Below are 144,179 nucleotides of genomic sequence, written 5' to 3'. Positions count from 1 at the left end.
GCAGGTTCTCTAAGCTAATTGCTTATATTAGCTACCTATGGACTAACAGAGAATCTCTGTTATCCCTTATTTTATGAGTTTGGCATGACACAGAATATGGAAATTGTAGAAGAGCAGCTGGGGATTAAACAACACGGCAGGTTGTGGATGCACCTAAACTTCTTTTCTCCAACATAGGTGTGTCCGGTCCACGGCGTCATCCTTACTTGTGGGATATTCTCTTCCCCAACAGGAAATGGCAAAGAGCCCAGCAAAGCTGGTCACATGATCCCTCCTAGGCTCCGCCTACCCCAGTCATTCTCTTTGCCGTTGTACAGGCAACATCTCCACGGAGATGGCTTAGAGTTTTTTAGTGTTTAACAGGAGGCCCCTAGTACATCTAGTGCGCCAATACTCCTTACTATGCAACATTTAACGGCTGTAATGGATAATTCTATCAAAAACATTTTAGCCAATATGCCCACTTATCAGCGAAAGCGCGACTGCTCTGTTTTAGAAAATTCTGTAGAGCATGAGAACGCTGATGATATGGTTTCTGAAGGGCCCCTACACCAATCTGAGGGGGCCAGGGAGGTTTTGTCTGAGGGAGAAATTTCAGATTCAGGAAACATTTCTCAACAAGCTGAACCTGATGTGATTACTTTTAAATTTAAGTTGGAACATCTCCGCGCTCTGCTTAAGGAGGTGTTATCCAATTTGGATGATTGTGATTATCTGGTCATTCCAGAACCACTATGTAAAATGGAAAAGTTCTTAGTGGCCCCGGGGCCCCCCGAAGCTTTTCCTATATCCAAGCGGGTGGCGTACATTGTTAGGAAAGAATGGGACAGGCCCGGTATACCTTTAGTTCCTCCCCCCATATTTATAAAATTGTTTTCCTATAGTCGACCCCAGAAAGGACTGATGGCAGACAGTCCCCAAGGTCGAGGGGGCGGTTTCTACTCTACACAAGCGCGCCACTATACCCATAGAAGATAGTTGTGCTTTCCAAGATCCTATGGATAAAAAATTAGAAGGTCTGCTAAAGATGTTTGTTCAGCAAGGTTCCCTTCTACAACCAATTGCATGCATTGTCCCTGTCACTGCAGCCGCGTGTTTCTAGTTTGATGAGCTAGGAAAGGCGATTATTAGTAATTCTTCTTCTTATGAGGAGATTATGGACAGAATTCGTGCTCTTAAATTGGCTAATTCTTTCACCCTAGACGCCACCTTGCAATTGGCTAGGTTAGCGGCGAAAAAATTCTGGGTTTGCTATTGTGGCGCAGAGCGCTTGGTTAAAATCTTGGGCAGCGGATGCGTCTTCCAAGAACAAATTGCTTGACATTCCTTTCAAGGGGAAAACACTCTTTGGCCCTGACTTGAAAGAGATTATCTCTGATATCACTGGGGGCAAGGGCCACGCCCTTCCTCAGGATAGGTCTTTTCAAGACCAAAAATAAACCTAAGTTTCGTCCCTTTCGCAGAAACGGATCAGCCCCAAGGGCTACGTCCTCTAAGCAGGAAGGTAATACTTCTCAAGCCAATCCAGCCTGGAGACCTATGCAAGGCTGGAGCAAAGGAAAGCAGGCCAGGAAACCTGCCACTGCTACCAAGACAGCATGAAATGCGGGCCCCCGATCCGGGACCGGATCTGGTGGGGGGCAGACTCTCTCTCTTCGCTCAGGCTTGGGAAAGAGATGTTCTGGATCCTTGGGCGCTAGAAATAGTCTCCCAAGGTTATTCTCTGGAGTTCAAGGGGCTTCCTCCAAGGGGGAGGTTCCACAGGTCTCAGTTGTCTTCAGACCACATAAGAAGACAGGCATTCTTACATTGGGTAGAAGACCTGCTAAAAATGGGAGTGATTCATCCTGTTCCATTAGGAGAACAAGGGATGGGGTTCTACTCCAATCTGTTCATAGTTCCCAAAAAAGAGGGAACGTTCAGACCAATCTTAGATCTCAAGATCTTGAACAAGTTTCTCAAGGTTCCATCGTTCAAGATGGAAACCATTCGAAAACTTCTTCCTTCCATCCAGGAAGGTCAATTCATGACCAAGGTGGATTTCAAGGATGCGTATCTACATATTCCTATCCACAAGGAACATCATCGGTTCCTAAGGTTTGCATTCCTGGACAAGCATTTCCAGTTCGTGGCATTTTCTTTCGGATTAGCCACTGCTCCTAGGATTTTCTCATAGGTACTAGGGTCCCTTCTGGCGGTGCTAAGACCAAGGGGCATTGCTGTAGTACCTTACTTGGACGACATTCTGATTCGAGCGTCGTCCCTTCCTCAAGTAAAGGCTCACACGGACATTGTCCTGGCCTTTCTCAGATCTCACGGATGGAAAGTGAACGTGGAAAAGAGTTCTCTATCTCCGTCAACGAGGGTTCCCTTCTTGGGAACTATAATAGACTCCTTAGAAATGAGGATTTTTCTGACAGAAGCCAGTAAAACAAAACTTCTAGACTCTTGTCGGATACTTCATTCCGTTCCTCTTCCTTCCATAGCGCAGTGCATGGAAGTGATAGGTTTGATGGTAGCGGCAATGGACATAGTTCCTTTTGTGCGCATTCATCTAAGACCATTACAACTGTTCATGCTCAGTCAGTGGAATGGGGACTATTCAGACTTGTCTCCGAAGATACAAGTAAATCAGAGGACCAGAGACTCATTCCGTTGGTGGCTGTCCCTGGACAACCTGTCACAAGGGATGACCTTCCGCAGACCAGAGTGGGTCATTGTCACGACCGACGCCAGTCTGATGGGCTGGGGCGCGGTCTGGGGATCCCTGAAAGCTCAGGGTCTTTGGTCTCGGGTAGAATCTCTTCTACCGATAAATATTCTGGAACTGAGAGCGATATTCAATGCTCTCAAAGCTTGGCCTCAGCTAGCGAGGGCCAAGTTCATACATCAACCATCAGGGGGGAACAAGGAGTTCCCTAGCGATGGAAGAAGTGACCAAAATCATTCTATGGGCGGAGTCTCACTCCTGCCACCTGTCTGCTATCCACATCCCAGGAGTGGAAAATTGGGAAGCGGATTTTCTGAGTCGTCAGACATTGCATCCGGGGGAGTGGGAACTCCATCCGGAAATCTTTGCCCAAGTCACTCAACCGTGGGGCATTCCAGACATGGATCTGATGGCCTCTCGTCAGAACTTCAGAGTTCCTTACTACGGGTACAGATCCAGGGATCCCAAGGCGGCTCTAGTGGATGCACTAGTAGCACCTTGGACCTTCAAACTAGCTTATGTGTTCCCGCCGTTTCCTCTCATCCCCAGGCTGGTAGCCAGGATCAATCAGGAGAGGGCGTCGGTGATTTTGATAGCTCCTGCGTGGCCACGCAGGACTTGGTATGCAGATCTGGTGAATATGTCATCGGCTCCACCATGGAAGCTACCTTTGACAGACCTTCTTGTTCTAGGTCCGTTCGACCCACTCCAGCTGACTGCTTGGAGATTGAACGCTTGATCTTATCAAAGCGAGGGTTCTCAGATTCTGTTATTAATTCTCTTGTTCAGGCCTGAAAGCCTGTAACCAGAAAAATTACCACATAATTTGGTATATCTGTTGGTGTGAATCTGCAGGATTCCCTTGGGACAAGGTTAAGATTCCTAAGAGTCTATCCTTCCTTCGAGAAGGATTGAAAAAAGGATTATCTGCAAGTTCCTTGATGGGACAGATTTCTGCCTTGTCTGTGTTACTTCACAAAAAAGCTGGCAGCTGTGCCGGATGTTCTAGCCTTTGTTCAGGCTCTGGTTAGAATCAAGCCTGTTTACAAAATTTTGACTCCTCCTGGGAGTCTCAACCTAGTTCTTTCAGTTCTTCAGGGGGTTCCGTTTGAACCCTTACATTCCGTTGATATTAAGTTATTATCTTGGAAAGTTTTGTTTTTGGTTGCAATTTCTTCTGCTAGAAGAGTTTCAGAATTATCTGCTCTGCAGTGTTCTTCTCCTTATCTGGTGTTCCATGCAGATAAGGTGGTTTTGCGTACTAAACCTGGTTTTCTTCCAAAAGTTGTTTCTAACAAAAACATTAACCAGGAGATAGTTGTACCTTCTTTGTGTCCTAATCCAGTTTCAAAGAAGGAACGTTTGTTGCACAACTTGGATGTAGTTCGTGCTCTCAAAGTTTACTTAGCAGCTACTAAGGATTTCAGACAAACTTTGTCTTTGTTTGTTGTTTATTCTGGTAAACGGAGAGGTCAAAAAGCAACTTCTACCTCTCTCTCCTTCTGGATTAAAAGCATTATCCGATTGGCTTATGAGACTGCCGGACGGCAGCCTCCTGAAAGAATCACAGCTCACTCCACTAGGGCTGTGGCTTCCACATGGGCCTTCAAGAACGAGGCTTCTGTTGATCAGATATGTAAGGCAGCGACTTGGTCTTCACTGCACACTTTTTCTAAATTTTACAAATTTGATACTTTTGCTTCTTCTGAGGCTATTTTTGGGAGAAAGGTTTTGCAAGCCGTGGTGCCTTCCATTTAGGTGACCTGATTTGCTCCCTCCCTTCATCCGTGTCCTAAAGCTTTGGTATTGGTTCCCACAAGTAAGGATGACGCCGTGGACCGGACACACCTATGTTGGAGAAAACAGAATTTATGTTTACCTGATAAATTACTTTCTCCAACGGTGTGTCCGGTCCACGGCCCGCCCTGGTTTTTTTAATCAGGTCTGATAATTTATTTTCTTTAACTACAGTCACCACGGTAACATATGGTTTCTCCTATGCAAATATTCCTCCTTAACGTCGGTCGAATGACTGGGGTAGGCGGAGCCTAGGAGGGATCATGTGACCAGCTTTGCTGGGCTCTTTGCCATTTCCTGTTGGGGAAGAGAATATCCCACAAGTAAGGATGACGCCGTGGACCGGACACACCGTTGGAGAAAGTAATTTATCAGGTAAACATAAATTCTGTTTTTTTATCTCCTCTGCTGCTGTGGGGATTAACAAAGTACGCTTTGTCCAACTACAGGGTCCCCATTTCATAGACTGTCATTTTCAATCTCATTCCGCAGTATTGCAATTTGCCAACCCCCATGGTGATTGTTTATATGCACTTCTATATCTAGCTGCTTCTAGTACTTTGCATGTTGCAGCGTCAAGTATCATTGAGTGTCGAAGATTGGTGTTGGAAGACACTGTCTAAAAACTATTGATATAAACTGTTGACATATTTGGTTTAAAAGTTTAATGTATAATCTTGTTTATTTTGTTCTTTACTCAAGGCTGTTTACATGATTCTTGAACTTACAGTTCGCTACAGATGTTCTGTCTTTTTATGCTGTATAGAACAATATTCTATAGTAGATTGTGTTATTATAAGTGTAAGTATACTTTGTAATGCATTTTTGATGTGTTTTGTGACACTTTTTTGTTTTGCAAAACAGTTAACCAGAGCTCTGAGGTTGCCCTATCCTGACGCACGTTAACTTACATTGCGCTCAAGTGACTGCATTTACTTGCAACTTGTATTACTAGCAGAAAACCCAATGCGCGCTAACAGCCTCGATAAACCCCTTATCGCTCGCTCACAACTGTTAGCGCACCACTTGTAATCAGGCCTTTTATAGGGAATTACATTTTGAGTTTAAAGTCCCTTTAAGGACTTGGATTGCCAGCTGTGAACCATAAAAATACAGAACAACCGACTTCCGGTGGGCGTGTCGCCGAGGTAGCAGCACTGATAAGAGCTTCAGTTCCCGGATAGCTAAATCTCGCAAATACCCCGTTTGCTACCTTCCCCACGCACCATACTTGCTGGGTCTATTGCAGAGGAGCATGTAGGGTCCCCACATCAGCCCTGGCCCCCGGAGAACTTTATAGTGCAACACAAACGGAGCAAAAGGTACAAGCACCATATTGGAAGGTCCTCTGCACAAGATACCAGAGATTTGAACGAACCTAACCTAACTAAAAAGGTTTTACCTTTTGATCCCACAGCACCAGCACCATGTTTACATGTGGACTCGTGGGTGAGTGATCATTTACACTGAGAAGACTATGCTTTAAGTCGGCTGCTAACCGTGCTGCAGCCACATACAGGCATAACTCACACCCATAATTATTGAAACGTACCAAGTGCTGGCCTAGTTCCCAGAATACACTCCAGAAAAATGAATTGCAACAGATTGCACTAAGCAAACCTGATACTGGGATCTGGAGTTTGGCCCACAGAAAGGCATTCTGTTAGAACACACCTCTCTAGCCTACAGGCCTTTTCCTGGACCATCAATATAACGGATCTGTACTATCCATGCACAGGAGTGCGGGAGATCATCTAATCACCTGTCTTGGTTCTATAGTAAAGAAATCCTTTATTTGTTGCCTGGAGGATTGCAGGGCCTCCCTCCTCAGCACCACATCCGCTAGCAATTCTTACTTTCAGGGGAGGCACCCCTCACCCTCCAGTCCTTCACTCTAACTCCGAAATATTGTCCAGCCCTCCTTTCTCTGGGTGTCCATGAAAGTGGACAAATATTTCCAAAAACTCTCACCCACTCCAAAGGAAAGCATGAATAGTAAGGCAAAAGCTGCACAAAGAAAAAAAAGACATACAGCTTAAATCCATGTTGAGAGCCAACCGCAATTAGATCAGCTAATAAATCACTCAGGTCACCAGACATCGTTACTACAGGAGTTAAAATCCTTCCTTCTTTTTTTTTTTTTTTTACAATTTTTATTGAGGAATTATACGATACAGAAAACATGCTTCTATATAAATGTACAATACAGTGGCAATTTGATAGTATAAAATCATGCTTTTAGACCTTGTCCCTTCAAGTAACAATGCGGACCACTCATGGATCCTCCTTGCTGTATTGTAAGCATAGGTGTAGGGATTATGTATAATAAAAACAAATAACAAACAATTTGAACAAACAACAAAACAAAGGTTATCAATAAAAGATATCTGCTCTACAGTCAATGCTTGAGTTGATATATCTGATTATCTGTTAATCTATCAGGATCAGGACCGGTAATACTTATAGGCTGGGTAAATACATGGGCAGAATATATAACTTAGTGCGGTAGTGGGGGGGAGGACATCAATCTACGCCTTATGTAGGTATGCTAAGGAGATAATTTTTAACAATATAATAAGGTCCGTGCTATGCTCCCCAATGAACAGCCAGATATCTTAACTGCTAAGCAGGTGACTGGGGTTATGGGTTAGTGTAGCGATAGGGATAAAACACATTAGAGCATTAATAGCCATTCCCCCCCCCCCCCCCCGAGGTGTATAAACAATTAAGTAAGCATACTATAAATGACGGCCATAGCCCAATAGTGGTCATAGCCATAGGGAGCCAACGTCCTGAAGTATTTCTAAGATGCAGATGATAATGTTGTGAGGCGAATCCCCTTACTGTAGTATTAAGGCAGGATATGGAGACAAAGGCTTGGCGACAGTAACATTTACACTATGGGCAAGCTGTTATCAGGAAGGTGACAGATAGTAAAGCAGCACTGGGGCAGGCTAGACCACATCCACATGAAATTAAATTATGCATGGCAGTGAACAGAAAAAGAACGTCAACTCATGTAACCAACAATTACATAACTATTGCATACCCGGGTTAACATTCACCCGACACGACAATAAAGGATAGTCCTCTCAAAATGCCTTGTTTATCTGCCCCTCTCCGGCTTTCATAGCAGGCTCTCCTCTTTGATAGCAAAAGTGGATCCCACTCCACGCTGCTGTGGGGTGTTTAGAGCGTTCGGCATTTCCAGAGCTATGCTGGGGGTCTCTCCAACCAGTGTCAGTTACTTCAGGATAGAAAAGGCAGGATCTTGTTAACTTACGCTTGAGAGGGAGCCCGTTGATCACACTGAGTACAAGTTCAGCAGCTGTCTGCGGGCCTTCCTGTGAGCCCGCGTCTTCTCTGAGCGCTGCGACCATAGAGCTCCCTGCATCCCTGATGAGCTGCAGCAAGAAGTTAAAGGATTTTGATTCGGAAGCGATCCGGGGGACCAGTTGATGTTGAGCCGATATCTTTTGTCTTGCTCCGTGAGTATACTGTGGCTCAAAGTTGTCAAGTAGCCAGTCTAATGATGTAGCTGAATGACTTTGTGAACCAGCTTGGGTATAGGCAAGTGTCTCCCATTCTTTGTGTCTAACTGATGTGGACTGTTGGCGGCATGATGTTCTCTTGCAGGTAAGTTGTGCGGCCAGGTAGCCTCCCTTCGGCATGTCGCCTGATGCAATCAGACCAAGCTTTTTCACAGTCGCAATTTGTGTATGGGTCACGGCCCCTTCCAGCAGGGCTACTAACATATGGTCTGTTAAACAGTGCTCCTCTGTGGCAATCCCATGGTCTGCAGCATGTGTTTTCTCTGGGTCACCGGAGGATTTCAGATCGGAGGATTTACTTCCCTGGGGTATGCTAGAATTGTAAGTATTGTATTCAGAGCCAGTGTCGGGATATTGCGTTGCCCCCGATGGTCTCTCCTCGCATTTTGCAGCAGTCTCACTCGCTGCTAGGCGATCAGTCAGGTAGTCATACGGAGCCTTCTCAATAAGCCTATTCATAAGGAACATTAGTTTTTTGGGGAAGTCTACAGGGTATATCGGGCAGCCCCCTTCAGTTATATTCGCCATGCTGTAGGATTGCTTCGCTTTAAATAGTCTTGACTTCAGGAGAGAAGTTGTGTAGCGATTGACTGTCCAGTTAATATTATATTTTGAAGAGGTTTAGTAAGTTGGGCTAACCCAACAGCACTAATAACCCGGCTCTTCCCGGGGGGAGGTGTTAGCCTAGAGGTAGTAGGCCGCCGCCTTAGGCCTTTATATTCCGATCTGAGTCTCCAGCTTCATAAAACAGCAAAATGAAGAGATATGGGGCCCCAGTATCTATTACTGCAAACCTTTTATGTGTGATATTATAATTCTTGCTGTAGAAGGCTAATAATCGGCGGATTATTAGAGATTCTCCTGGAGCCTTCAGGAAATACGTCCTGTCAAGAACGTTGCACGGACACGCCCCCCTAAAATCCTTCTTTTTAACTAAGATGGACACAATTCAGGCCAGTGTTGACACGCTAACTAGCGAGGTCCAGCAGTTCTCATCCCGGCTTAGCTGAGATGAATCCCGCATATCGGAGTTTGAGGAATCAAACTCAGAATCCTCTCTCGGATAGCTCCTTAAACAGAATCAACTTTTGCAGGACCGAGTGGATGACTTGGAGACTAGAAGTCGACGCAAAAACCTGCATATTGTTGGTGTGCGCTAATCTGTTCAAGAAAAAAGCCTACTAGAATTCACTGCTCTAACGTTTCCTAAACTCCTAGGTATGTCCCTAAATATACTCCCAATCGACGTGGAGAGGGTTCACCGTGTGGACCCTGAGAGAACCCTGGAGCATGCAAAAATGAAACCTAGACAGGTTATCTTTAAATGCATGAATTTCCAGGAAAAAATCTAAATCCTGTGAGCATATAGAGCAAGAGAAGAGATAATATATGATGGGGCGCAGCTCCTGCTCTTCCGAGACTTCTCGGCTGAGATCACAAAGCAGAGGAAGGAATTCGCTCTGTTGTGCTCCCCGCTCCTAGAACAGGGATGACAAGTGGCTTTTCTATTCCCAGCCAAACTCCGCCTTCAAACTCCTTCAGGAATCAAGTTTTTTCACTCACCCAAGGCCTTGCAAAGCTACCTCGCTACAGAAGAACGGCAGGCACCTACATGAAAGACCATCCTTGCTATCTAGATATCTTTCTGTCCACATTATGGAATTGTAAATGGCTTCTGGATCCTTTCTTCTAGTCACTTTGGTAGTTTCCCTTTGGAACTGGCACTTAGAGTGGCTACACAGAATTAAGGGTAACCACTCCACTTTCTTGAAAGATGACTTCAGCCCACGAGCTACACACAGGACTGTACCCTATCATGTGAGCCTACATGATGTTATGTTTAAAGGGACACTGAACCCAAATTTTTTCTTTCATGATTTAGATAGAGCATGCAATTTTAAGCAACTTTCTAATTTACTCCTATTATCAAATTTTCTTTGTTCTCTTGCTATCTTTATTGGAAAAAGAAGGCATCTAAGCTTTTTTTTTTTTTTTTTTTTTTATTTAGCACTCGGGACAGCACTTTTTTATTGTTGGATGAATTTATCCACCAATCAGCAAGGACGACCCAGGTTGTTCACCAAAAATGGGCCGGCATCTAAACTTACATTCTTGCATTTCAAATAAAGATACCAAGAGAATGAAGAAAATTTGATAATAGGAGTAAATTAAAAAGTTGCTTAAAATGTCATGCTCTATCTGAATCATGAAAGAAAAAATGTGGGTTCAGTGTCCCTTTAAGTTGTTTGTTAGCTATATGTTTATTGTTATATGCTTTAAATGCTTTGCAGGGTCGGATACAATGATGAGATCGCCAACCTCTCGTTACCTGCGACCCTGGTGCACCATAAGGCAAAACCATGAGCTGTCACACATGTTCAGTCTAGCCTTTCACTCCCTGCACCATGGTTGTAGGGAAAAAAATATTGTTAAGACCCATGATTTTCTCATAGTCCTCCCTATAATGAGGCTATAGTTTGACTCTACTTGTTCAATTATATTTAAATTAATTATTAGTTCAGTTCTTGTTAGTATTTGTTTTAAAAATATAATTGGATTAGATACAATGATGAGACCGCCACTCGCTTGTTCCCTGCAACTCTGGGGCACCCTGGGCAATGTCCTTGGCCTGCTACGCTTGTTTAACTCATCCTCCCGGTCGTTGCGCCATGGTCGTTGAAACAGTAAATTTAGCTCTAAGACTGTTGAGCTTGGGGATATTACTATTGGCCTCCATTTGGTTAGTATTTATTGGTTTTGTTTGGTTAATTGCAACACAGATACCTATTAGAAATACTTATAACCACTTATGCCTTGATATCATTTTATACATGGGTGTTATGATGGGGTGTCTCTTCCTTGCTCTCAGCGTCTCTGGTGTACTCACTGGCTCTGCATTGAGCTAACGCAACTCCCCACTTTTGATGCATGTTGGGCGCACCATATTCGTGGGAGCACAGAACACATCACTAGTTGTATTAAACGTCATTATACCAATGTTGATCCCTCTCAAGAATTTACCCTTGATTATATTTGCCATTGCATTCCTGTCCGTATGGATGACTTGAGAGAATTGCTGTTCTCTGGTTCCCTGCGGCTCCGGTGTACCCCATGTATTAGTTACCAATTTGCCCAATGTAACCATGCTCTGTACCTCAATCACAAATCGGCTGGTGGCGCTAGGTGGCGGAGGTTGACAACCACACGCATCATACAAAACTTGTGCATATCCTATGCGCTGCACAGCGGGAACATCACATATACTGACCCAGTTCCCCCCAATTGGACCTACCCCTTTTCTTCTCCCACATTCCTCTCTTATACAAGCGCAAGTAGGGGGTTAACTATTTTATTCAGTAAGTGACTGACTATTACCATTAAACATATTCACACAGATACAGAGGGAAGGTTCCTTATTGTACAAGCACAAATAGACTTGGTTAACTACACCTTTTGCAATATATATGCACCCAATCATAGATCACCCCCTTATTGGGACAGGCTGATACAAGCCCTGGCCCCTTATGTGGGTACGAGCCTAGTGGTGGGAGAGGATTTTATTTTAACTCCCTCTCACATTCTTGACAGATTATGGCTCCAAACCAGAACATCTAAAGACCCCCAACTTCCCCCAACTTAATTACAAGGCCATATTTGAGACTAAAACATTTGGTAGACCTTGACCTGTGCGACATTTAGAGGTTACGCCACCTAGAAGACTTAGGGGGGTAGTTATCAAGCCGTCAACCTCAAATACGCTGGAATTCCGCAGCGTATTTGTGGCGAGGCTGATTCGCCTTAGTTATCAAAGGCTCGAGACCGGCAAAAGTAGAATTTTGTGACGTAAACTTCGATCCGCCGGACTCAGTCCGACACAGATCGATTCTTACGTCACTCCAGATGTTCCGCACACAAGTGCGGCACAATCTCACTACTTTTGCTAGTTATCAAATGACTAGCAGGTACTCTCTGCACTTTTACGGCCCAGCGTACCTGGTTTTCAAACCGCCAGCCCTGGAGGTGGCGGATCCCATAGGAATCAATGGGAGTCTGACCATAGCGAAAGTACAAGTTCGCTGCTGACAGACATCCCATTGATTCCTATGGGAGCTGTCTACACCTAACACCCTAACATGTAACCCGAGTCTAAACACCCCTTATCTGTCCCCCCTACACCGCCGCATCTAAATAAAGTTATTACCCCCTAAACCGCCGCTCCCGGAGCCCACCGCAAGCTACTCTATACATATTAACCCCTAAACCGCCGCTCCCGGAGCCCACCGCAACTATAATATATGTATTAACCCCTAAACCGCCGCTCCCGGAGCCCACCGCAACTATAATAAATGTATTAACCCCTAAACCGCTGCCCCCTGAACCCACCGCAACCTATATTAAACTTATTAACCCCTAATCTGCCCCACCCTACACCGTCGCCACCTATAATAAATTTATTAACCCCTATCCTGCCCTCCACTACGCCGCCGCCACTGTAATAAAATTATTAACCCCTAAACCTAAGTCTAACCCTAACCCTAACGCCCCCCTAACTTAAATATTAATTAAATAAATCTAAATAATATTTCTATTATTAACTAAGTTAATCCTATTTAAAACTAAATACTTACCTTTAAAATAAACCCTAATATAGCTACAATATAAATAATAATTATATTGTAGCTATCTTAGGATTTATTTTTATTTTACAGGCAACTTTCAATTTATTTTAACTAGGTACAATAGCTATTAAATAGTTATTAACTATTTAATAGCTTACCTAGCTAAAATAAACTGAAATTTACCTGTAAAATAAATCCTAACCTAAGTTACAATTACACCTAACACTACACTATACTTTAATAAATTATTCCTATTTAAAACTAAATACTTACCTGTAAAATAAACCCTAATATAGCTACAATATAAATAATAATTATATTGTAGCTATCTTAGGATTTATATTTATTTTACAGGTAACTTTGTATTTATTTTAGCTAGTTAGAATAGTTATTAAATAGTTATTAACTATTTAATAACTACCTAGCTAAAAGAAATACAAAATTACCTGTAAAATAAATCCTAACCTAAGTTACAATTAAACCTAATACTACACTATCATTAAATTAATTAAATAAACTACCTACAAATAACTACAATTAAATACAATTACATAAACTAACTAAAGTACAAAAAATAAAAAAAGCTAAGTTACATAAAATAAAAAAATAAGTTACAAACATTTTAAAAATATTACAACAATTTTAAGCTACTTACACCTAATCTAAGCCCCCTAATAAAATAACAAACCCCCCCAAAATAAAAAAAATGCCCTACCCTATTCTAAATTAAATAAAGTTCAAAGCTCCTTTACCTTACCAGCCCTTAAAAGGGCCATTTGTGGGGGCATGCCCCAAAAAGTTCAGCTCTTTTGCCTGTAAAAGAAAAATACAACCCCCCCCAACATTAAAACCTACCACCCACATACCCCTAATCTAACCCAACCCCCCCTTACAAAAACCTAACACTAATCCCCTGAAGATCATCCTACCTTGAGTCGTCTTCACTCAGCCGAGCAGCGATGGAACCGATGTGGACATCCAGAGCGGAAGAAGTTAATCCTCCAAGCGGCGCTGAAGAAATCTTCCATCCGATGAAGTCATCATCCAGGCGGCGCTGAAGAAGTCCATCAGCCAATCAGATTTTTCCTACCTTAATTCCGATTGGCTGATAGAATCCTATCAGCCAATCGGAATTGAGGGGACGCCATCTTGGATGACGTCCCTTAAAGGAGCCTTCATTCGTCGTAGTCCGTCGGTGAAGAAGGATGTTCCGCGTCGGCGGGAGGAAGATTCAAGACCCGGCTTGGAAGATGACATCGCCCGGATAGAAGACCTCTTCAGCGCCTCTTGGAAGATGACATCGCCCGGATCGAAGACTTCTTCAGCGCCGCCTGGATGATGACTTCATCGGATGGAAGATTTCTTCAGCGCCGCTTGGAGGATTAACTTCTTCCGCTCCGGATGTCCACTTCGGTTCCATCGCTGCTCGGCTGAGTGAAGATGACTCAAGGTAGGATGATCTTCAGGGGATTAGTGTTAGGTTTTTGTAAGGGGGGTTTGGGCTAGATTAGGGGTATGTGGGTGGTGGGTTTTAATGTTGGGGGGTTGTATTTTTCTTTTACAGGCAAAAGAGCTGAACTTTTTGGGGCATGCCCATACAAATGGCCCTTTTAAGGGCTGGTAAGGTAAAAGAGCTTTGAACTTTATTTAATTTAGAATAGGGTAGGGCATTTTTTTATTTTGGGGGGTTTGTTATTTTATTAGGGGGCTTAGATTAGGTGTAAGTAGCTTAAAATTGTTGAAATATTTTTAAAATGTTTGTAACTTATTTTTTTATTTTTTGTAACTTAGCTTTTTTTTATTTTTTGTACTTTAGTTAGTTTATGTAATTGTATTTAATTGTAGTTATTTGTAGGTAGTTTATTTAATTAATTTAATGATAGTGTAGTATTAGGTTTAATTGTAACTTAGGTTAGGATTTATTTTACAGGTAATTTTGTATTTCTTTTAGCTAGGTAGTTATTAAATAGTTAATAACTATTTAATAACTATTCTAACTAGCTAAAATAAATACAAAGTTACCTGTAAAATAAATATAAATCCTAAAATAGCTACAATATAATTATTATTTATATTGTAGCTATATTAGGGTTTATTTTACAGGTAAGTATTTAGTTTTAAATAGGAATAATTTATTAAAGTATAGTGTAGTGTTAGGTGTAATTATAAATTAGGTTAGGATTTATTTTACAGGTAAATTTCAGTTTATTTTAGCTAGGTAGCTATTAAATAGTTAATAACTATTTAATAGCTATTGTACCTAGTTAAAATAAATTGAAAATTGCCTGTAAAATAAAAATAAATCCTAAGATAGCTACAATATAATTATTATTTATATTGTAGCTATATTAGGGTTTATTTTAAAGGTAAGTATTTAGTTTTAAATAGGATTCATTTAGTTAATAATAGAAATATTATTTAGATTTATTTAATTAATATTTAAGTTAGGGGGCGTTAGGGTTAGACTTAGGTTTAGGGGTTAATAATTTTATTACAGTGGCGGCGGTGTAGTGGGGGGCAGGATAGGGGTTAATAAATTTATTATAGGTGGCGACGGTGTAGGGGGGGCAGGATAGGGGTTAATAAATTTAATATAGGTTGCGGCGGGTTCAGGGAGCGGCGGTTTAGGGGTTAAACTATTTATTTAGTTGCGGCGAGGTGCGGGATCAGCAGGATAGGGGTTAATAATTTTATTATAGAGGGCAACGGTATAGGGGGGGCAGGATAGGGGTTACTAGGTATACTGTAGGTGGCAGCGGTGTCCGGGAGCGGCGGTTTAGGGGTTAATACATTTATCAGAGTTGCGGCAGGGTCTAGGAGCGGCGGTTTAGGGGTTAATACATTTATAAGAGTTGCGGCGGGGTCTAGGAGCGGCGGTTTAGGGGTTAATACATTTATCAGAGTTGTGGCAGGGTCTAGGAGCGGCGGTTTAGGGGTTAGTAACTTTATTGAGTTGCGGAAGGCTCCGGGGGCGCCGGTATAGGGATAGAACAGTGTAGTTTAGTGTGAGTGCTTAGTGACAGGCTAGCAATAAAGCTGGGAAAAAGCCGAAGAGCAGCGAGATCGGATGAGTGATAACTCTCACAGTCCGCTGCTCATCGCCCCGCTGCTTTTTGACAGCTTTATTTGATAACTTAGGCGAACGTATTCAAGGTCCGCGGCGGCGAAGGTAGGCGAGCTTAGGCGGGCGTATTGGGCCGGCGAAGGCTGAAAAGTAGACGGCTTGATAACTACCCCCCAAAGACTTCACTTGCCTATGTAAAGCCAAATCAACCCTTTCCAGAATAGACCTCTTTCTAATTGCCAATTCCCTGGTCCCTAAGGTTAAGCAAGATAAAATACACAACATTGTTATCTCTGACCATGCCCCCGGTAGAATTAACACTAGAATTTTATGGACCTAGTCCTAACAGGAACACCCTATGCTTCCCCACCTATTTGTACTCCTCAGACACATTCTCCAAATTTCTATCACACTTCTGGACGGACTTCTATATGGACAATCTTGCCCACCTCAACAACCCACAATTATTCTGGGAAACTGCAAAAACTGTGTTGACTGGACATATAATATCCTATGTAGCCAACTTTAAACGGAGTACCCAACATAGACACATTGAATTACAAAATAGACTTGGTCAGGCTTATCAAACATATTACACAGAAAAAAACAGCCGCATCCTTTGATCTTTACACCTTGATGCCTTCCTTAAACAGCAGGCAGCATCGGGCCTTCTCAAAACTTTGAGTAAGTACTACAGATTTGGTAACAGATCAGGCAAGCTCCTAGCATCTCTGACTAAATTACGCACAGCAAAGATAAATGTGGCAGCGCTTAGATTCTAGGATGTCCCCTTCAGAGGTAGCACACTGTTTTGCTCAATACTATACACAATTATACACACAGCAACCATCGAATTCCCCGGAAACCCAACAAGCCTTCTGGCTTACTCAGAAGCAACTAGCTAGCATTAATGCCCATATCGCCCCAGATGAAATAATATGTACAATGAAATCTATACCTTTGGGCAAGGCAGCAGGCCCAGGCGGGCTGCCGACAGAATTCTACCGAATACTTCAAACTTAAATCTCTCCCACCTTAGCAAAATTGTACAATTCCTACTTTCAGGGCAACACTACACCCTCCCAAAACTTCTCCGCTGCCCATATTACTCTCATCCCCAAACCAGGCAAAGGCCATACCCTGCCCGAATCCTACTGCCCTATTTCCCTACTACTCTTCGACTATAAGATCCTTATGAAAATCCTGGCAAACTGCCTAAAAACCATACTTCCATCTCTCCTGCATAAGGATCAAACAGGCTTTGTCTTTAAGCGGACTTCTGTTGTAAACTTACGTAGGGTCCTACACATCATCAACCATTACTGGAGTCTTGGGGGTGGTGAGGGGGCGGATGGGGAAGGCCTTAGACCGTGTCAAGTGGCCACATCTACTGGACACCATGCATCACTAGAATTGATCCGCAAAATTTATATTCATCCTATTCAAGAATCATAGTCAATGGGATCTTCTCCCTAAACTTCCTCCTGAGAGGGGCACCCGGCACGGCTGCCCATTTTCACCTTTGCTTTTTGATCTCGCCCTGGAGCCTTTGGCCTGCAGACTTAGGCAAATCTTCCCAGGTATATCCATTCACGGAGCCATCACCTAGCCTTATATGCAGACGACATGCTGCTATTTGTCGAAAATCCAGACTTACACATTTTGCAAACAATAACAGAATTTGGCAATTTCTCCGGCTAGAAAATAAATACATCTAAGTCTGAGATATTGTGGCTAAATAAACACAGACGGTCAAATGATGACTACCCCTTTGTAGTGGCACTCTTACATATCTGGGCATCCAGCTGCACAGGAACCCACATAAAATGTATGATCTAAATATCTCTAGACAATGTACAAACTTATCCATCCAATTGCAGGGCTGGGCCAATCTTCCCCTGGGTCTATCTGGCCACATTAATTTGGTCAAAATGACTACTCTGCCCAAGATCCTTTACCCACTCTTGGCTTTGCCCTTTCTTATGACCAATAAAGATCTCTCAACAATGTCCAAAGCCATTCGCAAATTCGTCTGGAGGGGAAAGAAAACCCGTATTGCATCGGATAGATTACAGCTCCCATACCTGAGCGGGGGGCTGGGTTTGCCAAATCTAAAATTGTATAACTGGGCAGCACTGGCAAGACTGGTTACTGAATGGTTACTTAAGGATCTCCCGAACCAGATTAGTGAAAACCTCCTATACAAAGACCCCTTAAGGGCCTGGCAGATGATACTCAGACACCTACATTTAAAGCGCCCTACACCTACGTTTATCCCAATATTAGGCAATCAAGAATTTCCAACAGGAAATGAATTAGCACCCTTTTGTGCTTGGAATACCTTAGAACGGTTGGCGATGTACTAGATCCATTGTTACACACGGTTAGGAAGACTATTTAATATACCCAATAAACACTTCTTCATTTATCTACAATTAAGGCACTACATTTATGACCTCTAAAAGGAAAACACAGAATTCTGGAGTTCCTTCCCCTTTTCCATATCGCACTCACTATTCCAAATGGGAATTTTTACTACATTCCAGTTAGACAAAAATTACAGAACAACCTTTAATTTGACTGGGCATGAGTGGTAGGTGGGGTGACATACAATTTCCCCCCAAAAGCCCCTGGATGCAACCAAGTATATTTTTCATAACTGAGTAGTTATTTTATTCCCTTGGATGCCAGTAACACACATATGCAATAGGGCTTTGACCCCTCTGACTGCCAGGAGCACACACACACAGCAATGATTTTACATCCCTGTGGCTGCTGTAACACATATAATAGAAAATGCAGTTTTACTTCTTTTTGGGCCATTTTTGAAATAGATAGAGGCAAAATAGGTCCTTTACATTTAGCTGACACTTAGGGGACTTTAAAAATACTGGACATTTAAGTGTCCAGCATTTTTTACAGATTTTACTGGTCCGCCTGCTAAAATACCAGACTGTCCTATTTAGGACAGAAACAAATTATCTACTCTAATGCTCAAGCAAACATTGTAGAAAGTAGAAGGGTTTAGCTTATTAAGTATGAAGTTTATAACCTCTCACAAGAATTGGGGGAAATACAGAAAAGGGGGAAAAATAAAGAACAAAAGTAAATTCTAAAGTATTTTTACAGTATATGATTAAATATTTTCTGAGGGGGGCATGTCTGGGCTGCAGCCATGTTAGGTCGTGTTTTCTGTGGCTCCTTTGTGATTTCCACTAATCCGCCGATTATCAAGATACTTCTGCAACATCAGAAGAGAAACAACTCAATATTAGACATATGAAGCAGTGCTGAATCGATTGATATCTATATTGCAGAATTTATGATCATTGAGCCCAAATCTGGACCACTGAGATCTTAGGCGGGGGGCCTAGCAACGAGATCTGCAGCACCCTCCCCGTGAACTGGGAGCTACAGTCGCTAAAAACTGCCTTCCTTTCAACGCAAGCCAATACATAACATGGGGGAGCCTCACAAGCTTATACAAATTGTATTGCTACAGCTTGAATCTAAACTAGACAGCTACATGGCTGATCTCATTATGACATGACAGTCCGGTGTACAGATTAAAAAGCAGAAGCCAAGCTGGAGACCGATCTGGACATAGAGGCTACATAGAGCTTGTGAGATCTAGCCCTGAGATAACTCCTATTCTTGAAATACATGACCGAAATATCATTGACATACCCAAGATATCACACTATACTGCCACACCTTCCGGCAACTGTACGGTATGGGATCTGAGTTATGCGTGTTCCTGGTTGGGAGCCAACACAGAGCCACTATTAAGCTCACAGAACGCATCGCTTTATCACCTACTCAATTCCGCTCCTTGTTATGAAGGGGATACAAAAATACAACACTCATCTCTGGCACCAGACTGGGGGAGAGAGGCTGGCTCCCGCGGCTGGGCTCAGGGATCCTTAGAATCCAGCATGCCCCACAAGGACCGGGTGGTTGTTCAGATGTTGAATCCGATGTCCACCCTAGCTACCTACATTTATCTACACCAGCAGCGGAGGAGCAGTCTCGCCGTCAGGGATATAATTCTGGCTGGTCTCATAACGGCGCCACTTCGTAGAGAGGGCATCGGGTGAGATGTGATGCCATCCTAGATTTCGAACTGTGGACTTACCTCTTTACACCATTTTGTTGATCTAATGCTGATAAGTTTTATCAATTACCCGACCCCTGATCTCCAGTAGAGTTGATTATAAGAGATGCTTGCCGTAGATTAATATTGAGCCCTTCATATAAACTCTATAAAGACTGTAGCAATGTATTGTATGTATAATACTTATTGGTTTGCACTCCGTTTGAGATTATTTTTCTATTATTGTGTGCATATCATCCCTATGATGTTGCCTTGCTAGTTGACATATGTGCCCAAATACACATAGCGGTCTCCACCTTCAGCCGTATATACACAAGGTGATCTACATTCGTTTTCCTCTAGATAAACCAAGCATTGGGGTCACTATCGGTAGCTATGACATGACCCCTTTAGGAAATGCTTTAAGATAACTTACACATATTCAGGTTTTATGCAACAGATGTTCTAGGTTGCTATTTTTTATAATGTTATGGTTACACACAATGGTAATTATATCCAAATAGAGTATTAAAGATGAGTGTTATTCATATTACTGGGCCAGCGAGTTGCAAAGTAAAACCTGTAAACTATCTCTTTATAAATACTCGGCCTACTTAACAAGAGTAAGACATTTTATAATTAAATACCATAGAACCCAATTGCAACAGGCATGATCATTGTTATATCTTGAATCTATAATTTAGATAGTTTATATTAGTTCTCAGGGATGCCATATAAAGCCATACTAGCTTAATATACTCTATTACCACAATCCATATCTTCAGAGGCATAACTAGAAACCACAGGGCCCAGGTGCAAGAATCTAAGAAGGGCCCCCCACCCCCCAAAAAAAGTGAATTTGATACATTTTTTTTTTACATTTAACACAGAAAAAAAATGTGAATCAGATTACATGTCTGCAAAAGGAGGTACCCTGTGCCCACAGTCTGTGAGATGGTCTGACCCCATATTACTGTATATAGTGACACTGTTTAACCCACCAGTACTGTATATAGTGAATCAGTGACACAGTCTGTAATCTGCCGGTGAGATGGCTGGCCTGACCCTACCCACCCCAGTACTTTATAAAGTGACCACAGTAGTCTGTGACATGGTCCAGCCCCCCCTCACTGTATATAGTGGTACTGTATAGACAGTCACTGTTTACCCCCCGCCCCCCCATGCTGTAGTAACAAGGTCTGTAATTTGCTGGTTCCACAAACATACACACACAGTCACATACATACATACACACAAACACACACACACATACATGCATAAATACACACACAGTCACATACATACATACATACACACAAACACACACTTACATGCATAAATACACACACAGTCACATACATACATACACACACACATAAACACCAATGGGTAAAACAGAAACACTAACCCCTGTAGTCAGAGACACTAGCGAGGCATCATGTCACACTCAGATGATATCAGTGCAAGCAGTGGCAGGTCAACGTCTTTTATTGTAAAAAAAAAATAAAAAAATTAAAGCTGGGCCCCCACCCTTGGGGGCCCAGTCGCAATTGCGACCCCTGCACCCCCTGTAGTTTTGTCCCTGCATATCTTTTGATTGTCCCTTTCATACAAAGCACCATATAGTGTATCAGCCCTATTTAGCCAAGGTATATAGTGAGGGATAGGGGAGTGAATTCTACAAATTAAGCATGTATATACACTATATTGCACTCTCTCATAACCCAGATATTTGATTAGTGGGATTTAAGGTCTATACTCTATGTTAACTGGTCAGTTGAGACTATTATAGTGGGTGGGTGCGCTACCTGCGGCCGAGATGGTGCACCCTAATCCCTATTCAAAGATCATGCACTCTACTAATTGGCGATAATTGTTGGCCTGTCATGAAATTCCTTGGAGCCAATCTTTTAAAATGAGTACAGAGTCTTTCTGTTTACATAATATAAACATTTTAGACTACTTACAGCTCACGTGGCTCTTATGTTATTCCCTTTTGGATGGTTCTCTCAACATCCCTGTTGCCCTATATGATTTCACTGACTAGCTATTTTAGAAGCTTGTTCTTATTCCATTATGTTGAGCATTATCTAGATGTTTTCATATATATTTGTGTTCACTATTTGTCAGTTTCTAAAGTTCTCTCTAATATACCTAGGACAGGTCCAACAGTGACTCATTTATATGCTAATTTTTCTCCTCCCTGCTATAAGCATACAGTTAGGTCCAAGAGTCACCTTTAGAGTCTTTGGAGGAATTCAACATAGAACACATTATAAAAATGGAGGATTGAATTGTATATCTTTATTATTCATTGTTATTACTTAATGCGTGCACCAATAGCTATTGTTAAACTAGAAAGAGCGCCATTTATGTTTTTTGAGAATCATTGAGTGAGATATTAAGGTGCTTTCTAGACACTACATAATTTATTTTAAGCTAACATAGAGTGACCATTTATATCATTATATTCCCTCTAGAAACTATTTTAGATCATATGGGTCCAAGTGTGACTCACTGCAATGTGAGAGGGATTTAAAACATAAAAAAATGAGGTTTCAGTTTAGATTGTTATGTAAATCCACCTTGATCTTCTTACTTATTGTCTGTTTGAAAAATTTCCATCTACATGCGACTGTAACATGGTTATTTATTCTTTTGCAATATCATATTGTAAGCGTATGAATATGTTTTCTAATATTCCTGTAACATGTCTCTTTAAGAATGTTTTTCTAATAACTTCAATAAAAATGTATTAAAAAAAAAATATTTTCTGAGGAGTTAATATTTAGTTTTATGTCCCTTTTAAGTGGTTTTTTTCTCTTTTTCATAAAGACCATTATAAAATTGCATGATCAACAAGTGCATAATAAAAAGACAATGTAATAGCACTTACTCTGAATTTTAAATTTCAAACTGTACTTCAATTTGTCTGACCCCTGTATCTTCTGACAGCCGTCAGCCAATCACAGATACATATACAGTGTGAATTCTTGCACATGCTCAGTAGGAGCTGGTGTCTCAAAAACTGTGCATATAAAAACACTAATGTATAATTAGTATATGCTAATGCTTAATTAGGTAATGGAAGAAAATTGGCATGTGTTATCTGAATAATGAAAAGTTTAATTTTGACTTCGGTGTCACTTTAAAGGGATAGTAAACCCCCAAATTTTCTTTTATGATTCAGATAGAACATACAATTTTAAACAACTTTTAAATTTAATTCTATTATCAAATTTTCTTCATTCACTTGTTATCCGTTGCTGAAGGGACAGCATTGCACTACTGACAGGAAGCTGAAAATATCTATTTAGCCAATCACAAGAGACAAATGTGTGCAGGCACCAATTAGCAGCAGCTCCCACTAGTGTATGATATGTGCGTATCCATTTTTTAACAAGGGATACTAAGAGAACGAAGCACATTTGAAAATAGAAGTGAATTTAAAAGTGTCTTAAAATGACATTCTCTATATGAATCATGCAAGTTTAATTTTGACTTTCCTATCCCTTTGAAGGAGGGTGTGTAAATCTGTTTTCTAATTTTGTAATTTACTTGATCTGAGTGTGCTAACAAATTGCTTCACTTTTGTGCTAACACTGATTAGAGTTATCATGAGAAAATGCTCCTATTGCTTAAAGCGACACTGAACCCAAATTTCTTCTGTTATGTGTGATCAGTCCACGGGTCATCATTACTTCTGGGATATAACTCCTCCCCAACAGGAAATGCAAGAGGATTCACCCAGCAGAGCTGCATATAGCTCCTCCCCTCTACGTCAGTCCCAGTCATTCTCTTGCACCCAACGACTAGATAGGATGTGTGAGAGGACTATGGTGATTATACTTAGTTTTTATGACTTCAATCAAAAGTTTGTTATTTTAAAATAGCACCGGAGCGTGTTATTACTTCTCTGGCAGAGTTTGAGGAAGAATCTGTCAGAGTTTTTTACTATGATTTTAACCGGAGTAGTTAAGATCATATTGCTGTTCTCGGCCATCTGAGGGAGGTAAAGGCTTCAGATCAGGGGACAGCGGGCAGATGAATCTGCATTGAGGTATGTAGCAGTTTTTATTTTCTGAATGGAATTGATGAGAAAATCCTGCCATACCGTTAAAATGACATGTATGTATACACTTCAGTATTCTGGGGATGGTATTTCACCGGAACTACTCTGTTAAAGGTCACTAATCCTTTTTAATAACTATTTATCATGTTAAACGTTTTTGCTGGAATGTAGAATCGTTTACATTGCTGAGGTACTGTGTGAATAAATATTTGGGCATTATTTTCCACTTGGCAGTTTTTTTTGCTTTAATTGTGACAGTTTCGTTTCTCTTCACTGCTGTGTGGGAGAGGGAGGGGCCGTTTTTGGCGCTCTTTGCTACGCATCAAAAAATACCAGTCAGTTACTTTTATATTTCCTGCATGATCCGGTTCATCTCTGATAGATCTCAGGGGTCTTCAAACTTCTTTGAAGGGAGGTAAATTCTCTCAGCAGAGCTGTGAGAATTCTTATAGTGACTGTGAATAAAAACGTTGCTTTGTATTTTTTATGTCAAATTTAATTATTGTTATTTTACTAATGGGAACAAACCTTTGCTAAAAGTTTTGTTGTTTTAAAGTTTGATGCTATAACTGTTTTTCAGTTCATTATTTCAACTGTCATTTAATCGTTAGTACCTCTTTGAGGCACAGTACGTTTTTTGCTAAAAAAGATTATAACCAAGTTGTAAGTTTTTTGCTAGTGTGTTAAACATGTCTGACTCAGAGGAAGATATCTGTGTCATTTGTTCCAATGCCAAGGTGGAGCCCAATAGAAATTTATGTACTAACTGTATTGATGCTACTTTAAATAAAAGTCAATCTGTACAATGTGAACAAATTTCACCAAACAGCGAGGGGAGAGTTATGCCGACTAACTCGCCTCACGCGGCAGTACCTGCATCTCCCGCCCGGGAGGTGCGTGATATTTTGGCGCCTAGTACATCTGGGCGGCCATTACAGATAACATTACAAGATATGGCTACTGTTATGACTGAAGTTTTGTCTAAATTACCAGAACTAAGAGGCAAGCGTGATCACTCTGGGGTGAGAACAGAGTGCGCTGACAATGCTAGGGCCATGTCTGATACTGCGTCACAGCTCGCAGAGCATGAGGACGGAGAGCTTCATTCTGTGGGTGACGGTTCTGATCCAAACAGATTGGACTCAGATATTTCAAATTTTAAATTTAAATTGGAGAACCTCCGTGTATTACTAGGGGAGGTCTTAGCAGCTCTCAACGATTGTAACACCGTTGCAATACCAGAGAAACTGTGTAGGTTGGATAAATACTTTGCGGTACCGGCGAGTACTGACGTTTTTCCTATACCTAAGAGACTAACTGAAATTGTTACTAAGGAGTGGGATAGACCCGGTGTGCCGTTCTCACCCCCTCCAATATTTAGAAAGATGTTTCCAATAGACGCCACCACTCGGGACTTATGGCAAACGGTCCCCAAGGTGGAGGGAGCAGTTTCTACTTTAGCTAAGCGTACCACTATCCCGGTGGAGGATAGCTGTGCTTTCTCAGATCCAATGGATAAAAAATTAGAGGGTTACCTTAAGAAAATGTTTGTTCAACAAGGTTTTATATTACAACCCCTTGCATGTATCGCGCCGATTACGGCTGCGGCAGCATTTTGGATTGAGTCGCTTGAAGAGAACCTTAGTTCATCCACGCTAGACGACATTACGGACAGGCTTAGAGTCCTTAAACTAGCTAATTCCTTCATTTCGGAGGCCGTAGTACATTTAACCAAACTTACGGCTAAGAACTCAGGATTCGCCATACAGGCACGTAGGGCGCTGTGGCTAAAATCCTGGTCAGCTGATGTTACTTCTAAGTCCAAATTACTTAATATACCTTTCAAGGGGCAGTCTTTATTTGGGCCCGGTTTGAAAGAGATTATCGCTGACATTACAGGAGGTAAGGGCCACGCCCTACCTCAAGACAAAGCCAAAGCTAAGGCTAGACAGTCTAATTTTCGTCCCTTTCGGAACTTCAAAACAGGAGCAGCATCAACCTCCACTGCACCAAAACAGGAAGGAGCTGTTGCTCGTTACAGGCAAGGCTGGAAGCCTAACCAGTCCTGGAACAAGAGCAAGCAGGCCAGGAAACCTGCTGCTGCCCCAAAGACAGCATGAACCGAGAGCCCCCGATCCGGGACCGGATCTAGTGGGGGGCAGACTCTCTCTCTTCGCCCAGGCCTGGGCAAGAGATGTTCAGGATCCCTGGGCACTAGAGATCATATCTCAGGGATACCTTCTAGACTTCAAATTATCTCCCCCAAGAGGGAGATTTCATCTGTCAAGGTTGTCAACAAACCAGATAAAGAAAGAAGCGTTTCTACGCTGCGTACAAGATCTGTTAATAATGGGAGTGATCCATCCGGTTCCGCGGTCGGAACAAGGACAAGGGTTCTACTCAAACCTGTTTGTGGTACCCAAAAAAGAGGGAACTTTCAGGCCAATCTTAGATTTAAAGATTCTAAACAAATTCCTAAGAGTTCCATCGTTCAAAATGGAAACTATTCGGACAATCTTACCCATGATCCAAGAGGGTCAGTACATGACCACAGTGGATTTAAAGGATGCTTACCTTCACATACCGATACACAAAGATCATCACCGGTATCTAAGGTTTGCCTTCTTAGACAGGCACTACCAGTTTGTAGCTCTTCCATTCGGATTGGCTACGGCTCCAAGAATCTTCACAAAGGTTCTGGGTGCCCTTCTGGCGGTACTAAGACCGCGAGGGATTTCGGTAGCTCCATACCTAGACGACATTCTAATACAAGCTTCAAGCTTTCAAACTGCCAAGTCTCATACAGAGTTAGTTCTGGCATTTCTAAGGTCGCATGGATGGAAAGTGAACGAAAAGAAGAGTTCTCTTTTTCCTCTCACAAGAGTTCCATTCTTGGGGACTCTTATAGATTCTGTAGAAATGAAGATTTACCTGACAGAGGACAGGTTAACAAAGCTTCAAAATGCATGCCGTGTCCTTCATTCCATTCAACACCCGTCAGTAGCTCAATGCATGGAGGTGATCGGCTTAATGGTAGCGGCAATGGACATAGTACCTTTTGCACGCCTACACCTCAGACCTCTGCAATTATGCATGCTAAGTCAGTGGAATGGGGATTACTCAGATTTGTCCCCTACTCTGAATCTGAATCAAGAGACCAGAAATTCTCTTCTATGGTGGCTTCATCGGCCACACCTGTCCAGGGGGATGCCATTCAGCAGGCCAGACTGGACAATTGTAACAACAGACGCCAGCCTACTAGGTTGGGGCGCTGTCTGGAATTCTCTGAAGGCTCAGGGACTATGGAATCAGGAGGAGAGTCTTCTTCCAATAAACATTCTGGAATTGAGGGCAGTTCTCAATGCCCTTCTAGCTTGGCCCCAATTAACAACTCGGGGGTTCATCAGGTTTCAGTCGGACAACATCACGACTGTAGCTTACATCAACCATCAGGGAGGGACAAGAAGCTCCCTAGCAATGGTGGAAGTATCAAAGATAATTCGCTGGGCAGAGTCTCACTCTTGCCACCTGTCAGCAATCCACATCCCGGGAGTGGAGAACTGGGAGGCGGATTTCTTGAGTCGCCAGACTTTTCATCCGGGGGAGTGGGAACTTCATCCGGAGGTCTTTGCCCAAATACTTCGACGTTGGGGCAAACCAGAGATAGATCTCATGGCGTCTCGCCAGAACGCCAAACTTCCTCGCTACGGGTCCAGATCCAGGGATCCGGGAGCGGTTCTGATAGATGCTTTGACAGCACCTTGGAACTTCGGGATGGCTTATGTGTTTCCACCCTTTCCGCTGCTTCCTCGATTGATTGCCAAAATCAAGCAGGAGAGAGCATCAGTGATTCTAATAGCGCCTGCATGGCCACGCAGGACTTGGTATGCAGATCTAGTGGACATGTCATCCTGTCCGCCTTGGTCTCTACCTCTAAGACAGGACCTTCTGATACAGGGTCCATTCAAACATCAAAATCTAACTTCTCTGAAGCTGACTGCTTGGAAATTGAACGTTTGATTTTATCAAAACGTGGTTTTTCTGAGTCGGTTATTGATACCCTGATACAGGCTAGGAAGCCTGTTACCAGAAAGATTTACCATAAAATATGGCGTAAATACCTATACTGGTGCGAATCCAAACATTACTCCTGGAGTAAGGTTAGGATCTCTAGGATATTGTCTTTTCTACAAGAAGGGTTAGAAAAGGGTTTATCAGCTAGTTCATTAAAGGGACAGATTTCAGCTCTGTCCATCTTGTTACACAGGCGTCTGTCAGAAAATCCAGACGTACAGGCTTTTTGTCAGGCTTTGGCTAGGATCAAGCCTGTGTTTAAAGCTGTTGCTCCGCCATGGAGTTTAAACTTAGTTCTTAACGTTTTACAGGGTGTTCCATTTGAACCCCTTCATTCCATTGATATAAAATTGTTATCTTGGAAAGTTCTGTTTTTAATGGCTATTTCCTCGGCTCGAAGAGTCTCTGAGTTATCAGCCTTACATTGTGATTCTCCTTATCTGATTTTTCACTCAGACAAGGTAGTTCTGCGTACTAAACCTGGGTTCTTACCTAAGGTGGTCACTAACAGGAATATCAATCAAGAGATTGTTGTTCCATCCTTGTGTCCAAATCCTTCTTCAAAGAAGGAACGTCTTCTACACAATCTGGATGTAGTTCGTGCCCTCAAGTTCTACTTGCAGGCAACTAAAGATTTTCGCCAAACTTCTTCCCTGTTTGTCGTTTATTCTGGACAGAGGAGAGGTCAAAAAGCTTCTGCTACCTCTCTCTCTGTTTGGCTTCGTAGCATAATACGTTTAGCCTATGAGACTGCTGGTCAGCAGCCTCCTGAAAGAATTACAGCTCACTCCACTAGAGCTGTGGCTTCCACTTGGGCCTTTAAGAATGAGGCCTCTGTTGAACAGATTTGCAAGGCTGCAACTTGGTCTTCGCTTCATACTTTTTCCAAATTTTACAAATTTGACACTTTTGCTTCTTCGGAGGCTATTTTTGGGAGAAAGGTTCTTCAGGCAGTGGTTCCTTCTATATAATGAGCCTGCCTATCCCTCCCGTCATCCGTGTACTTTTGCTTTGGTATTGGTATCCCAGAAGTAATGATGACCCGTGGACTGATCACACATAACAGAAGAAAACATAATTTATGCTTACCTGATAAATTCCTTTCTTCTGTTGTGTGATCAGTCCACGGCCCGCCCTGTTTTAAGGCAGGTAAATATCTTTTAAATTATACTCCAGTCACCACTTCACCCTTGGTTACTCCTTTCTCGTTGATTCTTGGTCGAATGACTGGGACTGACGTAGAGGGGAGGAGCTATATGCAGCTCTGCTGGGTGAATCCTCTTGCATTTCCTGTTGGGGAGGAGTTATATCCCAGAAGTAATGATGACCCGTGGACTGATCACACAACAGAAGAAAGGAATTTATCAGGTAAGCATAAATTATGTTTTTTTCTTTGTGATTTAGATAGAGCATGCAATTTTATGCAACTTTCTAATTTACTCCTATTATCAAATTTTCTTCCTTCTCTTGGTATCTTTATTTGAAATGCAAGAATGTAAGTTTAGATGCCGGCCCATTTTTGGTGAATAACCTGGGTTATTCTTGCTGATTGGTAGATAAATTCATCTACCAATAAAAAAAGTGCTGTCCAGAGTCCTGAAACAAAAAAGAAGCTTAGATGCCTTCTTTTTCAAATAAAGATAGCGAGTGAACGAAGAAAAATTGCTAATAGGAGTAAATTAGAAAGTTGCTTAAAATTGCATGCTCTTATCTGAATCACAAAAGAAAAAATTTGGGTTCAGTGTCCCTTTAATGTGATTTATGCATGACAGAGAAAATGGCAGTTTTTAGAGTGGGAGTATCCTCAAAAGAATGGAATTTTATAAATCTACTAAGAAACTATGTCAGGATGAAATGTTTTATAATACTCAACCAATAAGCCATCTGGGCCAGAGGCTTTATTATTGTGAGAAGCCCTCAAGTCAGATAAATCTGTCCAACTCATATGTTATACTATTGGGTATTGGTGGCCCCAGCAGTCAGCCAGTTATCGCAGGATATTTCTGTCATGCATATGAAGCAGCACCAACCAAAAAAAACAAAATTATCTAAGTATGAAAAAGGTAAAAAAAAAGTCCCAAACCATCAAATATATATAAAGGGACATTGGCTGATACACATCATATGTGTTTTGTGTCTGACTCTGATATAGCACTTACACATGTCACAAATCCTTTATTTTTGCCTGAAAAAAATGTTAAGTCAAAGCTTTTTGTTGCTTTTAATGCTGTAGTATTGGTTTAGTACTTCCTAGTAATCCTTACAGGCTGATAGGAACTACTGTTAGTTTAATTGGTGGAGAGGGACAAACCTCTGCAAGAAAACTTTATTCAGGACAGAAACATAAGTTTTTTTAAAAAAAAAATGAAACTACATTTTTAAAATGCTGTCTTTTAGATGAAACATGGAAAAAACTGACTACATTTTCCCTCCATTGCCCGATATCCTTACCTTTTTGAGCTGCACACATATTTTGTAACCAGCAGATGGAGCCCTGTCCTCCCTTTATCTTGCCCGGCTGTAGTTCACCAATACATATCATTATTATTGTAGATAAACACATATTTTGCGGATGCTGTTTATTCCTCGCGAGTCTTCTGGCTCGCCGGAAATGTAAGTGAGGTGACGGACAGCAATCATCCTGATTGGATACGATCAAGATGATTGACGCCCCCTGCTAGAGGCCGATTGGCTGCGAATGTGCAGGGGGGGGGCCGTTGTACAAGCATTGTGCAATTTTAAATGCCGGCATTTAGCGATGTCGGGCGGACATGATCCGCTAAAGCGGATCATGTCCGTCCAACATTTGTTCAATCGGCACCTATGTGTGTCTTATGAATAGTACCTCTATATTTGGCAATACAGGCTATGTTGGTACTTTATAAATAAATAATTACAATAAAGAGGTAATAAGGCATTTATTTGGTCTTGAACTTGATCTGACATGGTATTACTATTATAATATTTATATTAAATAAACACATTTTCATATAAAAAAAAAAAGCACTTGAGTAAAGGTGACAGTTTTGCATAGGTCATAGGTAGTGACATTTAAAAAAAGTTCAAGAAAACAAAGTAGAGCAATTAAAGGATTAATTAGCACATTGAGCAGTGCAGGTGTACAGAGGGTACAGAGAAATAACAGTAGCTCTGTACACCTGCATTGCTCAATGTGCTAATTAATAAAATATATAATTTCCCCAGTGCACAGCCTCCATACTAGCGAGTGAATGTAAAGCTAAGCAGCCGGTAGTAGTATTGCGCGGTGACTGTCTCTCAAGGAGCTCTGTGTTGCTCTGTGGGGCGCTTGTCACGCTACTCACGCTCTTCTGCTTCTGTGGACAGTGCACATCCTTTTATGTGCACTGCTCCACCAAAGAAGCGCGCTGCTGATGTGTCACCACTTCCGGTTGCGGCTGCGCAGTGAATGAAAAATGCATATACGTATATGCATTTTTCATTCGAAACTGACACACACGTGATGAAGAGGACAGGGAAAGCCTGCATAAATCTAAATCACTCGTTTTAGGGGAAAAAGTTAAATAAAAATTCTAAGGTACAGTTATAAATATTAACTATAGCACAAGGAACATTTTTATTATTGTCCTGGATAGTGTTGACTGGTCCTTTAAATAAGCAGTTTATGGGAGATTTGATTGCGCCTTCCTGATGTTTACATAGCTCGGCCCTCTCTGGCCTAGTTTCCATTGAGGTGCTAAAATGTGGAAACGGTTGGTAATATAAAAATTCTCCATAGACTTTAATGGAGATAAATATATTTACGACCAATTTTCCAAACTTTACCACCTCAATGTAAACTAGACCTCTGTGCCACAACATGTACAAGATATTACCTTTTATATTATTCAATTTAATTGACCTTGTGGGTGTCATTTGGGCTGAGCTATGATGGCAGGTCTCACACATTCTATGGGTAGGTTAGCGGTTAAGCAAATTGTTAGGAGGGCCTAGGCATGAGCAAAACCTGTGTGGTCCCTAGGTTCAATAGCAAAATTGAGACATTTAGCTGGGGCAGGTCTGTGTAGAGTGCTGATGCAACAGATGACAACTATTAGGGGACAAATACCCCACCTCTTGCCGAAACCACTGCTAATATGCAAATATAGATAAATACATTTCCACAGACATTTATTCCAAGCCCATACCTCAGGGTGGATTCTTACACCATGGGACAGACTCCTGGTCCCATTAGTCTATGAAACAAGCCACAAGAGGCCTAAAAATGGGACTGTCCCAAGAAAAAAGCAATAGTTGGCAACGGATATATGCACTAACCTAAAACCTGTCTTTGCTATACGTATTATTCACTCAGCTGCATGTGTTATCCAATTAAAATCTTCCAAAACTAAGTAACAATAACAAGTTTTCCAAGATATAAATAATCTAAATGAGAATTAAGAAGCAATAGTGATGTACACTGGCGTTCAAAAGTTTGGGGTCACAGTGAAATAATAATTGTGTCCTTCAAACTTCGCTTTCGTCAAAGAATCCTCCATGTGCAACAATTCTCATGCACCTTATGGTCAAGCTGCTCCCACAACAGCTCAATAGGGTTGAGATCTGGCGATTTTGCTGGCCACTCCATTAAAGACAGAATACCAGCTGACTTCTTTGTCCCTAAATAGTTCTTGCACAGTTTGGAGCTGTGTTTTGGGTCATTGTCCTGTAGTAGTAGGAAATTGGCTCCAATCAGACACTGTCCACAGGGTATGTCATGGCATTACAAATAGCCTTCCATCTTCAAGGTCCCTTTTACCCTGTATAAATCTCCCACTTTATCACCACTAAAGTACCTCTAGACCATCACGCTGCCTCCACCATGCTTGACAGATATTCATAACACTTTTTTCCAATCTTTCTCTGTCCAGTGTCTGTGTTCTTTTGCCTATCTTAATCTTTCCCTTTTTATTGGCCAGGCTGAGATATGGATATGGTTGTTTTGTGGGTACTGTTTAATGAAGCTGCCAGTTCAGGACCAGTTGAGGACCTGTGAGGTGTCTTTTTCTCAAACTAGACACTCTAATGTATTTATCCTCTTGCTCAGTTGTGCACTGGGGCCTCCCACTCATCTTTCTATTCTGGTTAGAGCCCGTTTACACTGATCTGTGAAGAGATCTTTCTTGGCAATTTCTTGCATGGAAAAGCCTTAATTTTTCAGAACAAGAATAGACTGACAAGTTTCAGAAGAAAGTTCTTTGTTTCTGGCCAGCTTGAGCCTGTTATCGAACCCTCAATTGCTGATGCTTTAGATACTCAACTAGTCTAATGAAGACCAGTTTTATTGCTTTGTTTCAATTGTACTGATATAATTGAAAAAGGGTTTTCTAATGATCAAATAGTCTTTTTAATTTAAAAACTTGGATTAGCAAACAGAATGTGCCATTGGAACACAGGACAGATGGTTGCTGAAAATGGGCCTCTGTATGCCTATGTAGATATTCCATTAAAAAAATCAGCCATTTCCAGCTACAGTTCTTTTTAATTAAACATTAAATACATTTGGAACTACACAAAGTTCTGATTTCAGAGTTTTCGAATGTATCAAATATTTTATGGTTAAATATTTTATCCTTAGTAATTTAAAAAAAAAAGGCCCCCTGTCCCTCTATACTTTATGCTCTCCAGGACGGGGCGGTTACGGTACTTGTGGGTGGTGGCTATGGCAGGAAGAGTGGGATTAGACTACTTTGAGACTGGGGCTTGTTGTAGGCATGGATCAGTGCGATGTAGAAAAAATTGGGCATGTCCTGTGCAAGAAGCTGAAATCAGGTAGTAGCCCAGAACTCCATGCTTGTAGCCCTTTCACAGAGTCTGGGATGGTATGGCGGTCTGTTATAGGGACAAGAGAGGAGCTACCCGATCTCTTATAGTTTTTTTCCATGCTTATATGTTCTGTCAAGTGATATACCTGATAAAAGACCTATAAGTCTTTTATCAGGTATATCACTCGGTGATACTGTATTTATGCCAATCACATACTGTATTTCACTTGGACATACTATATTTATGCCAATCACATACTGTATTTCACTTGGTCATACTGTATTTATGCCAATCACATACTGTATTTCACTTGGTCATACTGTATTTATGCCAATCACATACTGTATTTTACTTGGTCATACTGTATTTATGCCAATCACATACTGTATTTCACTTGGACATACTGTATTTATGCGAATCACATACTGTATTTCACTTAGTCATACTGCATTTATACCAATCACATACTGTATTTCACTTGTTCATACTGTATTTATGCCAATCACATACTGTATTTCACTTGGTCATACTGTATTTATGCCAATCACATACTGTATTTCACTTGGTCATACTGTGTTTATGCCAATCACATAGTGTATTTCACTTGGTCATACTGTATTTATGCCAATCACATACTGTATTTCACTTGGTCATACTGTATTTATGCCAATCAAATACTGTATTTCACTTGGTCATACTGTATTTATGCCAACCACATACTGTATTTCACTCGGTCATACTGTATTTATGCCAATCACATACTGTATTTCACTCAGTCATACTGTATTTATGCCAATCACATACTGTATTTCACTTGGTCATACTGTATTTATGCCAATCACATACTGTATTTCACTTGGTCATACTGCATTTATGCCAATCACATACTGTATTTCACTTGGTCATACTGTATTTATGCCAATCACATAGTGTATTTCACTTGGTCATACTGTATTTATGCCAATCACATACTGTATTTCACTTGGTCATACTGTATTTATGCCAATCAAATACTGTATTTCACTTGGTCATACTGTATTTATGCCAACCACATACTGTATTTCACTCGGTCATACTGTATTTATGCCAATCACATACTGTATTTCACTCAGTCATACTGTATTTATGCCAATCACATACTGTATTTCACTTGGTCATACTGTATTTATGCCAATCACATACTGTATTTCACTTGGTCATACTGTATTTATGCCAATCACATACTGTATTTCACTTGGTCATACTGTGTTTATGCCAATCACATAGTGTATTTCACTTGGTCATACTGTATTTATGCCAATCACATACTGTATTTCACTTGGTCATACTGTATTTATGCCAATCAAATACTGTATTTCACTTGGTCATACTGTATTTATGCCAATCACATACTGTATTTCACTCGGTCATACTGTATTTATGCCAATCACATACTGTATTTCACTCAGGCATACTGTATTTATGCCAATCACATACTGTATTTCACTTGGTCAAACTGTATTTATGCCAATCACATACTGTATTTCACTTGGTCATACTGTATTTATGCCAATCACATACTGTATTTCACTTGGTCATTCTGTATTTATGCCAATCACATACTGTATTTCACTTGGTCATACTGTATTTATGCCAATCACATACTGTATTTCACTTGGTCATACTGTATTTATGCCAATCACATACTGTATTTCACTCGGTTATACTGTATTTATGCCAATCACATACTGTATTTCACTTGGTCATACTGTATTTATGCCAATCACATACTGTATTTCATTTGGTCATACTGTATTTTACTTGGACATACTGTATTTATGCGAATCACATACTGTATTTCACTTGGTCATACTGTGTTTATGCCAATCACACACTGTATTTTACTTGATCATACTGTATTTATGCCAATCACATACTGTATTTCACTTGGTCATACTGTATTTATGCCAATCAAATCCTGTATTTCACTTGGTCATACTGTATTTATGCCAATCACATACTTTATTTAACTCGGTGATACTGTATTTATGCCAATCACATACTGTATTTCACTTGGTCATACTGTATTTATGCCAATCACATACTGTATTTCATTCGGTCATACTGTATTTATGCCAATCACATACTGTATTTCACTTGGTCATACTGTATTTATGCCAATCACATACTGTATTTCACTTGGTCATACTGTATTTATACCAATCACATACTGTATTTCACTTGGACATACTGTATTTATGCCAATCACATACTGTATTTCACTCGGTCATACTGTATTTATGCCAATCACATACTGTATTTCACTCGGTCATACTGTATTTATGCCAATCACATACTGTATTTCACTTGGTTATACTGTATTTATGCCAATCACATACTGTATTTCATTTGGTCATACTGTATTTTACTTGGACATACTGTATTTATGCCAATCACATACTGTATTTCACTCGGTCATACTGTGTTTATGCCAATCACATACTGTATTTCACTTGGTCATACTGTATTTATGCCAATCACATACTGTATTTCACTTGGTCATACTGTATTTATGCCAATCACATACTGTATTTCACTTGGTCAAACTGTATTTATGCCAATCACATACTGTATTTCACTTGGTCATACTGTGTTTATGCCAATCACATACTGTATTTCACTTGATCATACTGTATTTATGCCAATCACATACTGTATTTATGCCAATCACATACTGTATTTCACTTGGTCATACTGTATTTATGCCAATCACATACTGTATTACACTCGGTCATACTGTATTTATGCCAATCACATACTGTATTTCACTTGGTCATACTGTATTTATGCCAATCACATACTGTATTTCACTCGGTCATACTGTATTTATGCCAATCACATACTGTATTTCACTTGGTTATACTGTATTTATGCCAATCTTTATGCCAATCACATACTGTATTTCATTTGGTCATACTGTATTTATGCCAATTGCATACTGTATTTCACTTGGACATATTGTATTTATGCCAATCACATACTGTATTTCACTTGGTCATACTGTGTTTATGCCAATCACATACTGTATTTCACTTGGTCATACTGTATTTATGCCAATCACATACTGTATTTCACTTGGTCATACTGTATTTATGCCAATCACATACTGTATTTCACTCGGTTATACTGTATTTATGCCAATCACATACTGTATTTCACTTGGTCATACTGTATTTATGCCAATCACATAATGTATTTCATTTGGTCATACTGTATTTTACTTGGACATACTGTATTTATGCGAATCACATACTGTATTTCACTTGGTCATACTGTGTTTATGCCAATCACATACTGTATTTCACTTGATCATACTGTATTTATGCCAATCACATACTGTATTTATGCCAATCACATACTGTATTTCACTTGGTCATACTGTATTTATGCCAATCAAATCCTGTATTTCACTTGGTCATACTGTATTTATGCCAATCACATACTTTATTTAACTCGGTGATACTGTATTTATGCCAATCACATACTGTATTTCACTTGGCCATACTGTATTTATGCCAATCACATACTGTATTTCATTCGGTCATACTGTATTTATGCCAATCACATACTGTATTTCACTTGGTCATACTGTATTTATGCCAATCACATACTGTATTTCATTTGGTCATACTGTATTTTACTTGGACATACTGTATTTATGCCAATCACATACTGTATTTCACTTGGTCATACTGTGTTTATGCCAATCACATAATGTATTTCACTTGGTCATACTGTATTTATGCCAATCACATACTGTATTTCACTTGGTCATACTGTATTTATGCCAATCGCATACTGTATTTCACTTGGTCATACTGTATTTATGCCAATCACATACTGTATTTCACTTGGTCATACTGTGTTTATGCCAATCACATACTGTATTTCACTTGGTCATACTGTATTTATGCCAATCACATACTGTATTTCACTCGGTCATACTGTATTTATGCCAATCACATACTGTATTTCACTTGGTCATACTGTATTTATGCCAATCACATACTGTATTTCACTCGGTCATACTGTATTTATGCCAATCACATACTGTATTTCACTTGGTTATACTGTATTTATGCCAATCTTTATGCCAATCACATACTGTATTTCATTTGGTCATACTGTATTTATGCCAATCGCATACTGTATTTCACTTGGACATACTGTATTTATGCCAATCGCATACTGTATTTCACTTGGACATACTGTATTTATGCCAATCACATACTGTATTTCACTTGGTCATACTGTATTTATGCCAATCACATACTGTATTTCACTCGGTCATACTGTATTTATGCCAATCACATACTGTATTTCACTTGGTCATACTGTATTTATGCCAATCACATACTGTATTTCACTCGGTCATACTGTATTTATGCCAATCACATACTGTATTTCACTCGGTCATACTGTATTTATGCCAATCACATACTGTATTTCACTTGGTCATACTGTATTTATGCCAATCACATACTGTATTTCATTCGGTCATACTGTATTTATGCCAATCACATACTGTATTTCACTTGGTCATACTGTATTTATGCCAATCACATACTGTATTTCACTCGGTCATACTGTATTTATGCCAATCACATACTGTATTTCACTTGGTCATACTGTATTTATGCCAATCACATACTGTATTTCACTTGGTCATACTGTATTTATGCCAATCACATACTGTATTTCACTTGGTCATACTGTGTTTATGCCAATCACATAGTGTATTTCACTTGGTCATACTGTATTTATGCCAATCACATACTGTATTTCACTTGGTCATACTGTATTTATGCCAATCAAATACTGTATTTCACTTGGTCATACTGTATTTATGCCAATCACATACTGTATTTCACTCGGTCATACTGTATTTATGCCAATCACATACTGTATTTCACTTGGTCATACTGTATTTATGCCAATCACATACTGTATTTCACTTGGTCATACTGTATTTATGCCAATCACATACTGTATTTCACTTGGTCATACTGTATTTATGCCAATCACATACTGTATTTCACTTGGTCATACTGTATTTATGCCAATCACATACTGTATTTCACTTGGTCATACTGTATTTATGCCAATCACATACTGTATTTCACTTGGTCATACTGTATTTATGCCAATCACATACTGTATTTCACTCGGTTATACTGTATTTATGCCAATCACATACTGTATTTCACTTGGTCATACTGTATTTATGCCAATCACATACTGTATTTCATTTGTTCATACTGTATTTTACTTGGACATACTGTATTTATGCGAATCACATACTGTATTTCACTTGGTCATACTGTGTTTATGCCAATCACATACTGTATTTCACTTGATCATACTGTATTTATGCCAATCACATACTGTATTTCACTTGGTCATACTGTATTTATGCCAATCAAATCCTGTATTTTACTTGGTCATACTGTATTTATGCCAATCACATACTTTATTTAACTCAGTGATACTGTATTTATGCCAATCACATACTGTATTTCACTTGGTCATACTGTATTTATGCCAATCACATACTGTATTTCATTCGGTCATACTGTATTTATGCCAATCACATACTGTATTTCACTTGGTCATACTGTATTTATGCCAATCACATACTGTATTTCACTTGGTCATACTGTATTTATACCAATCACATACTGTATTTCACTTGGACATACTGTATTTATGCCAATCACATACTGTATTTCACTTGGTCATACTGTATTTATGCCAATCACATACTGTATTTCACTCGGTCATACTGTATTTATGCCAATCACATACTGTATTTCACTTGGTTATACTGTATTTATGCCAATCACATACTGTATTTCATTTGGTCATACTGTATTTTACTTGGACATACTGTATTTATGCCAATCACATACTGTATTTCACTTGGTCATACTGTATTTATGCCAATCACATACTGTATTTCACTTGGTCATACTGTATTTATGCCAATCACATACTGTATTTCACTTGGTCAAACTGTATTTATGCCAATCACATACTGTATTTCACTTGGTCATACTGTGTTTATGCCAATCACATACTGTATTTCACTTGGTCATACTGTATTTATGCCAATCACATACTGTATTTCACTTGGTCATACTGTATTTATGCCAATCACATACTGTATTTCACTCGGTCATACTGTATTTATGCCAATCACATACTGTATTTCACTTGGTCATACTGTATTTATGCCAATCACATACTGTATTTCACTTGGTTATACTGTATTTATGCCAATCACATACTGTATTTCATTTGGTCATACTGTATTTTACTTGGACATACTGTATTTATGCCAATCACATACTGTATTTCACTTGGTCATACTGTATTTATGCCAATCACATACTGTATTTCATTTGGTCATACTGTATTTTACTTGGACATACTGTATTTATGCCAATCACATACTGTATTTCACTTGGTCATACTGTGTTTATGCCAATCACATACTGTATTTCACTCGGTCATACTGTATTTATGCCAATCACATACTGTATTTCACTTGGTTATACTGTATTTATGCCAATCTTTATGCCAATCACATACTGTATTTCATTTGGTCATACTGTATTTATGCCAATCGCATACTGTATTTCACTTGGACATACTGTATTTATGCCAATCACATACTGTATTTCACTTGGTCATACTGTATTTATGCCAATCACATACTGTATTTCACTCGGTCATACTGTATTTATGCCAATCACATACTGTATTTCACTTGGTCATACTGTATTTATGCCAATCACATACTGTATTTCATTCGGTCATACTGTATTTATGCCAATCACATACTGTATTTCACTTGGTCATACTGTATTTATGCCAATCACATACTGTATTTCACTTGGTCATACTGTATTTATGCCAATCACATACTGTATTTCACTTGGTCATACTGTGTTTATGCCAATCACATAGTGTATTTCACTTGGTCATACTGTATTTATGCCAATCACATACTGTATTTCACTTGGTCATACTGTATTTATGCCAATCAAATACTGTATTTCACTTGGTCATACTGTATTTATGCCAATCACATACTGTATTTCACTCGGTCATACTGTATTTATGCCAATCACATACTGTATTTCACTCAGGCATACTGTATTTATGCCAATCACATACTGTATTTCACTTGGTCATACTGTATTTATGCCAATCACATACTGTATTTCACTTGGTCATACTGTATTTATGCCAATCACATACTGTATTTCACTCGGTTATACTGTATTTATGCCAATCACATACTGTATTTCACTTGGTCATACTGTATTTATGCCAATCACATACTGTATTTCATTTGTTCATACTGTATTTTACTTGGACATACTGTATTTATGCGAATCACATACTGTATTTCACTTGGTCATACTGTGTTTATGCCAATCACATACTGTATTTCACTTGATCATACTGTATTTATGCCAATCACATACTGTATTTCACTTGGTCATACTGTATTTATGCCAATCAAATCCTGTATTTCACTTGGTCATACTGTATTTATGCCAATCACATACTTTATTTAACTCGGTGATACTGTATTTATGCCAATCACATACTGTATTTCACTTGGTCATACTGTATTTATGCCAATCACATACTGTATTTCATTCGGTCATACTGTATTTATGCCAATCACATACTGTATTTCACTTGGTCATACTGTATTTATGCCAATCACATACTGTATTTATACCAATCACATACTGTATTTCACTTGGACATACTGTATTTATGCCAATCACATACTGTATTTCACTCGGTCATACTGTATTTATGCCAATCACATACTGTACTTCACTCGGTCATACTGTATTTATGCCAATCACATACTGTATTTCATTTGGTCATACTGTATTTTACTTGGACATACTGTATTTATGCCAATCACATACTGTATTTCACTTGGTCATACTGTGTTTATGCCAATCACATACTGTATTTCACTTGGTCATACTGTATTTATGCCAATCACATACTGTATTTCACTTGGTCATACTGTATTTATGCCAATCACATACTGTATTTCACTTGGTCAAACTGTATTTATGCCAATCACATACTGTATTTCACTTGGTCATACTGTGTTTATGCCAATCACATACTGTATTTCACTTGGTCATACTGTATTTATGCCAATCACATACTGTATTTCACTTGGTCATACTGTATTTATGCCAATCACATACTGTATTTCACTCGGTCATACTGTATTTATGCCAATCACATACTGTATTTCACTTGGTCATACTGTATTTATGCCAATCACATACTGTATTTCACTCGGTCATACTGTATTTATGCCAATCACATACTGTATTTCACTTGGTTATACTGTATTTATGCCAATCTTTATGCCAATCACATACTGTATTTCATTTGGTCATACTGTATTTATGCCAATCGCATACTGTATTTCACTTGGACATACTGTATTTATGCCAATCACATACTGTATTTCACTTGGTCATACTGTATTTATGCCAATCACATACTGTATTTCACTTGGTCATACTGTATTTATGCCAATCACATACTGTATTTCACTTGGTCATACTGTATTTATGCCAATCACATACTGTATTTCACTCGGTCATACTGTATTTATGCCAATCACATGCTGTATTTCACTCGGTCATACTGTATTTATGCCAATCACATACTGTATTTCACTTGGTCATACTGTATTTATGCCAATCACATACTGTATTTCACTTGGTCATACTGTATTTATGCCAATCACATACTGTATTTCACTCGGTCATACTGTATTTATGCCAATCACATACTGTATTTCACTTGGTCATACTGTATTTATGCCAATCACATACTGTATTTCATTCGGTCATACTGTATTTATGCCAATCACATACTGTATTTCACTTGGTCATACTGTATTTATGCCAATCACATACTGTATTTCACTCGGTCATACTGTATTTATGCCAATCACATACTGTATTTCACTTGGTCATACTGTATTTATGCCAATCACATACTGTATTTCACTTGGTCATACTGTGTTTATGCCAATCACATAGTGTATTTCACTTGGTCATACTGTATTTATGCCAATCACATACTGTATTTCACTTGGTCATACTGTATTTATGCCAATCAAATACTGTATTTCACTTGGTCATACTGTATTTATGCCAATCACATACTGTATTTCACTCGGTCATACTGTATTTATGCCAATCACATACTGTATTTCACTTGGTCATACTGTATTTATGCCAATCACATACTGTATTTCACTTGGTCATACTGTATTTATGCCAATCACATACTGTATTTCACTTGGTCATACTGTATTTATGCCAATCACATACTGTATTTCACTCGGTTATACTGTATTTATGCCAATCACATACTGTATTTCACTTGGTCATACTGTATTTATGCCAATCACATACTGTATTTCATTTGGTCATACTGTATTTTACTTGGACATACTGTATTTATGCGAATCACATACTGTATTTCACTTGGTCATACTGTGTTTATGCCAATCACATACTGTATTTCACTTGATCATGCTGTATTTATGCCAATCACATACTGTATTTCACTTGGTCATACTGTATTTATGCCAATCAAATCCTGTATTTCACTTGGTCATACTGTATTTATGCCAATCACATACTTTATTTAACTCGGTGATACTGTATTTATGCCAATCACATACTGTATTTCACTTGGTCATACTGTATTTATGCCAATCACATACTGTATTTCATTCGGTCATACTGTATTTATGCCAATCACATACTGTATTTCACTTGGTCATACTGTATTTATGCCAATCACATACTGTATTTCACTTGGTCATACTGTATTTATACCAATCACATACTGTATTTCACTTGGACATACTGTATTTATGCCAATCACATACTGTATTTCACTCGGTCATACTGTATTTATGCCAATCACATACTGTATTTCACTCGGTCATACTGTATTTATGCCAATCACATACTGTATTTCACTTGGTTATACTGTATTTATGCCAATCACATACTGTATTTCATTTGGTCATACTGTATTTTATTTGGACATACTGTATTTATGCCAATCACATACTGTATTTCACTTGGTCATACTGTATTTATGCCAATCACATACTGTATTTCACTTGGTCATACTGTATTTATGCCAATCACATACTGTATTTCACTTGGTCAAACTGTATTTATGCCAATCACATACTGTATTTCACTTGGTCATACTGTATTTATGCCAATCACATACTGTATTTCACTCGGTCATACTGTATTTATGCCAATCACATACTGTATTTCACTTGGTTATACTGTATTTATGCCAATCTTTATGCCAATCACATACTGTATTTCATTTGGTCATACTGTATTTATGCCAATCGCATACTGTATTTCACTTGGACATATTGTATTTATGCCAATCACATACTGTATTTCACTTGGTCATACTGTGTTTATGCCAATCACATACTTTATTTCACTTGGTCATACTGTATTTATGCCAATCACATACTGTATTTCACTTGGTCATACTGTATTTATGCCAATCACATACTGTATTTCACTCGGTTATACTGTATTTATGCCAATCACATACTGTATTTCACTTGGTCATACTGTATTTATGCCAATCACATAATGTATTTCATTTGGTCATACTGTATTTTACTTGGACATACTGTATTTATGCGAATCACATACTGTATTTCACTTGGTCATACTGTGTTTATGCCAATCACATACTGTATTTCACTTGATCATACTGTATTTATGCCAATCACATACTGTATTTATGCCAATCACATACTGTATTTCACTTGGTCATACTGTATTTATGCCAATCAAATCCTGTATTTCACTTGGTCATACTGTATTTATGCCAATCACATACTTTATTTTACTCGGTGATACTGTATTTATGCCAATCACATACTGTATTTCACTTGGCCATACTGTATTTATGCCAATCACATACTGTATTTCATTCGGTCATACTGTATTTATGCCAATCACATACTGTATTTCACTTGGTCATACTGTATTTATGCCAATCACATACTGTATTTCATTTGGTCATACTGTATTTTACTTGGACATACTGTATTTATGCCAATCACATACTGTATTTCACTTGGTCATACTGTGTTTATGCCAATCACATACTGTATTTCACTTGGTCATACTGTATTTATGCCAATCACATACTGTATTTCACTTGGTCATACTGTATTTATGCCAATCGCATACTGTATTTCACTTGGTCAAACTGTATTTATGCCAATCACATACTGTATTTCACTTGGTCATACTGTGTTTATGCCAATCACATACTGTATTTCACTTGGTCATACTGTATTTATGCCAATCACATACTGTATTTCACTTGGTCATACTGTATTTATACCAATCACATACTGTATTTCACTCGGTCATACTGTATTTATGCCAATCACATACTGTATTTCACTTGGTCATACTGTATTTATGCCAATCACATACTGTATTTCACTCGGTCATACTGTATTTATGCCAATCACATACTGTATTTCACTTGGTTATACTGTATTTATGCCAATCTTTATGCCAATCACATACTGTATTTAATTTGGTCATACTGTATTTATGCCAATCGCATACTGTTTTTCACTTGGACATACTGTATTTATGCCAATCACATATTGTATTTCACTTGGTCATACTGTATTTATGCCAATCACATACTGTATTTCACTTGGTCATACTGTATTTATGCCAATCACATACTGTATTTCACTCGGTCATACTGTATTTATGCCAATCACATACTGTATTTCACTTGGTCATACTGTATTTATGCCAATCACATACTGTATTTCACTCGGTCATACTGTATTTATGCCAATCACATACTGTATTTCACTCGGTCATACTGTATTTATGCCAATCACATACTGTATTTCACTTGGTCATACTGTATTTATGCCAATCACATACTGTATTTCACTTGGTCATACTGTATTTATGCCAATCACATACTGTATTTCACTTGGTCATACTGTATTTATGCCAATCACATACTGTATTTCACTCTGTCATACTGTATTTATGCCAATCACATACTGTATTTCACTTGGTCATACTGTATTTATGCCAATCACATACCGTATTTCATTCGGTCATACTGTATTTATGCCAATCACATAGTGTATTTCACTCGGTCATACTGTATTTATGCCAATCACATACTGTATTTCACTTGGTCATACTGTATTTATGCCAATCACATACTGTATTTCACTCGGTCATACTGTATTTATGGCAATCACATACTGTATTTCACTCGGTCATACTGTATTTATGCCAATCACATACTGTATTTCACTCGGTCATACTGTGTTTATGCCAATCACATACTGTATTTCACTTGGTCATACTGTATTTATGCCAATCACATACTGTATTTCACTCGGTCATACTGTATTTATGCCAATCACATACTGTATTTCACTCGGTCATACTGTATTTATGCCAATCACATACTGTATTTCACTTGGTCATACTGTATTTATGCCAATCACATACTGTATTTCACTTGGTCATACTGTATTTATGCCAATCACATACTGTATTTCACTCGGTCATACTGTATTTATGCCAATCACATACTGTATTTCACTTGGTCATACTGTATTTTACTTGGACATACTGTATTTATGCGAATCACATACTGTATTTCACTTGGTTATACTGTGTTTATGCCAATCACATACTGTATTTCACTTGGTCATACTGTATTTTACTTGGACATACTGTATTTATGCGAATCACATACTGTATTTCACTTGGTCATACTGTATTTATACCAATCACATACTGTATTTCACTTGGACATACTGTATTTATGCCAATCACATACTGTATTTCACTCGGTCATACTGTATTTATGCCAATCACATACTGTATTTCACTCGGTCATACTGTATTTATGCCAATCACATACTGTATTTCACTTGGTTATACTGTATTTATGCCAATCACATACTGTATTTCATTTGGTCATACTGTATTTTATTTGGACATACTGTATTTATGCCAATCACATACTGTATTTCACTTGGTCATACTGTATTTATGCCAATCACATACTGTATTTCACTTGGTCATACTGTATTTATGCCAATCACATACTGTATTTCACTTGGTCAAACTGTATTTATGCCAATCACATACTGTATTTCACTTGGTCATGCTGTGTTTATGCCAATCACATACTGTATTTCACTTGGTCATACTGTATTTATGCCAATCACATACTGTATTTCACTCGGTCATACTGTATTTATGCCAATCACATACTGTATTTCACTTGGTCATACTGTATTTATGCCAATCACATACTGTATTTCACTCGGTCATACTGTATTTATGCCAATCACATACTGCATTTCACTTGGTTATACTGTATTTATGCCAATCTTTATGCCAATCACATACTGTATTTCATTTGGTCATACTGTATTTATGCCAATCGCATACTGTATTTCACTTGGACATATTGTATTTATGCCAATCACATACTGTATTTCACTTGGTTATACTGTATTTATGCCAATCACATACTGTATTTCATTTGGTCATACTGTATTTTATTTGGACATACTGTATTTATGCCAATCACATACTGTATTTCACTTGGTCATACTGTATTTATGCCAATCACATACTGTATTTCACTTGGTCATACTGTATTTATGCCAATCACATACTGTATTTCACTTGGTCAAACTGTATTTATGCCAATCACATACTGTATTTCACTTGGTCATGCTGTGTTTATGCCAATCACATACTGTATTTCACTTGGTCATACTGTATTTATGCCAATCACATACTGTATTTCACTCGGTCATACTGTATTTATGCCAATCACATACTGTATTTCACTTGGTCATACTGTATTTATGCCAATCACATACTGTATTTCACTCGGTCATACTGTATTTATGCCAATCACATACTGCATTTCACTTGGTTATACTGTATTTATGCCAATCTTTATGCCAATCACATACTGTATTTCATTTGGTCATACTGTATTTATGCCAATCGCATACTGTATTTCACTTGGACATATTGTATTTATGCCAATCACATACTGTATTTCACTTGGTCATACTGTGTTTATGCCAATCACATACTGTATTTCACTTGGTCATACTGTATTTATGCCAATCACATACTGTATTTCACTTGGTCATACTGTATTTATGCCAATCACATACTGTATTTCACTCGGTTATACTGTATTTATGCCAATCACATACTGTATTTCACTTGGTCATACTGTATTTATGCCAATCACATAATGTATTTCATTTGGTCATACTGTATTTTACTTGGACATACTGTATTTATGCGAATCACATACTGTATTTCACTTGGTCATACTGTGTTTATGCCAATCACATACTGTATTTCACTTGATCATACTGTATTTATGCCAATCACATACTGTATTTATGCCAATCACATACTGTATTTCACTTGGTCATACTGTATTTATGCCAATCAAATCCTGTATTTCACTTGGTCATACTGTATTTATGCCAATCACATACTTTATTTAACTCGGTGATACTGTATTTATGCCAATCACATACTGTATTTCACTTGGCCATACTGTATTTATGCCAATCACATACTGTATTTCATTCGGTCATACTGTATTTATGCCAATCACATACTGTATTTCACTTGGTCATACTGTATTTATGCCAATCACATACTGTATTTCATTTGGTCATACTGTATTTTACTTGGACATACTGTATTTATGCCAATCACATACTGTATTTCACTTGGTCATACTGTGTTTATGCCAATCACATACTGTATTTCACTTGGTCATACTGTATTTATGCCAATCACATACTGTATTTCACTTGGTCATACTGTATTTATGCCAATCGCATACTGTATTTCACTTGGTCAAACTGTATTTATGCCAATCACATACTGTATTTCACTTGGTCATACTGTGTTTATGCCAATCACATACTGTATTTCACTTGGTCATACTGTATTTATGCACACATACTGTATTTCACTTGGTCATACTGTATTTATACCAATCACATACTGTATTTCACTCGGTCATACTGTATTTATGCCAATCACATACTGTATTTCACTTGGTCATACTGTATTTATGCCAATCACATACTGTATTTCACTCGGTCATACTGTATTTATGCCAATCACATACTGTATTTCACTTGGTTATACTGTATTTATGCCAATCTTTATGCCAATCACATACTGTATTTCATTTGGTCATACTGTATTTATGCCAATCGCATACTGTTTTTCACTTGGACATACTGTATTTATGCCAATCACATATTGTATTTCACTTGGTCATACTGTATTTATGCCAATCACATACTGTATTTCACTTGGTCATACTGTATTTATGCCAATCACATACTGTATTTCACTCGGTCATACTGTATTTATGCCAATCACATACTGTATTTCACTTGGTCATACTGTATTTATGCCAATCACATACTGTATTTCACTCGGTCATACTGTATTTATGCCAATCACATACTGTATTTCACTTGGTCATACTGTATTTATGCCAATCACATACTGTATTTCACTTGGTCATACTGTATTTATGCCAATCACATACTGTATTTCACTTGGTCATACTGTATTTATGCCAATCACATACTGTATTTCACTCTGTCATACTGTATTTATGCCAATCACATACTGTATTTCACTTGGTCATACTGTATTTATGCCAATCACATACCGTATTTCATTCGGTCATACTGTATTTATGCCAATCACATAGTGTATTTCACTCGGTCATACTGTATTTATGCCAATCACATACTGTATTTCACTTGGTCATACTGTATTTATGCCAATCACATACTGTATTTCACTCGGTCATACTGTATTTATGCCAATCACATACTGTATTTCACTCGGTCATACTGTATTTATGCCAATCACATACTGTATTTCACTCGGTCATACTGTGTTTATGCCAATCACATACTGTATTTCACTTGGTCATACTGTATTTATGCCAATCACATACTGTATTTCACTCGGTCATACTGTATTTATGCCAATCACATACTGTATTTCACTCGGTCATACTGTATTTATGCCAATCATACTGTATTTCACTTGGTCATACTGTATTTATGCCAATCACATACTGTATTTCACTTGGTCATACTGTATTTATGCCAATCACATACTGTATTTCACTCGGTCATACTGTATTTATGCCAATCACATACTGTATTTCACTTGGTCATACTGTATTTATGCCAATCACATACTGTATTTCACTCGGTCATACTGTATTTATGCCAATCACATACTGTATTTCATTCGGTCATACTGTATTTATGCCAATCACATACTGTATTTCACTTGGTCATACTGTATTTATGCCAATCACATACTGTATTTCACTTGGTCATACTGTATTTATGCCAATCACATACTGTATTTCACTCTGTCATACTGTATTTATGCCAATCACATACTGTATTTCACTTGGTTATACTGTATTTATGCCAATCACATACCGTATTTCATTCGGTCATACTGTATTTATGCCAATCACATAGTGTATTTCACTCGGTCATACTGTATTTATGCCAATCACATACTGTATTTCACTTGGTCATACTGTATTTATGCCAATCACATACTGTATTTCACTCGGTCATACTGTATTTATGCCAATCACATACTGTATTTCACTCGGTCATACTGTATTTATGCCAATCACATACTGTATTTCACTCGGTCATACTGTGTTTATGCCAATCACATACTGTATTTCACTTGGTCATACTGTATTTATGCCAATCACATACTGTATTTCACTCGGTCATACTGTATTTATGCCAATCACATACTGTATTTCACTCGGTCATACTGTATTTATGCCAATCACATACTGTATTTCACTCGGTCATACTGTGTTTATGCCAATCACATACAGCAGGGGGCAAGTGATCTCTCATTTGAAATCACAGGTTCACCTTTTTTGAGTGAAGAGTTCTATGGCACCCTATATAGCTTATTGACTGAGATATGGATTCTGTACAAGGGCCCTTACACCATGAGCAGTAAGGAAGTGCCTCTGCCTCTAGGCATTTCCTCCCTGCATGTCACGTCATATAACGCACAACGTTATGACATCACCAAGGCTACAACATATGCATGTTCTTGCCATACAATGCAAGAGGAAATGTGTATTAACTTAGTACAGCAAATAAAATATGTAAATTAGAAAATGCCCTAGAACTGAACCAACTAAATATTTATGCCAATCACATACTGTATTTCACTTGGTCATACTGTATTTATGCCAATCACATACTGTATTTCACTCGGTCATACTGTATTTATGCCAATCACATACTGTATTTCACTCGGTCATACTGTATTTATGCCAATCACATACTGTATTTCACTCGGTCATACTGTGTTTATGCCAATCACATACTGTATTTCACTTGGTCATACTGTATTTATGCCAATCACATACTGTATTTCACTCGGTCATACTGTATTTATGCCAATCACATACTGTATTTCACTCGGTCATACTGTATTTATGCCAATCATACTGTATTTCACTTGGTCATACTGTATTTATGCCAATCACATACTGTATTTCACTTGGTCATACTGTATTTATGCCAATCACATACTGTATTTCACTCGGTCATACTGTATTTATGCCAATCACATACTGTATTTCACTTGGTCATACTGTATTTATGCCAATCACATACTGTATTTCACTCGGTCATACTGTATTTATGCCAATCACATACTGTATTTCATTCGGTCATACTGTATTTATGCCAATCACATACTGTATTTCACTTGGTCATACTGTATTTATGCCAATCACATACTGTATTTCACTTGGTCATACTGTATTTATGCCAATCACATACTGTATTTCACTCTGTCATACTGTATTTATGCCAATCACATACTGTATTTCACTTGGTTATACTGTATTTATGCCAATCACATACCGTATTTCATTCGGTCATACTGTATTTATGCCAATCACATAGTGTATTTCACTCGGTCATACTGTATTTATGCCAATCACATACTGTATTTCACTTGGTCATACTGTATTTATGCCAATCACATACTGTATTTCACTCGGTCATACTGTATTTATGCCAATCACATACTGTATTTCACTCGGTCATACTGTATTTATGCCAATCACATACTGTATTTCACTCGGTCATACTGTGTTTATGCCAATCACATACTGTATTTCACTTGGTCATACTGTATTTATGCCAATCACATACTGTATTTCACTCGGTCATACTGTATTTATGCCAATCACATACTGTATTTCACTCGGTCATACTGTATTTATGCCAATCACATACTGTATTTCACTCGGTCATACTGTGTTTATGCCAATCACATACAGCAGGGGGCAAGTGATCTCTCATTTGAAATCACAGGTTCACCTTTTTTGAGTGAAGAGTTCTATGGCACCCTATATAGCTTATTGACTGAGATATGGATTCTGTACAAGGGCCCTTACACCATGAGCAGTAAGGAAGTGCCTCTGCCTCTAGGCATTTCCTCCCTGCATGTCACGTCATATAACGCACAACGTTATGACATCACCAAGGCTACAACATATGCATGTTCTTGCCATACAATGCAAGAGGAAATGTGTATTAACTTAGTACAGCAAATAAAATATGTAAATTAGAAAATGCCCTAGAACTGAACCAAATAATTCTATTCCCATAGGTAGCAGAATTTATGCTCCTAAATATGCAGCCTGAAAGTATTTTATAATATATATAATATGGATATTCTGAATTACTGACAAATGCTACTTCTATTACTTAATGCCCTAGTAATGTCCTTATCTGTAACATGTTAATAATCTGAGGACATGTAAAAGCAAATACCTGTTTGTCTAGGGAGGATTACAAAAGATACAAAATGAGGGGAATTATGTGGACTAAGTGGACAACTTTCCCACAGCTGCCAAGTGTTGCTCATTCTTCATTCTTAATAAGTTTTACAAATTGTCCCCTGAAGGGTTATAGGATAATCCAGATGTTGCTTCTATGGTCATTGTGCTTTAAAGAAATAGCATTTACCCAAGTATTAATTTGCAGTGCACATATATATATATATATATATATATATATATATATATATATATACGGTATTAGCATAAAAATCCAGTGAGTGTGGTCGTATACTTTTTTATGTCCATATATATATATATATATACAGATGTGGTTAACTAGAGGTAAACCTGGGTGCTACAAATGTGGCAATTGTGTCACATGTAATAATCTTATAACTGGAACCTCTTTTCAACAACCCCATCATAACAGGCGCTATAAGATTAAACACAGACTTACGTGTACTTCAGAATATGTGGTCTATGCCATCATTTGTCCATGTTCGAGATTCTACATAGGCAAGACGGTAACGCCGTTCAAAGAACGCTTGGCAAATCATAAAACAGCCATCCGTCAGCCCATCAACAAAGGACAATCGGACCAGCCAGTTGCACGACACTTTGCAACAGCAGGACACGCTGTCTCTTCTTTGCGAGTGATGCTGATTGACCATGTGCCCCGCCATCGATGGGGTGGTGACAGAGGTCTAGCCTTACTAAGGATGGAAGCCCGGTGGATCTTAACTGTTGCCCCTTGGGGCCTTAATGCAAATATAGACTTTGGCTGTTGCTATAAGTATAAATAAGCTATGGCCATCTGGGAGTCATCCTGATTTAAGTTTCTACCTACTCCTTTATCGCATGATGTAGTCTAAATAATTAAAATAACTTGTAATGCATTAGGGGTTGCTTTCCCCTCTGTTTTTTGCTACTGCCCACATGCCTTGATACCGTGAGTATAGAGGGCTGTGTTATTTGTTTAACCTCTGGCTTAAGTAGCATAATTTATAAATTATATTTAATGATTTTCCCTGTTCATCAATATTTAGATACCTTATTTTTGTATATATATGCCAATGTATTCTTTTGTTTGGGCTTTCTCTCACTCACTGCCCACGGTTTGTTAATAGTTCACCTAACAGCTACACATCTGATGCCGCGCCCCCTCACACTACCATGAAGCACTGATGTTTATCTGTTTCTATGGTTACCCGTAGCCCTAAGCGATTCATTTGTGGCGCTGTGAGCGTGATGACGTCACGCCATGTCTGCATTGAAACAGCTGTGTTCTTTGAAGCCCGGTCTGATTACTTTGTGTGTGAGGGTGCGTCTCGGGTGTGTGTGCTGATTGGTGCTCACATGGGGATGGGTGGGTACTTAAGGTATAGGTTTGCGTGCTGTTTGACACATCCGGTTCGAATACCATTGAAAAAGGCTTGTGTTAGAGCCGAAACGTCTGGTTTCTTTCTTTGCACCTGTTAAACGGATTGTATATATATATATATATATATATATATATATATACACACATAGATATATATATATATATATCCTTTTAAGGGCTAGGAAGGTTAAAAAAAAAAAAAAGTATGTCTAGGTTAAGATTTTTTTCTTGGTAAATGACTTTTCCCCTCTTCTTCCCACCAGTAGCTGTCCAGCTAAACAATATGGGGTCTTTAATGGTTATTTATAGCAGGGTCACAGAGAGCTGTCAATCTACTGCGCATATAAAAGACATCAGAGAAAAATCATTCTTTCTCGCTGTCCACCCAGTCACTTCGTACTGTTCATTTCCAGCTGGGTGTTATGATGACATTGTGTGTTTGTGTGTGTCTGAGTGTGTGTGTAGGGGGGGGGAGATGGTGGTAAATAAGTTCCAGGAATTAAGTCCCTTATTCTTGGAGGGATAATGCAGCTGGTTAACCCAACACATGCCATGGAAAGTGAGACATTATTATTATTATTATCATTTATTTGTATAGCGCCGCCAAATTCTGTATTATTATGAAACGAAATATAGGGGGCTCAGAAATTAAAAATAAATACCTAGTGATTGTGATATAAAAAATCTTAACTATAGTAAACCAAATTTGCAATATACTTTTATTTATTTTGCTCCTTTTTCCTGTAATTTAAGCCTTCATTTTTTTTTCTATCCTGAAAATTGAAAGAGCACATGGCAGTCTTCGCAGTACTAAACGTGCCACATAGCTCTCTCTATTTTTTAGCTTGTTGTTTTATCTTTTCTGCTGGAGCCAAATAATATTATTAACAATGGCAGTGACAAGCCCTGATTGGCTCCCCCAAATAAGGAAAGTAGTGAGTGGTGTTTGAAGATTCAGAAACAATGCAGCAAACAGGATGTTAAGACTAAAAAAAATGTTTTAATCTCATGGTGTTTACTGTCCCTTTATTTATTTTATATTATATATAAAAAAATATATATATATATAATTCTTATTATTTATAAAAAAAAATTGCATGGTTGCCAGGTTTTAAAGGACCAGTCAACACAGTTGATTTGCATAATCAACAAATGCAAGATAACAAGACAATGCAATAGCACTTAGTCTGAACTTCAAATGAGTAGTAGATTTTTTTTCTGACAATTTTAAGTTATGTCTTTTTCCACTCCCCCTGTACCATGTGACAGCCATCAGCCAATCACAAATGCATACACGTACCATGCGACAGCCATCAGCCATTCACAAATGCATACACACTTATTCTTGCACATGCTCAGTAGGAGCTGGTGACTCAAAAAGTTTAAATATAAAAAGACTGTGCACATTTTGTTAATGGAAGTAAATCGGAAAGTTGCTTAAAATGGCATTCTCTATCTGAATAATGAATGTTTAATTTTGATTGAGTGTCCCTTTAACTCAGCACTAATTTTCTGCTCTTCTATTTCCTCTTTTTATATATCGCTATTTATGTCTGGTTGACTTTTAACTGGTCAAGCTGTTTTGATTATTATTATTATTATTATTATTATTATTATTATTATTATTTAAAAAGTGCCAACAAATTCTGCAGCACTGTCTATGGGTACAAAGATAAAAGTACAACAATGATACAAAATTAAGACACAGGACAAAGTTTCTCAAACAAATATAAGAGGAATTGAGGGCCCTATTCCCGTGGGAATTTATAATCTAGAAGGGTAGGAGGGTGAGAAACAGGAGGTGGGGATATAATTTTTTATATACATTTATCAAGCCTATTTTATGGAGGTACAGCATTTCTAACAATTCTTTGGAGAGATAGTGCCTCTTTAAAGTAACATTGTTCACAACAAGTTTCTGTCATGCATATGAAAGAACAGTAATTATATGTGTAAAAATATTTTTTTATAAAAAAGGTTAAATAAAGTTGTTTAAATTGACACAGGAAATGCATGTCTGTGTGCAATTGATACTGCTGTCTGTACAGGAAATTCTTTTAAGAATGTAAAAATTACATGTATAAAATAAAATACTTTAGTTAATTTTAGATAGTACAATTATAATGTTTGGTTATAATGACCCCTTTGAAAACATACTGTATAAAACTGTAATTCTTTCACGTTTGACAGCCAAACAGTCCTTCTTAGTTAATAGATTGCTTTTTTAATTGTTTTCATAGCTAATTATTACTCTATTTTATTTTTATTGGTTGTTGCTTGTATGCAAAATACCCGCTGCACAGTTATGTTCTTTTTACTTTTTATTCATATTGTTGATGAGACATTGCGCTACCCATAACATGGATATGTAAACCTACTGAGGTTTGAATCAGGGTGAATCACAATTTAAATCACTAGTCAGTAAAATCGATTTAAATCATGGTTCTCATTTTTAGAATAATATGTTTTCAGATTATTTTTTCCAGTTTACATCCGACCATAACTGATTTGGTTATATATCATTAGATATGTTTAGATAGATCATTGAAATGAATGAAATTATTTGGAGGTGAACTATCTCCTGTTTAATTGGTTAATCATTCATATTTGATGAACTTTTCACCTGTACTTTATTAGAAGGAGAAAAAGAATGAATATATCAATAATAACAATTGAAATAGTTTTATTTAAATAAAACAGTAACATTTTTAATTTTTAATGCTTGCCCCTGTCAAGTAGAAATGTGCAATTCGTATCGGCCAAATTTAATTTTCTGACTAATTTTGGCCAATTCGGAGAATCAAATGAATCCGAATTTCCGAATCGGCACCATAACTAAAATTCAGAAAATAAATAAATCAGTTTCCGAATTTTCAGATCCATTCTTTATTGATATTCAGAATTTTTATTATTCTAATCTAAACCGCAGTTCCCCGACACCGCCGACACTAAGACACTAAATAAAGCTATTAACCCCTAAACCTCCGTTCCTCTACATCGCTGACACTAAGACACTAAATAAAGCTATTAACCCCTAAACCGCCGTTCCACAACATACCCAACGCTAACTAAACCTATTAACCTCTAAGCCACAGTAACCAAACATCGCCGACACAAACTAAACCTATTAACCTCTAAACCACCACTCCCCGACATCGCCGACAATAACTAAGACACTAAAACACTAAATAAAGCTATTAACCCCTAAACCGCCATTCCCTGACATCGCCAACACTAACTAAACCTATTAACTTCTAAAACGCAGTTTCCAAACATCGCCGACACAAACTAAACCTATTAACCTCTAAACCGCCTTTCCCCGACATCACTGATACTAACTAAACCTATTGACCTCTAAACCACCGTTCCCTGACATCGCAGACGCTAACTAAACCTATTGACCTCTAAACCGCCGTTCCCAGACATCGCCGACACTAACTAAAACACTAAATAAAGCTATTAACCCCTAAACCGCCGTTCCCTGACATCGCCGACACTAACTAAACCTATTAACCTCTAAAACGCAGTTTCCAAACATCGCAACACAAACTAAACTTATTAACCTCTAAACCGCAGTTCCCCGACATCACTGACACTAACTTAACCTATTAACCCCTAACCGCCATACACCCACATCACAAACACTAACTAAAACACTAGTTAAACCTATTAACCCCTAAACCCCACATCGCAACTACCTAATTTAAACTATATAAACCTCTAAACCTAACACCTCCTAACTTTAACATAAAAAAATAGAGCTAAATTAAAGTTACAATTATTAACTAACTACCTATTTAAAAATAAATACAAACTTACCTGGGAAATAAAAATAAAACCTAAGCTAGCTACAATATAACTATTTACTAACTACCTAGTTAAAATAAATACAAATTTGCCTGTGAAATAAAACCTAAGCTTAAACTAATAAAACCTAACATTACTAAAAATTAAAAACCTAAGATTACTAAAAATAAAAAAACTAACATTACAAAACAATTAAAACTACAATTACAAAAAATAATAAACACTAAAATAAAAATAAAAAAATACCATAACAAAAAGTAATAAAAATTATTCCTATTCTAATACCCCGTTTTTTAAAAAAAAAAAAACACCCCAAAATAAAAAAAATGTAATCTATAATAAACTACCAATAGCCCTTAAATGGGCCTTTTGTAGGGCATTACCCTCAACTTAACAGCTCTTTTGCAAAAAATTAAAACAAACACTCCCTAACTTTACAAACCCCCACCCCCCCAAACCCACAAACTAAAAAAAACGAAAAAAAAAAATAAAACTACAATTACAAAAAATAATAAACACTAAAATTAAAAAAAAAAATTACCATTACAAAAAATAACAAACGAAATTATCCAAAATAATAAAAAATATTCCTATTCTAATACCCCGTTTAAAAAAAAAAAACACCCCAAAATAAAAAAATTATAATCTATAATAAACTACCAATAGCCCAAGAGCATTCAGCTCTTTTATGGCCTTAAAAGGGCATTCATCTAGTTTTCAGCCCATTAAAATAAAAAAAGCCCTAATCTAAAAAAAAAAAAACACCCCCAAAAAAAACTAACACTAACCCCAAAATCAGTACTCACAGTTGCTGAAGTCTGGCGAAAGATCTTTATCCCAGCGGCGAAGCATCTTCATCCAGACGGCTCCATCTTCATTCATTGCGGGACTGGCATCTTCTATCTGGCTAACTAAGGATTCAATGCAAGGTACCCCTTTTATATTGGGGTACCGTTGCATTGCTATTGGCTGAAAAAATTAAATCAGCCAATAGGGACATAATAATCATATGCTAAATCACTTGAAACTGATGCAGTATAACTGTAAAAAGCTGACAGGAAAATATCACCTTAGCGTCTCTATGTAAAACAGGAAGATATTTTACCTCACAATCTCCTCAGCTCAGCAGAGTAAGTTCTGTGTAAAAAGTTATACTCAGCTGCTGCCCAGCTGCAGGTAAAAAAATAAATAAAAAAAATGAAGAAATGAACAGCAGCCAATAAGCATCAACAGTGCTGTGGTAATGAACTACTTTACTGTGATCTCATGATATTTCACTTAATTCTCATGAGATTTCATTGTAATCTTCCTTAAACTGAATAGGGAAATAAGATGAGTGTGCACGAAAGCTCACTCCCTTAGCTGTCCCGGGACAGACATACTGATTTGCTACTTAGAAGTCCTTTACAATGGGATGTGGCTACTGAGAAACTTTTGAGGTAAAATAGCTTTCTTTTTTACATAGAGATGTTCAAATGATATTTTCTAGTCATCTTTTTACAGCTATACTGCATCATTTTATAGTGTTTCAACATTTGGGTATCATGGCCCTTTAAAATAACTAATTTGCCAAAACTATTTTTTTTAAACTTAACTAAACTAATTTGCCGAAACTAAATTATTTATTTAACTACTGAAACCGAAACAAATTTTTTAGCGTTGCACATGTCTACTGTCAAGTCTGTCAAAATAACTAAAATAAGGGGGCAGTCTGCAGAGGCTTAGATGCAAGTTAATCACAGAGGTAAAATGTGAAATGTGTATTAATATAACAGTGTTGGTTATGGAAAACTTGGAAATGGTTAATAAAAGGAGTATCTGTCTTTTTAAACAATAAACAATCTGGAGTAGATTGGTTAAAAAAAACTATGTAAACGAGAAAATTTAGAAAAAAAAATTCTCTAAGTGAGGGGCTGTGACAAAGAGGTGCTAAAATGTTCATTTTTCATTGTTCTCTAAGTATTGGTTTTTGAGTAAACAGTAATGAAGATAATAAAATATTTTTGTAAATGCTTAGAAAGATAATATATATAGGTATTCTCTCCCTACAAGATCAGCTCACTGTATTAGGTTGTGGCTTCAGTTAGCAGAAACAGCTATTTCATATACAAAAACATACCTAAAGGAACAATTTCCCATACATTTTAAATTCTGCAGCTTGTATAACAAGTAATTGGAAACGCACTAAGGAGAAACCAATTTTACAGTATACTGTCCATTTATGAAAAAATGTCTTTGATTGCAAGGATACTAATAGATAGAGGGACAGTGGACCCATCACAAGCATACAAAATATTCTCAGTAATGAATCTTTAGTTTTGCCAAAAAATTATGTAAATGCATTTTAATCTGGCTTTGTTTAGCTACAATAAAAAATAATTTTGTGTAAAATGAACTTATTAGTAACTTTCTCTCCCACCCCTACTGGAAAGATGATTACAGCTGCTGCCTCTTGTTTTAAAGGGGAAATAAAGTTTTACAAAATAAAAAAAAAACTTTCCAATTAACTTATATTATCAAATTGTACACAGTCTTTTTACATGCACACTTTTAGAGACACCAGCTCCTATTAAGCATGTGCAAAATTTTGTAGTGTGATTTTCACTTGGCTGTCAAATGAAACAGGGGTCTGGAAAATGTTAGAAATTTATCAGGAAAAAAAATCTACTGAAATTCAGCATAAGGGGCCGATTTAACACAACTAGGACGGACAGGTTTCGCTTCCGTGAACTTGTCTGCCCGGGATCACAGAAAGCAGCAGCAATACGCTGCCCACATTTATCATTGTGTGAGTGTCTGCTCGTACAGTGATGCCCCTTGCTCATGCCAGCTAAATAGTGCCCGAGTAGGGGCTGTCAAGCTAAGAGCTGGCATAAAGGTGCGGAAGCAGGCTCGCTAGTGTTTTATTATGCACATCTAATATATTTAATGGTCGTTTAAAGGGACAGTATACTGTAAAATAGTTTTTCCCTTAATGTATTTCCAGTTACTTTTTTTACCAGCTGCAGAGTATACATTTTAAGATAATTTGCTTTTTAAGGTTAATTTGTGTATATGAATTAGCTGATTTTGTGTTTTGAAGCCACAACCTAAATAAAATGGGTTGAGCTTGTAGGTATAATCAGATCTAATTACCTTATCACGTTGTCTACATATACATGCTCATTTATCTTATATCTGTCCTTAAACCAAAGACCAATACTTGTAGAGAACAATGGAAAATTAACATTTTATTACTGTATCTCTTGTATACCCCACTGGGAGTGTAATTTATTCTGCTGGTAGTGTTTACACAGCTTATCTATAACTTGGACCTAAGGCCAGAAACTTTCGGTATAGGTGGGGATACCACAGGCTAAATGAACAATTTCAAATGCCAATATAAGGGTAAAGGAAATACTTGTAAACAATTTAATACACTCCAGTAGGTAAAGTGGATCATTGGGAACAAATTAAAGGAGAGAACATTTTTGAGTAAACTGTCCCCAGCAGTATTACTATTTTCAGTACTGGTGGTGGTTTCAACAGGAAAAATAAAAGGTAAAGTTGCTACTTGCAAACAGTTTAATACACTTCCTCGGTTAAAATAAATCACTGGGATCACATTAAACAGGAGAAAATGTTACAGCACACCTTCCCTTTAACTACTAATACTATAATTTGTTTCTCAGAATACTTTGCCTTGTACTACTCTGTTTTATTGTAATGTACCCAATTCAGTCTCATTATAGCTAAATTTTGCTCTTTGTTCAACCTTCTATTTGCTAGCACTATATACCTCCCATAATGCCTCACTGCCACATTGCCATTTCTCTTGCTCCTATTTGCTCAAAATGTTGTTTCTGCAAACACTGCACTCCTCTTTCTTATCTTATTTACTGTGTCTACATTGAAGGGTAGGCGAGGGTTAATCAATGGGGTAAAGGAATCCTATTGTTAAACTGTCCCCTCCCTCCCCACAGGAGGCTGCCCTGCTAGGACAGATGTACCTAAAGTTCCAGGACACAGGCACATTGTTACAGGGATAAACATTCAAGGAATATATATAAAAAAAATAATTTTAAGGTAGGTGATTTTTATTTGTTTTGCTACTTATTAACCTTGTTGTGTAGGATTTACAGTCTGTTTTGTGAGTAGTGACAAGGTAGCCAGGCAGACCATCTAAGAGCCATGTGGAAGAGGGGCAATCATATAGATATATTATTTGGTTTACCAAGATGTTTCACTACTATTTTACAACATATAGTTACTGATGGACACTGGGTACTGTAATTTAAGTTTAAAAGCACTCAGGATCTGAGGTAAATTACAGGGTAAATAGTCACTGTAGTAAGACTATAATTATGGTTTGTGGAAAGGTTTTCTCACAAATAGAAGAAAAAAACAAAAAAAAACAAAACCAACTTTGAAATAAAATAAAATAAAAGCTTTAATGTTATCTTTTTTTAAAAAAATATATAACATTTAAAGGGATATTCCATGTGGCTATCTAGTCCCAGAATAAGCATGTTTGATATAAGTTTTACATAAATTTACTGTAAAAAAATGATTAATCTTTTAATTAACAAAACTATGCACCAATCCTCAATTATTCTTTACATATAATTGTGTGTATGCTAAGGGAACCTTTTTTTTTGTACAATAAGTTTATTGCAAACTCTCTGAGCATCATATTCTGGGACCATATAAGGAGCAGAATAATTTCTACAGGACTGTCCCTTTAAAACTGTAAAGGATTAAACAGATCTGATCACTAAGAGGATAATGGACAAGTTAGTTTGTTTTAACTCATCAACAAAATAATGATTTGTAAATGTGTGTTCTAGTTAATTAAACTAATGTTTAGGCCCTTGGTGTGCGTCATGATTATAAATATGACATTGCCACAGTGTGTTACAGAGACTTAAATGTAATAGTAGTTTGTTTTATATAGGGTTTCTCCAGCTTGCCATCACTATAATATTGGTCTGAGGATTTGTTTAAAGGGACACTGAACCCAAAAAATTTTTGTGTGTGATTCAGACAGAGCATGCAATTTTAAGCAACTTTCTAATTTACTTCTATTATCAACTTTTCTTCATTCTCTTGGAATCTTTATTTGAAATGCAAGAATGTAAGTTTAGATGCTGGCCCATTTTTGGTGAACAACCTGGGTTGTTCTTGCTGATTGGTGGATAAATTCATCCACCAATGAACAAGTGCTTTCCAGGGTTCTCATCCAAACAAATAGCTTAGATGCCTTCTTTTTCAAATAAAGATAGCAAGAGAATGAAGAAAAATTGATAATAAGAGAAAATTAGAAAGTTGCTTAAAATTGCATGCTCTATCTGAATTGCTAAAGAATCATTGTCCCTTTAAATGAAATAGCCAGAATTAGGGCAAGATGTTCCTATGGCACTCAGGAGATGGGTTTTAACAATTAGTTAGCACAGGGACAATTACCTTCACCAATGACAGTATGTGACATGTACTAAACAGCTTATTGGTCGGATGAATTCATGGTGTCATATATACTCCCCTATACCTGCTCTTTTTCCCACACGGAACAGACAGGATGAAACAATAATGATACCCTAAAAAGTGGTTGTTATGAACCCTACGTAAGCAAAAGAACAATACAGATCTGAAATGTATCCCCTAACATTAACCCCTTTAATTATGCAATACTCTGGTTTATCTTAAAGGAATAGGAAAGTCAAAATTAAACTTGCATGATTTAGATAGAGCATGCCATTTTAAGACACTTTTAAATTAGCTTCTATTTTCAAATGTACTTCATTCTATTTATATCCCTTGTTGAAAAAGAATACGCACACATCATACACTAGTGGAAGCTAGCTGCTGATTGGTGCCTGCACACATTTGTCTCTTGTGATTGGCTAACTACATGTGTTCAGTTAGCTGCCAGTAGTGCAATGCTGTTCCTACAGCAAAGGATAACAAGATAAGGAAGCAAATTTGATAATAGAAGTAAATTGAAAATGTGTTTAAAATTGTATGTTTTATCCAAATCATGAACGAAAATGTTGGGGTTTCCTGACCCTTTAAAACTCGACATGAGTAATTCAGGTATTGAAATGAGCCAGGAGGTTACAGGACAATAAGGCATTCAGGAGACAATAAGGTACTCAGATGTTAGGGTCCTGCAATAACGCATAAAACATGGAAGAGGTGCATTAAAGGGACACTAAACGATGAAAAAAATTTAACTTAAACGTTTCAATACATATATTTTAATCATATTTGTAATTAGCTTTGTGTTTCATATTTTTACCATACTCTAGTTATGCAGCTCCAAAATTTAATTGATTTCCAAACCCACCGATCTAATCTTATTTTTTTTTTCACGAATCGTCTACGATAACCTGAGTTATCAAGATGTCCGACTTTGTGAGTAATGAGCATGCGCGATCATCTAGAAACGTCATTACATATGTCACCTTCCATTTACACCGCAGACCGTCTGAATCTATATTTCCAAACAGATGTTACACAGGAATAGACATGATAATATTGTTACGCTGCGCTGCGAGAATAACCCGTACTTTAACGAGCATTTAAATACATAGATATTTCATTAGGAGAATAATGATGAATGAAACCTGCGTGTTGCCAGTAACTTGTTTTGGGTAAGTCTGGCATCTAAGCGCTAATATGCGCATGCGCCGGGTGACGAATACAAGCATTAATGAGATGCAAGAAATCGCGCTGTGATTGGCTAATAGTTTTTGCATTGACAGCAGCAAAAACAGGGTTTGGCTTTGATGACGTTTTTTTAGAAATGTAATATATTATTCTATTCATCTTCTAACGCTCGTTTTCCGTTCGAAGTGGGTAAGTTTGGCTAATGAGGGTTTATAGATACGATTTTGATTAAATTTAGACAACAAAAAAGTCAAAGTTTTGGAATCCTTTAACACAGCATGTCAAGGGGACATGAAACCCAAAATTTTCATTTCATGCTTCAGATAGAACATTCCATTTTAAACAGCTTTCCAATTTACTTTTACAATCTAACTTACTTTATTCCTTTGGAATCCTTTCTTGAAAAGCATACCTAGGTAGGCTCAGGAGCTGAGAGCTAGCTGCTGATTGGTGGCTACACATATTATTATCAGTTATTTGTACAGTGTCATCAGATTCTGTATATGCTTCTTGTCATTGGCTTACCAATGTGTTCAGCTAGCTCCAAGTAGTGCATTGCTGCACCTTCAATAAATTGGTATGTTGTATGTTCTATGTGAATCAAGAAATAACTATTTGGGGTTTTATGTCCCTTTAAATGTACATGAAACCCACATTTTTTTCTTCATGATTCAGATAGACCTTGCAATTTTAAATAACTTTGCAATTTATTTTCTATTCTCTAATTTGTTTTGTTTTCTTTGTATATTTTCCTAGGTAGCTGCTGATTGCTGGCTGCACATATATGCCTCTTTTCATTGGCTTTTAGCTAGCTCACAGTAGTACATTACTGCTCCTTCAACAAATGATACCAAGAAAATGAAGCAAATTAAATAATAGAAGTAAATTGGAAAGTTGTTTAAAATTGTATTCTCTATCTGAATCAAGAAAGATGTCCCTTTAAGATGCCTCAGTTTATGATGATTTTAGGGTTTTGAAACAAACAGAGGCAGTGAACACCTAAATATAGGGTTTTTAAGGATCATGTCAAAGTTGAAAATAAAGATTAAATGACCAGTAAATACAGTATATTTGCATAATAAACAAATGCATGATAAAAAGACAATGCAATAGCACTTAGTCTGAACATCAAATGAGTAGTAGTTTTTTTTCTGATAAATGTCAAACTTATGTCTATTTATACTCCTACTGTATCACATGACTTCCATCAGCCAATCAAATGCGTATACCTATATTCTATGAATTATTGTGCATGCTCAGTTGGAGGCGGAGCTGATGACTCAAAAAGTGTAAATATAAAAACGACTGTGCACATTTTGTTAATGCAAGTAAATTGAAAAGTTATTTAAAATTGCATGCTCTATCTGAATCATGAAAGTTTAATTTTGACTTGAGTGCCCCTTTAAATATAGAAGTAAATATGCTTTCATGTTGAAACATTTTGTATTGGAATTTACTTATACACAAATGATCATCTCAAATCAGTTCCTAGTTCCTGATTTGTGGTGTATAATTACTATTACTAAATGTATGCTAATGAACATGGCAGTACTTTTTTTTTCGAGAGTAGGTGGCAACTCTTCCTGAACAAAAGGAAAGTTAGTTTCAGTCAGAAGTTGCTTTTTTTTCTAGGTCAATATACTTAGTGAAGGAAAGGTAAACAGTTTCTTCTAATCCATAAAATGTTCCTGGAACATGCCTTGGGGCAGATGCTTCGCAGTTGATGCCTTTGGAATTTCTGTAAGGGGGCAGAGACGTCCCCATCACCCAGGTAACTGCATGTCCTAAATAAATAGCAGCCATCTGCTGATAAGAGGGGGAGGAGATCCCATGCTGCAACTTTCACACTGGCTACTGTTAACCCCCTGACATTAACTCCTTCACTGCCAGCATGATTTGCTCTCAAACTTTCTACCTAGGAATTTATGAACTATAGATATGGAGATCACTTTAACCCTTTTTTTTTTTAAAGATATAGTTACACAGTTAGAGGGGAAGACAGTCCTTATTAACCCATTCATCACTAGACCTCAGGCTCATATGGGTCACTGCATGTCATCAGATCACATGTGTTTGCTTGTGTATTTTCCTTGAGGAAGGAGGGTGGTCTGTGCTGTTATCATATCAAAGTTATCTGTGTTTGTCTCAGGAGGGGAACAGCTCTCTGTCTAAGCAGCTGTTGGGCCTGAAGGCAAATAGACATTTGTGGCTCAGTGGCGTGAGGGAATGAGGGGGATTATAATGCTGTCAATTAATCACTGCATTGCAAAATATCTGCATACAAAGTAAACATTCATAGAGCTTTCAGATCAGTCATTTTTTTAAAGTAAAGTTTGAATTGCTTTGCAGTCTGGGACATACCTATATAGAAAGCCTCACATATCTTTTCATCTTATCTCATTTTATTGCAGCCATTTTAAGGGTCAGTTTACTCAAAATGTTTCTCCCCTTTAATTTGTTCCCAATAATCCACTTTACCTGCTGGAGTGTATTAAATTGTTTACAGGTATTTTCATTACCCTAATATTGACATTTTAAATAGGTGATTTATCCTGACGTATCCCCACCTATCCTGAAAGTTTTTGGCCTTAAAGGGACAGTCAACGCCAGAATTGTTGTTGTTTAAAAAGATAGATTATCCCTTTATTACCCATTCCGCAGTTTTGCATAACCAACACTGTTATATTAATATACTTTTTACCTCTGTGATTACCTTGTATCTAAGCCTCTGCAAACTGCCCCCTTATTTCAGTTCTTTTGACAGACTTGCATTTTAGCCAATCAGTGCTTATTCCTAGGTAACTTTGCGTGCATGAGCTCAATGTTATCCACATGAACACACATGAACTAATGCCCTCTAGTGGTGAAAAACTGTCAAAATGCATTCACATAAGAGGCGGCCTTCAAGGTCTAAGAAATTAGCATATAAGCCTACCCAGGTTTAGCTTTCAACTAAGAATACCAAGTGAACAAGTTCCCTAAAGACCTTTCTGTTCAGGGAAGCTTATCACCCGACTTATTAACATACTAACTTCACTTAACTAACAGTTGCCCTCTATCTCCTCACTAATATCATTCTCACCTTTGCAGTCCCCACCTCCTGTTTCCTATCCTCCTACCCATCTAGATTGTAAGTTCCCACTCAATTCCCCTGGTATTTGTCTGCAAAATTTTGTCTTCTCGTATTGTTTCTCCATTGTACCGTTATCCTTGTACCCATGGGCAGCGCTGCGGAATCTGTTTGCGCTTTATAAATAAAGATTCAGAATAATAATAACAAAGTAAAATTGGTGATAAAAGTAAATTAGAAAGTTGTTTAAAATGACATGACCTATTTGAATCATGAAAGTTTATTTTGGACTTGACTGTCCCTTTAAGGCCAAGCTGTGTAAACACAGTCAGCAGAAGAAATTACACTCCCAGTGGGGTATAGAAGAGATAAGGTAATAAAATGTTAATTTTCACTTGTTCTCTCCAAGTATTGGTCTTTGCTTTATGGACAGATATAAAATAAAGAAGCAGGTATATGTACACAATGTGATAAAGTAATTAGATCAGATTATATCTACAAGCTCAATCCATTTTATTAGGTTGTGGCTTCAAAACACAAAATCAGCTAATTCATATACACAAATAAGCCTTAAAAAAAGCAAATCTCATAAATTTTATACTCTGCAGCTGGTAAAAAAAAGTAATGGAAACACATTAAGGGAAAAACTGTTTTATAGTATACTGCCCCTTTAATGACAGATATAAATGAGCTTATGCAATTGATCAAACAATCACTGTATGCAATGTACACAATTTACAGGATAAGCGTGGGTAACATAAATGGTGAAAATACATTACATATTTTTTATAGTTTGTTTTTTAAACTATGCATAATCAGGCATATTATGAGGGATTACATTTTGACATAAGCTTGCTTAATTATTGGATACATATTTTCCTAGTTTGATTTAAAAAAAAAAAATGAAACAATTACAAGAAAAGTTAAATAACACTACATGTATGGAAAATGCCACTGTAGAACCATATTTTATATTATTAAATTAAAGGGATAGGAAAGTCAAAATTAAACTGTCATGATTCAAATAGAGCATGTCATTTTAAGACACTTTTAAATTCACTTCTATTTTCAAATGTGCTTTGTTCTCTTGCTATCCATTGTTGAAAAAGAATATGCACATATTCTACACTAGTGGGAGGTGCTGCTAATTGGTGCTTGCACACACGTGTCTCTTGTGATTGACTGGCTACTGGCTAGATGTGTTCATCTTGCTGCCAGTAGTGCAATGCTGTTCCTTCAGCAAAGGATAACAAAAGAACAAAGCAAATTTGATAATGTAAGTAAATTGGAAAGTTGTTTAAAATTTTATGTTCTATCCAAATCATGAAAGAACATTTTGTGGTTTCCTGTCCCTTTAAGTCACATTTCAGAATATTAACCTTGTTATTGTACTATAAATTATTTAAATGTGTAGCAAAACAACTTTCAATACTTCTTTTACTGCTGTATTCCACACAGTCATTGGACATATACTATTTTGACTCATTTAAAGGACCAGTCAACATAGTAGATTTGCATAATCAACAAATGCAAGATAACAAGACAGTGCAATAGCACTTAGTCTGAACTTCAAATGAGTAGATTTTTTTTTTCTGACAATTTTAAAAGTTATGTCTTTTTCCACTCCCCCTGTACCATGTGACAGCCATCAGCCAATCACAAAAGCATACATGTACCATGTGACAGCCATCAGCCATTCACAAATGGCATACACACTTATTCTTGCACATGCTCAGTAGGAACTGGTGACTCAAAAAGTTTAAATATAAAAAGACTGTACACATTTTGTTAATGGAAGTAAATTGGAAAGTTTTTTAAAATGGCATGCTCTATCTGAATCATGAAAGTTTAATTTTGATTCAGTGTCCCTTTAAAGTTGCCCCTTATTAGCCTCATTGGAGATGGAAAACTAGGTTACAACAGGAGTTCCTGCTTTATGCACACTAAAACTTTATTTTCCCAATATTTAATGGGATAGAAAGGTCAAAATTGAAATGGGTGCAATATACTTCCATTAGCAAAAATGCTTCTAGTAAACATTATTGTTGTTTTTTCAGTAGCATATGCACGTATGCTGTGAGGGTTTGTGCCCCAGTATTCAAGCCCAGAGAGCTGTCGGTGGTGTGTATTGTGTCTGAGAAGACTTGATTTGTGTCATATAAGCCACTGCTCCTTCTCTGAGATTTAGTGGTTGAATATTAGTGTATTGGCCCTCACAGCATATGTGTGTATGCTACTGAAAAACAGTAACGACTTTTACTAGAAGCAGTTTTGTTAAAGGACCATTCAGTACAGTAGAACAGCAAAACAAGTAAATGCATAATAGCAAAACGATGCATTAACATTTTAAATTTTTAATCAGTAGTAGATTTTATTTCAGACAAAGTTCAGTTACTTCCATTTTCCCCCTATACCATGTGACAGCTATTAGCGAATTACAAATGCATAGATAGATAGATATGTATATACTGTGTACTCTTGCACATGCTCAGTAGGAGCAGGTGCGTCAGAAAGTGTGCATATAAAACACTTTGTCTGTTTAGATAATGGAAGTGAATAAGAAAGTTATTTTTTAAATTTCATGCTCTATCTGAATCATGAAAGTTTAAAAAGGAATACTGAACCCACATTTTTTCTTTCGTGATTCAGATAGAGCATGCAATCTTAAGCAACTTTCTAATTTACTCTTATTATCAATTTTTCTTTTGTTTTCTTTGAATTTTTATTTGAATGTAAGCTTATGAGCCAGCCCCTTTTTGGTTCAGCAACCTTGGATAGCGCTTGCTGATTGGTGGGTACATTTAGCCACCAATCAGCAAGCTGTAGCCAGGTGCTGAACCAAAGATGGGCCGGTTTGTAAGCTTACTTCCTGCTTTTTTCAAATAAAGATACCAAGAGAACGAAGAACATTTGGTAACAGGAGTAAATTAGAAAGTTGCTTGAAATTGTATGGTCTAGCTGAATCAAGAAAGAAAAAAATTGGGTTCAGTATTCCTTTAATTTTGACTTTACTGTTCCTTTAATGTAAGTATATTGCAAAATGCTTTTATTTAAAATTAAAATTCAACCATGCACATTTTAGTTTCTAACACTTTTGACAACTAATAATTTAAAACAAAAATCTGCTTATTATTCTAAGGCTGGTCTTTGCTTTGAATACATAATTATATCTATCAGCAGGGCTCGACAAACCCAGGAGCCTGGGAGTCACTGGCTCCTAGAATTTTACCCCTGGCTCCTAAATTTTTGGGTTATTCCCCATATATCTATATACATATCCAACTGTCTGGCTCCTAAAAATATGCCTGGCTCCTAAATATTCTTACTGGCTACTAATTTTTAAACAGATTTGTCAAGCACATGGGACCTGATCCGATATGCAGTGTCGCCCGCAAAAGCCGTCGACGCCGAATTTTGTGCGGGTTTGGTATCCTATATACGGCATAACCTAGATGTTGCGCTCGTATATTTCTGCCTTCGCCCGTAGTTTTTTGGGCCATAGACAGGTATACCAAACCCGCGCAGTTTGGTATCCAATATACAGCGTAAGGACTTACGTGGCGAAAATGGAGAAATCTTACTCCATTTTCACCTCGCCACAAAATACAGGCGTAGTAAGCCTTACGCTGTCTATTGGAGCCCCGTAACTCCCTAAACTAGCTACAAAATAAAACCTAACGCATGCGCAATGTCTATCTATCTGTCAACCGCAATCCCCCGCCGCAATCCCTAATAAAGTATTTAACCCCTAAACCGCCGCTCCCGGACCCCGCCGCCACCTACATTAAAAGTATAACCGCCTAATGTGATCCCCCTACACCGTCGCCACCTACATTACATACCCCCTAATGTGAGCCCCTTACACCGCCGCCATCTACATTACATACCCCCTAATGTGAACCCCTTACACCGCCGCCATCTACATTACATACCCCCTAATGTGAGCTCCTACCCCGCCGCCAGCTATATTAAAATTATTAACCCCTAATCTAATCCCCCTACCCCCGCCGCCAGCTATATTAAATTAATTAACCCCTAATCTAATCCCCCTACACCGCCGCCACCTATATTAAATTAATTAACCCCTAAAATACTAAACTATTCCTACCACTAAACCTAAGTCTAACCCTACAAATAGCCCTGAAAAGGGCTTTTTGCGTGGCATTACCCCAAAGTAAACAGCTCTATTGCCAGCCCTTAAAAGGGCTTTTTTGCGGAGCATGCCCCAAAGAAATCAGCTCTTTTACCAGCCCTTAAAAGGGCTTTTGGCGGGGCATTGTCACAAAGAAATCAGCTCTTTTGCCTATAATCTAAATCCCCCTATACCGCCGCCACCTATAATAAATGTATTACCCCCAAATCTAATCCCTCTACACCGCCGCCACCTATATTAAATAGATTAACCCCTAATCTGACCCCCCTACATCGCTGCCAGCTATATTAACTATATTAACCCTAATTATATTAGGGTTAATATAGTTATTATATTATATATATATATAAACTATATTAACCCTAATTATATTAGGGTTAATATAGTTAATATCGTTATTATATTATATATATATTAAGTATAATAACCCTATCTAACTCTAACACCCCTAACTAAATTCTTATTAAATTAAATCTAATTAATATTAATATTATTAATTAAAATATTCCTATTTAAATCTAAATACTTACCTATAAAATAAACCCTAAGATAGCTACAATGTAATTAATAATTACATTGTAGCTATTTTAGGGTTTATATTTATTTTACAGGTAACTTGGTATTTATTTTAACTAGGTACAATAGCTATTAAATAGTTAATAACTATTTAATAGCTACCTAGTTAAAATAATTACCAATTTACCTGTAAAATAAATCCTAACCTAAGTTACAAATACACCTACACTATTAATAAATTAAATAAACTACAAATATCTAAACTAAAATACAATTAAATAAACTAAACTAATTTACAAAAAAAAACCCCACTAAATTACAAAAAATAAAAAAAGACAAGAATTACACCTATTCTAAGCCCCCTAATAAAATAACAAAGCCCCCCAAAATAAATAAAATTCCCTACCCTAATCTAAATTTAAAAAGTTAACAGCTCTATTACCTTACCAGCCCTTAAAAGGGCTTTTTGCGGGGCATGCCCCAAAGAAATCAGCTCTTTTGCCTGTAAAAAAAAACACAATACCACCCCCCAACATTACAACCCACCACCCACATACCCCTACTCTAACCCAAACCCCCCTTAAATAAACCTAACACTACCCCCCTGAAGATCTCCCTATCTTGTGTTCACCCAGCCAGGCCGAACTCTTCATCCGATCCGGGCGATGTCTTCAATCAAGCGGCAGAGAAGAAGTCTTCCATCTGGGTGATGTCTTCATCCAAGCGGCAAAGAAGAAGTCTTCCATCCGGGCGATGTCTTCAATCAAGCGGCAGAGCAGAAGTCTTCCATCCGGGCTATGTCTTCAATCAAGCGGCATCTTCAATCTTCTTTCTTCGCTCCTCCGACGCGGAACATCCATCCGGCACGACGACTTCCCGACGAATGAGGTTCCTTTAAATGACGTCATTCAAGATGGCGTCCGTCGAATTCCGATTGGCTGATAGGATTCTATCAGCCAATCGGAATTAAGGTAGGAAAAATCTGATTGGCTGATTGAATCAGCCAATCAGATTCAAGTTCAATCCGATTGGCTGAACCAATATAATTAGGGTTAATATAGTTAATATAGCTGGCGGAGGTGTAGGGGGGTCAGATTAGGGGTTAATCTATTTAATATAGGTGGCGGCGGTGTAGGGAGATTAGATTAGGGGGTAATATAGTTTATATAGGTGGCGGTGTAGGGGGATTAGATTAGGGGGTAATACATTTATTATAGGGGGATTTAGATTATAGGCAAAAGAGCTGATTTCTTTGTGACAATGCCCCGCCAAAAGCCCTTTTAAGGGCTGGTAAAAGAGCTGATTTCTTTGGGGTAATGCCACGCAAAAAGCCCTTTTCAGGGCTATTTGTAAGGTTAGACTTAGGTTTAGTGGTAGCGATAGTTTAGTATTTTAGGGGTTAATTAATTTAATATAGCTGGCGGCGGTATAGGGGCTCACATTAGGGGGTAGTTAATGTAGGTGGCGGCGGGGTAGGAACTCACATTAGGGGGTAGTTAATGTAGGTGGCGGCGGGTCCAGGAGCGGCAGTTTAGGGGTTCATAACTTTATTAGGTGGTTGCGGAGTCCGGGAGCGGCGGTTTAGGGGTTAATAACTTTCTTAGGTGGCAGCGGGGTCCGGGAGCGGCGGTTTAGGGGTTAATAAATTTTTTATTATTAGGAGAGTGAGGGGGGATAGAGGGGTATACGTGTCGGGCTATGTTTGGGAGGCGTGTTAGACAGTACGGGTGATTTCATAACTTAGTCAGGTTTTGTAGGCGCCGGCAGTTTCTAAAGTGCCGTAAGTCACTGACGACTCCAGAAATTTGTACTTACGCAGATTTCTGGACATCGCTGGTTTATCCGACTTATGACTTACGGCACTTTAGCATCTGACGGCGCCGTATATGGGATAGCTCGAATTGCGAGCTGAAACTACGGGCGGCGGGGGTTCCCTCGCTTGCACCGCAAACTACGATCTATATCGGATCGCGCCCTTAGTGTTTAAGATCATTAATAATTGTACCATAGCATAGTGCTCTGGTCTTGACAACTGTCCTGAGGGATTATCTATATTTAAAGTCCCTACAACAAAAAGGGCTCATTGAACAGATGACAAATAAGTGCTTACAAGCAAAAAGCATTTACCTGTCACAAATGTTTCTAAAAGTACAGATGCGTCCAGTGCTTTGAACTATCCACAAAAAAGCACTTAGGTGTAGATTTATCATAGTGCGAGCGGACATGATATGATGTAGCGTATCATGTCCGCTGCACATCAATAAATGCCGACAGCATACGCTGTTGGCATTTATCATTGCACCAGCAGTTCTTGTGAACTGCTGGTGCAATGCCGCCCCATGCAGATCCACGGCCACTCGCCCGCTAACAGGGGTTGTCAATCAACTTGATTGTATTCGATCAGGTTGATTTCTGTCCGTGGCCTCAGAGCAGGCGGACAAGTTATGGAGCAGCGGTCTTTCGACTGATGCTTCATAACTTCTGTTTCCGGCGAGCCTGAAGGCTTGCGAGGAAACAGGGGCATCAAGCTCCATACAGAGCTTGATAAATCGGCCCCTTAGTATGAATTTCATACTAAGGGGCCGATTTATCCCCCTGTCCACCGCAGCTTGATAAATCGACCCCATTGTCTCTTTATTGTGTATTTGTCAGTTATTCAATTTTACTGTATTTAGCGGTTCTTTAAATAAGGGAAGCAGTTTCTTAATAATTTCAATAGCTAATATAATCTAAAGGGATATGAAACCCACATTTTTTATTTCATGATTCAGATAGAGCATGCAGTTTTAAGCAACGTTCGAATTTACTCCCATTATCAATATTTCTTCGTTCTCTTGGTATCTTTATTTCAAAATCAGGAATGTAAGCTTAGGAGCCGGCCCATTTTTGGTTTAGCACCTGGGTAGCGATTGCTGATTGGTGGCTAATTTTGTGTATGCAAAATGTATAAAAATAGATTATTTCTTACATCGGGGCTCAACAAACCTAGGAGCCAGGTAGCCACTGGCTCCTAACTTTTTGGTTTATTCTTCATATATCTATGTACAACTACCACTGTCTGGCTCCTAAAAATATGTCTGGCTCCTAAATCTTTTTACTGGCTCCTAATTTTTAAACAGATTTGTCGAGCACTTACATTTCTCAACAATTACTTGCTTGTTACCATACATTCATACACCTATGGGAGGTAGTTAGATAGATAGATAGATAGATAGATAGATAGATAGATAGATAGATAGATAGATAGATAGACTACAAAGCAATTAACAAATATTTCTGACCTTTTGTTTTATCACGTATACTTGAAATATTTTCCCTGTTTCTCACCTAGAGAAATGGGTCATTATACATTTATATAATGTGTGTGTGTGCAAAGAAATGTTTGTCATCTATTTACAGTCACATAAAGTTGTTATGATTCATTTATATTCATGGGTATAATTGAAGTATTGTTTCTAGGCTGAGTTTTTGTTTGTTAGCTTTTATTGAATCATGTTAGTAGCTGTAATGAAGGATTTCCAGGACTATTCATATAACCACAATAGTTTACATGTCTTGCATGTTAATTGAATTAACTCATAAGAGATGACTGTTAGCAGTAGTTTTGGTTACTAGTAGCTTAGACACATCAAGTCAAGTCCAATGCGAAACACTTCTAGCAAAGACCAATGCTGTACTATTATATTTAATTAAAGGCATTTAATCAATAGCATCATGATTAGGTTTGCCACCTCGGCCATATTTTCCTGGGCACTTATGAGTTACACATACTGTAGGGTGTGCAGGGAGGAACATGTATTGTGCTGTTCATCAGATGTCCAGAGGCACAATACATGTTCCTCCCTGCTTACCCTGCACCATGTGTAACTCATAAGTGTCCAGAAAAACATGGCTGAGGTGGCAACCCTAATCCTGACTGTAATGAGCAGAAGTTGAGCTTGCAGCCACATAGAAGAAATAAGTGCTTCTTCACTATGACATTAAGTCATCCCTCCCCCTTTCATAGTTTGCGCCAAAGGATATGTATGTCTTATACAAAAATGGTTGTAGGTTTTAATGTACAGCAACATTTTGGTGGCCATCTTGGAAACCCTGCCACCATATTGTAAAGGCAACTCTGCATTTTCCTTAAACTGTGAGTCCTGTTTTGCAGGGAGGCACATAGAGAATGATGCAGGTGGACCCTGGGCCCCACAAGCCCCTCTCCCCCCTGTAGTGATACCCCTACAAAAGGGGTCCCTAGAGGGGGGCGACTTGTCTCAATTGAGACCTCGTAGACCCCGGTAGCTATGCTCCTTTAACTACTGTAATGGATTCATTCCTAATTAAAGTCACCCCGGGAGTCACAGCCATATTGCAGCTGATGAGCAGATTGTAGTTCCTGAGCCAATTAGGAGAGACATACACAAGTAGCTACCAATCACTGTAGCTCATCCCGCTCATAGACCTCTAAACAGGACTTTTAGCTGTTGTATTACTTACTTTACAGTATTTTCAAACACATAACAAGGGACAATAGGGGCTACCATAACAAGTTCTTGGGAATGAACACATTTATTTTTGCTTTAGAATGTTCCCATTAAACTATTTATATGGCACAGGAAAAACAACAATTAAAGGGACACTATACCCAAACATTTTCTTTCATGATTAAGGTAGAGAATATAATTTTAAACATCATTCCAATTTACTTCTATTACCTAATTTGCTTTATTCTTTAGATATACTTTAATGAAGAAATAGCAATGCACACAGTGAACCAATCACAGGAGGCATCTATGTGCAGCTACCAATCAGCAGCTACTAAGCATATCTAGATATGCTTTAAAGCAAAGAATATCAAGAGACTGAAGCAAAATAGATAGTAGAAGTAAATTAGAAAGTTGTTTATAATTGTATGCTCTTTTTAAATCATGAAAGAAAAAATTGGGTTGCATGTCCCTTTAAATGTGATAAAATATTTTTAGTACAAAAACATTTTTTTTTTCCTGGTAAATTGTGCACAACTGATAGATTGCTAATTTGCTAATAAGGGCAACTCCCTTTCCTCTATAGGTGGATAACATGAAAAAAAGTAGATTCATTCAGGATGCTAAGAAAACAAACAGTTGACTTTAGTGTCCCTTTAAGTTTGTGAGACATATCTCCTCCTCTCCTTTACACACTCCTCCTCTGTGTTCAGGTACAGACAGGTAACTCTCAGCTTCCTCTCATACCAAAGTGAACCACTTGTGTGCTCAGCTGCACAGTGCATCTGTCATTAATTGCAGGGCATCTGCATCGGTAAGGGAAGGGGGGCATGCTGGGATTGTTCATGCTTATGTGATATATACTGCTGCTGCTTCATTTGCACTTACTACTTTGTATCTATATGTTTGTCTGCTACATTGTGTTTGTTAGTAGCACTCTGTCTGTCTATCTATCATCTTTATATCTGTCTGTCTATCTCTAGATATCAAGATGAGATCACTGTTGTCACCCGTTTGCCATCTATTTGCAGTGAATGTATGTATTTCATATTACTGTGTGAGGAAGAAGTTGGCACTGTTGTTCTCACTATCTCTGGGTACACATTCCATTGATTTAACAGCCTGTGAGTCAGAGTAGGACACAATTGAAACTGCCATTGTATACCTGTGCTGTTAGAATGTAATGTTCAGGGTAGACTGGCACTGCTATCTGGTTATATGGTGTATAGTGTTGCAGTGGTGTAATAGAAGACATTGTTATAGTTGATGACTGGGTATGAATGGCAGTGTAATTTGAAGGGAGGGATGGCACTCTTGCTATCTTTGTATATTTGGTTTTATAGAAGACTGACAGCACTTTTGCCTAAATAGAAATGTTTTGTAGCAATTTATGTGAGCAAGAGATCAGCACTGGGCATACAGCTTGGTAATAGGGTCATAATGAGGTGGAAACTGACACTATTTTTACTTGGGCATATGGTTTTTTTTTAGTAGTGTAATATGAGACGGAAACTGGCTCTTCCTCGGACTGTGAACGCATTGCTTTTTATCAGTGTATTATTTAAAGGGACAAGTCAAAATTCAACTTTCATCATTCAGATAGAGCATGCAATTTTAAGCAACTTTCTAATTTACTCCTATTGTCAAATTTTATTTGTTCTCTTGTTATCTTTATTTGAAAAAGCAAGAATGTAAGCTTAGGACCTGGCCCATTTTTTTGGTTCAGTACCTGGTTAGCGCTTGCTGACTGGCGTATAAATGTAGCCACCAATCAGCAAGTGCTACCCAGATGCTGAACCAAACATCGGACAGCTCCTAAGCTTTGCATTCCAGATTTTTCAAATAAACATAACAAGAGGGAGAAAAAGATAATAGGAGAAAATTAGAAAGTTGCTTAAAATTGCATGCTCTATCTATCTGAATCATGACAGTTTAATTTTGATTAGATTATTCCTTTAAGGCGACTCCGAATACTGTTGCCAGTGCATGTATGGTTTTGAAACAGGGTAATATGAGGAGTTGATTGCTGCTGCTGGGGCACATATGGTTTTGTAGCAGTATCATATGAGGGTGAGAATGGCACATGTATATTTGTAGCAGTGTAGTATGTAAGGTGGGTTGGCATGACAACTGCATGGGCACATATGTAATGTGAAAAAGTAGACATTAGATGCTGCTGTCTGTAATGGGAATGCATGTTACAAGAAGGAAGTGTAGCCACACCTTAGTTATAAAGACAGTATCGCCTAACTGCATAACTGTACTAGCTGGTACATGGAATAGAGATAAGGCACATCTGGGGTCAGACACTAAGATTTACTGCTTGTGTGTATTGGCTCTCATGGAGAGAGTCACACAGGATCTGAATTAGACAGTCTGGGGTGAGTCACTGGGTAATATGGGAGGGGCCAGCCTGCAAACACCAAACTTGTTATCACACTAAAATATACAGTTAACCCCTATTTCCAGAGCCTTGTTTGTCACATTAGTCCTTCATTTGACAAAACCTACTTACTAGCATCTGGGCACCATCCCTGTTTTCTTGACACTATTCTGTCTGGCATTCCTAGACTTTTGCTAACTTTTAGTATTTTCTTTCTTTACTGCATAGTACAATCTTCAGTTTCTTGTATCCAGACTTCATGGGAATGCAGGAAGAATCCAGTGACACAGGGTCACATTATATCATCCAGCCAGGTGAGAGAGAGTATTAAATACTATATACAATTTGGTAATCTCCAACATGAACAAAATGGTTTCAACTGAAATGAAATATCAATACTGTAAAAGCAATGATGTGGTTTTATTTCTAACAAAATAATTTGTTAAAGGACCAGTACATACAGTAGATTTGCAAAATCAACACATGCATGATAACAAGACAATGCAGTAGCACTTAAGGGTAGATTTATTATGCTGCAGCTGTTTCAGCACCGGAAACAAAGTAAAGAAGCAGCGGTCTAGTGAGAAATAAGGCAGACACTCAGGTAGTCAAGTCAAAATCACTTTACTTCATAGGCAGCAGTACAGGCAGAGCAACGTTTCGCAGTTCACACCCCCTCCTCAGGCTCAATCAGGGGGCAGCATTGCACGAGCATTTCACTAGAAATTTTTGTGCAATGTTAAATGCCGACAGCGTATGCGTCGGCATTTAGCAATGTCGGGCTCACATGTTTGCCACAGCGAATCATGTCTGTCCGACATTTCTGAACTTCAAAAGATTAGTAGATTTTTTTTTTTCTGACAAATTTCAGTTATGTCTATTTCCACTCCCCCTATATCATGTGACAGTCATCAGCCAATCACAAATGTATATATGTACGGTATATTCTGTGACTCAAAAAGTATAAATATAAAAAGACGATGCACATTTTGTTAACGGAAGTAAATTGAAAAGATGTATACAATTGTATGCTCTATCTGAATCATGAAAGTTTAATTTTGACTTGAATTGGAAGCTACCAACACATGTTTTGTTATTTTCCTTTTATATCTGGCTTTGTCAGATTGCCAATAAAGATAGGAAGCAAAGAGAGGAAAAGGAAGGGTTGCTCTGACCTATAAATTATTTTGGATTGCCCATCATTCAAAGTGTTAGTTCTATGATTATCATAGGATCAAAGGAGCACAAATTTCCCAATTATAAATGAAACACATAGATCAGACCAAGGTACTTCCTGGACTAGATAATATTCTCTCTACCTCTTCAGTTATTGAAGACATTTTCTATATGTAAAGAATATGTTAGAAATTAAAGGGATATAAAACGCCAAAAAATTATTTTGTGATTCAGACACAGATTCATAACAGAATATAAAAAAAAAAGTTTTCAAATTCCTTCTATTATCAAATTTGCTTTGTTCCCAAGATATTATGGGCTAGATTTATTAAAGCTGAGGTGGACAGGGGCACGTATACGTGCCCCTGTACGCCTCAGCTCGCCTGTGGCGGGGCAAAATTACCCGCAGGTATTCGCCATTGCACACGAGCGCAATTTTGCGCTCGCGTGCAATCCCGCCCCCTGCCCTCACACAGCCAATCAAGCACGGGCAGGAGCTGTCAATCTCCTCGGTCTGACTAGACCGAGGAGATTGAATTTTGCCACCTTAGAGGTGGCACAGAGGTTAGGGAAGCGGCGGTCTGGTGACCGCTGCTTGATAAATTATGGCGAGCAAGTTCTTATGAGAACTTGCAGCCGTAGCGCTTTAATAAATCTAGCCCTATGTGTTGAAGAGATACCTGAGTAGACATCTGAAGCACTATATGGCAGGAAATAGTGCTGCCATATAGTGCTCTTGCAAATAAATAAATAACATTCTTGCAAAACTACTGTCATATAGTGCTCCAGAAATGGACGGCTGGCTCCTAAGCATATGTCCCTGCTTTTCAACAAAAGGATATCAAGAGAATGAAGAAAATTTGATCATAGAAGTAAATTAGAAAGTTTTTTAAAATTGCACCATGAAAGAAAAAAGAATAATATGCACAGATACTGATCAAAAAATCCAGCATAAAACCTTTTATAAACTTACTTAGAAGCTCCCAGTTTAGCACTTTTGATTAGGTTGACTGGAACACCCAGTGAAAGCAAATACTTCCCCATCCTCTGCATATGAAAAGATTCTTTACACAAACAGGAGCAAGCTGGAGTCTGTAGACATCAGTATACTCCTAAAACGTTGGGGCTTGGTTAGGAGTCTGAAAATCAGCACAATGTTATTCAAAAATAAGCAAAACTATACATTAAAAAAAAAACTGTATGGGCTATATAAATGGATCATCTACAAAACATTTATGCAAAGAAAAATCTAGTGTGTAATCTCCCTTTAAAGGGACACTGAACCCAAATTTTTTCTTTTGTGATTCAGATAGAGTATGACATTTTAAGCAACTTTCTGATTTACTCCTATTATCAAATGTTCTTTATTCTCTTGGTATCTTTATTTGAAATGCAAGAATGTAAGTTTAGATGCCGGCCTATTTTTGGTGAACAAACTAGGTTGTCCTTGCTGATAGGTGGATAAATTCATCCACCAATCAAAAACTGCTGAGTTCTGAACCAAGAAAAAAAGCTTAGATGCCTTCTTTTTCATATAAAGATAGCAAGAGAACAAAGAAACATTGATAATAGGAGTAAATTAGAAAGTTGCTTAAAATTGCATGCTCTATCTGAATCACGAAAGAAAAAAATTGGGTTCAGTGTTCCTTTAAGCATTTCACCTTGAAGAGGTAATCGTATTGACTTTGTTTTGGCCAATTATGGACAGATATATCTGGGCTCCTGCGTTGATCAAGCAGTAACTGTGTATAATGTTAGAGTTATATAACAATAAAGTGGGCAAAAAAAGGAAAGTATATTGTGTAGTTTCTGTTTTCTTTTTTTAGCATAATTAAACAGTGTATTAAGTTGTATGTTGCTTTAATCTAGCGATAAAGAAACAAAAGTGAAATTCATAAACGGATATCACTGTCATTGGCTAGGAGTCTGCTACCTCTAAGAACCATTGTGAGTTGATTGGCCTATTATGCCAAAGGAATTAATCAGACCAACACAATACATGTATGAGGAATAAAAGGCTATCAGCACCTTGCAGCTGCAAACAAGATTTAAATAAGTCTAACAATGTCTTTTAAAGGGACATTACAAATCTAATCACCCATAAAATGTTCAATATTTAGAAATATTTTTACGAGCATTGATACATTAAATGTAGCCAAAATAAATTAATTTATCACAAAAATGAGTTTGTTCTACTTTCTCATCTTACTTAAAGGGACACTCTCTGCTAAAAGAATGCTCAACTTAATGATGTATTTAAAGCTAATATTAGCAAGAGATTATTATGCATATGTATTTTTAAATTATATTAGTTTTTAAAATATTGAAGAATCTAATGTTTCTATAAAGTTTTGGTTGCTACCATGTTGTAACTACAATATTCTGGGTTAAAAAAAGTATATATTAATTTCTAATATCCACTGTAAGCAAAATAAGAAGAGTTAAAATGATATGAAAGTAACAGTCTCAGAGGAAGTATGCTGTAATTTTAACTGATTAACAAAAAACAATTGGTGTTGGGAGTCCACCAATTGCAACAGAATACACCAATAGCACTCTTTATTCCTATTAGTTGTGAATAAAATTGTTTTAGTGTAGTGTTTGGTGTGACATTTCACAGACATGAATTAAAATGTAACAACAGTTATTGGTTAAATTAAAATTGGGTGAAAATCCTAAAAACATTAATCCAAGACCGTGTTGCCTATAATATACTGATTATTAACCATTAAAGGGACATTAAACACTTTGAGATGGTGATATAAAATGATAAATTGTATATATAAAACAACTCTGCAATATACTTTCATTATTTATTTTGTCCTATTTGCCTGTAATTCCATTCTGAAATTGTGAGCTTTTCAGTTCCTTTAAGAAATGGAAGTGCAGAACACTGTTAAATCCAGCACAACCCTTGGCTGCACACTCTAGTGACCTATTTATAACGGTTTCTAATTGGCCACAGCAGAGAAGGTAACACAAGTTACAACATGGCAGCTCCCAGTGTTTTATAGACACTAAAACTTTACACTTATTTTGTCACTTTTTAAACAACTAATGAAACTTTAAAAAATACATCTACATGTTAGTCATGGACTAATCTTTTCTTTGAATGCATCATTCTATCTAGCATGTATTTAGTGTTTAATGTCCCTTTAAGGACTATAGGATTGGCTGCCTTGTTGCTTGATCTACAGCATGAATACCTTAGTACAATATTAGAATAGGCACTGCTACAGAATAAATTAACTCTCAATGCGTTTGTACTAGTGCTATTATATTGATACAGTATTATTAATGCATTGTATATCTGTATCATCCAGAGAAAATAGATACTATGAGGTTGTCTGCTGTTAACTCACAATAGTTCAGCTCAAAATCTTAAGATTATCAATAGTCAAATACTTGACAATTAAATATAAGCGGCTGCTTGAAAAAGTGTTTGTCTTGACAATAATATCAGAATGCTTATAAATGAAGTAACAAGTTGGTTTGCAAGATATGTATCAAGCAACAGCAAAAATATATGTGAGTTTAGACTATTTGTTACCAATACATTGAACTGCAGCTGATGTATACAGACACCTGAAATGTTTTGCTGAAAGCTAAATTGCATCAATACTGCAATCTAACTGAAGTTTTGAGCTATACAATACCAATATATCACATTAGAGTCGGTTGAGCAGTATTTGTAATATGCCACGCTAACGCATTGGCCAACAATTATTATTCGCTTTAACTGCTGCGTTGTAGTGAGATAATTGTTGTTCCACACAGACTATCTATATCTTTAGATTATGCTAGATAATACTCATGTAATTCCAAGCAAATCCGCACATTGGCCAACACTTGTCGGTAACTAGAGCGGATTTACCAAAGTAACAATTAGGGTAAGGTCATGGATTATTTTAAAACAAAATCGAGAGCCCCACAACTCTCCCTCCCGCCCTTGACATGTTTCGCCAGAGTGTTTTTTTGCAAAAGGGTGAGGCGCGCCGGCCTCTGCGGGATTTTATTGTCTGTGAAATCTCACGAGATCCGTAATTGTGATGTCACAAGATATATTCAATCTGAAGCGTATTTTTGGCATCTTAAAGGGACACTAAACCCAAAACATTTCTATCATGATTCAAGTAGAGAATACAATTTTAAACAACATTCCAAAATACTTCTATTATCTAATTTGCTTAATTCTTTAGATATCCTTTGTTAAAGATATAGCAATGCACATTGGTGAGCCAATCACACGAGGCATCTATGTGCAGCAACCAATCGGCATCCACTGAGCCTATCTAGATATTCTTTTTAGCGAAGTATATCAAGAGAATGAAGCAAATTAGATAATAAAAGTAAATTAGAAAGTTGTTTAAAATCACATGCTCTTTTTAAATCATGAAAGAAAAATGTTGGGTTTCATGTCCCTTTAACTATTTTGATCACTTCTTTTATTTTATAGGACTTTTATATCCATAATGTATTTGATGATATTTTTATTTTGTGAAAAGTACAGTCAAATCATTTCGAATGGCAGTTCTGATTCGAAAAGTTTATGATTCGAGTTTATTTTAGAAGGAGTTTTGCATTATTTTATTGATCTATTGTTATTTTCTACGCATAATATAGTATAGGAGATCTACATTGGATTTATATGTGTAGAAAATGTTCTGATATTATTGTCAAGGCAAACACTTTTTCAAGCAGCCGCTTATATTTAATTGTCAAGTTTTTGACTATTGATAATGTCTAGTCCGACAGGGGAGATTAGTAGCTCCTGCCCGCACGTGATTGGCTGTGTGCGGGCAGGGGGCGGGATTGCACGTGGTCACAAAATAGCGCTCCTGTGCAATGCTATATTCCGCCAGGGGAATTCAAGCCGCCAGAGGCGAGCTGCGGTGGACAGGGGCGTGTATGTATGCCCCTGACCTCCTCAGCTTGATAAATCGCCCCCATAGTATCTATTTTCTATGGATGATACATACATTGCAATAATAATACTGTATCAATATAATAGCACTAGTACGAACGCATTGAGAGTTAATTTATTCTGTAACAGTGCCTATTCTGATATTGTATTAAAGGGACACTGAACCCAAATGTTTTATTTCGTGATTCAGATAGAGCATGAAATTTTAAGCAACGTTCAAATTTACTCCTATTATCAAATTCTCTTCATTCTCTTGGTATCTTTATTTGAAATGCAAGAATGTAAGTTTAGATGCCGGCCCATTTTTGGTGAACAACCTGGGTTGTTCTTGTTGATTGGTGGATAAATTCATCCACCAATTTAAAAAGTGCTGTCCAGAGATCTGAACAAAAAAAAGCTTAGATGTCTTCTTTTTCAAATAAAGATAGCAAGAGAACGAAGAAAAAATTATAATAGGAGTAAATTAGAAAGTTGCTTAAAATTGCATGCTCTATCTGAATCACGAGAGAGAAAAAATTGGCTTCAGTGTCCCTTTAAGGTATTAATGCTGTAGATCAAGCAACAAGGCAGCCAACCCTATATTCCTTAATAGAGGTTAATAATCAGTATATTATAGGTGAACACGGTCTTGGATTAATGTTTTTAGATTTTCACCCAATAGTAATTTAACCAATAAATGTTGTTACGTTTTAATTCATGTCTGTGAAATAAGTCACACCAAACACTACACAACTAATAGGAATAAAGAGTGCTATTGGTGTATTCTGTTGCAATTGGTGGACTCCCAACACCAATTGTTTTTTGTTAATATTTTATTTAATACACAGCACCTATCAGCAATACAAATAATATATACTGTGTATATATATATATATTCAATCTGACTATAAGATCTGAATAATATTTATCATAGCTGATTACTATTGCTAAGGTGGTGCCATTGGTCCTGCTTCTTTATGTGTAATTTAACTGACCCTACAACATTAATCATGTTTTGTGTACATCAGATTATTTACATCCCTAATTGGCCACAGCAAAGGACAGAAGGGACATGAAATTTACCAGGTGTTTCAATGGGTTTATCCCTGAACTGTTTTTGATTTACAAAATCCTGTAATTTGAGTTAAATGAATGACAGTAATCTATTATTTCTAAATAGATAAATACAGTGCTTAATTGGCTGATATATGCTATACAAATGTTAACATTATAACATTATTTACTAATTACATTATTTGTAACTTATTTTCTTAATGTCTATATTGTGAATCAGACCCAGTGACAGGTTAAGTGTCCAATTAAGATGATTGATGGATTTTAACCTAAATCGAATTCTTATTAGTTTTATCATTTAGCTTGGGTTCGATTTGCCTGATGTCATTAAGAGCAAATACCTGAGAAGCTTAAAGGGACAGTTTACTCAAAAAAATTCTTCCCTTTAATTTGTTCCCAATGATCCACTTTACCTGCTGGAGTGTATTAAATTGTTTACAAGTAGCTCCTTTACCCTTATATTGGCATTTGAAATGGTTAATTTAGCATGTGGTATCCCCACCTATTCTGAAAGTTTGTGGCCGCGCGTTCCAGCTATAGATAAGCTTTGTAAACACAGCCAGCAGAAGAAATTACACTCCCAGTGTGATAAAGAAGAGATAAGGTAATACAATGTTGATTTTCCATTGTTCTCTCAAAGTATTAGTGATTGTTTTAAGGACAGATATAAGATAAAGAAGCAGGTATATGTGCACAATGTGATACAGTAATGAGATCTGATTATACCTACAGGCTCAACCTATTTTATTAGGCTGTGGCTTCAAAACACAAAATCAGAGCTTTAATATACAGAAATAAACCTTAAAAAGCTAATTTTCATACATTTTTTACTCTGCAGTTGGTAAAAAAAGCAATTGTAACACATTAAGGGAAAAACTATTTTACAGTATACTGTCCCTTTAAACCACCGTTCAGCATGTTATCTTTGATAAGTGTGGGAAATTACTACAAAAAAACACTTGACTGACAAGCCTTTCTCAGATTAGTGGCTCCTAAGAATATCAATTAACTAGATGGAATAATATTCTTGAAAACCCTTCGCTATGCAAAGCACTATAAGGAAACTTAAATCACAATGTATGCTTTGGAATGGGTTTCTCTATGATAACAGGTAATTAGATACATTGTCACCCCCATGCAATTAGAGTTCCAGTGAATAGATAATAAATGTAGACACATACAAGCTTGTATATACTGTGTAGAAATATACTGTATATAGGTACTATATTTAGATTATCTTGTTGCTGAAGTTTCTGTTTTTTTGTACTTTTTGACATTTATACAATAAAGTTTATTTAAAGGGACCGTCTACACCAGAATTTTTATGCTTTTAAAAGATAGATAATCCCTTTTATTACCCATTCCCCAGTTTTGCATAACCAACACAGTTATATTAATATACTTTTTACCTCTGTGATTACCTTTTATCTAAGCTTCTGCTGACTTCCCCCTGATCATATGACTTTTTATTTATTATCTATTGACTTGCATTTTAGCCAATTAGTGCTGTGTTGTGCTGACTCTTAAATAACTCCACGGGAGAAAGTACAATGTTATCTATTTGGCCCACATGAACTAGCGGTCTCCTGTTGTGTAAAGCAAATAAAGCATGTGATTAAGAGGCTGTATCTAGTGGCTTCGAAAGAGGCAGAAATTTAGAGGTTTAAATGTTATAAAGTATATTAATATAGCAATGTTGGTTGTACAAAGCTGGGCAATGGGTAGTAAAGGCGTTATTTATCTTTTTAAACAATAACAATTTTGGTGGTTTTTTTTTTTTTTTTTTTGTTTTTTTTTTACAAGCTAGGGGATGGTTTTATGTAAAGGTGTATGTATAAAAATCCAAAAATTAGTAGCTATAACCAGCATTTTAATAGCCATAACTCTTTAGATCCTGTGATTTGAGAAACAGTGTCATTTAATCTATCCATATCTTTTACTACACTCCTATCTTGTTCTTCAACTTGTTGAGCGGAGAAGGTATTTATTTCACTGAGTTACTGCTTGCACATTGGTACACAAAAGCATTGAAAAGCCTCTTGAGTACTGTTTACATGAACTCTTTTGCTGTGGCTTAAACGGGACATTTATCAAGCAATCACTGTGTAGTATGTTGCACAGTCATAGATGAATAAAAAATAAATATGAATGCTCAGTACTAATCTATTTTTAACTATGTATAATTAAACATTGTGTACAGATTACATTTCAATGACCCATTACATTCTATATAGGAGAAACCATTGTGACTTCACTAAAATCAATAAAACAAATCCACTCATTTCAATGTTTATTAAAGGGACAGTAAAGTCAAAAATTACCTTTTATGATCCAGATAGAACATGCCATTTTAAACAACTTTCCAACTTCTAATTTAATTCATTCTAATTATCAAATTTGCTTAGTTTTTTTGTATTCTTTGTTGAAAAGCATACCTAGGTAGGCTCAGGAGCAGAAATGCACTACTCTGAGCTAGCTCCTGATTGGTAGCTTAGCTCCCAGTAGTGCATTGCTTTCAACAAAGTAAATTGGAAAGTTGTTTCAAATTTTATGTTCTATATGAATCATGACAAGAAAAATGTGTAGTTTTGTGTTCCTTTAAAGGAATCCATTTTGGAGCGAGTGTCCTTTCCCAGGAGACATCATATGTGGTTTCAGCAAAAAAAAAAAAACACCTTTTGTGTAAAATTTGTGCTTGCCCTGTACTCCCTAGAGAAACCAAAAAGCAAATTTGTAACCTGCAGATGCTGTAAATGAAAACAGCTGGTTTAGGCAATTTGCAGAATTTTGAAATCATGGTTTACATATTTTGCCTTTTGGCCTTTCTAGGGAGTGTGAGAAAAAAAGCACAATTTTTACAGAAGAGAAAGATGGGTTTAGTGTTGCTAATCACTATTACCTTTTTTTCACAAAGCATCACAGCTTTGGATACATTAAAGGACTAGTCAACACATTAGATTTGCATAATCAACAAATGCAAGAAAATAAGACAATGCAATAGCACTTAGTCTGAACTTCAAATAAGTAGTAGATTTTTTTCTGTCAATTTTAAAAGTTATGTCTTTTTCCACTCCCCCTGTAACCATGTGACAGCCATCAGCCAATCACAAATGCATACACGTACCATGTGACAGCCATCAGTCATTCACAAATGCATACACACTTATTCTTGCACATGCTCAGTAGGAGCTGGTGACTCAAAAAGTTTAAATATAAAAAGACTGTGCACATTTTGTTAATTTAAGTAAATTGGAAAGTTGTTTAAAATGGCATGCTCTATCTGAATAATGAAAGTTTAATTTTGATTGAGTGTCCCTTTAATTCAAACAGTGGGAAGGGAAGTTCCCCCCAGTAAAACAATAGTGTAGCTAAGAGAGAAATTAAAGCCATTACTCAAAATGTGCCACTAGATTAAACCTTTTTAAAAGCTGAACATCAATTTAATAGATTTCTCTCTGATACATGATTAAATTTGGCTGATTGGTGCATTTTACAGGATAAGAAAAAGAAAGATTTTACAATTTGTTATAATCAGGACAGCAAATCTCTACTAGATGTTTACTACTCTGTGATTACCAGTAAAATCCAGTAGACATGTAAAAACATTGTTACTTAAATTAAACATTGCAGTTTTCCTTCCTAATTAGTTTTGAAAGTCAGTTTCTATTTATTTTCACAACAGCAAATGTTACTGCACAGTTTTTAGAGGGCTTTCATATTAAAGGGGCATTAAATAATTTGAGATGGTAAAATAATATTTTTATTTTGTTCCCTGTGCATGTAATTGGAAAGTGTGTGATTTTAATTTCCCCTGAGTTTCTCTAAAGTAGTATTAAATCTTAGGTTTCCCTTAAAGGGATACTGAACCCAAATTTTTTTCTATCACGATTCAGCTAGAGCATGCAATTTTAAGCAACTTTCTAATTTACTCCTATTATTAATTTTTTCTTCGTTCTCTTGCTATCTTTATTTAAAAAAGAAGGCATCTAAGCTATTTGTTTGGTTCAGTACACTGGAAAGCACTTGTTCCTTGGTGGATGAATTTATCAACCAATCAGCAAGAACAACCCAGGTTGTTCACCAAAAATGGGCCGTCATCTATACTTACATTCTTGCATTTCAAATAAAGATACCAAGAGAATGAATACATTTTAATAATAGGAGTAAATTAGAAAGTTGCTTAAAATTTCATGCTCTATCTGAATCACAAAAGAAAAAATTTGGGTTCAGTGTCCCTTTAACTCATCTCTTCTGCTGAGGGCAGCTAAGAAGATCTAAAACTTGTGAGCATAGAGAGAAATCGCACAAAGTGCTAAGTAACAAGTGGTGCATTAACTGTTGCTTTTGCTCGTGTGCTAACTGCCCTAAAAAAAAAACTTTTAATGAGGGCGGGTTAGAGCGCGTATTACAAGTTGAAAGTAAAATGTTATCGCGCATCAGACTTCAGGACTTCGGATATTGTGGCCGTGTTAACTTCTTCTCCCATAGACTGCTTATAAGCAGCTGGCTCTCAGTAGTGCATTGCTGCTCCTTAGTTTAACAAAGGATACCAAGAGAACATAGAAAATTGGAACGTTGTTTAACATTGCATGCTCTATCGAATCATGAACGTTTTTAATGAATAATAAATCACCAAAGTAAGTAATTTATGTTAGTATACATTTGTCTTAGCAACTTCTGTTGAATATTATATTATTGCTGTTATTATTATTTATTAAGCGCACACCTACTTTTAAAGCTGTCTTATGAAGGAGATATCATAGACCTTAAATGGACATAAAACCCAACATTTTTCTTTCCTTTTTCAGATAAAGAATACAATTTTAAAAATAAGTTTCCAATTTTCTTTTATTATCAAATTTGCTTTGTTCTCATGTTGTTCTTCGTTGAAGATATATCTAGATAGGTAGCATGTGCACATTTTTATAGCACTGCATGACGGGAAATATTGCTGCCATCCCTCTTGCTAATCTATAACATTGTTTAATAAATGCAAATTAAAAATTGACAATAATTCACTGTGCACATAAAACCTGTTTGTATAAAACTGTAGTGTTTGAAAAAGAGGAAATCCTCTATATTTTAATGTCCACAAATGAATTTGTTCTTTCAACCTCAAAAGATTGTAAATTTACTCTGTTATATATAGCACATTGAACCAGTACTCACACAGCATAGAGCTACGTTTAGCTCTAAGTATTGTGCTCAGTTAAAGATGAAAACTCAGGTAAAAGCGATTTTCCACATTTATTGCCACAATGTTAAAAACAATATACAATCACTCTGGAGTCTGGTTACTCTTTAAAGAAACATACTGTGTACCATTTTAGCTTCAAGCATACAGAAGTGTCTATTTAAAAAAAAGAGTTGTGATGTCCGACGTACGTTTCACTTATCGGCTTTGTCAAGGATCTTTTCAAACACTACAGTTTTATACAAACAGGTTTTATGTGCACAGTGTATTATTGTCAATTTTTTATTTGCCTATAAGCAAGACTAGTATTGACACTTGGGAAACTCATAAACTATTCTGTTTTTATTAATGTGTGTGTGTTGTAGTATCAGAAATGTCATTTGTTTGCACGTGTTCTATAACAACGTTATTTATCCATTTCTCTCTATGTTGATAGGGATGTACAAGATTGTTTTTTGTTTGATTACATTGTTGCACATATAATTATATATTTTAATATATATTACATATTTTGTATTTATTAAAAAAAAAGATGTTCCTATACTTAATAGCCATAGGTTTTGCTCTTACACATTTATAGTTTTGTCCCTGTTCACCAACAGTTATGATAGCTGTTCATATTAAAGGGACAGTATACTGTAAAATTGTTTTTCCCTTAAAGGGACATTGTACACTAGATTTTTCTTTGCATAAATGTTTTTATATAGCCCATCTTGTAGTGGTTTTTGAAGCAATGTACAGTTTTGCTTATTTTTGAATAATTGTGCTGATTTTCTGACTCCTAACCAAGGCCCAAAGTTTTAGACAAATACTGATGTATACCTCCTCTAGCTTGCTTCTGTTTGTGTAAAGGGTCTTATCATATGCAGAGGAGGGGGGAGTGTCTGCTTTTTTTTTCACTGTGTGTTCCAGCTAACCTTTTCAACAGTGCTAAACTGGGAACTTCTAAGTAAGTTTTTAAATGGTTTTATACTGGATTTTTATATCAGTATCTGTGCATATTATTCTTTATAGTAGTGTCTATTAAATGCAGTTATATTGAAATTGGTATATACTGTCCCTTTAACGTATTTCCAATAACTTGTTATACCAGCTGCAGAGTATAAAATTATGTGAAATTTCATTTTCAGGTTTATTTGTGTATATGAAATGGCTGGTTTTGTGCTTTGAAACCACAGCCTTTTACAATGGGTTGAACTTGCATGTAAAAATATAGGTCATCATTAATGTTATCACTTTGTGTACACACACTTGCTTCCTTTTCTTATATCTGTTTGTAAACTAAAGCTCAATACTTACAATGATAATCTTCCATTTTTCTTTCTATTAGTTATCTCTAATACACACCACTAGGAGTGTAATTTCTTCTGGTGGCAGTGTTTACATAGCATGTCAGTAGCCTAGACTTAATGGGACATTGTACACTAGATTTTTCTTTGCATAAATGTGTTGTAGATGATCCATTTAAATAGCCCATCTGTTAGTGTTTTTGTGAAAATGTATAGTTTTGCTTATTTTTTAAGAACATTGTGCTGATTTTCAGACTCCTAACCAAGCCCCACAGTGCCAGATGTATACATGCATTTCCTTTACAGACTCCTGCAGGCTCCTGTTTTTTATCTGTCTTTTCATATGCGGGGAGGGGGGAGTGTCTGCTCTTTTTGTTTTCCCAGCCCTTTTCATTAGGTATCCCAGACTACCTCATCAACAGAGCTAAACTGGGAGCTTCTTAGTACATTTTAAAAGGTTTTATACTGGATCTTTTTGCATATTCTTATAGTAGTGTCTATTACATGCAGTTATATGAGAATTGGTGTATGCTGTCCCTTTAAGTCCAGAAACTTTCAGTATAGGTGGGGAAACCACAGGCTACATCAGTTATGTCAAATGCTGAAATATGAGTAAACGAGCAACTTGTAATCAATTTAATACACCCCATCACGTAAAAAGGATCATTGGGAACAAATTAAAGGGGATACATTTTTTGGCTAAACTGTCCCTTTAACCAACAGGCATGTATCAGCTACATGCATTACTTGCTGTTTTCAGTATAAAATTAAACAGCTTTTATTTAACCTTTTGCCATATAAAAAAAAAACTGCTCTTTCATATCCATAGAATGTTTACTTTCCTTTTAAATGGACAGAATATGCTACACAATTCTGTTATACACACAAATGCACTATGGAAACATGTGACATATTTTTATTTATTGTTATTTTTTTTGCATGAAAAAGGGTTAAGGTAAAGCAATTTGTTTTAGTTTGAAACTAACAGGAAGTTCAACTGGACCACTAAACACACTAGATTTGCATAATCAATAAATGTAAAATAAAAAGACAATGCACTAATAGATTTTTTTTCTGACAAATGTCAGTTAGTTACATTTTCCTTCCTAATTACATCATGTAACAGCCATCAGCCAATCACAAAATGCATATGCGTATATCTGCATATCCTGTGAATCTTGCATATGCTCAGTAGGAGCTTGTGCCTCAGAAAGTGTGCACATAAGAAGATTGTGCACATTTCGATAATAGAAGTTAATTGGAAAGTTGTTTAAAATTGTGTGCTCTATCTGAATCAAGAAAGTTTAATTTTGACTTGACTGTCCCTTTTTTGCTCACTGGCTAATAAGCATATCCCCAACTGTTTTGTTTGGTGGATACGGGACACCCCTTACGAGCCTAGAAAAAAAAACATTTCTTCTGTTATGTGTGATCAGTCCACGGGTCATCATTACTTCTGGGATATAACTCCTCCCCAACAGGAAATGCAAGAGGATTCACCCAGCAGAGCTGCATATAGCTCCTCCCCTCTACGTCAGTCCCAGTCATTCTCTTGCACCCAACGACTAGATAGGATGTGTGAGAGGACTATGGTGATTATACTTAGTTTTTATGACTTCAATCAAAAGTTTGTTATTTTACAATAGCACCGGAGCGTGTTATTACTTCTCTGGCAGAGTTTGAGGAAGAATCTACCAGAGTTTTTTTACTATGATTTTAACCGGAGTAGTTAAGATCATATTGCTGTTCTCGGCCATCTGAGGGAGGTAAAATCTTCAGATCAGGGGACAGCGGGCAGATGAATCTGCATTGAGGTATGTAGCAGTTTTTATTTTCTGAATGGAATTGATGAGAAAATCCTGCCATACCGTTATAATGACATGTATGTATACACTTCAGTATTCTGGGGATGGTATTTCACCGGAACTACTCTGTTAAAAGTCACTAATCCTTTTAATAAGTATTTATCATGTTAAACGTTTTTGCTGGAATGTAGAATCGTTTACATTTCTGAGGTACTGAGTGAATAAATATTTGGGCATTATTTTCCACTTGGCAGTTGTTTGGTTTTAATTGTGACAGTTTCGTTTCTCTTCACTGCTGTGTGTGAGGGGGAGGGGCCGTTTTTGGCGCTCTTTGCTACGCATCAAAAAATTCCAGTCAGTTACTCTTATATTTCCTGCATGATCCGGTTCATCTCTGACAGATCTCAGGGGTCTTCAAACTTCTTTGGAGGGAGGTAGATTCTCTCAGCAGAGCTGTGAGAATTTTATATTGACTGTGAATAAAAACGTTGCTCTATAATTTTTATGTCAAATTTAATTATTGTTATTTTACTAATGGGAACAAACCTTTGCTAAAAGTTGTGTTGTTTTAAAGTTTGATGCTATAACTGTTTTTCAGTTCATTGTTTCAACTGTCATTTAATCGTTTAGTACCTCTTTGAGGCACAGTACGTTTTTGCTAAAAAAGATTATAACCAAGTTGCAAGTTTATTGCTAGTGTGTTAAACATGTCTGACTCAGAGGAAGATATCTGTGTCATTTGTTCCAATGCCAAGGTGGAGCCCAATAGAAATTTATGTACTAACTGTATTGATGCTACTTTAAATAAAAGTCAATCTGTACAATTTGAACAAATTTCACCAAACAGCGAGGGGAGAGTTATGCCGACTAACTCGCCTCACGCGGCAGTACCTGCATCTCCCGCCCGGGAGGTGCGTGATATTATGGCGCCTAATACATCTGGGCGGCCATTACAGATAACATTACAAGATATGGCTACTGTTATGACTGAAGTTTTGTCTAAATTACCAGAACTAAGAGGCAAGCGTGATCACTCTGGGGTGAGAACAGAGTGCGCTGACAATACTAGGGCCATGTCTGATACTGCGTCACAGCTTGCAGAGCATGAGGACGGAGAGCTTCATTCTGTAGGTGACGGTTCTGATCCAAACAGATTGGATTCAGATATTTCAAATTTTAAATTTAAATTGGAGAACCTCCGTGTATTACTAGGGGAGGTCTTAGCAGCTCTCAATGATTGTAACACCGTTGCAATACCAGAGAAACTGTGTAGGTTGGATAAATACTTTGCGGTACCGGCGAGTACTGACGTTTTTCCTATACCTAAGAGACTAACTGAAATTGTTACTAAGGAGTGGGATAGACCCGGTGTGCCGTTCTCACCCCCTCCAATATTTAGAAAGATGTTTCCAATAGACACCACCACTCGGGACTTATGGCAAACGGTCCCTAAGGTGGAGGGAGCAGTTTCTACTTTAGCTAAGCGTACCACTATCCCGGTGGAGGATAGCTGTGCTTTTTCAGATCCAATGGATAAAAAATTAGAGGGTTACCTTAAGAAAATGTTTGTTCAACAAGGTTTTATATTGCAACCCCTTGCATGTATCGCGCCGATTACGGCTGCGGCAGCATTTTGGATTGAGTCTCTGGAAGAGAACCTTAGTTCATCTACGCTAGACGACATTACGGACAGGCTTAGAGTCCTTAAACTAGCTAATTCATTCATTTCGGAGGCCGTAGTACATTTAACCAAACTTACGGCTAAGAACTCAGGATTCGCCATACAGGCACGTAGGGCGCTGTGGCTAAAATCCTGGTCAGCTGATGTTACTTCTAAGTCCAAATTACTTAATATACCTTTCAAGGGGCAGTCTTTATTTGGGCCCGGTTTGAAAGAAATTATCGCTGACATTACAGGAGGTAAGGGCCACGCCCTACCTCAAGACAAAGCCAAAGCTAAGGCTAGACAGTCTAATTTTCGTCCCTTTCGGAATTTCAAAACAGGAGCAGCATCAACCTCCACTGCACCAAAACAGGAGGGAGCTGTTGCTCGTTACAGGCAAGGCTGGAAGCCTAACCAGTCCTGGAACAAGAGCAAGCAGGCCAGGAAACCTGCTGCTGCCCCAAAGACAGCATGAACCGAGAGCCCCCGATCCGGGACCGGATCTAGTGGGGGGCAGACTTTCTCTCTTCGCCCAGGCCTGGGCAAGAGATGTTCAGGATCCCTGGGCGCTAGAGATCATATCTCAGGGATACCTTCTAGACTTCAAATTATCTCCCCCAAGAGGGAGATTTCATCTGTCAAGATTGTCAACAAACCAGATAAAGAAAGAAGCGTTTCTACGCTGTGTACAAGATCTGTTATTAATGGGAGTGATCCATCCGGTTCCGCGGTCGGAACAAGGACAAGGGTTCTACTCAAACCTGTTTGTGGTTCCCAAAAAAGAGGGAACTTTCAGGCCAATCTTAGATTTAAAGATTCTAAACAAATTCCTAAGAGTTCCATCGTTCAAAATGGAAACTATTCGGACAATCTTACCCATGATCCAAAAGGGTCAGTACATGACCACAGTGGATTTAAAAGATGCTTACCTTCACATACCGATTCACAAAGATCATCACCGGTATCTAAGGTTTGCCTTCTTAGACAGGCACTACCAGTTTGTAGCTCTCCCATTCGGATTGGCTACGGCTCCAAGAATCTTCACAAAGGTTCTGGGTGCCCTTCTGGCGGTACTAAGACCGCGAGGGATTTCGGTAGCTCCGTACCTAGACGACATTCTAATACAAGCTTCAAGCTTTCAAACTGCCAAGTCTCATACAGAGTTAGTTCTGGCATTTCTAAGGTCGCATGGATGGAAAGTGAACGAAAAGAAGAGTTCTCTTTTTCCTCTCACAAGGGTTCCATTCTTGGGGACTCTTATAGATTCTGTAGAAATGAAGATTTACCTGACAGAAGACAGGTTAACAAAGCTTCAAAATGCATGCCGTGTCCTTCATTCCATTCAACACCCGTCAGTGGCTCAATGCATGGAGGTGATCGGCTTAATGGTAGCGGCAATGGACATAGTACCTTTTGCACGCCTACACCTCAGACCGCTGCAATTGTGCATGCTAAGTCAGTGGAATGGGGATTACTCAGATTTGTCCCCTACTCTGAATCTGAATCAAGAGACCAGAAATTCTCTTCTATGGTGGCTTTATCGGCCACACCTGTCCAGGGGGATGCCATTCAGCAGGCCAGACTGGACAATTGTAACAACAGACGCCAGCCTACTAGGTTGGGGCGCTGTCTGGAATTCTCTGAAGGCTCAGGGACTATGGAATCAGGAGGAGAGTCTCCTTCCAATAAACATCCTGGAATTGAGAGCAGTTCTCAATGCCCTTCTGGCTTGGCCCCAATTAACAACTCGGGGGTTCATCAGGTTTCAGTCGGACAACATCACGACTGTAGCTTACATCAACCATCAGGGAGGGACAAGAAGCTCCCTAGCAATGATGGAAGTATCAAAGATAATTCGCTGGGCAGAGTCTCACTCTTGCCACCTGTCAGCAATCCACATCCCGGGAGTGGAGAACTGGGAGGCGGATTTCTTGAGTCGCCAGACTTTTCATCCGGGGGAGTGGGAACTTCATCCGGAGGTCTTTGCCCAAATACTTCGACGTTGGGGCAAACCAGAGATAGATCTCATGGCGTCTCGCCAGAACGCCAAACTTCCTCACTACGGGTCCAGATCCAGGGATCCGGGAGCGGTTCTGATAGATGCTTTGACAGCACCTTGGAACTTCGGGATGGCTTATGTGTTTCCACCCTTCCCGCTGCTTCCTCGATTGATTGCCAAAATCAAACAGGAGAGAGCATCAGTGATTCTAATAGCGCCTGCATGGCCACGCAGGACTTGGTATGCAGATCTAGTGGACATGTCATCCTGTCCGCCTTGGTCTCTACCTCTAAGACAGGACCTTCTGATACAGGGTCCATTCAAACATCAAAATCTAACTTCTCTGAAGCTGACTGCTTGGAAATTGAACGCTTGATTTTATCAAAACGTGGTTTTTCTGAGTCGGTTATTGATACCCTGATACAGGCTAGGAAGCCTGTTACCAGAAGGATTTACCATAAAATATGGCGTAAATACCTATACTGGTGCGAATCCAAAGGTTACTCCTGGAGTAAGGTTAGGATCGCTAGGATATTGTCCTTTCTACAAGAAGGTTTAGAAAAGGGTTTATCAGCTAGTTCATTAAAGGGACAGATTTCAGCTCTGTCCATCTTGTTACACAGGCGTCTGTCAGAAAATCCAGACGTCCAGGCCTTTTGTCAGGCTTTAGTTAGAATCAAGCCTGTGTTTAAAGCTGTTGCTCCGCCATGGAGTTTAAACTTAGTTCTTAACGTTTTACAGGGTGTTCCGTTTGAACCCCTTCATTCCATTGATATAAAATTGTTATCTTGGAAAGTTCTGTTTTTAATGGCTATTTCCTCGGCTCGAAGAGTCTCTGAGTTATCAGCCTTACATTGTGATTTTCCTTATCTGATTTTTCACTCAGACAAGGTAGTTCTGCGTACTAAACCTGGGTTCTTACCTAAGGTAGTCACTAACAGGAATATCAATCAAGAGATTGTTGTTCCATCCTTGTGTCCAAATCCTTCTTCAAAGAAGGAACGTCTTCTACACAATCTGGATGTAGTTCGTGCCCTCAAGTTCTACTTGCAGGCAACTAAAGATTTTCGCCAAACTTCTTCCCTGTTTGTCGTTTATTCTGGACAGAGGAGAGGTCAAAAAGCTTCTGCTACCTCTCTCTCCTTTTGGCTTCGTAGCATAATACGTTTAGCCTATGAGACTGCTGGACAGCAGCCTCCTGAAAGAATTACAGCTCACTCCACTAGAGCTGTGGCTTCCACTTGGGCCTTTAAGAATGAGGCCTCTGTTGAACAGATTTGCAAGGCTGCAACTTGGTCTTCGCTTCATACTTTTTCCAAATTTTACAAATTTGACACTTTTGCTTCTTCGGAGGCTATTTTTGGGAGAAAGGTTCTTCAGGCAGTGGTTCCTTCTGTATAATGAGCCTGCCTATCCCTCCCGTCATCCGTGTACTTTTGCTTTGGTATTGGTATCCCAGAAGTAATGATGACCCGTGGACTGATCACACATAACAGAAGAAAACATAATTTATGCTTACCTGATAAATTCCTTTCTTCTGTTGTGTGATCAGTCCACGGCCCGCCCTGTTTTAAGGCAGGTAAATATCTTTTAAATTATACTTCAGTCACCACTTCACCCTTGGTTACTCCTTTCTCGTTGATTCTTGGTCGAATGACTGGGACTGACGTAGAGGGGAGGAGCTATATGCAGCTCTGCTGGGTGAATCCTCTTGCATTTCCTGTTGGGGAGGAGTTATATCCCAGAAGTAATGATGACCCGTGGACTGATCACACAACAGAAGAAAGGAATTTATCAGGTAAGCATAAATTATGTTTTTCTCAATTAAAAAATAAATAAAAATCTGTAATGGTTTTTTTAAAATCCTGTCTTTAGATGGAACAATGCCCCTTTAAATGGACACGGAACCCAAAATGTTTCTTTCGTGATTAAGATAGAACAAGCAATTTGAAACAACTTTTTCTTTTACTTCTATTATCAAATTGTCTTTGTTCTCTTGCTATCTTTTGTTGAAACAGAGATGTAAGCTCAGAAGCGTGCACGTCTGGCAGCAGTTTTGCAAGAATGTTCTCCATTTGCAAAGGCACTAGATGGTACTAGAGGTACCTCTCAGTCTCCACTTGACTCTATGATCCCATGAAATTATTCCTTACCAGTTCCCCTAATTTACAAACTTTACTTCGCTCCTCAGGTCCTGAAGTGCTCTCACCCGGATGCAAGGAACTGACGCAGGCAGTGAGGATCCAACAGCGCTCTTTGGAGCAGAAACTTCAAAATTGCCTAGATGAGCTGCGCAGAATCTGCTTGCGGGAGGCTGTAAGTGTACTCACCATCATTTGCTCTGCCAATCCATATGCCACCTCCTAAGCTGTCCTGTGGACTTCCATTTTGTCTTCCTCATTTCCATCAGAATTCTGCACAATAGCACTCTCAGAAAGCTGCACTGTCCCCAGAGTCACAGGCAGTTAACCCCAGACAGGTCTGGGTGCAAGGCCCATAGGGAAAATTACAAAACAAATTAATACAGCATACAGAAAAAGTCCACCCAAGGCTGTGCCTGTTGCAGGGTCACCGGGTGTGTACCCAGTCCGGTCTGAGAGTGCAGTCCCCTTCCGTGTTTTGTATATGTTTAGGGTGATTACATAAGCCTGTGCACCCTTCACTTGGTCCCAGTTTGTTGGATTGAGAGCTTGCATTGTGTGGCTGTTTAGGGACTCAGGTTTTGGAAGAGACCTTGACGTGGTACCTGGGCTTGTCCCATTTGGCCAGATGCGGTAACTAACCTTTCCATTTTTGCTTTTAATCTTAGCTGAGAGCTTGTAAGTGAGTGCTGGACTTTTTCTGTGTGCTGTATTAATTTGTTTTGTAATTTTCCCTATGGGCCTTGCACCCAGACCTGTCTGGGGTTAACTGCCTGTGACTCTGGGGACAGTGCAGCTTTCTGAGAGTGCTATTGTGCATCCAGGGCTGTGCATGTTGCAGGGTCAGAGGATGTGTACTCAGTCCGGTCTGAGAGTGCAGTTCCCTTCCATGTTTTGTGTGTGTGTGTGTATGTATGTAATGTGTATGTATGTATATATATATATATATATATATATATATATATATATACAGATGGCCCTCGTTTTACAACGGTTCAATTTACACCGTTTCAGAATAACAACCTTTTTTTCCAGTCATGTGACTGCTATTGAAAAGCATTGAGAAGCAGTGCATTTATTAAAATAGCCAGTAGGTGGAGCTGTCCGCTTGTGTTACAGCAAAGCCAAGCAAGCTGAAATTAATCAGTTTAACCAAACCTGAGCTATAAAGCAGATTTCAAAGGAACAAGATCTTCCTGTCTATAACTCAGTCCAGATTGGAATGTATAGAAAGAACTGTTTGCAGAAAAATGCAAGTAAAGTCTGTGTTTTGTGATTATTTTATTAGGTTTATAATGCTGTTTAGCAAATGTTTTTGTTCATTTAACTTAGTTTAATTATATATTCTGTGTTGTGTGATTATTTTATTAGGTTTATAATGCTGTTTAGCAAATGTTTTTGTTCATTTAACTTAGTTTAATTATATATTCTGTGTTTTGTGATTATTTTATTAGGTTTATAATGCTGTCTAGTATTTATAGTCTTCATTCCGAAGCTTTTAAAATAATGTATTAGGTGTTACTTATGACAATTTTGAGAGGAGCCTGGAACCCATCTCCCTCACTTCCCATTGACTTACATTATAAACTGGGTTTCAATTTACAACGGTTTCGATTTACAACCATTCCTTCTGGAACTTAACCCCGGGCTACCTGTGTGTATATATATATATATATATATATATATATATATATATATATATATATATATATATATATATATATGTATATGTGTGCAAAATAAATTACTGTCTTTAAAGGGACTTTAAACCCAAAGTTTCTTTCATAATTCACATAGTGTATAATTTAAAAAAATAAAAGTTCTAATTTACTTCTGTTATCAAATGTAATTCATTATTGTTATGTTGAAAGCAGGTAGGTAGGCTCAGGTGCTTGCATGTGTCTGGAGCACTGTATGGCAGAAGTTTTGGTAGAATGCTTTCTTTCTGCTTATCCTCCTTGATCTGTCTGCAGCCTTTGATACTGTTGACCACCCTCTTTTGTTCCAAACCCTCCAATCTTTCGGCATTTGCAACACAGCTCTCTCGTGTTTCTCTTCCTACCTGTCTAACCATTCCTTTAGTGTAGCCTTCTCTGGGGCATCCTCTGCCCCTTTACCACTTTCTGTTGGGGTACCGCAAGGCTCTGTTCTTGGTCCCCTTCTCTTCTCAATCTACACTTCCTCATTAGGTTCCTTAATAAAGTCCCATGGGTTTCATTATCATTTGCACCAGACCTATCTTCTTCCTTGCAAACCAGTGCCACTAACTGTCTTTCTCATATATCATCTTGGATGTCCTCTCACTACCTTAAGCTAAATCTCTCCAAAACTGAGCTCCTTATTTCCCCCCCCCCCCTTCTTAAAAAATCTCCACTCCCAACTTTTTTATAACTGTCGATAACTCCATCATTACCCCTACCCCACATGCCCAATGTCTTGGGGTCACACTTGATTCCGATCTTTCTTTCACTCCTCACATTCAGTCCTTGGCTAAAGCCTGCCGCTTCCACCTTAAAAACATCTCTAAAATTAGACATTTCCTTTCACAAGACTCAACTAAGATTCTAATCCACTCTTCCATACTTTCCCGCCTCAATTACTGCAACTCCATCCTCTCTGCTCTCCCTAGCTCCTTTACAATCCATAAAGAATGCCTCTGCCAGGTTAATCTTCCTTGCACGTCGCTCTTCATCTGCTGCACATCTCTGCCAATCCCTTCACTGGCTTCCTCTTGCCTCCAGGCTTAAACACAAAATTCTTACTCTGACATACAAAGCCCTCAACTGCACTGCTCCACCCTATATCTCAGACCTTGTCTCCAGATACTCTCCCTCCCGACCCCTTCACTCTGCCCATGATCTCCTATTCTCCTCCTCTCTTGTTACCTCCTCACATTCCCGTTTACAAGACTGGCTCCAATCTTGTGGAACTCTGCCTCGCTCCACAAGACTCTCCCCTAATTTTGAAAGCTTCAAGCGCTCTCTAAAGACTGTACTATTCAGAGATGCATACAACCTAAACTAACCTTTACTAACTCCACTGCTATCCCCTTGAACCCCTTAGCATGTAAGCCTTTGAGCCCAGCTGTTTGTAGATCACCCGCATAAGAGCCGATTACAACAGTGCAACTCTCGGCAGGGACCTCTACCCATTTGACTCCCTATAAATGTTACCTTGTATAACGCCTATGTTTATAGCGCTGCGGAATCTGTTGGCGCTCTACAAATATCTGATGATGATGATAACAATGTGAAAACACTGCTATCACCTAGTGGTCAAAAGTGTTCCTGTGAAAACTGATGACAAATAGTTATCGAGACAAATGCATGCAATTTACTTAGGTATGCTTTTTAATAAAGAATAACACAAGAACAATGTAAATTTGATAACAGAAGTAAATTGGAATTTTTTTTGTTACTTAATTGCATGCTCTGACTAATTAATGAAAGTTAATTTTTTACTTTAGTGTCTGCTTCCTGTCTATATTCTCAGGAGCTGACTGGTGTTCTATCGAAAGAATATCCCCTCAAAAAGGGCGAAACGCCCCCTAAGGTCCGAAGAAGGGTGGGGGCTTTGTTTTCATTGGATGAAAGAACAATTCAGTTTCGTGGGGAGGTAAGTACAGGCATTGTATATGGAGATTGCTGTGCCAAGGGCAAACACAGCATTGGTACAGTTGCAACTAGAAATATATTGAGAGTAAACTGATTATGTAGTGAAAAGAGCTGTGTGTACGATCTTTGCAGGAACAACTGAGATTGCTGCCGGCCATAAGCTGGGTGTATTTTTTGGGATACTCCTAACACCCCCTATTGACCCAGATGTCAAAACTGTTCGCCTCCCTGGGAATAGCAGATAAACAGTGCTACCCTCAGGGTGTGTATGTTTGTGTGTCAGCCTAAAAATAACATCCTGTGCTCCTCCTGTCATTGTTCAGTAAAAAAGATGCACGCTTTATATTGTGTTGTTACTGTATAATGCGACTGTGTGTAGGAATGCATTTCTGTGCATATAAATGTGTGTTTATTTTCACACCTGTCTGAATTATTTACTCTGCACCTTACCCATGATACTACAAAACCATTCTTCCACTGCCCAGATCCAGCATGATCGGTGCAAAATCTTAAAGGGACAGTCTACACCAGAATTTATATTGTTTAAAAAGATAGACAATCCCTTTATTACCTATTCCCTAATTTTGCACAACCAACACAGTTATATAAATACACTTTTTACCTCTATGATTATCTTGTATCTAAACCTCTGCAGACTGCCCCCTTATTTCAGTTCTTTTGACAGACATCCATTTTAGCCAATCAGAGCTGGCTCACCTGAACTCCACGTGCTTGAGCACAGTTTTATATATATGACACACATGGACTAACCCCCTCTAGTGGTGAAAAAGTGTCAAAATGCCCTGAGAGAACAGGCGGCCTTCAAGGAATTAGCATATGAACCTCCTAGGCTTAGCTTTCAACTAAGAATACCAAGAGAACAAAGCAAAATTTGTGATAAAAGTAAATTAGAAAGTTGTTTAAAATGACATTCTCTATCTGAATCATGAAAGTTTATATTGGACTAGACTGTCCCTTTAAAGGGACAGTGTTTCCAATCTGTTGGCTGAGCGTAAAGGGAGAACAGACATCATTATCTGATCTCTCTCTCTCTCTCTCTCTCTCTCTCTCTCTCTTTATATATATATATATATATATATATATATATATATATATATATATATATATATATATATATATATTTCTCTCCTGTATACTAAAAAGAAAGAGAGAGAACAATATAAAATAAACTTATTACCTGTCTGCCCCACACACATTGGGTTTATGATTTCTTCTAAGCATCCTTGTTTACATAGCTTTGCTAAAGAGAATAGAACAGTGTTTATATTTTCAGTATAGTTGGTGGTTTTATTTGTAAACAATTTAATATAATTTAGCAGCTAAAATGGGTTGCTGGGAACCTGTTTAAGGGGAGAAATATCACAGTACACTGTCCTTTTAACAGATCTTACACTTCACTTGCTTCTTCATGTTTCCAAATAGCCTTTTTACTAAAGGAAACTTTAATAAGATTCTGTTACTTTCCTTTAAATTTGAATTCTGTTCAGATATAGTATCTAGTACTTTACTCCATACTAGAGCAATAATTTACATCTGATATATAGAATTATTATTATTTCTTCTGTTAAGTGTGATCAGTCCACGGGTCATCATTACTTCTGGGATATTACTCCTCCCCAACAGGAAGTGCAAGAGGATTCACCCAGCAGAGCTGCATATAGCTCCTCCCCTCTACGTCACTCCCAGTCATTCTCTTGCACCCAACGACTAGATAGGATGTGTGAGAGGACTATGGTGATTATACTTAGTTTTATATCTTCAATCAAAAGTTTGTTATTTTAAAATAGCACCGGAGTGTGTTATTATCTCTCTGGCAGAGTTTGAAGAAGAATCTACCAGAGTTTTTGTTATGATTTTAGCCGGAGTAGTTAAGATCATATTGCTGTTTCTCGGCCATCTGAGGAGAGGTAAACTTCAGATCAGGGGACAGCGGGCAGATGAATCTGCATAGAGGTATGTAGCAGTTTTTATTTTCTGACAATGGAATTGATGAGAAAATCCTGCCATACCGATATAATGTCATGTATGTATACTTTACACTTCAGTATTCTGGGGAATGGTACTTCACTAGAATTACACTGTAAGAAATACATAAAGCTGTTTAATAACTAGAGATTATGTTTAACGTTTTTGCTGGAATGTAAAATCGTTTTCATTTACTGAGGTACTGAGTGAATAAATGTTTGGGCACTATTTTTCCACTTGGCAGTTGCTTAATCTGTTTTTCTGACAGTTTCTGTTCTCCCTCACTGCTGTGTGTGAGGGGGAGGGGCCGTTTTTTTGGCGCTTTTACTGCATCAAATATTTCAGTCAGCAACTCATTGTATTCCCTGCATGATCCGGTTCATCTCTACAGAGCTCAGGGGTCTTCAAAACTTATTTTGAGGGAGGTAATTTCTCTCAGCAGAGCTGTGAGAATTATAGTTTGACTGAGATAAAAAACGTTTATTCTGTAATTTGTTTCCTGCTTTCAGAATTTGTTATCTTTGCTAATGGGATTAAACCTTTGCTAAAGTTGTGTTGTTTACAAGGATTGAGGCTATAACTGTTTCAATTTATTAATTTTCAACTGTCATAGATCTTCTGTGCTTTTTAAAGGCACAGTACGTTTTAATATTATTCTAATTGAATTGTATTTCCAAGTTGCAAGTTTATTTGCTAGTGTGTTAAACATGTCTGATTCAGAGGATGATACCTGTGTCATTTGTTGCAATGCCAAAGTGGAGCCCAATAGAAATTTATGTACTAACTGTATTGATGCTACTTTAAATAAAAGTCAATCTGTACAAATTGAACAAATTTCACCAAACAACGAGGGGAGAGTTATGCCGACTAACTCGCCTCACGTGTCAGTACCTACATCTCCCGCTCAGAGGGAGGTGCGTGATATTGTAGCGCCGAGTACATCTGGGCGGCCATTACAAATCACATTACAGGATATGGCTACTGTTATGACTGAGGTTTTGGCTAAATTACCAGAACTAAGAGGTAAGCGTGATCACTCTGGGGTGAGAACAGAGTGCGCTGATAATATTAGGGCCATGTCAGACACTGCGTCACAGGTGGCAGAACATGAGGACGGAGAACTTCATTCTGTGGGTGACGGTTCTGATCCAAACAGACTGGATTCAGATATTTCAAATTTTAAATTTAAACTGGAAAACCTCCGTGTATTACTAGGGGAGGTGTTAGCGGCTCTGAATGATTGTAACACAGTTGCAATACCAGAGAAAATGTGTAGGTTGGATAAATATTTTGCGGTACCGACGAGTACTGAGGTTTTTCCTATACCTAAGAGACTTACTGAAATTGTTACTAAGGAGTGGGATAGACCCGGTGTGCCGTTCTCACCCCCTCCGATATTTAGAAAAATGTTTCCAATAGACGCCACCACAAGGGACTTATGGCAAACGGTCTCTAAGGTGGAGGGAGCAGTTTCTACCTTAGCTAAGCGTACCACTATCCCGGTGGAGGATAGCTGTGCTTTTTCAGATCCAATGGATAAAAAGTTAGAGGGTTACCTTAAGAAAATGTTTGTTCAACAAGGTTTTATATTGCAACCCCTTGCATGCATTGCGCCGATCACGGCTGCAGCGGCATTCTGGATTGAGTCTCTGGAAGAGAACATTGGTTCAGCTACTCTGGACGACATTACGGACAGGCTTAGAGTCCTTAAACTAGCTAATTCATTCATTTCGGAGGCCGTAGTACATCTTACTAAACTTACGGCGAAGAATTCAGGATTCGCCATTCAGGCACGCAGGGCGCTGTGGCTAAAATCCTGGTCAGCTGATGTTACTTCTAAGTCTAAATTGCTTAATATACCTTTCAAAGGGCAGACCTTATTCGGGCCCGGGTTGAAAGAGATTATCGCTGACATTACAGGAGGTAAAGGCCATGCCCTGCCTCAGGACAAAGCCAAAGCCAAGACTAGACAGTCTAATTTTCGTTCCTTTCGTAATTTCAAAGCTGGAGCAGCATCAACTTCCTCTGCACCAAAACAGGAAGGAGCTGTTGCTCGCTACAGACAAGGCTGGAAACCTAACCAGTCCTGGAACAAGGGCAAGCAGACTAGGAAACCTGCTGCTGCCCCTAAGACAGCATGAATTGAGGGCCCCCGATCCGGGATCGGATCTAGTGGGGGGCAGACTTTCTCTCTTCGCCCAGGCTTGGGCAAGAGATGTTCAGGATCCCTGGGCGCTAGAGATAATATCTCAGGGATACCTTCTGGACTTCAAATACTCTCCTCCAAGAGAGAGATTTCATCTGTCAAGATTGTCAACAATCCAGACAAAGAAAGAGGCGTTTCTACGCTGCGTACAAGAGCTCTTGTTAATGGGAGTAATCCATCCAGTTCCACGATCGGAACAGGGACAGGGGTTTTACTCAAATCTGTTTGTGGTTCCCAAAAAAGAGGGAACTTTCAGACCAATCCTGGACTTAAAGATCCTAAACAAATTCCTAAGAGTTCCATCGTTCAAGATGGAGACTATTCGGACAATTTTACCTATGATCCAAGAGAGTCAGTACATGACCACTGTAGATTTAAAAGATACTTACCTTCACATACCGATTCACAAAGATCATTATCGGTACCTAAGGTTTGCCTTCCTAGACAGGCATTACCAGTTTGTGGCTCTTCCATTCGGATTGGCTACAGCTCCAAGAATCTTCACAAAGGTTCTGGGTGCTCTTCTGGCGGTACTAAGACCGCGGGGAATCTCGGTAGCTCCATACCTAGACGACATTCTGATACAAGCTTCAAGCTTTCAAACTGCCAAGTCTCATACAGAGTTAGTGCTGGCATTTCTAAGTTCACATGGATGGAAGGTGAACGAAAAGAAAAGTTCACTCGTTCCACTCACAAGAGTTCCCTTCCTGGGGACTCTTATAGATTCTGTAGAAATGAAGATTTACCTGACAGAGGACAGGCTAAAAAGACTTCAAAGTGCTTGCCACACCCTTCATTCCATTCAACACCCGTCAGTGGCTCAATGCATGGAGGGAATCGGCTTAATGGTAGCGGCAATGGACATAGTACCCTTTGCACGCTTACACCTCAGACCACTGCAACTGTGCATGCTAAGTCAGTGGAATGGGGATTACTCAGACTTATCCCCTTCTCTGAATCTGGATCAAGAGACCAGAAATTCTCTTCTATGGTGGCTTTCTCGGCCACATCTGTCCAGGGGGATGCCATTCAGCAGACCAGACTGGACAATTGTAACAACAGACGCCAGCCTTCTAGGTTGGGGTGCCGTCTGGAATTCTCTGAAGGCTCAGGGACAATGGAGTCAGGAGGAGAGTCTCCTGCCAATAAACATTCTGGAATTGAGAGCAGTTCTCAATGCCCTCCTGGCTTGGCCCCAGTTGACAACTCGGGGGTTCATCAGGTTTCAGTCGGACAACATCACGACTGTAGCTTACATCAACCATCAGGGAGGGACAAGAAGCTCCCTAGCTATGATGGAAGTATCAAAGATAATTTGCTGGGCAGAGTCTCACTCTTGCCACCTGTCAGCAATCCACATCCCGGGAGTGGAGAACTGGGAGGCGGATTTCTTAAGTCGTCAGACTTTTCATCCGGGGGAGTGGGAACTTCATCCGGAGGTCTTTGCCCAAATATTTCGACGTTGGGGCAAACCAGAGATAGATCTCATGGCGTCTCGACAGAACGCCAAGCTTCCTCGTTACGGGTCCAGATCCAGGGATCCAGGAGCAGTCCTGATAGATGCTCTGACAGCACCTTGGGACTTCAGGATGGCTTACGTGTTTCCACCCTTCCCGTTGCTTCCGCGATTGATTGCCAGAATCAAACAAGAGAGAGCATCAGTGATTCTAATAGCACCTGCGTGGCCACGCAGGACTTGGTATGCAGACCTGGTGGACATGTCATCCTGTCCACCTTGGTCTCTACCTCTGAAACAGGACCTTCTGATACAGGGTCCCTTCAAACATCAAAATCTAACTTCTCTGAAGCTGACTGCTTGGAAATTGAACGCTTGATTTTATCAAGACGTGGGTTTTCTGAGTCAGTTATTGATACCTTAATACAGGCTAGGAAACCTGTTACCAGAAAGATTTACCATAAGATATGGCGTAAATACCTATATTGGTGTGAATCCAAAGGTTACTCTTGGAGTAAGGTTAGGATTCCTAGGATATTGTCTTTTCTACAAGAAGGTTTAGAAAAGGGTTTATCTGCTAGTTCATTAAAGGGACAGATCTCAGCTCTGTCCATTCTGTTACACAAACGTCTGTCAGAAGTTCCTGACGTCCAGGCTTTTTGTCAGGCTTTGACCAGGATTAAGCCTGTGTTTAAAACTGTTGCTCCACCATGGAGTCTAAACCTTGTTCTTAATGTTTTTCAGGGCGTTCCGTTTGAACCCCTTCATTCCATTGATATAAAGTTGTTATCTTGGAAAGTTCTATTTTTAATGGCTATTTCCTCGGCTCGAAGAGTCTCTGAATTATCAGCCTTACATTGTGATTCTCCTTATTTGATTTTTCATTCGGATAAGGTAGTCCTGCGTACTAAACCTGGGTTCTTACCTAAGGTAGTTACTAACAGGAATATCAATCAAGAGATTGTTGTTCCTTCTTTATGCCCAAATCCTTCTTCAAAGAAGGAACGTCTACTGCACAACCTGGATGTAGTCCGTGCTCTAAAATTTTACTTACAGGCAACTAAGGAATTTCGACAAACGTCTTCTCTGTTTGTCATTTACTCTGGGCAGAGGAGAGGTCAAAAAGCTTCCGCTACCTCTCTTTCTTTTTGGCTTCGTAGCATAATTCGTTTAGCTTATGAGACTGCTGGACAGCAGCCTCCTGAAAGAATTACAGCTCATTCTACTAGAGCTGTGGCTTCCACTTGGGCCTTCAAGAATGAGGCCTCTGTTGAACAGATTTGCAAGGCTGCAACTTGGTCTTCGCTTCATACTTTTTCCAAATTTTACAAATTTGACACTTTTGCTTCATCGGAGGCTATTTTTGGGAGAAAGGTTCTTCAGGCAGTGGTTCCTTCTGTATAAAGAGCCTGCCTATCCCTCCCGTCATCCGTGTACTTTTGCTTTGGTATTGGTATCCCAGAAGTAATGATGACCCGTGGACTGATCACACTTAACAGAAGAAAACATAATTTATGCTTACCTGATAAATTCCTTTCTTCTGTAGTGTGATCAGTCCACGGCCCGCCCTGTTTTTAAGGCAGGTAAATATTTTTTAATTTATACTCCAGTCACCACTTCACCCTTGGCTTTTCCTTTCTTGTTGGTCCTTGGTCGAATGACTGGGAGTGACGTAGAGGGGAGGAGCTATATGCAGCTCTGCTGGGTGAATCCTCTTGCACTTCCTGTTGGGGAGGAGTAATATCCCAGAAGTAATGATGACCCGTGGACTGATCACACTACAGAAGAAAGGAATTTATCAGGTAAGCATAAATTATGTTTTTTACCTTTAATATACCTTTTAAAATGATAAATATTTTAAAGACAAACTAATTTAATAATTATGGACTAGATTACAAGTGGAGCCCGTCTGCGGGCGAATAACCTGCCATTACAAGTGGCTGGTTAATGCTACCATGAGCTCTAGGTAGCAATTAGCGCTCAGAAAATTAACCAGAGATCAGATCTCTGGTTACTGTTCAAAAAGTGCCCCAAATGTCCCCAAAATAGAGGGTGTTTTTATGGAAAAAAGATGTAGCATTTTTTTTCCATAAAAAATACTGCGCTAGGCAGTTTTAAGGGGTTAAAATTTGGTGGGAGTGGGGTGTTGGAAAAAAAACTGCACTGAAAAGTGCCTTTACATTGCGGTCTGTGGGAACTGTGTGTTCCCTTTAAATATGTATATGCTTTTATATATATATATGTGTGTGTGTTAATATGTATATACACATAAATATATATGTATCTATTCATATACATATATATTTATACAGTATTTGCTGCGCGACTTACCCCCTTTGCTGTGCTTAGGTTCTGTGCTGTCTCTGACGGCACCAGAACGAGGCTCCCATTGGAGCCAATGGAAGCACAGTCTCATGCTTGCGTGCTCTGGTATTGCAAAGTGTAGCGTACATATTGCTTTAGCAAAAGCAATATTTTGCGCTCCACTTGTAATCTGGACCTATATTGCCCAGTTAATGGTAAGATCTACTAGGTTAAGAAAATGCTTCTTTTCTTGTAGAAAAACGAGAATTAAATCTTAGTCTTTGCTTGTTCTTTGCACTTGATCCAGCCCTCACCCCTCCAGTGTTGGTTTGAACTCTGCTAATGGCCATAGTAATACAGGCTTTGAATGTAGGTAAGAACCAAAAGCTCCATCAAGGTGGCCTTAAAGGGACAGTATACACTCATTTTCATATAACTGCATGTAATAGACACTACTATAAAGAATAAGATGCACAGATACTGGTATAAAACTGTTTAAAACTTACTTAGAAGCTTTCAGTTTAGCTCTGTTGAAAAAGGTAGTTGGAAAGCCCACTGCAAGTGGCAAATAAGACCTCCCCTTTACACAAACAGGAGCAAGCTGAAGAAGGTAGCTGACGGTATTCACATAAAACTTTGGGGCTTGGTTAGGAGTCTGAAAATCAGAGCAATGTTCTTTAAAAATAAGCAAAACTATACATTTTGAATTTTTTTTTTTTTTAAATGTGCTATAAAAATAGATCATCTACAAAACATTTATGCAAAGAAAAAATGAGTGTATAATGTCCCTTTAAAGGGACATAAAACTGCAAATAGAAAATGCTCTAATGTGCTAGAGCATTTTATTATTGCACTATTGTTTGCACATAACTGTGTTTAACAAATAACTTTCCAATTTACTTCTATTATCTAATTTGCTTCATTCTCTTAGTATTCTTTTGTTGAAGAAGCAACAATGCATTACTGGGAGATAGTTAACGCACTGTGTAAGCCAATAATATGAGGCATATGTGTGCAGCAACCAATCGGCAGCTCCTGAGCCCTACCTAGGTATACTTTTCAACAAAGGATACCAAGAGAACAAACAAATTGGATAATAGAAGTAAATAGGAAAATTGATTAAAATCACATGATCTATCTGAATCATGAAAGAAAAAAATTGTTTTGTGTCCCTTTAACTCTTCAACAAAGGATACCAAGAGAGCAAAGTAAATTTGAAGTATATTGAAAAATATCTTAAAATTGCATATTCTACCTGAATCATGAAAGTTTAATTTTGACTTTCAAGTCCCTTTTATTTGGTCTGGACTTATTCTCTTATCTGAGGTGTCTCACTAGCTTTACCTGTTTATAACATTTTAGGATCCTCTCAGCAACTTGGAGAGAGACCTGGCACTGCAGCGACAAATCACAGAAGCTGCACGGCGTCTTTACCTGGAAGATTCTCTTGCCAAACCAATCAGACGTCAGAGAAAGGAGGCGCTGAGGGCTGCTGAGCGGAAACTCATTGCACTAGAGGAAAGACTAAATCAAGAGCGCAGCCATGGGGGGAGCATAAGACTTGAAGGTAATGAAGCGAGAACTGCGAGGACGTTTGGGAAGAATTAAAAATAAAGGGCCAGATTATAAGTGGAGCACAAAATAACGCTTCTGCGAAAGCGAAATTTGCGCTCCACTTAGTAATACCAGTGTACGCAAATGTGCGCTGGTATTACAAGTGAGGTGCAATGCGAACACGACCTTGCATTCACATTGCACGGAAGCATTTCACTCACGAAAGCGTGCTTCCCATAGGCTCCAATAAGAGCTTCGTTCTCATGCCCACATCCGCCACTATTAACCCATAAATACTGCTTCGTGCAATTTTATTTCTAAAAGGCTCTAGACACATTTTTAGGGGGGCAGTTAGGGCACTTTTAAAACATTAACCAAAGGTCTAACAGTAGCAATAACCAGACACTTGTAATGGCTGGTTATTTATCGCACGCCCGCTTGTAAGTAATCTGGCACAAAGAGAAAGAAGACTGCTATATTGGAATAAGAGGAAAAGCAGATAGAAGTGTATTGGAAACAAATAGGTAGGGTTGCTCTACTAATCTGTTACTTTTTTGTGTGTTTTTTATAGATAGCAGTGTGTCTGAATCCAGCTCCTTGTCTGATGTCACAGTTCCTGAAGAAGGTGACGGAAAAAGTTACAATGGGGAGTGGGAGGCTGGGGAATGAATGGGGATGATGATTTTTTTTTCATATGAATGGTAGAATTTAAGTTCTTAACAGTTGTCAACTAATTCAAATGTTCCTATAGAACAAATATTAACATTTTAAATATTGATTGTTAAAGGGACACTAAAAATCAGAATTAAACTTTCATGATTCAGATAGAGAATGTAATTTTAAACAACTTTCCAATTCACTTCCATTATCCATCAGTGCTCAGTCTTTTTTTATATTTACATTTTCTGTGGCACCAGCTCCTACTGAGCATGTGCAAGAGTTTACAGTGTGTATGTATATAACTCTGTGATTGGCTTATGGCTGTCACATGACACACTGGGCATAGAATTAGAAGCAATCTTTCAAATTTCTCTGGAAAAAAAAATTCTTATTGCATTGTCTTTTTTTTATTATTATTGTGCATTTGTGGATTATGCAATACTAGTGTATTTAATGGTGCTTAACATTCCACATAGTAAATGTTCGTTACACTGAAGTTTAGAATTCACACAATGTTGGTTCACATTGATTGATACAATGAGAATAATCATTTGAATATTCAAATGTTAGATTTGATATGGAAAAGTTGCGTAATAATTTGCAAATTAACAAATGCAAATGTTTGACAAACTCAACATTTTTTTAGAGTGAATGAATACAGCCAATATTCCTTTTTTTTAAAATGAATATCCATCAACGCATCTGCCAGATTCACTTTTCAGCCACTGAACAATGGATCTTTGAGTATCAGTTGTTCACAAGTCTGCATTGTATGTTAGTTAAACCATACATTTTAGTAGCTTTTTACTAGGACATTTTCATGCAAATATGATTTCATACGAATGAGAGACAATTTAATGTAATTTATCTTTTCATGTTCTTTCCTGCAGATGATGCCCAGCGAGTTGGCCCTACAGTATCCCACTCGGTTACCCGTCCTCTCCCCCCTCAGACGCTAGAGGGATTACGTCCACTGTGGTATGAGAGTGACACTGAAAAATCTCCCCTTCGAAACAGTCCTTGGAAGGAATCCAGCTTGGACCTGCCTTATGAGAAGAAAGGAACGCGGAAATCACGGAGCCAAAGCAGGTGACATTGAAAATGATTCTCTGTTCTGCAGTTTAATGACTGTGTGTTGCTTATTAGACTTGAAGGCTGTGACAGAGAGCTAAGGGGCAATTTTTGGTTATACATTGACTGACAGAATGGGATGGGTTTGTCTATTCTTCAAAGGGTGACTGACACCATGACTTCGGACAGGCCTAACATGATTCCTGATATTTTTTTTATTTTTTTTTAGTAGTCCTGCTGTCACGCCATTACAAAGTCCCCAAGAAACCCCAGCAGTAAACGGCCATGTTAATTTTAGTCCTGCACTGAATATTGTGACCCTGTCAATACAAAGCAGCCCTGAAAGTGCTAACAGGAAGGGGATTTCACATTCAGTAAGGTAAGATGTTTATTCATTTATTTAGATGGAAGGTGTTGACCTCTTCTTTGTTGACGGGATGAAAGGGTCATTCATGGCAAAAAAATGTTTAAAATGAATATCAAAGAGCAGCAGTGTTGATACAATATTACACTTTTTGCATGAAAAAGGTTAAGTAACAGCTTTACAAACTGAAACTTGCAGGAAATGCATTTTTTGCAAAACTGATACCAAAGTGTCCATTGTTTGTTTTTAGTAGGGACCACTCACTCAGCTGTATTGGCTGACAAGGATAAGGTTCCACAAGAAAAAGTAGCTTTCTTTATTACAAGAACATCCATTAAAGGGACACTGAACCCAATTTTTTTCTTTCGTGATTCAGATAGAACATGCAATTTTAAGCAACTTTCTAATTTACTCCTATTATCAATTTCCCTTCATTCTCTTGATATCTTTATTTGAAAAATAAGACATCTAAGCTTTTTTTTTTTTTTTTTTTTTTTTTTTTTTTTTTTTTTTTTGGTTCAGGACTCTGGACAGCACTTTTTTATTGGTGGATGAATTTATCCACCAATCAGCAAGGACAACCCAGGTTGATCACCAAAAATGGGCTGGCATCTAAACTTACATTCTTGAATTTCAAATAAAGATACCAAGAGAATGAAGAAAATTTGATATTAGGAGTAAATTAGAAAGTTGCTTAAAATTTCATGCTCTATCTATATCACGAAAGAAAAATTTTGGGTTCAGTGTCCCTTTAAACTGTAATTTATTTTAACATCTTTCACTTAGATAATATTGAATACAATGGATTTTTTACACTCTTCTCCCTAAGATTTGTTTAATACCCCCCTTAATTTTCACTTCAACAGGGTCCAGAGTACTCAGGATCTAGCAGAACCCAGAGGACGCCCTCTCTGCCGTAGGGCAACCAGCTTCAATGCCACCTCCAATTCAGTGTTGACTCTTTCTCTCTCTAATCCTATGTACAACTCATCTAACATGCTAGACTGCAATGACAATATCCCTGAGTCACTCTGCCTTCCTCCCTCCTACAAGTTAGCCTTCTGCCCTGTTCCTACACATGGGGCTGTTCCTACACATGGGGAAGTGTATAGAGTTGTCCACACACCATTACCCATGGAGCATTCAAGAAGGTCAGGGCCCTCTAGGTCAGCGGTAACAGAGGAGCTTCAGTCCTGGCATGTTAGGGCCCGGATGAAAGGAACAGAAGGTCTGAGGCCAAGGTCACTTGATAGACAAGGAGCGATAAAGCTGCGCAGTGGAGCATCCTGGAGTCAACTGTCCCGTTCACAGACACAGAGGTTACAGGTAAGACATTTACTCAATATGGGGGTGACACAAAGAGTTATCCTATAAAATACTGTGCACTAGTTTATATTCCAGTTGTAAACTTAAAGGGACATGAAACCCAATTTTTTTTTCTTTCATGATTCAGATAGAGAATACAATTTTAAACAACTGAGGAGCAGAAGAGAATCTAAATTCTAGCTGTTGATTGGTGGCTGAATATATATATATATATATATATATATATATATATATCGATTGTGATTGGCTCACCCATGAATTCAGTTAGAAACCATTAGTGCATTGCTGCTTCTTCAACAAATGATACCAAAAGGATGAAACAAATTAGATAGTACAAGTAAATTAGAAAAAAAAAATTTCTGCCAAATTTGTTTTTTATCCCATGTTCCGGCCCCCTCTATCATGTGACAGACATCAGCCAATCACAGACTAGTGTATATATATTCTCTGTAAGCAATGTCAACATCAGATCTATTCCCCAAGACAATTAACCACAATTCAACTGTATCAAACACAGTAGATACACACACTTATGATTTGATTACCTATATTGAAAGTTCTAAATTGCTTATAGTTTTACAAACTTACCTATTGACCTTAAATTATATGTGCTATGTGTCTGCTACTCTCTATTACTACTGGCAAGTTTCCATCAACTTTCAATCACACCCATCTTAAAGAATACCTCCCAAGACCTAGCCTATTTCTCAAACTACCGCCCTATATCTCTATACCCATTAGCCACCCAACTACCTGAACAACTGGTTTACTACTCAGTATAAAAATAACATTTTCTCTAGACCCTATGTAATCTATTTACCCCACCCTGAAAAAAAATGTACTAAAATGATTAGTAACTTGCTCGCTGCCAAGTTTCAGGGGTTTTGCACTAATTCTTCCATATTTTTGTGCTTTTGTCCATATTATTGTCTTCTCAATACACGATTGTTAGCCTTGTTAATTAAATGCAATAATATTTAACATCATATTAACTTTAAATGAAAATAAATAAACGGAGTAATTGATAGTCATACTGAATTTTACATTCTCCTAATTTTTGTATTTTCTCGTCAAATATTCATACAATTACAAATTTCACACGTACAAAATTATAAAATTTATCTTCTACCCCTCCAGCATTACCATCTATCTTCAAAGTGCATAATTACTAACACAGCTTGACTATAATCCCATCTAAGTATTCATTTTGTATGACATTTATTTCAAGAACATATAAAACTTTTTTTCCACTTATCCTTCAGATAAAACTGATCCTAAATCCTGATTATATCAAAAAATGCCATACACACCTGAAAGACATTTTTTCTTTCATGATTCGGATAGAGCATGCAGTTTTAAACAACATTACAATGACTTCTTTTATGTAATTTACTTTATTTACTTGTTATCCTTTGTTGAAAAGCCTACCTAGGTAGATTTAGGACAAACAATGCACTACTGGGAGCTAACTGCTGATTGGCCGCAATTATGTGCTCCTTGTCATTGTCTCACCTGGTGTATTCAGCTAGCTCCAAGTAGAACATTGCTGCTTCTTCAAAAAATGACTGTATCACGAAAACCACATTTTCGCAATGAGATATATGAAAGTGTGTGTGTGTTGTATAAGAGTACTGTGGTGTGTGTATTGTGTGAGAGTTATGTAGTGTGTGTGTGTTGTATGAGTGTGTGTTGTATAAGTGTGTGGTGTGTTGTATGAGAGTTTGTGTGTGTGGTGTATGAGTGTGTGTGTGTGTTGTAAAAAAGGTAATAACACACACGTACAACACTTTCAAGTTTGACTACACACAGGTTTTTTACACACACATTTTAGTCACTTTACCAAAAATTGCAGCTATCATGTTTATATTACTTCAGAAATTTTCAGACCAAGCATATAAATAGGGTTGTGAAGGTGTGTGGTATTATTGCACTGGGTCTTGGGAAAAAAAGTTTAAAGAAACCTAATGTAGAGGGACAGTAAACACCTTGAGAATTTTTATAAAATATTAAGTTTAGACTTTAAGAATGCCTGGGATAAGCATAATGACACAACATTTAAATATAGTTTCATGATTTATTTTGCTTCCTTTTTATGTAATTAATGGGACAGTGTACTGGGATTTTATTTCCCTCCCATTTAATTTGTACCCAGTGATCCATTTTACCTGCTGGAGTGTATTAAATTGTTTAGAAATAGCTGATTTTACTTTTATTTTGTTGTTTGAAATAGCTGATTTTGTCTGTTGTATCCCAGTCTACACCGAAAATTGCAATACTTTAGTACTGGTTATAGCAAAGCTATGGAAACAAGAAGGTTTAGAAGTAATTACACTCTCAGTGGGAGATGAGACAAATAATAAATTGTTAATTTTTTAATATATATATATATATATATATATATATATATATATATATATATATATATATATATACTGTGTATATATATATATATATACTGTGTATATATATATATATATATATATATATATATATATATATATATATATACTGTGTATATATATATATATATATATATATATATATATATATATATATATATATATATATATATATATAGAGGAAATGATAAGGAGGATTTTGTGTAAATATAGAGAGATATGATAAGGAGGTCTGCTCTCTCTGGAAGCTCAGCCCATTTAATTGTCTTGTGGTTTCACATATAATAAACAGTTATTTAATTTAAAAAAATAAACCTAAAGGAAAATGTACCCATACACTTATTCTATGAAGCTGGTATAATATGTCATTTTATTTAAACAGATAAAGGATAAAAAAATGTTTTACAGTACACTCTGAGTATTGTGGCTTTCTCCAACATTGGTGTGTCCGGTCCACGGCGTCATCCTTACTTGTGGGAATATCTCTTCCCCAACAGGAAATGGCAAAGAGTCCCAGCAAAGCTGGCCATATAGTCCCTCCTAGGCTCCGCCCACCCCAGTCATTCTCTTTGCCGTTGCACAGGCAACATCTCCACGGAGATGGTTAAGAGTATGTGGTGTTTAGTTGTAGTTTTTTTATTCTACTATCAAGAGTTTGTTATTTTAAAATAGTGCTGGTATGTACTATTTACTCTGAAACAGAAAAAGATGAAGATTTCTGTTTGTGAGAGGAAGATGATTTTAGCAGACAGTAACTAAAATTGATTGCTGTTTCCACATAGGACTGTTGAGATGAAGTAACTTCAGTTGGGGGAAACAGTTAGCAGACTTTTCTGCTTAAGGTATGACTAGCCATATTTCTAACAAGACTGTGTAATGCTGGAAGGCTGTCATTTCCCCTCATGGGGACCGGTAAGCCATTTTTTTAGTCTCAAACAGAATAAAGGGCTTAATATGGGCTATAAAACTGGTAGACACTTTAATGGGCTAAATCGATTGCTTTATTTGGACATTTTATACATGTTCATGCTGATAATTCACACTTATAAACTTGGGGAACTTTTAACGTCAGGCACTATGTTAGACACCTTTTCCAGTCAGGAAGGGCCTTCCCAGTTGTAGGCTAAGCCTCATTTTCGCGCCATTACTGCGCAGTTGTTTTTGAGTGCAAGACATGCAGATGCATGTGTGAGGACCTGAAAGTAGTTGGAAAAGTTCCTAGAAGGCGTCATTTGGTATCGTATTCCCCTCTGGGCTTGGTAAAGTCACAGCAAAGGCTGTAGCTGGGACTGTATAGGGGTTAAATCTGTAACCGGCTCCGGTTTCGTTATTTTAAGGGTTAAAGCTCTGAAAATTGGTGTGCAATACTTTTAATGCTTTAAGACACTGTGGTGAAATTTTGGTAAATTTTGAACAATTCCTTCATATATTTTCACATATTCAGTAATAAAGTGTGCTCTGTTTAAAATTTAAAGAGACAGTAACGGTTTTGTTTTAAAACGGTTTTTGTGCTTTATTGACAAGTTTAAGCCTGTTTAACATGTCTGTGCCTTCAGATAAGCTATGTTCTATATGTATGAAAGCCAATGTGTCTCCCCCTTCAAAATTGTGTGATAATTGTGCCATAGCGTCCAAACAAAGTAAGGACAGTACTGCCACAAATAATGAAATTGCCCAAGATGATTCCTCACATGAAGGGAGTAGACATGGTTCTACATCATCTCCTTCTGTGTCTACGCCAGTTTTGCCCACGCAGGAGGCCCCTAGTACTTCTAGCGCGCCAATGCTTATTACCATGCAACAATTGACGGCTGTAATGGATAACTCCATAGCAAATATTTTATCCAAAATGCCTGCATATTAGAGAAAGCGCGATTGCTCTGTTTTAAACACTGAAGAGCAGGAGGGCGCTGATGATAATTGTTCTGTCATACCCTCACACCAATCTGAAGGGGCCATGAGGGAGGTTTTGTCAGATGGGGAAATTTCAGATTCAGGAAAAATTTCTCAACAGGCTGAACCTGATGTTGTGACATTTAAATTTAAATTAGAACATCTCCGCGCACTGCTTAAGGAGGTGTTATCTACTCTGGATGATTGTGACAACCTGGTCATTCCAGAAAAATTATGCAAGATGGACAAGTTCCTAGAGGTTCCGGTGCACCCCGACGCTTTTCCTATACCCAAGCGGGTGGCGGACATAGTGAATAAGGAGTGGGAGAAGCCCGGCATACCTTTTGTACCCCCTCCTATATTTAAGAAATTATTTCTTATGGTCGACCCAGAAAGGACTTATGGCAGACAGTTCCTAAGGTCGAGGGGGCAGTTTCTACTCTAAACAAGTGCACTACTATTCCTATCGAAGATAGTTGTGCTTTCAAAGATCCTATGGATAAAAAATTGGAAGGTTTGCTTAAAAAGATTTTTGTACAGCAAGGTTACCTTCTACAACCCATTTCGTGCATTGTTCCTGTCACTACAGCAGCGTGGTTCTGGTTCGAGGAACTAGAAAAGTCGCTCAGTAGAGAGACTCCATATGAGGAGGTTATGGACAGAGTTCACGCACTTAAGTTGGCTAACTCTTTTGTTTTAGATGCCGCTTTGCAATTAGCTAGATTAGCGGCGAACAATTCAGGGTTTGCAATTGTGGCGCGCAGAGCGCTTTGGCTAAAGTCTTGGTCAGCCGATGTATCATCCAAGACAAAATTGCTTAACATTCCCTTCAAGGGTAAAACTCTCTTTGGACCAGAATTGAAAGAGATTATCTCAGACATCACTGGGGGAAAGGGCCACGCCCTCCCACAAGATAGGCCTTTCAAGGCCAAGAATAAGTCTAATTTTCGTTCCTTTCGTAATTTCAGGAACGGACCGGCCTCTAATTCTGCATCCTCTAAGCAAGAGGGTAATGCCTCACAGTCCAAACCAGCCTGGAAACCGATGCAAGGCTGGAACAAGGGTAAGCAGACCAAGAAGCCTGCTACCGCTAACAAAACAGCATGAAGGAGTAGCCCCCGATCCGGGACCGGATCTAGTGGGGGGCAGACTCTCTCTCTTTGCTTAGGCTTGGGCAAGAGATGTTCAGGATCCCTGGACGCTAGAAATAGTTTCTCAGGGTTATCTTCGGGAATTCAAGGAACTACCCCCAAGGGGAAGGTTCCACATGTCTCACTTATCCTCAAACCAAATAAAGAGACAGGCGTTCTTACATTGTGTAGAAGACCTGCTAAAGATGGGAGTGATACACCCAGTTCCAATGACGGAACAAGGAATGGGATTTTACTCAAATCTGTTCGTAGTTCCCAAAAAAGAGGGAACCTTCAGACCAATTCTGGATTTAAAGATAATAAAAACAAATTACTCAGGGTACCATCGTTCAAAATGGAAACCATTCGAACGATTCTACCCACTATCCAGGAAGGTCAATTTATGACTACCGTGGATCTAAAGGATGCGTACCTACATATTCCTATCCACAAAGAACATCATCAGTTCCTAAGGTTCGCCTTTCTGGACAAACATTACCAGTTTGTGGCCCTCCCATTCGGATTAGCCACTGCTCTAAGGATTTTCACAAAGGTACTCGGGTCCCTTCTAGCGGTTCTAAGACCGAGGGGCATTGCAGTAGTACCATACTTGGACGACATTCTAATACAAGCGTCGTCCCTTTCAAAAGCAATGGCTCATACAGACATCGTTCTGGCCTTTCTCAGATCTCACGGATGAGAACATAGAAAAAAGTTCTCTGTCTCCGTCAACAAGAGTTCCCTTCCTGGGAACAATAATAGATTCCTTAGAAATGAGGATCTTTCTGACAGATGTCAGAAAGTCAAAACTTCTAAGCGCTTGTCAAGTTCTTCATTCTGTTCCACGTCCTTCCATAGCTCAGTACATGGAAGTAGTAGGGTTGATGGTTGCAGCAATGGACATAGTTCCTTTTGCGCGAATTCATCTAAGACCATTACAACTGTGCATGCTGAAACAGTGGAATGGGGACTATACAGACTTGTCTCCAGTGATTCAAGTAGATCAGAAGACCAGAGTTTCACTCCGTTGGTGGATATCCCTGGACCACCTATCCCAGGGAATGAGCTTCCACAGACCAGAGTGGGTCATTGTCACGACCGACGCCAGTCTAGTGGGCTGGGGTGCGGTCTGGGAATCCCTGAAAGCTCAGGGACTATGGTCTCGGGAAGAGTCTCTTCTCCCGATAAACATTCTGGAACTAAGAGCGATATTCAATGCTCTCAGGGCTTGGCCTCAGCTTGCAAAGGCCAGATTCATAAGATTCCAATCAGACAACATGACGACTGTTGCGTATATCAATCATCAGGGGGGAACAAGGAGTTCCCTGGCGATGAAAGAAGTAACCAAAATAATACAATGGGCGGAGAATCACTCCTGCCATCTATCTGCGATCCACATCCCAGGTGTGGAAAACTGGGAAGCGGATTATCTGAGTCGTCAGACATTCCATCCGGGGGAGTGGGAACTCCACCCGGAGATTTTTGCCCAGTTGACTCAATTATGGGGCATTCCAGACATGGATCTGATGGCATCTCGTCAGAACTTCAAGGTTCCTTGCTACGGGTCCAGATCCAGGGATCCCAAGGCGACTCTAGTGGATGCACTAGTAGCGCCTTGGACCTTCAACCTAGCTTATGTGTTCCCACCGTTTCCTCTCATTCCCAGGCTGGTAGCCAGGATCAAACAGGAGAGGGTCTCGGTGATCTTGATAGCTCCTGCGTGGCCATGCAGGACTTGGTATGCAGACCTGGTGAATATGTCATCGGTTCCACCATGGAAGCTACCTTTGAGACAGGACCTTCTTGTTCAGGGTCCATTCGAACATCCAAATCTGGTCTCCCTCCAGCTGACGGCTTGGAGATTGAACGCTTGATTCTATCAAAGCGTGGGTTTTCAGATTCGGTGATTGATACTCTGGTTCAGGCCAGAAAACCGGTAACTAGAAAGATTTACCATAAAATATGGAAAAGATATATCTGCTGGTGTGAATCAAAGGGATTCCCTTGGAATAAGGTAAAGATTCCTAAGATTCTTTCCTTTCTGCAAGAAGGTTTGGATAAAGGATTATCTGCGAGTTCTCTAAAGGGACAGATTTCTGCCTTATCTGTCTTACTACACAAACGACTGGCAGCTATGACAGATGTTCAAGCATTTGTTCAGGCTCTGGTTAGGATCAAGCCTGTTTACAGACCTTTGACTCCTCCCTGGAATTTAAATCTAGTTCTTTCAGTTCTTCAAGGGGTTCCGTTTGAACCTCTACATTCCATAGATATTAAGTTGTTATCTTGGAAAGTTTTGTTTTTGGTTGCTATTTCTTCTGCTAGAAGAGTTTCAGAGTTATCTGCTCTGCAGTGTTCTCCGCCCTATCTGGTGTTCCATGCAGATAAGGTGGTTTTGCGTACTAAGCCTGGTTTTCTTCCAAAGGTTGTTTGTAACAAAAATATTAACCAGGAGATAGTTGTACCTTCTTTGTGTCCGAATCCAGTTTCAAAGAAGGAACGTTTGTTACACAATTTGGACGTAGTCCGTGCTCTAAAATTCTATTTAGAAGCTACAAAAGATTTCAGACAAACATCTTCTCTGTTTGTCGTCTATTCTGGTAAAAGGAGAGGTCAAAAAGCGACTTCTACCTCTCTTTCCTTTTGGCTTAAAAGCATCACCAGATTGGCTTATGAGACTGCCGGACGGCAGCCTCCTGAAAGAATCACAGCTCACTCCACTAGGGCTGTGGCTTCCACATGGGCCTTCAAGAACGAGGCTTCTGTTGATCAGATATGTAAGGCAGCGACTTGGTCTTCACTGCACACTTTTGCCAAATTTTACAAATTTGATACTTTTGCTTCTTCGGAGGCTATTTTTGGGAGAAAGGTTTTGCAAGCCGTGGTGCCTTCCGTTTAGGTAACCTGATTTGCTCCCTCCCTTCATCCGTGTCCTAAAGCTTTGGTATTGGTTCCCACAAGTAAGGATGACGCCGTGGACCGGACACACCATTGTTGGAGAAAACAGAATTTATGCTTACCTGATAAATTACTTTCTCCAACGGTGTGTCCGGTCCACGGGCCCGCCCTGGTTTTTTAATCAGGTCTGATTAATTATTTTCTCTAACTACAGTCACCACGGTACCATATGGTTTCTCCTATATTTTTCCTCCTGTCTGTTGGTCAAATGACTGGGGTGGGCGGAGCCTAGGAGGGACTATATGGCCAGCTTTGCTGGGACTCTTTGCCATTTCCTGTTGGGGAAGAGATATTCCCACAAGTAAGGATGATGCCGTGGACCGGACACACCGTTGGAGAAAGTAATTTATCAGGTAAGCATAAATTCTGTTTTTCTATTCTTATAAATTGAAATGTACCATTGCTGACTTCTCAAGTCTTACCCTGCTACATATCTGACCCTAATTGGCTAAAGGAGTCAATTTAGCAGTGTACCGGAAGAGCAGACCTCTATAACTCATCACTCTCTATACACACACACACAAACAAAAAGCTTCCTTGTCTTATCTTTGTATGTATTCACAAAGCCCAATACGTATCATTTTTGTATCCATCTCTCCCATTCCTACTTGAGAGTATGATTTCTGCAGCTGCTTTTCTGTAGCCATTTCTGCAGTATTGAAATTTCCAGTATAGGTGGAGATTTCAACAGGAAAAAGTAGCTATTTCAAATGACAAAATAAACGAAGAGAAGCAATTTGTATATAATTAATACATTACAGCAGATCAAATTTATAATCGGAAACACATTACAGTGGAGAAAATGTTACGGTACACTGTCCCTTTAAACGCACATTAAATTAGGCTCTTATTTTCAACACGTTTTATCTGAAGCAACATCCCAACACCAACCTGCAATATTCCATCAACAGGCCCAGTTACTCCCTCTGCCACCCTCTGCATCTTCCATCCAGCCACCGAGAATGAAGTTTCCTCCTTACTATCTTCCTCACGCCTCACTACCTGCCCGCTCGACCCTATCCCTTCCCATCTAATACCTTACCCACTTCTTCAACCTATCTCTCTCTACTGGCTCATTCCCATCTTTTTTCAAACACACAAAAGTCACTTCCAAACTCAAAAAAACCTCCTTTGACCCTAATTCTCCTGAAAGCTACCACCCCATATCACTGCTTCCACTAACATCAAAACCCCTTGAAAAACTAGTTTACAATCGCCTAACCCACTTCCTGTCCGCCAACTCCTTGCATGACCCCCTGCAATCCGAATTCCGCCCCAAACACTCAACTGAGACTGCCCTTACCAAGGTTACTAACGATCTTCTCTCTGCTAAAAATATTGGCCACTACTCCATACTCATCTTACTTGATCTCTTAGCTGCATTCAACACAGTTGACCACCCCCTCCTCCTACAGACCCTTAGCTCTTTTGGCCTCTGTGACACTGCTCTTTCCTGGATTCACTCTTATCTTTCTCACAGGTCTATTTCGGCGACTCCTCCTCTCCAATGCCACTGTCTGTTGGAGTACCTCAAGGATCTGTTCTGGGTCCTCTACTCTTCTCCATTTATACTTCTTCGCTGGGTAAACTTATCAACAGTTATGGCTTCAAATATCACTTCTATGCTGATGACACCCAGATCTACCTCTCCACCCCTGCTCTCTCTCACTCTGTCCTTTCTCATGTCAGCGACTGCTTATCTGGTATTTCTTCCTGGATGGCCTCTCACCACCTAAAGATTAACATGTCCAAGACTGAGCTTCTTCTTATCCCCCCTCAAGCTCTAAGCCGACTTGTGACTTCTCTATCTTTGTTGACGGCATCACCATTTCCCCATCGCCCCAAGTCCACTGCCTCAGAGCTACACTTGACTCAAATCTATCCTTCGCCCCCCATCTCCAATCGCTTTCTACATCCTGCCGCAACCATCTACGCAACATTTCCAAGATTCAACATTTTCTGTGCGCTAACACCACAAAGCAAATAATCCACTCCCTTGTTATTTCCCGACTTGACTACTGCAATAACCTACTTACTGGCCTTCCTCTTTCCCGCCTCTCCACCCTTCAATCCATCCTAAATGCCTCTGCCAGGCTGATCCACCTTTCCCATCACACTGTATCTGCTGTACCTCTCTGCGAGTCCCTTCATTGGCTCCCCATACACAGCAGAATAAAATTCAAACTTCTCACCCTTGCATGCAAAGCGTTTACCAACACTGCTCCCCTCTACCTATCCTCTCTAATCAACAAGTATACTCCAGCCCGCCCACTAAGATCCAACAATGACCTGCTCCTTGCATCTGCGACTATCACCTCCTCTCATGCTAGACTGCAGGACTTCTGTCGTGCAGCACTTACCCTCTGGAACACTCTCCCTTGTGCTGTCAGGCTTTGCCCTAATCTTTCTTCCTTTAAATGCTCTCTGAAAACTTTTCTGTTCTGAGAAGCCTACCACCCAACTCAATAATATTTCTCTTACCTAACAAAATTTCCCTCATCTAACTCTACATTAACATCTTTCTCAATCTTGCAGTCCTCGCCTACTGTTTCTCAACCTCCTACCCTTCTGGATTGTAAATTCCCACGGGAATAGGGCCCTCAATTCCTCCTATATGTGTTTGGAAATGTTGTCCTGTCTCTTAGAAGTTTTATATTATTGTTTTATTTAAGTGAACTGTATCCATGGACAGCGCTGTAGAATATGATGGCACTTCATAAATAAAAAATAATAATAATTTCATATGATTTCAAATTTAGTAAACAATGTAGCACTGCAGCAAGTAAGGCCAGCAGAATGTTTGGATGTATACAGATCATTAGATAGGCCTTATCTTGTGTATTGTTTTCAGTTCTGGAGGCCATATCTTCACAAAGATATAAACAAACTTGAATCTGTGCAAAGAAGGGCTACCAAAATGGTACATAGTCTAAAAAATAAAACCAGGAAAATTTCAATTACCTAAATATGTATAGCTTAGACTCTAAGCTATACATATTTAGGTAATTGAAATTTTCCTGGTTTTATTTTTTAGACTATGTACCATTTTAAGCCTTAGAGGATAGAAGGGAAAGAGGTGACATGATAGCAACTTTCAGGTATATTAAAGGGCTTAGTAAAACTGAAGCTTGGAGTATTTTACATAAAAATTCAAGAACAAGGGGTCATGATCTCAAGCTCATAGTGATTGATTCATGGAATAAACTTAACCCCTTAAGGAACGGATATTTCAGACAAAAACTTCCCCCCCAAAAGACCAGAGCATTTTTAGCAGTTTTGCTCTCACTACATTTAAAGGGCCATGATACCCACATGTTGAAACACTTGAAAGTGATGCAGTATAGCTGTAAAAAGCTGACTAGAAAATATCACCTGAACATCTCTATTTAAAAAAGGAAGATATTTTACCTCAAAATGTCCTAAGTATTCACCCATTGTAAAGGACTTTAAGCAGCAAATTGGTTTATCTGTCCCGGGAAAATCTCATGAGATCACAGTAAAAGAGTTCATGACCTCAGCACTGTTGATGCTGATTGGTTGCTGTTCATTTCTTCATTTATTTATTTTTTACCTGCAGCTGGACAGCAGCTGAAGTATAACTTTTTACACAGCAATTACTCTACTGAGCTGAGGATATTGTGAGGTAAAATATCTTCCTTTTCTACATAGAGATGCTCAGGTGATATTTTCCTGTCAATTTTTTACAGTTATGTTGCATTACTTTCAAGTGATTAAGCATATGAGTATTATGTCCCTTTAACCAGAAATAGAGCCTTTTTTATATATATTTACCTTTCAAAACTATATACATATTTTTTTTTAGTAGACAACCCAAATTATTGATCTAGGCCCATTTTTGTATATTTCATGCAACCATTTCATTGCCAAATGCGATCAAATAAAAAAAATTGTTAACTTTTTCACAATTGTAAGTTTCTCACTGAAATTATTTACAAACCGCTTGTGCAATTATGGCACAAATGGTTGTAAATGCTTCTCTGGGATCCCCTTTGTTCTGAAATAGCAGACATATATGGCTTTGGCATTGCTTTTTGTTAATTAGAAGGCCACTAAATGCCGCTGCGCACTACACTTGTATTATGCCTAGCAATGAAGGTGTTAATTAGGTAGCTTGTAGGGTTAATTTTAGCTTTAGTGTAGAGATCAGCCTCCCACCTGACACATCCCACCCCCTGATCCCTCCCTGACCCCTCTCAAACAGCTCTCTTCCATCCCCCACCCCACAATTGTCACCCCATCTTAAAGGGACACTGCACCCACATTTTTTTCTTTCGTGATCAGATAGAGCATGCAATTTTAAGCAACTTTCTAATTTACTCCTATTATCAAATTTTCTTCATTCTCTTGGTATCTTTATTTGAAATGCAAGAATGTAAGTTTAGATGCAGGCCCATTTTTGGTAAACAACCTGTGTTGTTCTTGCTGATTGGTGGATAAATTCATCCACCAATAAAAAAAGTGCTGTCCAGAGTACTGAACCAAAAAACCCCTGAGATGTCTTCTTTTTCAAATAAAGATAGCAAGAGAACAAAGAAAAATTGATAATAGGAGTAAATTAGAAAGTTGCTTAAAATTGCATGCTCTATCTGAATCCCAAAAGAAAAATATTGGGTTCAGTGTCCCTTTAAGTACTGGCAGAAAGTCTGCCAGTACTAAAATAGAAAGGCCAGTCTGCCAGTACCCAATTTGCTGTAAATTAGGCAATTAAAAAATAAAATAAAAATGAAACTATTATTTTTTTCTGTAGTGTAGCTGCCCCCCCTCAATACACCCCCCTCTCCCAGATCCCTTGCCGTCAACTGATCCCACATAGGAACCCCCTCATTGCCCCTCCTCCCTCCTTCCTCCTCAGTGACGCACTTATTTTATTTATTTTTTTATCCCTGTAGTGTGGCTTTGCGGTTCCACCCATTCCCGCCCCCTACAGCGAGGGGGGCATGCAGAAATAGCGCAATCTCGTTATTTTGAGCGAGATCGTGGCAGAGAGAAGCCCAGGACTGCACATCGCTGGTCCTTAAGGACATAACGACCAGCGTCGTACGGCGCTGGTCGTTAAGGGGTTAAACAAGAGGCAGTAATGACAAACACTGTGGGGGACTTTAAGAATGCCTGGGATAAGCATAAGGCTATCCTACAAACTAGAAAAGTTTATACTTTTTAGGAAATATCGGGCAGATTTGCTGGGCCTATGGTTCATACCTGCTGTCAAAATCTAAGTTTTAAGGCCCCTTTGCACTTAACATTAGCTTTAAAGTGAAATTGAACAGGTCTAGCTATATCGATGCATAAAATATTTTCACAATTGCATAAAATGCAATAATTTAAACACGATAAAATATTTTTTTTTACAAAAAATAAATAAAATAAATGTTATATTGAAACTAGCAAGTAATAAAAGTTTGTGCTCAACCTGAAATTAGGGAGAGATTGCAAGGAAAAATGCCTCTTTAACATGCACGCATGCACATATTCAAACGCATGCACACAGACACACATGTACTCTCACACACGCACACACACACACACGTGTGTATATATATATATATATATACACACAAACCGAAAAAGAAATATACAAATATGTATAACAAGTATCCAGATGTCTAGTGCAAGCAAGACAGATATATATTTAAACACACAACCACTTAGGGTGTGGTGTAGGTACAGGGACATCACAGGATTTAACATGAAACATAAGCGTCACATAGGGAACAGCAGCATGTCTGTACAGGAGGACTGATGTCACACACCCTATATATAGAAACAATGTCCTCTACATATATCTGTTTGCTCATATCAGGCATTTGTGTTATTGTTAAAAAGGGACACTCAAGTCAAAATAAACTTTTATGATTCAGATAGAGTATGCAGTTTTAAGGCACTTTACAATTTACTTCCATTATCAAATTTTGCACAGTCTTTTTATATACACACTTTCTGGGGAACAAGATCCTACTGAGCATGTGCATAACCTCACAGGGTATGCATATACTAGTCTGTGATTGGCTGATGTCTGTCACATGACACAGGGGGCCGGAAAATGGGAGAACAAATTAATTTGTCCAAAAAAAAAATCTACTGCTTATTTGAAATTCAGAGTAAGTGCTATTGCATTGTCTTTTTATTATATACAGCACTTGTTAATTGGGTAATTATACTGCATTGAGTGGTCCTTTTAATGATGAAAGTACATTATGTGTGTTGTTCATGGGCATCTGTACAAATATATGTCTGATAGGTGCATAATGTGTATATCACACACACACACATATATCATAAGTCTTGTGTAAGTGAGCATTTGAAAAGTGTATATCTGATATCTAGATATGGCCATGTATATTTTTTAGATTTGTAGTATAGTTCAGATACATGTGTGTACCAATAAAATGCTAATAAAAAAATCCTGCAATGGACAAGACACTTACGGCTAGATTACAAGTTTTGCGTTATGAGCCGCTCCGTGCTAACTTGCAAGTTATTGTAACCGCTTACCTCCCTATAGCGCTGCTATTACAGGTTTGCAAAAACCCGGCGTTAGCAGGCAATAAGTGAGCGTTGAGCAAAATTGAACTCCATACCGCACCCAAATACCAGTGCTGCTTTGATCTGGTTTTACATGCTCGTGCACGATTTCCCCATAGACATCAATGGGGAGAGCCGGCTGAAAAAAAGCCTAACACCTGCAATAAAGGAGCGTAAAGCTCCGTAACGCAGCCCCATTGATTCCTATGGGGAAACAAAATTTATGTTTACACCTAAAACCCTAACATAAACCCAGAGTCTAAACACCCCTAATCTGCCGCCCCCGACATTGCCGACACCTACATTACACTTATTAACCCTTAATCTGCCGCCCCGACATCGCCGCCACCTACCTACACTTATTAACCCCTAATCTGCTGCCCCCAATGTCGTCGCTACCTACCTACACTTATTAACCCCTAATCCACTATACTAAAGTTATTAACCCCTAAACCTAACCCTAACATCTACTAACTTTAATATAATAAAAATATATCTAAATAAAAATTACTATCATTAACTAAATAATTCCTATTTAAAACAAAATACTTACCTATAAAATAAACCATAAGCTAGATACAATATAACTAATAGTTACATTGTACCTATCTAAGGTTTTATTTTATTTTTACAAGTAAGTTTGTATTTATTTTAACTAGGTAGAATAGTTACTAAATAGTTATTAACTATTTACTAACTACCTAGCTAAAATAAATATAAAGTTACCTGTAAAATAAAACCTAACCGTAGTTACACTAACACCTAACATTAAACTACAATTAAATAAATTACATTAATAAAATACAATTAACTAAATTACAAAAACACCAAACACTAAATTACACAAAATAAAAAATAAATTATCAAATATTTAAACTAATTACACCTAATCTAATAGCCCTATCAAAATAAAAAAGCCCCCCCCAAATAAAAAAAACCCTAGCCTAAACTAAACTGCCAACAGCCCTTAAAAGGGCCTTTTGCGGGGCATTGGCCCAAAGAAATCAGCTCATTTACCTGTAAAAAAAAAAAATACAAACAACCCCCCAACAGTAAAACCCACCACCCATACAACCAACCCCCCAAATAAAATCCTATCTAAAAAACCTAAGCTCCCCATTGCCCTGAAAAGGGCATTTAGCTCTTTTTCAGCCCAAACCGTAACCTAAAAATAAAACCCACCCAATAAACCCTTAAAAAAACTAACATTAACCCCCGAAGATCCACTTACTGTTTTTGAAGACTGGACTTCCATCCTCATCGAAGCCGGCAGAAGTCTTAATCCAAGCGGGCCGAAGTCTTCATCCAAGCCGGTAGAAGTCTTCATCCAGACGGCATCTTCTATCGTCATCCATCCGGTGTGGAGCGGCTCCATCTTCAAGACATCCGGCGTGGAGCATCCTCTACTTCCGACGGCTAACGAAGAATTAAGGTTCTTTTAAGGGACGTCATCCAAGATGGCGTACCTTGAATTCCGATTGGCTGATAAAATTATATCAGCCAATCGGAATTAAAGGTGAAAAAATCCTATTGGCTGATGCAATCAGCCAATAGGATTGAACTCACATTCTATTGGCTGATTGGAACAGCCAATAGAATGCAAACTAAATCCTATTGGCTGATTGCATCAGCCAATAGGATATTTTACACCTTTAATTCCGATTGGCTGATAGAATTCTATCAGCCAATCGGAATTCAAGGGACGCCATCTTGGATGACGTCCCTTAAAGGAACCTTCATTCGTTAGCCGTCGGAAGAAGAGGATGCTCCGCACCGGATGTCTTGAAGATGGAGCCGTTCTGCGCCGGATGGATGAAGATAGAAGATGCTGTCTGAATGAAGACTTCTGCCGGCTTGGATGAAGACTTCGGCCCGCTTGGATGAAGACTTCTGCCGGCTTCGATGAGGACTTCTGCCGCTTTGTTGAGGATGAATGTCCGGTCTTCAAAAACTGTAAGTGGATCTTCGGGGGTTAGTGTTAGGGTTTTTTAAGGGTTTATTGAGTGGGTTTTATTTTTAGGTTAGGGTTTGGGCTGAAAAAGAGCTAAATGCCCTTTTTAAGGGCAATGCTCATCCAAATGACCTTTTCAGGGCAATGGGAAGCTTAGGTTTTTTAGATAGGATTTTATTTGAGGGCTTGGTTGTGTGGATGGTGGGTTTTACTGTTGGGGGTTGTTTGTATTTTTTTTTACAGGTAAAATAGCTGATTTCTTTAGGGCAATGCCCTGCAAAAAGCCCTTTTAAGGGCTATTGGCAGTTTAGTTTAGGCTAGGTTTTTTTTTATTTTGGTTTGTTTTTTTATTTTGATAGGGTTATTAGATTAAGTGTAATTAGTTTAAATATTTGATAATTTATTTTTTATTTTGTGTAATTTAGTGTTTGTTTGTTTTTGTAATTGAGTTAATTGTATTTAATTAATTTAATTTATTTAATTGTAGTTTAATGTTAGGTGTAAATATAAAGTTACCTGTAAAATAAAACCTAGCCTGAGTTACCCTAACACCAAACATTAAACTACAATTAAATAAATTACATTAATTAAATATAATTAACTAAATTACAAAAAAAATACACTAAATTACACAAAATAAAAAGTAAATGATCAAATATTTAAACTAATTACACCTAATCTAATAGCCCTATCAAAATAAAAAAGCCCTCCAAAAAAAAAAAAAAACCTAGCCTAAACTAAAATGCCAACAGCCCTTAAAAGGGCCTTTTGCAGGGCATTGCCCCAAAGAAATCAGCTCATTTACCTGTAAAAAAAAATACAAACAACCCCCCAACAGTAAAACCCACCACCCACACAACCAACCCCCCAAATAAAATCCTATCTGAAAAACCTAAGCTCCCCATTGCCCTGAAAAGGGCATTTGGATGGGCATTGCCCTTAAAAGGGCATTTAGCTCTTTTTCAGCCCAAACCGTAACCTAAAAATAAAACCCACCCAATAAACCCTTTAAAAAAAAAAAAACTAACACTAACCCCCAAAGATCCAATTACTGTTTTTGAAGACTGGACATCCATCCTCATCGAAGCCATCAGAAGTCTTCATCCAAGCGGGCCGAAGTCTTCATCCAAGCCGGCAGAAGTCTTCATCCTGACGGCATCTTCTATCTTCATCCATCCGGTGTGGAGCAGCTTCATCTTCAAGACATCTGGCACGGAGCATCCTATTCTTCCGACGGCTAACGAAGAATGAAGGTTTACACAAAATAAAGGATGAAGGAATTGGAACAGCCAATAGAATGCAAGCTCAATCCTATTGGCTGATTGCATCAGCCAATAGGATTTTTCACCTTTAATTCCGATTGGCTGATAGAATTCTATCAGCCAATCGGAATTCAAGGGACGCCATCTTGGATGATGTCCCTTAAAGGAACCTTCATTCTTCGTTAGCCGTCGGAAGAAGAGGATGCTCCACGCCGGATGTCTTGAAGATGGAGCCGCTCCACGCCGGATGGATGAAGATAGAAGATGCCGTCTGGATGAAGACTTTGGCCCGCTTGGATGAAGACTTCTACCGGCTTCGATGAGGATGGATGTCCGGTCTTCAAAAACTGTAAGTGGATCTTCGGGGGTTAGTGTTAGGTTTTTTTAAGGGTTTATTGGGTGGGTTTTATTTTTAGGTTAGGGTTTGGGCTGAAAAAGGGCTAAATGCCCTTTTAAGGGCAATGCCCATCCAAATACCCTTTTCAGGGCAATGGGAAGCTTAGGTTTTTTAGATAGGATTTTATTTGGGGGGTTGGTTGTGTGGATGGTGGGTTTTACTGTTGGGGGGGTTGTTTGTATTTTTTTTAAAGGTAAAATAGCTGATTTCTTTAGGGCAATGCCCCGCAAAAGGGCCTTTTAAGGGCTATTGGCAGTTTAGTTTAGGCTAGGTTTTTTTTTGTTGTTTTTTTGTTTGTTTTTATTTTGATAGGGCTATTAGATTAGGTGTAATTAGTTTAAATATTTGATAATTTATTTTTTATTTTGTGTAATTTAGTGTTTGTTTGTTTTTGTAATTTAGTTAATTGTATTTAATTAATGTAGTTTATTTAATTGTAGTTTAATGTTAGGTGTTAGTATAACTCAGGTTAGGTTTTATTTTACAGGTAAATTTGTATTTATTTTAGCTAGGTAGTTAGTAAATAGTTAATAACTATTTAGTAACTATTCTACCTAGTTAAAATAAATACAAACTTACTTGAAAATAAAAATAAAACCGAACGGCTAGATTACGAGTTTTGCGGTAAGAGGGGTGCGGTGTTAACTTGCACGTTATTGTCACCGCTCACTTTCCTACAGCGCTGTTATTACAGGTTTTCATAAACCCGGCGTTATCAGGCAAGAAGTGAGCGTAGAGCAAAATTGTGCTCCATACCGCACTCATATACCAGCACTGCTGAAAGCTGCGGTGAGCTAATTTTACGTGCTCGTGCACAATTTCCCCATAGACATCAATGGGGAGAGCCGGCTGAAAAAAGCCTAACACCTGCAAAAAAGGAGCGTAAAGCTCCGTAACGCAGCCCCATTGATTCTTATGGGGAAACAAAAATTATGTTTACACCTAACACCCTAACATGAACCCAGAGTCTAAACACCCGTAATCTTACACTTATTAACCCCTAATCTGCCGCCACCGACATCGCAAACACTAGTTAAATATTATTAACCCCTAACATCGCCGCCACCTACATTACAGCTATTAACCCCTAATACGCCTCCACCACTATACTAAATTTATTAACCCCTAAACCTAAGTCTAACCCTAACACCCTCTAACTTAAATATAATTCAAATCTTAATAAAAATTCCTATCATTAACTAAATAATTCCTATTTAAAACTAAATACTTCCTATAAAATAAACCCTAAGCTAGCTACAATATAACTAATAGTTATATTGTATCTATCTTAGGGTTTATTTTTATTTTACAGGCAAGTTTGTATTTATTTTAACTAGGTAGAATAGTTACTAAATAGTTATTAACTATTTACTAACTACCTAGCTAAAATAAATACAAATATACCTGTAAAATAAAACCTAACCTGAGTTACACTAACAACTAACATTACACAACAATTAAATAAATTACATAAATTAAATACAATTACCTAAATTACAAAAACAAACAAACACTAAATTACACAAAATAAAAAATAAATGATCAGATATTTAAACTAATTACACCGGGCAGAAGTCTTCATCGAGACGGCATCTTCTATCTTCATCCATCCGGAACGGAGCGGGTCTATCTTCAAGACATCCGGCGTGGAGCATCCTCTTCAATCAAAGTCTTCTTCCCAAATGAAGGTTCCTTTAAATGACATCATCCAAGATGGCATCCCTTGAATTCTGATTGGCTGATTGCATCAGGATTGAGCTTGCATTCTATTGGCTGATTGCATCAGCCAATAGGATTTTTTCACCTTTAATTCTGATTGGCTGATAGAATTCTATTAGCCAATCGGAATTCAAGGGACGCCATCTTGGATGACGTCACTTAAAGGAACCTTCATTCGTCGTTAGCCGTGGAAAGAAGAGGATGCTCCGCACCGGATGTCTTGAAGATGGACCTGCTCCGCTCTGGATGGATGAAGATAGAAGATGCCGTCTGGATGAAGACTTCTGCCTGTCTGGAGGACCACTTCTGCCGGCTTGAATGAAGACTTCTCCCGGCTTCATTGAGGACTTCTTGCCGCTTGGATGAAGACTTCTCCCGGCTTCGTTGAGGATGGATGTCCATTCTTCAAGACTGTAAGTGGATCTTCGGGGGTTAGTGTTAGGTTTCTTTAAGGATTTATTGGGTGGGTTTTATTTTTAGGTTAGGGTTTGGGCAGAAAAAGAGCTAAATGCCCTTTTAAGGGCAATGCCCAATCAAATGCCCCTTTCAGGGCAATGGGGAGCTTAGTTTTTTTTTTTTTTTTAGATAGTATTTTATTTGGGGGGTTGGTTGTGTGGGTGGTGGGTTTTACTGTTGGGGGGATGCTTGTATTTTTTTTACAGGTAAAAGAGCTAATTTCTTTGGGGCAATGCCCTGCAAAAGGCCCTTTTAAGGGCTATTGGTAGTTTAGGCTAGGGTTTTTTTTATTTTGGGGGGGGGGGGGGGTTTATTTTGATAGGGCTATTAGATTAGGTGTAATTAGTTTAAATATCTGATAATTTATTTTTTATTTTGTGTAATTTAGTGTTTGTTTGTTTTTTGTAATTTAGGTAATTGTATTTAATTTATGTAATTTATTTAATTGTTGTGTATTGTTAGGTGATAGTGTAACTCAGGTTAGGTTTTATTTTACAGGTAAACTTGTATTTATTTTAGCTAGGTAGTTAGTAAATAGTTAATAACTATTTAGTAACTATTCTACCTAGTTAAAATAAATACAAACTTGCCTGTAAAATAAAAATAAACCCTAAGCTAGCTACAATGTAACTATTAGTTATTTTGTAGCTAGCTTAGGGTTTATTTTATAGGTAAGTATTTAGTTTTAAATAGGAATTATTTAGTTAAAGAAAGGAATTTTTATTTAGATTTATTTGAATTATATTTAAGTTAGGGGGTGTTAGGGTTAGACTTAGGTTTAGGGGTTAATACATTTAGTATAGTGGCGGTGACGTTGGGGGCGGCAGATTAGGGGTTAATAACTATAATGTAGGTGGCGGCGTTGTTAGGGGCGGCAGATTAGGGGTTAATAATATTTAAGTAGTGTTTGTGATGCGGGAGAGCGGCGGTTTATGGGTTAATATGTTTATTATAGTGTCGGCGATGTCGGGAGCGGCAGATTAGGGGTTAATAAGTTTATTTTAGTGTTTGCGATGCGGGTGGGCCTCGGTTTAGGGGTTAATAGGTAGTTTATGGGTGTTAGTGTAATTTTTAAAACTTTAGTTATGAGTTTTATGCTACAGCTTTGTAGCGTAAAACTCATAACTACTGACTTTAGATTGCGTCACGAATCTTACGGTTTAGGCTGTACCGCTCACTTTTTGGCCTCCCAGAAAAAGCTTGCAATACTGGCGCTATGGAAGTCCCATTGAAAAAAGACTTAACACAAATTGTGTAATTTAATTTGCGTTAAAGCCAAAAAAGTGTGCGGTGCCTCTAAATCTGCAAGACTCTTAATTCCAGCGGTAGTGAAAAAGCAGCGTTATGAGCCTTAACGCTGCTTTTTCACTCATACCGCAAAACTCTTAATCTAGCCGAAAGATAGCTACAATGTAACTATTAGTTATATTGTAGCTATCTTAGGGTTTATTTTATAGGTATTTAGTTTTAAATAGGAATTATTTAGTTAATGATAGTAATTTTTATTTAGATTTATTTTAATTATATTAAAGTTAGTGGATGTTAGGGTTAGGTTTAGGGGTTAATAACTTTAGTATAGTGGCGGCGACGTGGGGGGCAGCCGATTAGGGGTTAATAACAGTAATGTAGGTTGCGGCGATGTTAGGGACAGCAGATTAGGGTTTAATAATATTTAACTAGTGTTTGCGATGCGGGAGTGCTGCAGTTTAGGGGTTAATATGTTTATTATAGTGGCGGTGATTTCCGGAGCAGCAGATTAGGGGTTAATAATTTTATTTTAGTGTTTGCGATGCGGGAGGGCCTCAATTTAGGGGTTAATAGGTAGTTTATGGGTGTTAGTGTACTTTGTAACACTTTAGTTACGAGTTTTATGCTACAGATTTGTAGCACAAAACCCATAACTACTGACTTTCAGGTGGCGGTACGAATCTTGTAGTTATAGGCTGTACCGCTCACTTTTTGGCCTCCCAGGCAAACTAGTAATACCGGCGCTGTGGAAGTCCCATTGAAAAGTTACTTTTTAAAAGCTGCGGTAGTTACGTTGCGTTACGGCCAAAAAAGTGTGTGGTACAGATATACCTGCGAGTCTCGTAATACCAGCGGTAGTGAAAAAGAGCTATAACACTGCTTTTTCACTTGTAATCTAGCCGTTAGTTAATTTATTCAGTATAAATAGATAAACCTTATGATTATGAAGCTTTAACTTTAAGGGAGATGAACAAATACTATCAGGGATTTATGTTTTGACAGTAGATAAGATGGCCCATCTAGTCTACTAAAATGTTTAGAAAGGGACACTGTACTATAAAATTTGTTTTCTTAATGGGTTCCAAACTACTTGTTATACCTACTGCAGAGTATTATATGTATGGGAATCAGTTCCTTCATGTTTATTTTTGTATTTATAATTCTTATAAATATGGGCTGAGCCTGCAGGTAAAGCTGACTTGCTAATATCATCTATGTTTAAACACAGTTAGGTATTGAAACGCTAATTATGACTAAGCACAACCAGAAATGTCTGATTAAAGATTCTGTCTCACTGCTACCCCTGCTGGAAGATTCAGTAGTGCAATTGTCTCCTGTTTACATATCTTTTCTACAGAGAATATATTTGTTATTCATTTTTTCAGTGTAGATGTTTTTTCTATAGGCAAAAACAGCCTTTTAAACACAAAATAATGGTAAATGAGCTGCTTGCAAACAATTAAATACACTCCAATAGGTACAATGCACCCCTGGGAACGCATTACAGTTGAGAACAGTTTAGAGTGCAATGTCCCTATAAAGGACCGTAAACACTTTGGTATTGTTATATACTATGTTTAATAATAATGCATAGTAAAAATATCACTGTTGTATTAATATTTCTTTTGCCCCATTTCTTGTCATTTTAGTCTAAAATATAAAAATTGCTCCATCAAGTTTTCCATTTGAGAGAACTGGAAGTGTACATGTCAGGTTTCACAAACCATAAAGCCGGACAGATAGCTCAGCATGCTAAGGCACTGTGGGTTGCAGGTTCGATCTCCGGCGGGGTCCACTCAGCCTTTCATCCTTCTGAGGTCGATTAAAATGAGCAGCGCCTTGAAACCCTTACGGGTGATTAGCTGCGCTTTACAAGTACCCAATACATACATACATATATATATATATATATATATCTGTTCCTCATTGGCATTATCAGATAAGACACATTTGCTAATACTATAATATAGTAACAAGTGCTTATTTATTGGCTCCTCCAAATAACAAGTGCTGGGTGAAGTCTGGCAATTGAAAAAAAAATGCAGCAAACAAGGTGTTAATGTATTCAAAACATCTTTAAACTCACCCAGTACTGTAAGACTGGGTGAGTTTAAAATGTTGTAATTACGAGGCATTTAGTGTCACTCTGGGTAGCTTTATGCCTATCACAAGAATACTTGAATTCTTTTACAGTATATGTCCCTATTGCTTTTGCTTGGAGGCTTTTTCATGTATCTGAATACTCCTGGTTTTGCATTTTATTTACAAAGCTGCTACGCTGCAAATTCATATTATGGTATTTGGTTAGTGCCTTTGGGCTTGTTACATACTTATGAGCTAGGGACATATTTATGTGCACAGCTAATCGTAGCATCATTTAAAGGGACACTAAACCCAATAATTGTATTTAATGATTCAGATAGAGAATACCATTTTTTAAATAACATTTCAATTTACTTCTAATATCTAATTCACTTAATTCTTTAAATGTCCTTTGTTGAAGAGATAGCAATGCCCATGGGGTGAGCCAATCACACGAGGCATCTATGTGCAGCCACCAATAAGCAGCTACGGAGCCTATTTAGATATGCTTTTCAACAAATGATATCAAGAGAATGAAGCAAATTAGATAATAGAAGTAAATTAAAAAGTTTTTTTAAAATTGCATGCTCTTTCTAAATCATGAAAGAACACATTTGTGTTTCATGTCTCTTTAAAACTTTGGGGGTCATAAGTGATTTTTGTTTTTTAGAGGGAGAATCTGTCATTAAAAACAAAATTTGAACTTTCATGCTTCAGATAGAGCACACAAATTTAAGACACTTTTAAATACATTTCTATTATCAATTTTACTTTGCTCTCTTGGTATCCTTTCTTGAAAAGCATACCCTACTGTTCAATTTATAAGCAATGCAATTATTTAGAGATGAATCATTTTGACATTTAAGTGATCTTGCACAGGGGTGTACTCACTTCTGTTGTATACTGTATGTACAAAGACTCCGCAGCAGCAATAAACTACTGGGAGCTAGCTGGTGATTTTATGGCTATACACATATGCTGCTTGTCATTGGCTCAATGTGTTCAGCTAGCATTGCTGCTCTGGAGCGTACTTTTAAATATGTTTTTAATCCCTTTGCAGGGGTTAAACTCAGTTGTATGCAAGCTATAGTGCAATAACAAAATCCTGTATCAAGTTAGTTTATTTTCTTTTTGCACTTTTATGGCAAGATTGGCTGCAGTAGAATATTTTATAGTATTGGATTGTGAGAGCTGATAGCATTTCAATCATTTTTCTACAGATACCCTCCAGGCAAGTTCTGCGAAGGACAGCAGAGGGCACCCCCATGCAGTGGTACGACCCAGAGGAGGCTCAGATCATCAGCCAGGTGTAGGAACACCAGAACTTTGCAAAACTGGGAAGAAGCCAACACGTTCAAGTGCACATGAATATTCTACCTCTAGCTTGTCTGTGATCCTAATAGGGACACTGTGCTGTAAATTGTAAAACAAAATTATCCTTAATGTGTTTCAAATAATTTGTAATATTAGCTGCAGAGTATCAAATGTATGGGAAATGGCTCTTAAGTTTATTTTTGTATATGAAATAGCAGTTTTACTCAGTGAACTACAACACATTTAAATGATCTGAGTTTGCAGGGAGAGGAGACCTGCTTGCCTTTATCTTTATGAACAAAATCCTCATTATCGTATCTCTGTCTCTGTAAATAGATAATTAGAGATAAATTGAAACTTAGCATTTTTAGTACCAATCTCCCCTCCAACTTGGAGGATGGTTACAGCTGCCGGCCCTTGTTTACATAACCTTTCTATATAGAATACAGGTATACCCCGCTCATACAGCGGGTTAGGGACCGGAGCCCCGCTGTAAAGTGAAAACCGCCTTAAAGTGAATCAAGGCAGTTTTTGCTTTCTTTTCACTTGCCAGTGTGTTTAAAACTAACATGTATTAGGGGTGCAATAGTGCTACATTTAGTTTAACACTAGCACAGCACAGTATTCAATTAGTATTCAATGAATACTGTACCTGTAAAATAGTGACAATTACTGTAGTACAATATGCCAGACTATAACACTGAGACACAGATTGCACTGTAATGCTGTAAACAGAGTGAACTAAGCATAACAAAATGGTGCCAGACACGTTCCTCGCAATCTCATGATTACAGCACTGTTTCAAAATCCTTGGAGGTTGAACTTCAATGCCACAAAGCACTGTATTAGCGAAACGCTGTAAAGTGAAGCGCTGTAAAGTGAGGTATACCTGTACTGCAATATTCATATTTTCAGTACAGGTGATAGTTTCAACAGGTAACAGCAGCTATTTCAAATGACAAATTAAAAGGTAAATGAGTTGGTTGAAAACCACTTAATACACTCTAGCAGGTTAAATTGATTATTGGGTACAGATTAAAGGGGGGCAACAATTAACGGAACAGTATCCCTTTAATCTAGAAAAAAAACTTACCAAAGATTCTCCAAAGTCAGCAATGACATCTTTCTGGTTTTCTGCAGATACAATCAGTGTATAATGTCATTTATAAATGTCCTGTCTGTCTAGTGTCACATTTTTAGTCTTCCTGTCTGTATCAAGTTTATTTTTCTCTCTCTCTCTCTGCTGGGCAGAGAAATATGTTTTCTTTTTTATTCCCTACCCAGCTGGATGGACCTGCAGTGAATTGCAGTGCAATGTAACTGAAACAGATACTGGGGGTGTAGGTTAAATTAAATATATATATATATTGGCTGTTGCTGACAGTCTTTAATAAACTCGTTAAAGGTTTACATTTTCAGTGTCTGACTGAGTGCCTTTATTCTATATTACAGTGTTTCTCAACCTATTTGAAGTAAGTGCCCATACACACATACATTTTTGTCCTAAGTACTCCCAACTGCAACACGTACGTTTTTCTGTTTTTGGGAATTTATTTAAAATTCTGCTTTACTGAATAAAAATGCAACAAATGTTTGAAATTTATTAGAGCAAAAATTATTAGGAAATTAACATATAGGGAAGACACACACACCGAATTAGACAAAAATATAGAGCTAGATTACTAATGGAGCGCTAATTTATCACATGCCCGTAAACAGACAAGTTTGCCTTTTTTACGGGCGCACAATA

At 38.1% G+C, this 144,179-nt stretch overlaps 1 protein-coding gene across 2 annotated transcripts; it reads left to right on the top strand.

Moving 5' to 3' along the window:
- The first annotated feature begins 77,649 nt into the window (after positions 1–77,649).
- Positions 77,650–143,839, top strand: INAVA (innate immunity activator). Of its 2 annotated transcripts, XM_053706866.1 has the most exons (11): positions 77,666–77,723; positions 77,893–77,945; positions 79,521–79,606; positions 100,587–100,711; positions 104,029–104,151; positions 113,465–113,669; positions 114,228–114,281; positions 115,207–115,405; positions 115,617–115,766; positions 116,618–117,077; positions 142,336–143,839. In XM_053706866.1, exons 3-11 carry the CDS (start codon positions 79,552–79,554, stop codon positions 142,426–142,428), a joined length of 1,464 nt encoding a protein of 487 aa, XP_053562841.1. In that variant the 5' UTR covers positions 77,666–77,723; positions 77,893–77,945; positions 79,521–79,551; the 3' UTR covers positions 142,429–143,839. The 2 variants fall into 2 exon arrangements, with proteins under 2 accessions (XP_053562840.1, XP_053562841.1); XM_053706865.1 differs by lacking the exon at positions 77,893–77,945 and having other exon boundaries at positions 77,650–77,723.
- The last annotated feature ends 340 nt before the right edge of the window (positions 143,840–144,179 follow it).

The sequence above is a fragment of the Bombina bombina genome, chromosome 3 (assembly GCF_027579735.1).
Source record: "Bombina bombina isolate aBomBom1 chromosome 3, aBomBom1.pri, whole genome shotgun sequence".
Lineage (NCBI taxonomy): Eukaryota > Metazoa > Chordata > Amphibia > Anura > Bombinatoridae > Bombina > Bombina bombina.
The sequence above is the reverse complement of the archived record's forward strand: the minus strand, read 5'-3'. Positions and strand labels throughout refer to the sequence as shown.

What these genes read in the sequence shown, in the direction of transcription:
- INAVA (XM_053706865.1), top strand. Translation starts at nt 79,552, where the DNA reads ATGGGAATGCAGGAAGAATCCAGTGACACAGGGTCACATTATATCATC. An exon ending in GGGGAGCATAAGACTTGAAG is followed by an intron (nt 113,670 to 114,227) that starts GTAATGAAGCGA and finishes TGTTTTTTATAG; the next exon opens with ATAGCAGTGTGTCTGAATCC. An exon ending in AAATCACGGAGCCAAAGCAG is followed by an intron (nt 115,406 to 115,616) that starts GTGACATTGAAA and finishes ATTTTTTTTTAG; the next exon opens with TAGTCCTGCTGTCACGCCAT.